General features: G+C 44.3%; 6 protein-coding genes and 3 pseudogenes across 9 annotated transcripts in view; 4 read left to right on the top strand and 5 right to left on the bottom strand.

Moving 5' to 3' along the window:
- Nucleotides 1–1,389, top strand: part of Sowaha (sosondowah ankyrin repeat domain family member A) — a 2,706-nt gene extending 1,317 nt beyond the window's left edge. The window contains exon 1 of the mRNA XM_028855685.2: nt 1–1,389. This exon is cut by the window's left edge and continues 1,317 nt beyond it. Within this exon, the coding sequence (XP_028711518.1) occupies nt 1–929 (929 nt within the window). The 3' untranslated portion in view covers nt 930–1,389.
- A 10,849-nt stretch (nt 1,390–12,238) lies between these two features.
- Nucleotides 12,239–22,561, bottom strand: Shroom1 (shroom family member 1). 2 transcript variants are annotated; one of them, XM_037201028.1, is made up of 8 exons: nt 22,188–22,561; nt 15,276–16,260; nt 15,142–15,197; nt 14,368–14,583; nt 13,605–14,177; nt 13,378–13,516; nt 12,989–13,261; nt 12,239–12,875 (listed from the first exon to the last, which is right to left on the bottom strand). In XM_037201028.1, exons 2-8 carry the CDS (start codon nt 16,215–16,217, stop codon nt 12,546–12,548), a joined length of 2,529 nt encoding a protein of 842 aa, XP_037056923.1. In that variant the 5' UTR covers nt 16,218–16,260; nt 22,188–22,561; the 3' UTR covers nt 12,239–12,545. The 2 variants fall into 2 exon arrangements, with proteins under 2 accessions (XP_037056923.1, XP_028711525.1); XM_028855692.2 differs by lacking the exon at nt 14,368–14,583.
- Nucleotides 22,562–42,728: 20,167 nt separating this feature from the next.
- On the bottom strand, nt 42,729–47,648 carry Gdf9 (growth differentiation factor 9). The gene is made up of 2 exons (XM_028855695.2): nt 47,223–47,648; nt 42,729–44,013 (listed from the first exon to the last, which is right to left on the bottom strand). Exons 1-2 carry the CDS (start codon nt 47,617–47,619, stop codon nt 43,082–43,084), a joined length of 1,329 nt encoding a protein of 442 aa, XP_028711528.1. The 5' UTR covers nt 47,620–47,648; the 3' UTR covers nt 42,729–43,081.
- Nucleotides 47,649–49,030: 1,382 nt separating this feature from the next.
- Nucleotides 49,031–49,717, bottom strand: LOC114681930 (annotated as a pseudogene).
- Nucleotides 49,718–51,392: 1,675 nt separating this feature from the next.
- Nucleotides 51,393–53,330, top strand: LOC114681926 (cytochrome b-c1 complex subunit 8). Its single transcript, XM_028855691.2, has 3 exons — nt 51,393–51,498; nt 51,590–51,756; nt 53,128–53,330. Exons 1-3 carry the CDS (start codon nt 51,425–51,427, stop codon nt 53,220–53,222), a joined length of 336 nt encoding a protein of 111 aa, XP_028711524.1. The 5' UTR covers nt 51,393–51,424; the 3' UTR covers nt 53,223–53,330.
- A 4,820-nt stretch (nt 53,331–58,150) lies between these two features.
- Nucleotides 58,151–60,232, top strand: Leap2 (liver enriched antimicrobial peptide 2). The gene is made up of 3 exons (XM_028855694.2): nt 58,151–59,368; nt 59,530–59,666; nt 59,956–60,232. Exons 1-3 carry the CDS (start codon nt 59,243–59,245, stop codon nt 59,990–59,992), a joined length of 300 nt encoding a protein of 99 aa, XP_028711527.1. The 5' UTR covers nt 58,151–59,242; the 3' UTR covers nt 59,993–60,232.
- Nucleotides 60,233–60,958: 726 nt separating this feature from the next.
- Aff4 (AF4/FMR2 family member 4) lies at nt 60,959–134,089 on the bottom strand. 3 transcript variants are annotated; one of them, XM_028855687.2, is made up of 22 exons: nt 134,002–134,089; nt 115,604–115,695; nt 114,958–115,084; nt 111,837–112,616; nt 109,378–109,422; nt 104,731–104,817; nt 93,934–93,970; nt 91,565–91,613; nt 88,069–88,123; nt 86,888–86,925; nt 86,356–86,518; nt 84,762–85,679; nt 82,547–82,635; nt 81,259–81,499; nt 75,006–75,100; nt 74,204–74,267; nt 73,967–74,103; nt 73,666–73,737; nt 72,476–72,569; nt 70,864–70,907; nt 69,715–69,935; nt 60,959–66,910 (listed from the first exon to the last, which is right to left on the bottom strand). In XM_028855687.2, exons 3-22 carry the CDS (start codon nt 115,078–115,080, stop codon nt 66,783–66,785), a joined length of 3,480 nt encoding a protein of 1,159 aa, XP_028711520.1. In that variant the 5' UTR covers nt 115,081–115,084; nt 115,604–115,695; nt 134,002–134,089; the 3' UTR covers nt 60,959–66,782. The 3 variants fall into 3 exon arrangements, with proteins under 3 accessions (XP_028711520.1, XP_028711519.1, XP_028711521.1); XM_028855686.2 differs by lacking the exon at nt 115,604–115,695; XM_028855688.2 differs by lacking the exons at nt 104,731–104,817; nt 115,604–115,695.
- Nucleotides 116,637–118,217, bottom strand: LOC114681920 (annotated as a pseudogene).
- On the top strand, nt 130,009–130,476 carry LOC119086945 (annotated as a pseudogene).
- Nucleotides 134,090–143,063: the final 8,974 nt, after the last annotated feature.

Here is a 143,063-nt window from a genome sequence, read left to right as displayed (position 1 = left end):
AGCGGTCGGAGGAGCCGAGTCCGCGGGCCTCTCCGATGCTCCTGCGGCGGCTCTCGGTAGAGGAGTCGGGTCTGGGCCTGCACCTGGGACCCGGCCGCTCCCCTCATCTCAGGCGCCTGTCGCGCGCCGGCCCGCGCCTGCTGAGCCCCGATATGGAGGAGGTGCCTGCCGCGCCGCCGCCGCCGCCCGCGGTGCCCCTGGAGCCCACGGAGCACGAGTGGCTGGTGCGCACGGCCAGCGGCCATTGGAGCCACCAGCTGCACGGGCTGCTCTTGCGGGACAGCGGCCTGGCTGCCAAGCGTGACTTCATGTCGGGTTTCACCGCTCTACACTGGGCAGCCAAGAGCGGCGACCGGGAGATGGCTCTGCAGCTGGTGGAGGTCGCCCGGCGTGGAGGCGCTCCCGTGGACGTGAACGCGCGCTCACACGGTGGCTACACCCCGCTGCACTTGGCGGCCCTGCACGGCCACGAGGATGCAGCCGTGCTGTTAGTGGTGCGCCTGGGCGCCCAAGTGCACGTCCGCGACTACAGCGGCCGTCGTGCCTACCAGTACCTGAAGCCTGGCTCCTCCTACGCGCTGCGGCGTTTACTTGGTGACCCTGGCCTGCGAACCACGACAGAGCCTGATGCGGCCAGTGGTGGCAGTGGGAGCCTTGTGTCGAGGCACCCCGTGCAGGTGGCCGCCACCATCCTCAGCTCCACCACTAGCGCCTTTCTGGGCGTCCTGGCCGACGACCTGATGCTCCAGGACCTGGCCCGTGGCTTGAAGAAGTCGAGCTCCTTCAGCAAATTCTTGGGTGCCTCGCCCATGGCTCCCCGAAAGAAGACCAAGATCCGTGGTGGCCTGCCCTCCTTCCATGAAATCTCTCGTCGACCCACCCCGGGGCCTTTAGCTGGATTAATGCCCAGTCTGCCCCCTCCAACCTGAATGGCCTTTAAGCTACCAATGCCTTGGTTGACCAACCAGGGCCTGTGCCATACCATCTAAGCCTGTCCAAGGCAGGCCCGACACCTGCAGCCTGGGTCTCACTTCCATCTTCATCCATTGCAGCCTGTCGTACCCAGATGGGCCTCCCCATTCTCTCTGAACTTTGATGTGTGTACAGGAATTGGATTCTTGTCCCCTGGGAGAGGCTTCTATGAAGAAACCAAGCAGTCAGGCCTGAACTTGGAGGAGACTTGAAGTTTAGGGTCACATGCTAAGGGGCAGCAGCTGGTCTGGCCCCTGGAGGTGTTAACCAGAGGCCTTCGTGTGGACAGATCTCCCAATTCAGAAGTCGAGCCAGGCTCTCTAGATGTTCAAAGATGGTGACTTTAAGATCTGTAGTGGCTTTGTAATTGGATGCTTTTATTCTGTTTTTAAATTAAAATGAGGTACGGAAAATTTTGATAATACCTTTTGAAATACTATTTTTTCCACTTTTAGGCAAAATGCAAAGACATTTTCAGTCTTTTGCTGACTATTTTGGAAATCTATCTTTTAAAAAGTCGAGTCTAAAGGAAATTGGCCCTAGCCAACAACACTAAAGTTTATCTACCTCATTGTAGGCAGCACAGATTCTGGAAAAGCATGGAACACCATTGTGACCCTAATGAATGTAACCAATTCCAATTGTACGGTGAACATCAAATATTGAGAAAAAAGTGTGTGATTGGGCATGGTCACCCACGCCTTTCATCCTACCACTTGGGAGGTAGAGGCAAGCAGATCTCTGTGAGTTCTAGACCAGCCTGGTCTACAGAGTGAGTTCCAGGACAGCCAGGATTACACAGAGAGACTCTCTCAAAAGAAACCAAACAAACAATGCCCCCCTTAAAAAAAAAAAAAACCCAAACAAGCAAAATCAAACAAACCAAAAGAAGTGCATCTTGAGAGTAAATGTGATTTAACAGAGAAAAGAGACATTTTGGTAAATATTTTTAAACTATTCTGAAATGTAAATGTGTTTCACACTAACCTGTGGCTACTTTGATTTGTCATGAAATTTCAATTTTTTTAAATTGTGATTTAATTGTGAATTCTGAATCTGTAGTTTTCAGTGCAATGGGTGACTATTCAAAGAAAAAAATCATTACTCCAGAAAAAAAGCTAATAGTATTTGAAATGATCATTACTCTTTTATATGAAAGTTCTGAACAAATAAGTGTATGATATCCATTTTTCAAAAACCATTTGAAATAGCAAATGCAGAACCTTAGTCCAGCAAACGCAGATCTAGAATGAGTAGCTTAACTTCTGGACCTTTGCTCCTTCCTGTGAATGGAGCAGGCCTGTGGGTATGGTCGAGATTTCCGGTTGGGCACATAACAGTACCCTCCCCCCACCCCTACCCCCATCCCCGCTTAAAAAAAAGATGTGAGATCTATTTATCAATCAGTTTCTTGTATCCTGTCATGACGTTGCTCTGTTTCTGAAGATTATGTTTGCATGTTATCAGTTATGCCGAATGGTTCTTGTGTCACAGGGGAGTGTGGCTCCCGCCCCATTACATGTCAGTGGGACCTTTGGAATCACTGAAGACAACCCAGCAGTCATTCATGGAATGATTTAAGCAATGAAATAAACAGTTCCTGGTTTTATTTCTGCTTGTGTGAGGTGCACTTCTCTTAGCTATAATTGGTTTCCCTTATCTAAAGAAACGTTATTGCTGGGGCTGGAGGAATGGCTTAGCGATGAACAGCATGAAATGCACTTGCAATGGACCCCGGTTTGGTCCCCAGCACCCACATAAGGCATCTCACAACCTCCTGTACCTCTGGACTCCATACCCCTACACGGACACACACCCGTACACACAAATAAAAAGAAATCTTGAAAATATTATTGTGTCACTGTGTGTGAGGAGGGAACGTAGATCCTCATGTGCTACAGAGCACGTGTTGAGGTCAGAAGGTGACCTCAGGGGTGAGTTTGCTTTCCCACTGTGAGGTCCAAGATTGAAAGTGGGTTGTCAGGCTTGCGGGGCAAGCACTTTCTCCTGCTAGACCATGATGTGGCACACATACCACCACCGCCACACACCGCCACACCACCACCACCACCACCACCACCACCACCACCACCACCACCACCACACCACCACCACCACCACACCACCACCACCACACCATCACCACCACCACCACCATCACCACCACCACACCACCACCACACCATCACCACCACACCACCACCATCACCACCACCACACCACCACCACCACACCACCACACCACCATCACCACCACCACACCACCACCACACCATCACCACCACCACCACCATCACCACCACACCCACCACCACACCATCACCACCACCACCACACCACCACCACCACCACCACCACCATCACCACCACCACACCACCACACACACCACCACCACCACCACCACCACCACCACCATCACCACCACCACCACCACCATCACCACCACCACCACCACCACCACCACCACCATCACCACCACCACCACCACCACCACCACCACCACCACCACCACCACCACCACCACCACCACCACCACCACCACCACACCACCACCACCACCACCACCACACCACCACCACCACCACCACCACCACCACCACCACCACCACCACCACCATCACCACCATCACCACCACCACCACCAAACCACCCTGCCACCCAGGGCTAGAGACTGAATTCAGGGTGTCTCTCTTACTGGGCAAACATTACCCACTAGCTTCATCCTGTTTCTGTTTTATCTATGTAATGTCTTCCCTTTCCCTTATATTTCCCCTGCCTCTTCCAAGCATTCTTCATCCAAAGAGTTCAGATTTCTCTGCAAAGGAAAGGAACCCATCACACAGGCATTATAGCCACAGCCCACAGATAAGTGCATGCCGGAGCCATCCTTCTTACTTCCCTCGCCTGGAACGCTAGTCTGCATGAACTATTCTAAAATGCAAATTAGATCTTCTGCCTCTGCAGGAAAATTGCGGGGAGGCAGTAATCACAGCAATTTTTGTAGCTGAGGAGCTCCAGGAGACAGAATGAAACATTTGAGATTTTCTGTGGTGAAGGAAAACCCTGACTGAAATGTGTTGACAAAGGTCCCGGGCATAGGTAGGATGTGCCTTGAGAGACAAGATCCCGGTGAGCTGAGCTATAAAGGGAAGCAGGAGTACCAAGAACTCACCTCCCAGGAGAGCTACTTCAGCCCCTGGAAGAGTCTTCATGTTTCTCCAGCACCCTGCAAACCTCCAAGTGAAAGAAAGCCTTTGCTAAGAGCTAAGAATTAATAAACCCACAGCTCCGGTCTTAGGAACCATTGCTGTTTCCTTACAGGTCGAGACTATTCTGGAACTGTGAGGAAAGTCACTGACAATCACAGCGTGTGGGAAGTTTGCAAGAACCACAGCTTTAATTTTTAACAGAAATCATAAGTTGGGGGCCGGAGTTGGTAAAGGGCTTGCTCTGCAAATAGATGAACCTGAATTAGATACTTAGAACACATATTAAAAAAAAATAATTCAGGTGGCCAGATGTAGAGGGACCTGCCTTTAACCCTAGCACTTGTGAGGCAGAGGCAGGTGGATCTCTGTGAATCCAAGGCCAGCCTGGTCTACAAAGTGAGTTCCAGGCCAGTCAGGGTTATACAGAGGGACCCTGTTGCAAAACAAACAAAACAGACAGACAAACAGAAAGCTTGCTGTTGGGGCTGGGGAGGCAGCTCAGGGGATAAGCACACTGGCTGCTCTTCCAGAGGACTGGGATTTGGTTCCCAGAACCTACACGGTGGTTCACAACCTCTGGACTTCAGTTCGGGAAATCAGACATCTTTTCTGACCTCCACGGGCATCAGGCACTCCAGTGGCATACAGGTGAAACACTCATGTACACAAATAAATAAATCTGAATAACTTTAAAAGCCCAGCCAAAGATGTGTGGTGGCACATCTTTGTAACCTCAGTGCTGGGGGAGTAGAGACAGACAGGTGGTTCCCTAAACTCACTGGCCAGCCAGCCCAGCCTCTGGTGAGTTCCAGGCTAATGAGCGCGACCCTATCTCCAAACAAAACAAAACAAAAATCCACAGGAGAGAAAACAAAAAGAAAAACCCAAGTGGACAACATCTAAGGAAAATTACCAGGGGTTGTCTTTTGGCAACCACATGTAGGCATACATGTGCACACACACATTTGCACCCACACACAAATAAACCACCCCCACCCACCCAAACCCACCCCCACCCCCCAAACATACCATGGAATATACCCAGACACACATAAATAAATAAATAAATGTAATAGAAAAATGAACCATCAAGGCAATTGAGGTTGTCACAGGAGGAGAGTGAGTCCTTTTACTGAAAGACAAGTTAATTGTTGTAGATGTGTGTGAGTCACAGCCACAGCGAGCTTGCTAACGTGTAACGTGGCCTTTGATGGAGGTGGGGTTTCTTCTTGCACGAGCCTCCCTTGTCTGATGAAGACCCAGGGCATGGGTAATGTGTCTGAAAGCTGTGTCTGTTAAGTATGTTCCAGGCACAGTTCCCATAGGTCACAGTTATTAACTAGGCCATGTGTATGGAATAGATGTTTTCCTCACTCACCCCATTTGTGTGTGTGTGTGTGTGTGTGTGTGTGTGTGTGTTCTTGTCATGTGTGCATATGTATAGGCACACGTGGGTGGTGAATACGAGTGCATATGCACTTGGAGGCCCGAGGTTGAGAGCTGAAATAATTTTCAATTGCTCTCTCACTTTATACAATGAGTCAGACAGGGCCTTTCAATCAACCTAGAATTCCTGGATATGGCTAGTCTCCGTAGCCAGCTTGCTCTAGGGATCCTCTGTCTCTGCCTTCTGAGGCTAGGATTCCACGTGGACCACCATGCCCGCATGACATTAATATGGGTTCTGGGGGTCTGAACTCTGGTCTTCGTGCTTGCTCAGCAAGCACTTAAGTACTGAGCCATGTCCCCAGCCATGTCCCCAACCATGTCCCCTGCCTGTCAGTGTCTAGATTTTAAGTCAGGAAAACAAAGGCTGCAAAAGTCGGAAGAAACTTGTCCAGGCTCACTTCCAGTAAGTGGCAGAGTGGCATCTTGGTCTCACCAGCACTAACCATTGTGGTGGTGAGTGCTAGCAACTTGAAAGAATCCAGAATCAACGGAGAGATGGGCCTCTGGGCGTGCCTGTGTGGGATGACCTTGATTATATTGACTGAATAGGAAAGGGGCGCTGAGCAGCAACATGCTTGCATTCATCTCTCTCTGCCTCCTGATTGTGGACAGGGTGTGATCCGCTGTTGGAGCCACTAGGTTTCCTAGTGGCTGTACCCAGCAGGACTACGTAAGAGGTTGACTGGACCAGGGGCCTGGGTACCAGGTGACTGTAACTAGCAAGGGGGAGGTTTTCTGCTCCACCCCTTGGCATTGTTATAAGGCACAGACATACATGCAGGCAAAACACCCATACACATAAAATAGGTTTTGTTTTGTTTTTGAGCCAGGGTCTTGCTGTCAGGCCCAGATTCTGGCGACTGGACAAAAGCAGCACTCCTCAGGAACTATGAAGGGGTCAGTCCCCTTGTCCCTGGGAAAAGGAACACATGGCTATCTGTGGTGCCTAACAGCATGACAACATGCTGGCCTCCAGGTCCCTGAGTATCACAAGTACCTGTTACCAGTGTCAGAGTCCATGCTGGCATCCTGGCTCTTCTCACCTCACCCCTACTCTAAACCTCTCCAGCTCGTGGGCTCCCCAGCCCAGCCTCTCATTCTTCTTCTAAGGCTACCACTTCAGCTGCACACTCTCCTGGTCTCCTTTGCTGACACTGTCTTTACCTCCCCACCCCCCCATGGCAGGTCCAGTCCGCTGGCCATGTTCACTCTACTGCTTTCTCTCCCTGCTCTAGACTCTTCCAGATGTCCCTGGTTGTACTTTCCCTTGTATCTGTAATAGAAACTTTCCATGGAACCATCTTGGAATTTATGTAGTCAGTGTATAAAAATATTATAATTTTTTATATAATTCACCGTGTGCCGTAAAAATATTATAATTTTTAATCTAAGTCAGACATCTGTGTGTCTGCCTTCAATCCCAGCGCTCAGAAGGCAGAATCAGGAGTGTCTATCTCTGTGAGTCCCAGGCCAGCCTGGTCTACAAGGCAAGTTCCCTGACTCTGTCTCAAAACATTTTATTACAATAGACTCAAGAGAAGGTGGGTCTGGTGGTACATACCTATGCCCCAATGAGGTGAAGGCAGAAGGGCCGGGATTCAATGTCATCCTGAGGGTCGCTACATACGGAGTTCAAGGCCAGCCTGGGCTACTTGAGGTCCTGTCTCAAAATAATAACTATCATCTTCAGAATCAACAATATTATTCTTTCAGTATTTTATTACATTTTTATTTATTTTGTGTCTATGTGTGGATGTGTGTGGGCATGCTCGTGACATGGCGCATGTGTGGAAGTCGGAGGATGACTTTCAGGAATCGGGTCTTTCCTTGTGCTGTGCAGGTTCCAGAGAGGAAACCCAGCTTGTTAGGCCTGGCATCTGGGGCCTTTATCTACTTACCCATCTGTCTTTCCTCCTTTTGGGGCATGGTTTGAGACAGGGTTTCTCTGTGTGGCCCTGGCTGTCCTGGAACTCGATTTGTAGACCAGGCTGGCCTCGAACTCACAAACATCTGCCTACTTCTGCCTCCCAAGAACACTGTCTTTCTTAACTTACATTCCTCAACTATTCTTGCCTTACCCACCTAAACTCCCACCAAGTCAGCTGAAAGCACCTGCCAGTCTTTATAAAGATGCTCCCACGGGCTAGAGAGGTGGCTCAGTGGTTACGAACACTGGTTGCTCTGGCAGAGGACCTGGGTTCTGTTTCCAGCACCCACATGGTGGTTCACAACCATCTGTAACTTCACATCCAGGGGATCCGATTTCTTCTTCTCTTCTCCAAGCATGCATGCAGTGCATAGACATACAGACAGGCATAAGGCACACAAAATTAAACATGAACAAATCTTATTTTAAAAAAGGCTTTTTTTTTTCCTGGAAGAAATGGTGTGATCTTCTGAAATGGTCTCATAAATAGATTACTTATTCCTCTCCAGGTGGCCTTTTGTCTTCAGGAACTGGCCTCACCGTGGGGAACTGCCACACCCCTGGACTTGAACCTCTGAGGGAAAACGAAAGGGAGCCAGCGAGGGGAGGATGTGGAAAGGGAAGAGGGAGGAAAAGGAGCCGATAAAGAAAAGGACAGGGCATAGCAGAACAAGAGGGAAGGAGAGGTGAGGGCGGGGAAAGATGTCTTAATCCATCCCTCTCCCATGGAGGAAAAAAATTCTCTTGGTGGGAAACGCAGAGCGATTTAAATACCAAAGATAACAGTCTGTCGGTGACAGTAATTTCTTCACAGTAAGTGTCCTCTCCTTCTCAACCGCCACCATTCACCTCTCTTGGGCACAGTGCATTTGCCCTAAACTTCCCCCTGAGCCTCTGCCATCTGAATGGCCAGCGCCTCCATCAGTCTCAGTGAGGACCCCCAGAGTTTCCGCTAGTCGCTGGCTTAAGTACGTTTTGTAACGAGCAGAATGTTCTCGACAGCTTGGGGTGCCGAGGAACACAGCTTCCCCATTCCATTTCCAATTTACTGTATGAAAGTAAAAAGTACACCAATTAAACTCTTAGGAGGGGAGGAGCAGCGGGGGCGGGACGAGCGGGAGGCCGTGAGGGATGCCTGTTGCCCAGCAACAACAGCCCAAGCCAAACATCCAGCAAAGCGCACCTCCAGCAGCCGAAGGCGTATATGACACCGAGTCACCACTCAAGCTGCGGAGGCGGCGGACAGATTGATTCCAGGATGGATGCTTTGGATCCACATCTCCGCCTTCCCTCCGCGGCCTATCTCATTCAGTCAACAATTTTCCAACGTAGGCCTGGTGGCCGTGAAAAGCGAGCCAGCCTTTTCCTTCTTAGCTAGCCAGAATTTTTTTCTGACAGAGGCAAAAGGCTCAGTTCCAGTTTTCAAGCCCAATAGGGACATTGCCCATCAGAGCCAGGCCAAATCCCCAAGGCCTGCCTGGAGCATGTGCGAGCTCGCCAGGCTGTGGGTGGCCAGTGTGGGTGGAAGCTTCCATGGTGAGGGAACAGTGCCCTCTGCTGGCGGTACCCTGCAGGATCAATGTATCGGGTTTCATATACCCGGCCCCCGCCCCCCAAATCCTGAGGTATGAGATACCATACAGAACCTCTGTCGTGAACTCCCGAGTGCCCTCAGAAGAAATCATCGATTGGACAGGAAAAAAACTGAGGCAAGAAGGAGACAAGACCAGGCTAGACACAAAGACAAGCGCTAGAAGTATGGCCCTATTGGGGGGGAGAAGGGCTCTTGGTAACTGGCAGGGTTGAGCCCGGAAATTTCTTTATTCTGCCTTCGAAAAATCCAGCACAGAACCAAGCAAGGTTCATTAAGCTGGAAGAAGGCAGTCATCCCTACTCCCACCCCTAAGCTGGAAGTGCTTTGAAATACACAACTTTCCACTGGCTTGGTGGACATTGTTAGATGTGCTTCTAATAATATCATAATGGAAGCATGCAAAGGGCATTGTGTAGGGCAATAGGCAGAAATTAGTCTCTTCCATGCAGAAAACTCCTCCAAGTGAGCTGGCTCTGTCATGGCCTTGGAGTACAGGCCCACCCACAGGGTTCAAAGCAACAAAAAGCAAAGCATAATGTTAGAACCCGCAAGGGCCTCAGCAGGATCCCCGTACGTTTTTTAACAAAATGACACAATGTGAACATTGTCCTGTGCTCAATAGCCCGACTGTTGCAACTAATGCTTTTAGTATGAATACGATCATTTAAATCCCCAACCTGTTGCATTTTGTGACAATACACATCAGAAAACAAGCCCAGAAGCAGAGATTTCTCACTTTGGGGTCAGTGGTATTAAACACACACACACACACACACACACACACACACACACACACACACACACACACACACCTCTTTTGATGTGTTCAACTTCCAAAAGTACCCTGAGCTTTTGAGAGAAAATATTCTCTTATCCCTGGTGTTTGCAGCTTCGTTACTGAAGCTGGTCTCACGTTAATCTGCAAAAACTGGTTCTGTGTCCTCAGGGCTCCTGCACAAAAGGAGAGGGATTTTGTCCTGTGTTTTGGACTATCATAGACCACCCCAAGGTCAGCCTTTCCCAAATACAGTACAAGCCCTCACCGCCTTTCTGGGCCTCCAGGCTTCACACCCACTATTTCCTGCTACCCTATTGTCTGTCTTTAGCTCCCATCCTCTGCTCCCTTCTGGCCTGGCTGATCCAGAGCTTGTTTCAGACCAACAGCTGGATCAGGTCAGTTTTGTTTGTGTTTTGAGGTGTGTTCAGGGCTCTCAATATGTTGCTAGGCTGGTCTGTAACTTATGGCTCTCAAAAAAACCTTCCAACTTGACCTGGCAGGTGCCGTGACGAGAGGCCCTAAACCCAGTGGGTTTTATTGTTTTTGGAGGGGGTGTAGTTGGTTGGTGATGGTTGGAAAAAGCCATGTGTGTGAGGATGAGTATATGGATGCTATGGCAGCTTCTGGGAGCTGGTTCTCTCCTGTGGAATCTGGAGTTTGAACTCAGGTTATCAGACTTGCACAGAAAGACTTTTTATCAGCTGAGTCGTCTCATTGGCCCAAGACCCTAGCTTTTGTGGTGGTGATCCAGTTACCAGGGCAGTTAGCAATTGCTGGTGGTTAGTGGAGTGACCCTCAACCTCTCCTGTTTTCTAACCTGATTCTTCCTCTCCCCAGACATTGCTGGGCCAGACTGATATTCTGCCAAGTCCTTGTTCAACTCTGGCCAGACAGGACTGCTGTAGTTTGTCAATGAACCCCCGCCCCCAAATTCCTCTCCAACCCATGCAGGCAACACAGGCCTGTAGGCAGAGTTTTTGTTAGAACCACTGGCTCCGAAAATAAACACACAGAGACTTAATATTAATTATAAATGTACGGCAAATAGCTCGGACTTGTTACTAGCTAGCTCTCACATTTTATTTTATTATTTTGTTTGGTTGGTTGGTTTGATTTGGCTTGGGTTTTTTGAGACAGGGTTTCTCTGTGTAACAATCCTGGTTGTCCTGGAACTCTCTGTAGACCAGGCTGGCCTGGAACTCACTGAGAACCACCTGCCCCTGCCTCCCAAGTGCTGGAATTAAAGGTGTGCACCACCACTGCCCAACTAACTCCTACATTTTAAATTAACCCATATTTCTTATCTACACTCTGCCATGTTTTCTCAGCACAAGTTTATCTCCTCCTCTCTGTGTCTCCTCCTGATTCTGAGAGACTCCTCCTCTTCGTGCTCTTTTTTTTCTGTAAGTCCTGCCTAACCTCTCTACCTGTCCAGCTATTGGCTATTGGAGAGGAGAGGAGAAGAGAGGAGAGGAGAGGAGAAGAGAGGAGAGGAGAGGAGAGGAGAGGAGAGAAGCTTCTTTATTAACCCAACATAGTGACACATATTCACACTGTGTAAAGGAATATTCCACACATGCCTCTCTCCAAAAATTTATTAGAAAATAAAACACAATACTGTTTTACATTGCAAGCTGCAGTGTTCGACCTCGACCCCTCTGCCTCCCACCAACTCTGACAGAGGGACTCGACGCCACAAGAGGTGTGAGCAGGGTTTATTCATTCGCCCTGCTTTATTTTTGTTGATGCTGTACCAGGGATTGAACCTAGGGCCTCGCACATATCAAGTAAGCACTCTACAACTCAGCTGTATCTGCAGCCTCCTCTTTACATTATTTTAAATTTTTATTTATTATTTTTGGGGGGGTGTTTTGCCTGCATGTAGTCTATGCACCACCTGTGTGCAGGTCAGAGGGTGTCAGATCCCCTGGGACTGGAGTTACAGGTGGGTGTGAGCCATATAACATGGATGCTGGAAATCGAACCCATCTGGAAGAACAGCAAGTGGTCTTAACTGCTGAGCCATCTCTCCAGCCCCCTACAGCCCTCTTTTTACATTTTATTAAGAGGCACAGTCTAAGTTGCCCAGGCTGGCTTTTAGCTCCGTTTCTAGCCCAGGTAGGCCTTGAACTTGAAATCTTCCTGCCTCAGCCTCTCATGTACCTGGGATTACAGCTATATCACCAGGCCAGGTTTGAATACTGCAGTTGTTTTTTTGTTTTGTTTTGTTTTGTTTTGTTGTGGGTTTTTGTTGTTGTTTTGGTTTTTTGAGACAGGATTTCTTTGTGTAACAGCCCAGGCTGTCCTGGAACTCACTTTGTAGAACAAGCTGGCCTCAAACTCACAGAGATCTGCCTGCCTCTGCCTCTGGAGTGCTGGGATCAAAGGTGTGCACCATCACTGCCCTGCTGAATACTGCTGTTTTTAAGACCCATAAATTAATTCCCAAATAATTACAAGCTTGAGTGAGGCCACAGGAGAACACCGTGGGAAGATGTGTCCTGGGAATGCCTAGTCTGAGACCTCCCTATTCCCTCAAGGGAAAGCTCTCTCTATAGCATGACCTCAGTTGGGGGTGAGGCTGGGACAATACTCCTCACCTCCACCACCTGTAACTAGATAGTGGTAGCAAAAAGTGGTTTGTCCAGAGGATGGATTCCTGGGGCCCAGGACAGTCCAGGAGAAAGGGGATGATGACTGAGGTCGTTCCAGATGGTGTCCAGCTGTTCCTTAAGGAACCGGATTCGGTCGTCCAGGCTGCGCTGCTGGGACAGGACCCTGGCCTTGGCGGCCAGCAGCACACAATAGGAGCGCAGATGCTCTTCGGGCAGCTCCCGCTCCAACACCTGCCGCAGGGCTTGCTCCCGCCGAGCCACGTGCTCCTTCAGCTCCTTAGCATCCTCCTGCTGCCGCAGCAGAAGCCGGAGTCGCTGCAGCAGCGAAGCCTGGATCCACCGGGAGAGGGCGCAGTGAGCACCGCTGCTCCGGGGGAGGTCCTAGGCTGTAGACCGCAGGCCCCTCCAAGCCCAGCTCTTCCCCCAACCTCAACCTCTTTTACCTTCTCATCAGAGTCGCTGTCTGAGCTCGCCCTGGCCAAGGCGAGGTTCACACGGGCCAGGCGGCTGCCCAGCAGCAGCAGAAGACCAAGCACGCGCTCCAGATCAGTCATGAACCGACGGAACCGTTCCAGCTCCCGGGGTGTACAGGCTTGGCTCACTGCAGCCTCCAGATCTCCATGACATCGGGTCCAGTCTGCAGCCTTCCCCCGCAGGCGCTCCTGCTCCGCGTGAAGCTCTTGGAGCATCTTTTGGAGGAGGCGGGCTAGCTCCACCTGCAGAGAGGGACTAGGTGTTTATTCAAGAACTGGGCCAAGCCTGGGACTTCTCCCAGACACTAAGCTCGGCCCCACTCAGCTTTCAACCCCCACCCCCTCGCGCCACGACTCACTTTCTCGGCCTGAATGCTGTTTGATTTTGGGAGTCCTTGGCCACTTGACTGGTCAGGCACAGGGTGAGGGGTAGAGTTTTCCGACCTTGATACCTCCTGGGTAGTCGGCAGTTCCTGGGTGAAGTGGCTTCTGCAGGACCTGAGGACAAAGGCAGAGGTCTCTGAGTTTTTCTGCCCTAGACTGCAGACTGAGAATCAGGAGTCCCTAGTGCCTGGCTAGCGCTCACCCTGCCTCCGAAGCTCTGGAGGCGGCCTCTTCTCCAGCCTCCTCACAGGCTGGCCTCATGGCAGCCAAGACCTCTGTGGCAGGCAAGAGCCCATCCAGCAGACCCAGAGGTGGCTCTGGACCGGGCTGGGCAGCAAAAGCGTCACTCACAGAAGGATCCAGTCTGGCCAGCTGCTGAACCAGCTCCTCAAAATGCCGGCTAGGCCAGGTTGGCTTAGGTCCAGACTGGCCCCAGGTCAGAGAATTGTGGTGAGGGGTTCCTGAAGTCTCAGAGCCTGAAGGGCGCAGGACCTCAACTGAAGGAGGCTTGAGGGGATTATTTTCTGTAGCTGTAGAGGGACCAGTGGTCAGCGGTCCGGTAGTGCCAAAGGTTGGGTTGTCATCATTTGTAGTCCCAGGAGGGCTGCGGTTTGTGGGTCTGGAGAAGCCCACAGAACCGTTCACCCCCTGCCAATCGTCGTCCGCTCTTGCGATCCCCGGGCCCTCGCGGAGGGGACTCTCTGCTGAGGCTGTGGTCTGGACAGCTGTTTTGCTCAAGTTGTTTTCATCCTGCTGGTCAGAGGTGTGGAGATCCCTAGAGGTGGAAGAGATGAATCAGAAAAGGCTCCAGCGCAGACAGCAGCTGTCTGTCTTTCAAGGGCTGCCTGTCCCCCATCCCCACCACCTGGGCACTACAAGAGAGAGTCCCCCGCCCTCTGGCATTTTCTAGATGTTTGTGTGTGAGGAAAGTGTCCCCCTGTGCTTGGACACGAGTGGGGATTCACCTGGTTGGGAGCCCCTGGGGGGCATGGGAATCGTGAGGTGGTGGTGTCTCGGCTTCTTCCAGGAACACATCATCATCGGGGAGAGAGGGGTTCGGAGTAGACACCATGAAGGTCTCGGGGACCCTCTGACCACAGCCAGCTGGGCTGCTCTGGAAGACCTCTGTAGGACACACCACTGCAGCCTCTTTCTGAGTCAAGAACCTAGAGGCAGGGACCCTACAGTGACCAGGAAAGAGGTCACTTTCCCACTGCACCATAGAAATAGTAGAGCATGCAGTTTGCAAAAGACAGAAGTCTCGAACTGAGGTGGGTGGACTGTCTCCTAACAATGAACCCACTGTCAGCGTGACTGGATTTGGAATCACCTAGGAGACACACCTGTGGCTAACTGTGAGGGAGTTTCCAGAGAGGTGTCACTGGAGAGGGAAGACCCACCCTGGATGTGGGCAGTGCCGTTCTGGACTGAACAAAAAGTGGAAAAGGAGAAAGAGAGCTGAACACTAGTAGGAATCTGTTTCCTGACTGCGGATGCAGTGTGACCAGAAGCCTCACGCTCCCTGGATCCAAGCCTTCCTTCCCTGCCATGATGGACTCTACTCTCTTCAACCCTGAGCCAAAATAAGTATTTCTTCTCTAAGTCCCCTTTGTTAGGAATTTGGTCACGACAATAGGAAAAGTAATGAATACAGGACCCGTGATTCCTTTTTAAGTAAGAGCTGTCTGTGAAAGTGGACTCCAGACAACTCTGTCCCCAGAGAGTCCCATGTCTCTCACCTGGAAAGCTTGATCTGAAGTAATGGTCTTGGGGTTTCTGTCCTTTGAGGAACAGCCTAGAAAGGGGAACAGTGGCCTGAAATATAGCAGTCTCCCAGATGCCTCCCTCGCCCACCAGCCTTTCCCTTCCATACCTGGCCAGTGGCGGCCACAGTCCTTTCTGAACCCGTGCGGGGACTCATGACCTCGCCTGAAACGCTCATACTCCGACCCGCAGGCCTACAGGCATGGCCACGATTCACGCACGGGGAGTCCAGCTCCACTGAGCTTAGAGACTGAGTCTCCTGCAGCCCTCTGGACTTAGCGGGCGCCCCACGCGGCAACTCCTGGGTGGAGCAAGCCTCTCTCAAGCCCTCGCCCGTGGGTCCGCCGCTCCAACCCACGCGATGCAGTTTGCCTGGCTCGGAGAAACAGCACATCCGCTGCTGGCTGGCCAGACGGCCCCGGTCGGCAGCACCCAGCGCTCGGATCGGGGTGCGTGCGGGCTCCGCTTCTCCTCCCTCGTGGCAGCTGGAGGCGGAGCGCGCGTGCACCGTGGGAGGCCGCGGAGGTACCGCGGGCCGCAGGCGGCCGGGCAGGCTCATGCGGAGCTCCTTTCTCTGGAACGAGGTCTCCCGCAGCACTCGACGCTGCGCACCCTGCAGCCGCTGACGGTAGGCGGCCCGGGAGGCTGGGGGGCTGGGCGGCTCAGCGGGGCGTGCCGCAGCCTCAGCCTCGGCGGCCAGCGCGTACAGCAGCGGGGTGTCCTGTCTGCTCAGGGACCCCTGGCTTCCTTGGACCTCTGGGGGGCGCGGGTCACTGTGCCCAGTGACTACGGGTTCAGGCCGCTGGGTAGTTGGAAGGACAGCATCCTGCCGGGTAGGGGATCGGCCGCCCCAAACCACGCGCACGTAGTCCCAGTCTAGGTAAGGGAGGAGCTCGGTGCTAGGGGACGGCGTGCGCATCTCCGGACCACCAGACGCCGCGGAGAAAGAGCTGTAGGCTGAGTCGGCGCGCGTGGACAGCCGTCGCAAGTCCAGATTTCCAGAGGCTGAGGCCGGGGAGGTGCGGTCGCTCCCAGTACCCAGGGCCTCCATGGCTGTGCAGTTGGAGACTAGGGCCGGCAGGCGTGGTGGAAAGCTAAAACCAAACAAAACATAGATGGGCTGTTGGATGAATAGTTCAGGTAAGGGTTAGGTAGGTGCTGTCTCCTAAACCATAGAGAACCCGGGGCTTATATATCCACTCTCGGGTCGGATGGTCCCGAGCTCTCGCATCTTCCTCCTACCCCTCAGTGTGGTAGAGAAACTGGAGGTTGAGATGGCGTGGGCAATTGGACTCGTTGTAGAGCGCCGGTCTGGGGGTTGGGATCCTCAGTTCTGACGCAAATGGCCCATTCGCTTGCCTTGGGGATTGGGCCTTCCCGAGCTGCACCTCTGCCCTGGCACCTCTACCCGTGTTGAGAACAGGCGCATGCTCAACCCTCAGTCCCACCCAGGCTGCTTCCTGGCCATTCTGTTGGCTTCTCTGTGTGATCTTTCCCTGATAAACAACCATCAAGAATGTTCTGAGATCACAGAGAAGCCCAGAGAAGGGGGGCAAAGAGGCAAGGCAGGCGCAGAGATATCTTCACTGTCTCCGTTCACCCCACTCTGTGTTCTTGATGGTCCAGGTGAGTCATAGAAATACCCACCTTAATCCTCATCTCCCTATGTGCTTTTAACAAATGAGAACCCTGAGGTTCTGAGGAGGAAGCGATTGGCGCAGAGGCACACACAGGTCCTAAGTGGCATAACCCTGGCTGGAATCTAGGCATGCCTCCAAGCTCACTGCAGCCAAAATCAATTTCCTAGAGGCAAACCCTGCCCACAGCCCTTGTCATGGCCCCCTTCCCCCAACAAAGCCCAAACTCCAAGTACCATAAATTCCAGAATAACGGCTGGGTGGGTCTGCAATTCTGTCTTCTGTCTAGGAACCATGAGCAGACACCCACCTCCTTTATGCCTTGCCGACAGGACTCAGTTTGGAGGTCTCTGGGTTCCTGGGGATCTCCATAGCGTCACTCACCCCCTACTCTGTGACTGTTTGCTCTTTCCTCCTTTCGTTCCCACCCCTGAGCTTCCTGAGGACAGGTCCTGCCCTGATTTGTCACCCAGTGCCTGGCACCAGCCCTGGCATGTAGTCAATGGTAAATAAATAGTTGCTGAATGGCAAGGGGAGGGGCAGAGGTGTGGGGGGTTGATGGAGGGGTGGCCTTGGCAGGAAAGGAAGAGGCTCCATGTTTTATGCCTCTCCCCCCCCCCTATTAGTCTTTTCTGGGGTACGCGACAGAATGTGTGAGGAGGCCCTGGCCACCACGGACATAACCAGGTCACGCATGCATTATCAGGAAGAAACAGAGCCTGCAGGCAAGCAGGACGGCCTGGAAACTGATCCCTCCCCAGTGCCGGGAAGCAGAGCCAGGGGAAGGCCTGGGCGGTTGTGCTGGGTCTGGCTGAGAGCAGCTTTGAGGCTTGGGGGGTCTATGGGGAAGTTTGTCTTCCTTGACATACTTGGGGTGGGGTGCATAGATTAGGGAGGTACACTCCTGGCATGTGCTCCAAAAGCAGGCTCCTTTGAGCTTCCCAGATACTGGAATTCAGGGTCACCCTACACCCACCTCTCTGAGGTACAGGATACCATACGTTGCTGGGAGTGAGTCCAGGAGCATAAAACCTTCCTATAATGGAGAGGCAAGTGATCCTTCACTCCACCCAGGGCCAGACATCTTGATGTGACTGTGCTGGGCCTATTCATGCCCAGCAAGACCAGCCCACAGGTTGAGAACCACGGCCTAAAAGGATAGTCAGCTCTTCTAAAAGGTCTACCCTGGCTGCTCAGATACCAGCTCTCTCTCTTCCTAAGTTTTCTTCTCCTTAAAAAGTTTTTTTGGGGGGGGCTGGAGAGATGGTTCAGCGGTTAAGAGCACTCACTGGCTGCTCTTCCAGAGGACCCGGGTTCAATTCCCAGCGCCCACATGGCAGCTCACAACTCTCTGTAACTCCAGTTCCAGGGGTTCTGACACCCTCACACCAATGCACATAAAATAAAGTTAAAAAAGACTTTTTTTTGGAGCCGGGCAGTGTTGGCGCACACCTTTAATCCCAGCACTTGGGAGGCAGAGGCAAGGAGGATGTCTGCAAGTTGAGTTTGAGACCAGCCTGGTCTACAGAGCTAGTTCCAGGACAGCCAAGGCTACACAAAGAAACCTTGTCTCAAAAAACCAAACAACAACAAACAAAAAGTTTGTGTGTGTATGTGGTGTCTGCACATGGGTGTGGTGTATGCACATGTGTATGCATGTGGAAGCCAGAGGTTGATGTCTGATGTCTTCCTCAATCTCTTTTCGCCTCTTTTTTTTTTTTTTTGAGACAGCCCTGGCTGTCCCAGAACTCACTAAGTAAACCAGGATGCCCTTGAACTCATGGAGATCCACCTGCCTCTGCCTTCCAAGTGTCAGGATTAAAGGTGTGTGCCACCAAGCCTGGTCCACCCCACTTTTTGAGGCAGGCTCTTTTACTGAACCTCATGTGGCTAGGCTGACTGGCCAATGAGTTCCCGGGATCCTCCCGTCTCTTCTCCCCCCTCCACACCCAGCAGCAGTGCCCTGCTCTTTGCTCAGGTGTTGGGGATTCAAACTCAGGTCCACATGCTTGTACAGCACGCACTTACTAGCCATGCCATCCCCCAGCTCCTCTCTTCCTCATCTTTCTAAACCCAACTCATGCCTGTCCATGTCGGCATGCCGACAGAAAGAGTGATGAAATACTAAGATATTACCTCAAAGGAGGCGTTGAGGCTGGAGAGGTGACTCCGTGCTGACAGAGTGGCTGCCGAGCCTGACAACTTGAGTTTGATCCTTGGGATGGATCCACATGCTCATTGTCATTGTGGTCTGCATAATCTCTCCTTCTCCCTCTCCCTCTCCCTCTCCCTCTCTCTCTCTCCACTCCCTCCCTCTCTCTCCCTCTCCCTCTCTCTCCTACATGCAAACACAAATAAATTAAAAAAATTTTTTTTAAAGAAGCCATTTAAGTAGGGTGGTAGTGGTGCACACCTTTGATCCTAGCATTTGGGAGGCAGAAGCAGGCAGATCTCTGTGAGTTCGAGGCCAGCCTGGTTTACAGAGTGAATTCCAGGGCTCCACAGGGAAACCCTGTCTCAAAACACCGCAAATAGAAGAAGGAGAAGGGGAAAGGGAAGGAGGAGGAGGAGAAGGAGAAGAAGAAACCATGAAACTTTATATTAGTGAGTGTCTGATACAATGAAGGATTCTCTAATCACCAGATAAAAATGGCTAACACAGCTGGAGAGGTGTTAAGAGCATTGGCTACACTGGACACAGTGGTGGCATGCTTTTTTGTTTGTTTGTTTGTTTGTTTTGTTTTTCGAGACAGGGTTTCTCTGTGTAGCTTTGTGCCTTTCCTGGAACTCACTCTGTAGCCCAGGCTGGCCTCGAATTCACAGAGATCCACCTGCCTCTGCCTCCGAGTGCTGGGATTATAGGCATGCGCCTCCACCGCCACCACCTGGCAGCCATGGCACACTTTTAATCCCTGCATTTGTAAAGCAGAAGCAAGTGGATCTCTATGAGTCTGAGGCCAGCCTGGCCCATATAGCAAGTTCCAGGCCAGCCAAGACCTGCCTCAAAAGCTAGACAAACAAGCAAACAAGCAAAAAGAGAACTTGCTGCTTTTGCAGAGGACCCAGATTTGGTTCCCCAGCACCCACAGGGCAGCTCACAACCATCTGTAACTAGAGTTCCAGGGGATCCCATGCCCTCTTCTGTCCTCCAAGGGCACCAGATATGCAAGTGGTACACATACATACATACATACATGTAGGAAAAACACTCATATAAATAAAAACATAAAAATAAATTTAAAAAACAAAACAAACAAAAACAGCTTAAGGTACAGAAAGGAGACTCACTGGGAAAAACTGTTCACTGTGCAGGTCTGACAACCTGAGTTTGATTTCCAGGGCCCATAGGAAAAGTCGGATTCAGGGGCTGGAGCGGTGGCTCAGCAGTTAAGAGCACTGACTGCTCTTACAAAGGCCTGAGGTTTGGTTCCCAGCACCCACATGGTGGCTCACAACGAACTATAACTCTAGTTCCAGATGATCCAGCACCCTCCAAAGGCTATTGCATGTGCTTGGGCACATAAAATGCTTTGAAAAGTCAGATGCTGTAAGGCATATCAGTCAGTAATTTCGGCATACCAGCAGTGAGATGGGAAGTAGAAACAAAACAATCGGCTGGAAGCTTGCGGGCCAGCTACCCTCAAATACACTACATAGCAGTAGAAACAAGAGAGACCTTGCCTCATCAAGGTGGAAAGTGACAATGGACTCTTGAAAGTCCCCCTCTGATTTCTGTAGCCACACTCCGACACTTACGCCCATACTAACCCACACACTAATGTAATTAATGAAAACATCAATGTTTAATGAACCACTAAATGTGTACATATGTAGGTTTTCTTATTGCCCCTAACTTGTCTCAAGGATGCTATTGCATTGGTGGCCCCAGCAGGTTTCTGTCCACGCAGGACTCCCATATCGTACTCTTTGTAGAACCTGCTGTACGCCAGGGCCTGGAGCCTCCGTACAAACAACAAGGAATGTTCATGCTTGTCCCCAGAGCAGAGGCTGCAGCGTAGTCTGCTAGAAAAGTAGACTAGGGTCTTGGGGATGGAGGGAGGTACTTGTCACCTAACAAAGAATAAGTGAGTTGTGCTCAGGGTTCAGAGCCAGGCTCTTGAGGGTGGAAACACCAGCCCTGGAGGATGAAACTCCAGAGACTGGACAAGACTGGCCTTGGAGAGCAGATAAGCCATAGAGCACTCATTCATTCTGGGGGACCGGGGCTTTCCTGTGGCCACGGCAAATTTCGGGTGGTTGGGATATGGGTCTGGTACTCGAGAGTGAAGGTGGACCCAGGCAAGCAACCAGATCCAGGACTTCAGTCAAGGCTTGTGGGGAAGTTCAATGAAGACAGTTTTCAGTGGACAAAAGCCCTGTCAAGGCCATGCATGCGAGCCCAGGGCAGGTAACAGGCGAGGTACAGGAGAAAAGACAGCCTCAAAGCTCCTCTGGAATGAAACTGTCCTTCCAGGGCCATCTCCCATCTGACTTCCTGTGTGGACCTGTGCAGGCCACTCCTTGCTTCTGGCCTTCCCGTAGCACTGTGGACAGCTGTAACTGCACTGGGCTGGATCTCCGGAGGAGTCAGACCCCCCAGGGTTCAGGACTAGATCCTAAGTCCTAGCAACCCAGGCTAGGTCTGATGGGTGAGCTCTCTGTCCAGCTCCTTGGTTCTCTCTGTCCTCCTATTCTCCACGGCCATAGGTGACATTGGACCCCTGTGCAATAACTGATCTGCGACATAGCAGCTGGTCCCTGGAGCCCTGGGGCAGCCCCTGCTGAGACCCTACTTCCAGGAGGTGTACAAAAAACAGGATGCCTTTGACACCTAGGTACAGACAGTCACTGCCATGGACAGAGCACATACACAGGTTCAAATTCCAGGCAAACAGGGGCCCAAAAGGGGGTTGGATCCAAGCTCTGGGGACCACATTGTGGCAGCAGAGTTACATGGAGAGGCGAGAGAGCGGGCGCTTGAGACACTAGGAGAGCCGGTGGCCTCTGACCAGCATATTTCTAGGCCTTTCCTGTGGGGCTCATGGTCCGAAAAGATCGGGGACTGAGAGGGACTGAGATTCTCCAGCAACAGAAGCTTAAGGACAGAGGGTCGCCGGGCGGCTGCCACTGTGAACCGAGTCCCCGCAACAGCTAGGACAGCTGGACGGCTCTGTCCCCTGCCAGGCCTGGACAAGAGTAAAGGTGCGCAAGGTTCTACTCTGCTGACGCATCCGGACTGGACTCCAGGTCGGAAGGTCCAGAAGGAACGACCGGTCGGTCTGGCTGCTTCGCGGCCACCACTGTCGCCGCCCCGACCCTCCCGTCCTGGTCCTCCTCCTGCGGACCACAGGCTGCGCGTCCCCTCACCCGGCCCCGCAGCGTACCTGTGGTTCCAGCCCGAGACGCTCTCCAGGGCGTCCGCGTCCGGCTGCGCGGTGACATCCGAGCCCCAGGCTCCAGCTCCCGACGCCACCTCCAGGCTCCGGCCGCCACAAGGGAGGCGCCACCTCCTACCAAGAGGGGCGGGAGCCTCGAGGGGCGGCCGGGCTCCGGGAGCCGCGCCCCTTCCCGGTGTGATTCTGCGCGTGGCCCCTGTCCCCGGGCCCCCGGACCTCTTACCAAGGCAGAGAGCAGGAGCGTGAGGGCGATCAATCGCACTCGCTCCTAGCACTGCTGGATCTGCAGACAAGACTTCAGCAACCAGTCTCCTAGGTGCGGAGGTCTAACTCTCTCCAGAGCACCAAAACCTCACTCTTTGTTTTCCTTTTAAAAAATGACATTCACTTATTTATTTACTTATAGGTGTGCGTGTGCGTGCGTGAGTGCGAGTGCGTGCGTGCGTGCGTCTTTGTGTATGTGTGTGCAGGCTCCCATATGGAGGTCAGAGAACAACTTCAGTTCTTTCCTTCCACCCTGTGGAGTCCTGGGATCCAACACAGGTGATGATCTGACTTGATGACATAAACCTTTATCCACTGGACCATCTCTCCTGGCCTGTTCTCCTAAGTTCCGTAGAGGAAAGAGATGTGCCCCGGGCTCCTGCCTCATGCTCTCCCTCTGAGTGTGCTTTAGATGACAATGACTACTTGGTCAACTCTCTACTCAGACATTTCCCAAACTCTGCCGCCTACCTGACTCTTTTCCACGCGCTCTCCTTTCTCTCCTTGCTTCCCATTTCTCTCCCTACCAGACCCAAACCAGACAGAGCCCTGGACATATGGGCTCACATCTGCGACTGGGAATGCGCCCTCACCTTCTGGGACCATCTCAGCCCCAAAGAATGCTCTGCTGGGCCCTGAGAGATGGCCCAGTGGTTTGGATCACTGGTTGCTTTTGCTGAGGACCTAAGTTCGACTCCCAGCACCAAAGCAGTGGCTCACCATCATGATCATTTGTAACTCTAGTTCTAGGGGACCCAACACCCTCTCCTGACCTCTGAGGGCACTAGGCATGCACATGGTGCACATACATGCAGGTAAAACGTTCATGCACCGTGAACATAAAATTAAAAATAGAACAAAACAGAATGTTCTGTCTTCATCTGCCACTGTGCTCTCTCTTGCCCAACTTTCCAAAGTCTATCCTCTATTCCTGGAGTCAGGGCTGCCAGTCCTGGGTCTAGAGAGTCTGAAGTTTCTGTTTCCTGGGTCTTCTAGGGAGCCTAACTCCTGAAAACCAACCCCCCCCCCTCATTTGTATATTGTGGGCTGGAGAGATGGCTGATGTTAGGAACGCTTGATGCCCTAACAGAGGTCCTAGGTCTGGTCCCAGCTTCCACATGGCAGCTCACTACTATGTGTAGCTCTAGTTCCAGGCCAGCCTGGGCTATGTAAGGAGATCCTGTCTCAAAAATGAAAGTCTAGTTGTCTCTACTCTTCTGTGGCTCAGTGCTTTCTGAGGCTTGGGAGAGTTCTTCTCCAGAGCGCCTTATATGGACAGACTTAGCCAGGATTAGATCACAGAGCTTACTGACCAAGAAGCTGATGGGTGGGGATGGAGCAGTGCTCAGTAGGTAAAATGCTGGCCACTCAGCATGAGTAGCTGAGTTTGGATCTGCAGCACCTAGGTAAAAAGCCAGGTGCCACAGCTTACACTTGCTACACTTTGCAAGGGACGTGGTAGTAGTGGTGGTGTGTGTGTGTGCATGCGTGCGTGTGGTGTGTGTGTGTGTGTGTGTGTGTGTGTGTGTGTGTGTGTTGTGTGTGTATAGATGAATTCCTGGAGTTGGTAGCTGGTCTAGCCAAACTGATAATTCCAGATTCACTGAGAGACCTTGTCTCAAAAAATAAGGTGTGGGGAAGTGATAGAAGAAAATGCTCAGATTTGATCTCTGGCTTTCATATGTGCGCACGCGCGCGCACACACACACACACACACACACACACACACACACAGAGAGAGAGAGAGAGAGAGAGAGAGAGAGAGAGAGAGAGAGAGAGAGAGAAAGCAAGTCTGTGGACTGGACACTTGTCATCTGAGCTGAAAAAGAAAGACCTTTACAGCAGGTATGGTGGTGCACATCCCTGATTCCAGCACCCAGGAGGTGGAGCCAGTAGATGAGGAGTTCAAGGCCAGTCTCAGCTACATAGTGAATTTGAGGCCAGCCCGGGGTGCATGAAAACCTACCTCAAAAAACAAACAACAAAATAAGCAACCCAGAAGTACTTCAACACAATCATGGTGTCTGTATTTTTTATTTTGTTATTATGTGAATATTCGTGTGAATGGGATGAGTTTATACACTTGAGTGCAAATGCCCACAGAAGCCAAAAGCCGGCATCAAATCCCCTGGAGCTGGAGTGACAATCAGCTGTAAAACGATTGATGTGAGTGCTGAGAACGGAACCTGGGTCCTCTGGAACAGCAGTACACAATCCTGACTTCTGAACCATCTGTCCAGTCAAATGTCTCTTTTTTTTTTTTTTTTTTTTTTTTTTTTTTTTCGAGACAGGGTTTCTCTGTGTAGCTTTGCGCTTTCCTGAGCTCACTTGGTAGCCAGGCTGGCCTCGAACTCACAGATATCCGCCTGCTCTGCCTCCCGAGTGCTGGGATTAAAGGCGTGCGCCACCACCGCCCGGCCAAATGTCTATTTTTGAAATGCCAACAAAACACGAATCGTTATTTACATCCAAATGTCTACTTAAACTGTCAATACTCCTTCACTTTTTGTTTCCTTTGAGAAAGTCTCGGGACCTGGTTGGCCTCGATTTCACAATTTTCATGCCTCAGTTTCCCTAGAGCTAAGCCACAGATGTGAGGGCAACTGGCTGTGACATCTGTCCCCCCATTGATCACCTGAGTTGACTCTGATCTCACTGGCTAGGCAGGTGTTCCCATTCTGTATGTGTGTCCCTTCCTCGCACAGATGGGGGCCAACCTTTGATCAGGGATATGAGCAGCTATAGTCACTCCAGACTACAGAAACTCCAGAAGGCTTCCAAGTGCTGGGCCACCCCACCCGGCTGTTTGCTCACACACACACACACACACACACACACACACACACACACACACACGTTTGCTGTTTGTTTTTCCAAGATGAGGTTTCTTTGTGTAGCTCTGGCTGGCCTGGAACTCACTATGTAGACCAGGTTGGCCTCCTCTGCCTCCCATGTACTGGGATTAAAGGTATGAGCCAGTATACCTGGCTGGGACCACATTTAAAATTTTTTTAAATTTTATTTTGTGTGTATAGGTGTTTTGCCTGCACACATGTCTACGTCATATGTATGCCATGGTTCCCACGGAGGCCAGAAAGAAGCATCAGATCCCCTGGAACTGGAGTTACAGATGGTCGTGAGTCATCACGTGGGTGCTAGAATTGGAACTGAACCTAGATCCTCTAGAAAAGCAGCAGTGCTGTTAATTGTTGAGCCATTCTCCTGCTGGGATCAAAGGTGTATGCCACCACACCCAGCTCTGCTCTTTATAAAATTATTATGCATTTTTAATTGTATTTGGGTGTGTGTGTGTACATGTGGAGGTCAGAGGTCAATCTTGGAGGTGGTTCCTCAGGAGTCATCTACCTATTTTCTGAGACAAGGTCTCTCTCTGAGTCCTGGGGCTCAATGATTAGGCCAGGCTGGTTGTCTAGCAAACCCCAGGAATCTGCTGACCCCTGGCCCTCCACTGCTGGGATTACCAGTGTGAACCGCCACATCAAGTTTTATATGTGGATGCTGGGGATCAAACTTGGATCCCCAGGCTTGCATGGCGAGCATTTTACCCACTGAGCTGTGTCTTTGCTTTTGAATTACACACTCAATTCACTAAAGTTATCCAAAGACAGGGCTTTGGCCATAAGAAAGGAGTAGAGGGAGAATGGAGCTTGCCATCCTCTATGGGGTCTCCAGCAGTCAGGACCTGAGTGAGGGTTGGTGAAGGCTGGCAGTCCTGGAGTGTTAACAGCTCTTCCTTTCAGACCCACTGTTCCAAAGGGAGGCATGCTGGGTTGTGGCATCCCTCCTGAACACACGCACATCACCTTTTCCCTACAGATGCTATTCAATTGGTTCATAACAGTCAACTTTCCTCTTCCAGCCAGACTCACAGCCGCAGGCCTGGGATCTTCCTGGTCTGTCCTCCTTTGTCCATTATCCACAGGCCGCTGCACAAAAGAAGATACGAAAATGAACATAGACCTCTGTCTTCTGCTGGCTCCAGTGGATCCAACTTTTTTTTTTTTCTGGTCTTTTGGCACCAAGATGAAATTCATATCCCCTTCAGTTCACTTTGGTTTGAAAATTAGAAACTAACTTAGGAGCTGGGGAATGTAGTTCAGTTGGTGGAGCGCTTGCTTGCCTAGCATGCGAGAGGCTCTAGGTTCCATTCTCAGCGTTACATCAAGTTGGGCATGCTGGCGCAGACCTGTAACCCTAGCATTCTGGAGGAGCAGGCAGGAGGACCAGAAGTTCACACTCACTTATAGAGCTTTTGAAGCTAGCCTGGGTGGGATACATGAGACTCTCTGCTTCCAAACAAGAAAACAAAGAAGCCTAGTAGTATGTGGTGGCTGGCGCATGCCTCTAATCCCAACACTCAGGAGGCAGAGGCAAGTGGATCTCTGTGAGTTCAAGGCCAGCTTGGTCTACAGAGTGAGTTTCAGGCCATCCAAGACTACATGGTAAGACCTTGTCTCAATGTCACCCACCCCCTCCCCAAAAAAGAAAAGAAATGAAGTCAGGTCTGAACTGAGTTGCTTCTGTATCCTGAGATGACAGTCTCGCACATTGCACCATCAGGCTGTTCACTTGCATTTTAGACTCTACAAAGAGGTGAGGCCGTGTCCTCAAAGCCTCTCTTCCAAAAGCATTCTTCTCTTCCAGCTAAAACTCCCAGACTTCTGCCTGCCGTGGACTCGGCTGACCAGGAACAATGATCCAGTTCTGGAGCACTGGCCCAAGGCTGCACATGAGAACTGTGTGCTGGACTTTGGCATAGAACTTGGAGACCGCATGCCATGTGCACGTGGTGGGGTGAATTTTGATTGTTGGCTCTGGAAACAGAGAATAAAGACTCCTGGGTTCACTGGGAAAAGCTTTTTGCTTTTAACTGAGGGTCTGCTGTTAGTCAGACTTCGATCTGAAACATAGGTGTGAATATGTTGGCTTCCATCATGGTCCACATGGATTTTGTTTGTTTGTTTTAGATAGGGTCTCCAACACAGGCTGGCCTTGAGTTTTCTTTTTCTTTTCTCTTCTTCCTTTTTTGTTTTGTTTCATTTTTGTTTTTTGAGACAGTGTTTCACTATGAAGCTCTGTCTGTGCCTTGCTCTGTAGACCAGGCTGGCCTCAAACTCACAAAGATCTGACTGCCTCTGCCTCCTGAATGCTGGGATTTAAGGCCTGTGCCACCACCACCTGGCAGGCCTTGAACTTTCTGTGTAGCCAGAGATGATGACTTTGAACTTCGGACCCTTCTGCCTCCACCTCCCAAATGCTGGGACTACAGGTGTGAGATACCACACCCAGTTTATATTAAGCTGGAAATAAATCCAAGACTTCATGTATGCTAGGCAAGCACTCTACAACATACCTACCATTCCAGGGAATATTTTTAAGATTCTGCTATCCCAGGGGTGATTGTGAACACACACACAAAACACACACACACACACACACACACACACACACACATCGTAGAGAGAAAGAGAGCATCTAATCAGTCCCTTTTTGGACTTCAAGATGAGCAAAAAATAAGCCAGGTGTATTGGCACACACATTTAATCCCAGAGACTGGGAGACAGGCAGGTGGATCTCTATGTGTTTGAGGCCAGCCTGGTCTACATAGTAAGTTCCAGGACAACCAGGCTATATAGAGAGACTCTGTCTGAAAGACACCCTCTCCCCTCCCGCCTGGTGCAGAAAAAAAAGCAAAAAAAAAAAAAAACCAAACAAGGTCACAAGTCACTGTTGCCTCTCCTGGCAGATCACCTGGCAAGACAAAAGGGCAATGCATCTGTGAACCGGGAAACACTGAAGGAATTCTGGTGCAAAGAGCAATCGACCCCAGCTGTGCAGACTCGGCAGGGATGGAACCCCGGACAAGTTCATGGCTCAACCTTGATTCCTCACGATAGAACAGGGACAAACAAGTGTTTTGTCTACAACTCAGTGTCCCAGGGCTGGGAAAGCCAGAACCACAGAAAAGCACACGTAATTTGAATGTTAGCAGCTGTATGGCCCTGGAGATATCCCAGCATTCCTGACCTCTACTTCCTCATTCGTAAAACAGGGAGCCTGCTACATACCTGCCAGGCAAAGACAGCTTGGGACGTGAGCCCAGGTCTCTAGGCCATCGGTTAATGTGGAACACTCCCTACATGCCTGACATCAGTCCCAGTGCAGTGTCCTGTTTCAAGCGCTGGTTTACACAAGAGGGTCTTCTGTGGGTACTCCAGCTTTGTCCCTACACGGGTCCCCAACAGGGCTGAGCGCCTCATTTTTAGGGGGATTGTAGATGGTGTGAGTACTGGGGAGACAGAACCTCTCCCACTCTGAGAGCCAGGACTAGCCAACCTGATGCTCCTGCCAGAACGAAAGCCTCTCGGGTGACGGAGATACAGGGACAGGTGAGATGCTCTCAGAGTGGGTCTCCAGCTGTTGCTGCACAGCTGTCCTTGGTCATTGGCTGTTTTCGTGGCCTGGCTCTCTAGCCTTTTGGCCAGTTCTGTGAGCCACCAGAATATGAGCAACATGTTTCTTCTGAGGATAAGGCCGCCAGAGCTGGTTGCAATGCTTCTAACTATGATGTTTCTTGTGTGAAATTAAGACAACTTCTCATGCTGGGATGCCCGTGTTGGGAGGAGGGACGTGAGCCAGATTGTGGTGTGCAGAGTTATGAATTCCCTGGGGGGGAAGCCGCACGAAGGGGAGGGATCTGCCCCAGCAGTCCTGGGGTTCAGGTAGGTTTCCCGTCCTTTGATGTGGCTGCAAACCCTTTAACAATTCTTGCATAACCTCAAAACGTGCAACTCGGGAAACAGGATGAAGCAGGGGCCAGGAGCGCACCAGGAGGGCAAGTTCCTGGTTCAAACTCATAAACACATGCTATAAAAAAAGGAAAACAAGATTTCCCTTGATAAACACAAAACCCAAAGGCAAGAAAATGTGGACAGTGCTTGCTTTAACCTTCCCATGCACCAAGGAAGGTTAACCTAGATTCTGCCTTTTCTTCTCACACTCGCATGAGCCAAGAGACTAAGCCAGGGTAGGCCTGTCTGGAGACTCAGCATGACAGGCTTCCATCCCGTAGCTGCAGGGCCTGGCTGTGGGCTACACTTCCTTTTTCCTTCCCTCCTCTGTCCCACGCGCACACGATGCTGGCAAGGAGGGATCATGACGCCGAGTTACGCAATCCCCAGCCAAGCTTCACCTCCTCGGTGGACTCTTTCTCCAGAGCCCTAAGTAGGAGCCCCTGCTCTGGTCCCCAGGACACCTCTATGGTTTAAATGTTAACTGTCCCGACAGACTCACGTGTTTGAACTCTCTGTTCCCAGCTGGTGGCGCTGTTGGGGAGGGTTGCGGAACCCTTAGGAGCGGAGCCTTGCTGGAGGAAGTCGGTCAAGGAGCACCTTTCGAGCATTTATAGCCCACCCCTCCTTCCTGTTCCCCTGGCTGGGGATGAAATGTGACAAGCCGCTTCCTGCTCCTGCACCGTGCCTTCTGGCCTGCACGGAGTGGATCCCCTTGAACTGTGAGGCAGAGTAAACTCTTCCTTTCTGATACTGCTTTTGTAGGGTATCTTATCATCGCAATAAGGACGGAAGTCATGCTGCCGCATTGGAGACCACGTGGTCATTCATTCCGTTGTCTACCTTGTTAGAAAACTCTTTGAAAGCCAGTCTGTGGTGGCACACGCCTTTAGAACCAACACTCCGGAGGCAGAGGCAGGCAGATCTCTGGCAGTTCGAGGCCAGCCTGGTCTACAGAGTGAGTTCCAGGACAGGCTCCAAAGCTACACAGAGAAACCTTGTCTCGAAAAACCAAAAGGAAAAAAAAAAAAAAAAAAAGAAGAAAACACTTTGAAGGATAACAGACATATCCGGCAAGACCACACTCAGAAACAGGATCAGATCTTGTTGAATGCATGTGTGGGGGGCTATGTTCAAAAGCTGTGTTAAAAGTTTGTTCCAGCCCCTGGGAACAAACTTTTAACACAATATTTGATCTTGTGTTGGCTATTTACTTCAGGTCTTTACAATTCCTCTTTCACTTGAAGTTTTTTGTTTGTTTTGAGGTTTGTTCCCCCCTACACTTGGGGAGGGCGTGTGTGTGTGTGTGTGTGTGTGTGTGTGTGTGTGTGTGTGTGAAGGTGTGTTGCATGTGCATGTGTGGGCAAAGGCCAGAGGTCAAAATCTGGTGTCTTCTACAAGCATTCTCTAGTTTAGTTTTTAAACGATGAGTTTATCCTATCATATGTGTGTGTGAGTGTTTTGCCTCCATGAATCTTTGTGTACTACATGTATGGCTGGTACCTACAGAACTCAGAAGAGAGAGTAGGACCGTGTGGAACTGGAGTTTCAGGCTGCTGAGAGCACCATGTGGGTCCTGGGAACCAAACCCCAAACCTCTGGAAGAGCTTACTGATTCAACTAACTGAGCTGGCTAGCAAGTGAGAGTGTCCCTGATGTCCTCACCGCCTGGGTGCTAGGATTGTAAATGCTCCTTGAGGGCAGGGAGTCCCATCTCAGGTCACTTTACTGACTGAGTCAACTCCCGGCCCACTGTTAGTGAAGTTTTGAGACAAGGGTCTCACTAGGCAGCACTGGCTGGCCTGGAGCTCACAGAGAGCTGCCTGCTTCCATACTTGAGCATTTTTATTTGATAAAGAAAGCTAGTACTCAAGAGGAGGGGGGTGTACTGGGATAACGATGAATGTAGAATGTGTACTGTAGAAGATCCTGTCAGCATAGGGTCAGAGGGGTGGAGTTTAGAGTGAAATCAGGTGGAGAAGTGGTACTGTGTAGCTTAGTGAAATATAGTGGGGCTATATATGGATATTCAATTGAATAGGCACATTTGGAAATGTAAAAGGCTGGGGATGAGCCAGGCGGCACATGCCTTTAATCCCAGCACTCGGGAGGCAGAGCCAGGTGGATCTCTGTGAGTTCTTAGTTCATAACAACACACACACACACACACACCAGATAAAATTAATTTCAATATATCAAGAGCTGGAGCTCTAGCTCAGTTGGTAGAGTGCATGTTTAGCATACACAAGATCCAGGGTTTGATCCCCGGATCATAACATAAAACTGGACATGATAGTACATGCCAATAACCCAGCAGTTAAGAAATGGAGGCAGGAGGATCTGAGGTTCAAGGTCACCCTCAGCTGCATGGGGAGTCTGAGGCCGGATATGAAACGTATCAACATCGTGTTAGCTTACTCTCCTTGTTGTGATAAAAATACTCGGCAGAGGGCTGGAGAGACGGCTCTGCAGTGAAAACCATTGCCTCCTCTGGACAAAGGCCTCGGATGCATTTCCTAGCATTTCCTAGCATTCCCGCGCTCGAGACAGCTCCCTCCCTCCCCCCCTCCCCGTAACTCCAGCTCTGCTGGTTCCCACTCTGCCTTCTTGCTTCTGTCCGGAAAGTCTGTGCTGCAACTTTGCAAACCAGGGCACGGTTGCACAAACGGCCAGCACTGCCACTCGCTGTGTTTGCTCTGTCCCTGCACCCTTGACCCAGTGCCTGCGAAACACTTCCACCGGGCACAAGCGAGACTGAGTGCCCGTGTGCACGAAGTGTGCACGTGCAGACAAGTGTCTCATACACACACACACACACACACACACACACTAAAAACAAATATGGTTTTAATTGAGGGGACAAAGAGATTAAAAAAAAAGGAAAAGGAAAAAAATAACTCTCTAAGACAAGGTCTTGATAAAGTTGGCCATGAACTTGCCACCCTCCTGCCTCAGTGTCCTAAATAAGTGGGATTCACAGGCCTGGCTGCTCTGAACACTGTACGTGCAAAGGTGCATTGAATCCTCATACAACCCCATGAAACAGATATTAACACCGTCTCGTCTTAGGAAAGGTGAAAGAGTTCAGAGGTTAATTCATTTGTCCCAAGTTACAGCCAGGATCCCCAAAGCTGGTGAGTTTAGCTCACTTCCTCCCTGGGACCTGTCCTACACCCGAGCTCATCCTGTGACTGCAGTGTGTGGGAAGAGAGCAAGCCTTGCTCTTCTGGGGGTCATTTTTGCTAATAGTGGAGTCATGGGCCCTTCAGGCCCAGGAAGCGCTCAACGTGCGCTCAGTCAGTTCCTAAGAATCTGTCACCTTTGTCTCTTTCAGCCTTTACACACGTATTTCCCAGGCGCCGGTCAAGGGCAGGGACACTGGTCCAGGCAGGGACGAAATGCAGGCTTGCGATGCTTCGTGCAATCCTCCACTGACTTACAAAGCTGCAGCACAGATCTCCCTGGAGAGTGCTGAGGGAACAGCCCTCTGACCAACAAACTTAAATCTGCTTTCGTTTTATTTACCTCTCTTTCCCACTTTTCATTTGTGTGTGTATGTGTGATATGCATGGGTGTACGTGCACAGGTGGTTTTTTTTTTTTTTTTTTGGATGTGTGGGAGAATGTGTAAGTGTGTGTGGTCTAGTGAATGTTCAGGCTCTGATATTTGGTGTCAAGAACCATCCTCAGTCACTCTTTTACCTTATTCATTGAGGCAGGGTCTCTCAATCAAAGCCAGAGCTCCAGTACATGACTAGTCTTCCTAGCCAGCTTGCTCTGGGGATCCCTTGTCTCTACCGTCTAAGGCTGGAGGTGCAGCCACTGCTTACTCGGGATTTTATGTAGGTTTCTGGGGACAGTCTCGCACGGCAAGCATTTTGACTACTGAGATGTCTCTCTCCTCTCCTCTTCCCCCTTTTTAAGGCAGGGTCTCTCTACATAGTCCTGGATATCCTGGTACTCACTTTGTAGATCAGGCTGGCCTTGAACTCACAGAAATCTACCTGCCTCTGCCCACCCCCAGTGCTGGGATTAAAGGTGTATGCCACCATGTCTGCAAGAGGACAACTTTTGTGAGTGGGATCTCTTCTACCTGTCCATGGTTTCTGGGAACCCAATGCAGGAAAGCATTTTTACCCACCGAGAAACCCTGATTCGGGGGTGGGGGGGGGGGGGAGAAGAAATAATATGGGGTTTCTTTTTTTTTTTTTTTTGAGACAGGGTTTCTCTGTGTAGCTTTGCGCCTTTCCTGGAACTCACTTGGTAGCCCAGGCTGGCCTCGAACTCACGGAGATCCGCCTGCCTCTGCCTCCCGAGTGCTGGGATTAAAGGCGTGCGCCACCACCGCCCGGTTTATGGGGTTTCTCTGTGTTAACAGCCATGGCTGTCCTGGAACTTCCTCTGTAAACCAAGCCTGCCTCCGCCTCCCGAGTGCTGGAATTAAAGACATGCGCCACCATCTCCAGCTCAAGATTTTATTTTATTTATTTTATTTTTTATTTTTTGAGACAAGGTTTCCCTATATAGCCCTGGCTGTCCTGGAACTCACTTTGTAGACAAGGTTGGCCTCAAACTCACAGAGATCCCCTTGCCTCCGCCTCCCGAGTGCTGGAATCAAAGGCTTGCACCACTACCACCCAGCTCAAGGTTTTTATTTATTTATTTATTTATTTATTTATTTATTTATTTATTTGGTTTTTCGAGACAGGGTTTCTCTGTGTAGTTTTGGTGCCTGTCCTGGGTCTTGCTCTGTAGACCAGGCTGGCCTCGAACTCACAGAGATCCGCCTGCCTCTGCCTCCCGAGTGCTGGGATTAAAGGCATGCACCACCATGCTTAGCTCTGCATTATTTCTCACAACTACCTAGAAACCTACAGCATCTCAAAGTTTAGGTTTTAGGAAATCAAATCCAAAGTGAGATGCTTCCTTCAGCCTGCTCATGTAGGGTTCCCCGGTGTGCATTCCTCTGCTGAAAGGAATTGGGGTAACACAGGAAGGTGACATGGTTTTATTGGAGCTGAGGACACTGGACTCTGTTCTTCGCCATGCGTGGCACCTAGCCTGTAGGCAGTGTTCAATCAATATTTATTCAGTGAGTTCATTGTTTCTGAGAGAGCCAAGATGCCAGGCAGGCACAGGCTGTAAAGGACTTGTAACACTTCCTGTCACATAGCTGGACATGGAGAGACACCTGCACCAAGGGCATCTATAAACGACCAAGCCATTCATTCACAAAACTTATTCTTAAAGCAACAGATGCCTGAAACACACAGCCTACCCTGGCCTTCATGTCTAATTTATTCAATTATTTTATGTACTAAAGACAAAGAAATGCTGTGTCGAGCCATTCATAAAAATCTTGCTCTTTCAGGTGTCTGGAGAGATGGCTCAGTGGTTACAAGCACTTACTGCTCTTCCAGAGGATCTGTGTTCGATTCCAAGCACCACATAGTGACTCACAACTATCTGTAACTCCAATTCCAAGGGACCTGACACCCTCTCCTGGCCTCTGCAGATACTGTACACACATGGTGCACGGACAGGTCAAACTTCTGTACCACATAAAATGTTAAATCTTGCTCTCCTGATAGACACTGAAACAATCCTGGTCTTATTAACAAAAAAAAAAAAATGACCAATAGAGTAATTCCCCCTTCTTGAAGATTTTTATTTATGCATATGTGTGTATCTCTGTGTGGATGTACTCCATGTGTCTGTGGGTGCCCTCAGGAGCTGGAAGAAGACATTGGATCCCTTAGACCTGGAGCTTCATGTGGTTGTAAGCAGCCTGGTATGGGTGCTGTGAACCAAACTCAAGTCCCCTGAAAAAGCAGCAAGGGTTCCTGACTGCTGAAATCTCTCTCCAGCCCCACTCCCCTTTCTAAACTATAGGGTTGCATGGATTCCCAGGCTGGCCTTGAAATCACCATGGAGCCAAAGATGGCCTTGAACTTCTGATCCTCTTTGCCTCCACTCCACAAATGCTGGGGTTACAGGTGTAAGCCATCTCATGTAGTTCACGAGTTGCAGAGACTAGACCCCAAGGCCTTGTGCATGCTGGGTAACTCTATCGTCCTCTTTATCCACAATTTGGCTTCAGTTTCAGTACACTGTAGTAAAACAAATGCATCAATTAAAGGTGGCAGCGGGGTGGGGGGGGGCACACTTGTAATCCCAGCGCTGCAGAGGCTGAGGCTAGAGACTAGCCTGAGCTACATAGTGAGTTCCAGGACAGCCTGAACTTTAGAGTAAGACTATCTCAAAAACAAAACAGAACAAAAAAAAACAGAACAGACCAGCGGTTGCGTGACTTTAATCCAGCACTTGGAGCAGAGCAGGTTGATCTCAGATTGAGGCACCTGGTCTACAGAGTGATTCAGAACACCAGGCTACACAGAAAACTCTATCTGAAAAAACAAAACAAAACCCCAGCATTTGGAAGAGGCTCAGACAGTGAAAGTACTTGTGTAAGTCTGAGACCCGAATCACGCAGCATCTGTGAAGACAGCTCATGCCTACGCCTCTAACCCAACGCTGAGCAGTAAAACATGACCGACACCAACAGCAAATCAGAAGCAGCCAGTTCAGTGAAGACTGTCTCTGAAGACAGAACAACGAAATGCTCAGCATGATCTTGCTCCTTCCCGCCCCAACGCAACAGAAATGTGACTTCTCTATATTTGCCTTACATTCAGATCTCTATTTTTTCACTACGAACAACACTTAGCTCTTAACCTACTGCATCCCTCCTCTCTCTTTACTTGACAAAAAAATCACGAAAAAAAAAAAAATAATGACTCACTCAAATATAAAAATGTTCATATTTTATATATTTTTTTTTAAAATCTTTGAATTTACTTCTATTTTTGTTACGGTGCTTTGCTGCATGTATGTCCATGCACATGTCAGAAAGGCATTGATCCCCTGGACTGGAGTTACAGATGTTGAGCTGCCGTGTGGGTGCTGGGAATAGAACCTGGGTTCTCTGAAGAGCAGCCAGTGCTACTATCCGCTGAGCGACCACTCTATCCTAATATAATTTATTTTACTAGAAATTATTGCTCATCTCTTTCTATGTCACTCTGCCCCACTTATTTTCAAGAAAAGGTTTCTCTGTGTAGCCCTGGCTTTCCTAGAACTGGATCTGTAGACCAGGCTGGCTTCGAACTCAGAGATCCGCCTGCCCTGCCTCCCACATGGTAGGATTAAAGGTGTGTGCCACTGCCTCCTGGCTATTGTACCTCATTTGAATTGAAGATTAAATTTGGTGTTATCTGCCTGGGAGCTGGCTCAGCAGTTAAGAGTGCACACTACTCCAGGAGATCCAACAACCTCTTCTGGTTTCTCTGGGCAGTTACACCCAAGTACACACACCCATACATAGACCCACACATACATATACTTAAAATTAAATTGATTTAAATTTTTTCTTAATGATTTACTCTTATTTTATGTGCACTGGTGTTTTGCCTGCATGTATATCTGAGAGTGTCAGATCCCCTGGAACAGGAGTTACAGACAGTTGTGAACTGCCATGTCGGTACTGGGATTTGAACCCAGGTCATCTGGAAGAGCAGCCAGTGCTCTTAACCGCTGAGCCATCTCTCCAGTCTCTGATTTTGTTTTAAAATTAGTATTACTGAACCAGTGAGAAGGCTTAGAAGGCAAAAGTGCTGTTGCCATACCTGATGACCAGAGTTCAGCCCAGAGCCCTCATAGAAGAGAGCAGACTTCAGCAAGCGTCCTCTGAGAACTGTGTGTGCACAATGGCATACCCCTCCCCGACAAATAAATGCAAAAATATTTAAAAAACCAAACCTAACCATTATCACGAATATGGAAATCTCGAAGCTCACACAGGGTTCAGTGGTGCATATGGACTTAGCCTTCCACTGTGGGGCTTGGAGCACACTTCCCAGAGATGGATGAGGGGCACGATTGGACCTGTGGCTGAGGCGGCTTCCTCCCATGTGAAGAGAGCCTGCTCCACTCTTCACTCTGGTGAAGGTTGAGGCATAGGTATTCCTTGATAGTGTTTGTTTTTATTTTTTTTGAAGGAACAGTTAATGAGTAAGGTAGAAAGTCTTGCTATTGTTTCCATTCAGCCAGTTTATATACCCTAACAAATACTTGAGGGACTGACATCTTCAAAAAAAAATATTTAAAGTTTTGTTCTTTTTGTTTTTATTTTTATTTTGTTTTTTGACTTTTCAAGACAGGGTTTCTGTCTGTAGCTCTGGCTGTCTTGGAACTCACTTCAGGCTAGCCTTGAACTCAGAGATCCATCGGCCTCTGCCTCCCAAGTGCTGGGGTTAAAGGACGATAAAGGACTAATACCACGACAGGCAACAATATTGAACGTCCCGTCCAGTGTGGGGATTACATATCTGTAATCCTAGCCCTTGGGAGGTGGAGGCATGACAGGTAAAGACCATCTTTGGCTAGAGAGGGACTTCCAGGACAAGTCCGGGCTACATGAATCCCTGTCTCAAAAAAATAAAAACCCAAACAAATAAACATTTTAATTTCACTTTGTCATTTTATATATGACTTTGCTACAAAGTTAAAATGAAAGATGCTTACAGGAGTGTTCACAGACGCTCCGTCCTGTCCCAAGCCCATCCCGTCCCCCTTCTCTGTGTAACTGGACACTTTCTCCTTTTCCCCACAGGCTGTCTGCAGTGAGCCCTAAACTAGCCCAGCCGCTACCCTTCCAGCTAACACAAAGCATTCCCACACAGATAAGAGCAGGAAACTGGAGGTACCAGAGGCTCCATCCCTGAGCATTGTCCCTCTGCCTTCCGAGGCCCTCGGCACGGTGAGGTGACGGCTTATCTCATCTGGACTAAATACCAGAACCCAAGGCATCTATTTAAGGCTGCTGAAGCTTCCTCCTTGAATTTCAGATTTAAATCTCCGATGTCCGTTCTCATCCGTTTTCTACAGTGGTGCCTTTGAGAAGAGTAACTGAAGCAGGGTTAGCCCAGAGGAGGGAGGCGAGAGGGAAGTGAGCACCCCTCAAGTGTATGAGAAACTTGGAAGTTTGTAGTCAGGGGCTGCAACAGCCCCCAGAGAGTCACACTGCCCTGGGATAAGAACACAACTACGTTTACAAATGAATTCTAATTTTGTTGTTTTGAGATAGGGTCTCATGTAGGCCAGGTTGTCCTCAAAGTCACTCGGCAGCCCAGGATAAATCTGAACTCGGCTGAGGCAAGAAGATTGTGAGTTGGAGGCCAGCCTGGGCTACATGAGACCCTATCTCAACTCCCCTTTCTGCCTAAAAGTGTTGATACATAATACATTGAAAATATTACACTAAGTAAAATAAGACAGATACCAAAGAACAAGTCTTGAGTGTGAACATGTGTAGGAGATCTCAGGAGAGGCTAATTCATAGACGGCACAGAATGGGGGCTTACCAGGGCAGGCTAGCACTTCATGAATGATGTTTGGTTTAAAGGAAAACTTCTGGAAATGGTGGTCCTGGTTGGGTGGTGTTAATGCCACTGAGTCATACACTTAAATATGGACAATGTGGTAAATTGTTATATGTATTTTATCACAAAAAAAGTGAGAAGAGGGCTGGTGAGGTGGCTTGGCAGGTAAAGGCACCCATCATCAAGTCTGATAATCCTTGGTTTGAACCCTGGGACCCACAAGGTGGAAGGAGAGAACTGGTTCCTGAAAGTTACCCTCTGACCAACACACACACACACACACACACACACACCATGGCATGGGCATGCCCACACACATATGCGTACACACAATAAGGAAGTGTATTTTTTGGAAACAGGGTCTCGTTATGTGTCTCTGACTGGCCTGGAACCCACTGTGTAGACTAAGTTGGCCTCCAGCTCACAGATCTGCCAACTGAGTGCTGGATTAAAGATGTGCACCACCAAGATTACATAAACATAACTTTAAAATAGATCGCCCCACATAGGTGATATACACCTTTAATTCCAGCACCCAGGAGGCAGAGAATCTCTGAGTTCAAGGCTAGCCTGGTCTACATAGTGAGTTCCAGGACAGCGAGGGCTCTGTAGAGAGATCCTGTCTCTAAAACAGAACAAAAGAAATAACAAAAAAGTGCAAATACAAGGACTGGAGAGATGATTCGGCAGTAAGCACACTGGTTGCTCTTCCAGAGGACCTGGGTTCAGTTTCCAGCACCCACATGGTGCTAGCTCTAGCTCCAGGAAATCCAGCACCCTCTTCTGGATGCTCTGCTGTGTGGTTACCAAGAATGAAAAAAAAATTACCTTTTAGATTTAAGTGAAAAGATAACCCATAGAATTGTCAAAATTTTGGAACCCATACTTTGAATATGTAAAGAATTCAACTACTAAAATACAAATGATCTAATTAGGAAGCAGGTAAAGGGCCTGAAAAGAACCTGACATTTCTTTTTAAAAATTTATTTTTAACCACAGGTGTCTGTTGGATTCCCTGGATTTACAGGTGGCTGTGAGCAAACCCACACAGATGCTGGGAATTGAACCCAGGTCCTCTGGAAGAGCAGTAAGAGCTCTCAGGAGTCTCTCCAGCCCCAGAGAAGATAAATGCTAATAAAGGCACACAGAGACACTCCAACATTATTGTCTTGAGGAGGATGCTGACTCAAACCACACTACACTGAGACACTATTTACATGCCTCTGGCTGGAATCATCATCATCATCAACATCATCATCAGAGTAAGAGGATTCGGGGACCTCAAGACCTTCCTACAGTGTTGCAGCTGCTTGGGAAAATAGTCCAGCATGTCCCCAAATGGCTAAAGAGACACTGTCCAGTTACATGGTAGCATACACCTCAATGGATAAAGAGACGTTCACTAGCTGCATGGTGGCTTACACCCATGGTCCTAGCACTGGGAAGCTGAGGCAGGAAGATCCTAAGTTTGAGGCCAGTGTAGTTTACAGGAGGTATGGTGGCACACATTTTTAATCCCCATACTGGGGAGGCAGAGGCATGGGTATCTCTGAGATTAAGGCCAGCCAGAGCTACATAATGAGACCCTGTCTTCTCAAAAATAAAAGGATGCTGGGCAGTGGTGGCGCACGTCTTTAATCCCAGCACTCTGAGAGGCAGAGCCAGGTGGATCTCTGTGAGTTTGAGGCCAGCCTGGTCTACAGAGTGAGTTCCGGGACAGGCACCAAAACTACACACAGAGAAACCCTGTCTTGAAAAAACATAAACAAACAAATAAATGGGACAGACTACATAAGTCAGCAGTTCTCCTAGGGTATATCCAAGAGAAATGAAACACAGACCTCGTTTGTATTACTAGTCATGGTAACAGAAATGGAACTGGGACAAGGGCTCAGAGGTTAAGGGCACTGGCTGCTTTTCCAGAGGGCTTGGGTTAGAGTCCCAGCTCCCACATGGATGGACCACAATTGTCCTTTACTCCAATTTGAGGGGATCATAGCTCTCTGTGGGCACCAGGCACACACATGGTGCAGACATACATTCAGACAAAACACCCACACACATGAAATAAAAATAGCAAAAAAGAAAATGAAGTACTCAGAGATGGATGGCTCCACCATCCTTGTTGCTCCTGCAGAGACTCCCAGCTTCCACTTGGTGGCTCAGAAGTAAGTCAATCCAGGTCCAGGAGATCCAGCACCTTCTGAACTCCACGTGCACCAGGCACGCACGTAGTGCACAGACATACATGCGGGCAAAGCACTCAGATACAGAAATAAAATAATCTAAAACATTTTTAGAAATCAGTACCTCTAAGTCGCTTTCACAACAAAAACCCCATAAAAGCCCCTGGGTCCAAAACAGTCACTGCCAGCTTCACTTGGTAGGAAGTGAAGAGCTGAGCCCACCTGGAAGAAGTCCAGGCAGGAACTGAGGGAAATTGGCAAAAAGCAAGCCATCAAAGACAAAAATAAACAACAAAAACAATAACTCGAAACTTCCTTGGCTTCCTTCTATCAGGCTAGAAGTTTTGTTTTTTTTTTTTGGTTTTTCGAGACAGGGTTTCTCTGTGTAGCTTTGCGCCTTTTCTGGGACTCACTTGGTAGCCCAGGCTGGCCTCGAACTCACAGAGATCCGCCTGGCTCTGCCTCCCGAGTGCTGGGATTAAAGGCGTGCGCCACCACCGCCCGGCTTAGAAGTTTTTAAAATATGCAGATGAAAATACTTTTGAAGTCTTCAACCCAGAGCTGATGAGAGGTTCAGAGGGTAAAGCCCTTGTTGTGCAAGACTGAAGACCTGAGTTCAAACTCCAGAACCCACATGGAGGTGGACAGAGAAAACGGACTTCAGAAATTGTCCTCTGATCTCCGCATGCGCACTGTGGCACACATGCACCCTACACACACAATAAACACATTAAAAAATCTTTAGTATACATGCCTGTGATCTCAACACCTGAGAGACAGAGGCAGAAGGATCAGGAGTTTAAGGGAACCTAGGGCTACTTAGTGAGTTTGAGGCTAGCCTGGGCTACATGAGACCCTATCTCATACAACCAAAAAACACCCTAACAAAAGTAAAACCAAAGCTTAGGGCATACAAAACAAGGTACATTATACCTATGTATAAATTTGTGAAAGAACAAAAGTATTTTTTAATCGAACAATGGGGCTGGAGAGATGGCTCAGCAGTTAAGAGCACTGGCTGCTCTTCTAGAGGACCTGGGTTCAATTTCCAGCACCCACATGGCAGCTTATAACAGTCTGCAGCTCCAGTTCCAGGGGATCTGACAAGTTCACACAGACACACATGCAGGCAAAACACCAATGAACATTGAAGCCAGGCACGGTGTGGTGTACACCTTTGATCCCAGCACTTAGGAGGCAGATTCTGAGTTTGAGGCCAGCCTGGTCTACACAGAGCAGCCAGGGGCTATATTGTGAAACACCCCCCCCTCTCTCTCTCACTCACACACACACACACACACACACACACACACACACACACACACAAATGTTAACATAGGTTTTCATGGAAAAAAACAGAAAGCCAATTTCCCTTAAATGAATGGGATGTTATTTTATGTGACTCAACTGATTGCTGTAAGCCAGCCCTGAACAGAATTAACATAATACTCATCCAAGTCACACTCAGTAGATATTGCCCGACACTGCCCATCCATCCTACCTATAGTCTCATTGACTCTGTCTTCACCAGGATTCAGCAACAAAGTTCTCCTCCCTCTGAAAAAGAGCCGACATCAAGGCAAGGCTGGTTATCAGAAGTGCCTCCTGTGTCCTCCAACGCTCAGATGAAAGTGATCTTTTTAGCTAGAAGCTGGTGGCACACGCCTCTAATCGCAGCACTGGGGAGGCAGAGGCAGGCGGATCTGTGTGAGTTCGAGGCCAGCCTGGTCTATAGAATGAGTTCATAGAGAAACCCTGTTTTGAAAACAAACAAACAAAGTGATGTTTTAGCAGAACACATACAATTTATGCCATCAACAGGAATTTATTCAGTCTTCTGTCACATAAAACCACACACTCTAAAGTGTTCACAACTGCAATTCCACTCAAGACTTAATGCTAATCAGTTTGTTCATCAAAAACACTCATGGGAAGAGAAGAAAAAGGGAGGTCTCCAAACAAACATTTCATTTGGTTTGTGGCAACAACCAGTGTGTGTCCTTTATACCCAGAAATGAAACACACAACATGCTCATCCCCCACACACTCCCCCCTCACACAATGTGCACCAAGTGACATGGAGCGATTGCTGGTCACATGAAGCGCTCTGCCCAGGCATGCTAAAGCCCACAGGGTTGGCCCTGCCAGACAGGTTCGAGGTGCTGGTGTAGAGGGCCCGTGCTAACGACAGGTACACCTCGTAGCTATCATATCTTCGTACTCTTTGTAAGCAATGGAGCCGTCGGGTTCAATGGTCAACACACTCAAGGGGCTGTATTTGCCAGGCACACACGAAGGCCTTGGCACTGAGGGGTCCAGCTTCTCATAGATGATATTCTGGACCAGGGTGTGGACAGGAGAGCCGTACCGATGCCTGACCGCTCTGGGACAGTCCCCTTTGCAGTACCTAGGGTTGTATCTGTGTGGAGCCACGATCCAGTTGTCCCACCTGAGCTGACTAAAACTCAGTCTGAAGTCGTGGAGTTCACACTCATTTTCGGGGAAAAGAAACTGTTTGAAGTACTCGCTGAGATTGAAGGATGCCGTAAGATGTGGCTTCTTGGTTTCTAAACTGAGGGCTTTCTGCCCTCGACGGTGCCGAGCAGATCTCTCGACCTCGGCAGCCTCTTCTTTCCCCGGATAGGCAGCCACGTTGCCCTGGCCAGGATGCTGCTGTGAAGGCCTCCAGGTGGAGTGGAGGGAATACCATGAATGGTAGGCCTGAGCGCTGGTGTCGTTGAGGTATAAGATGAGCGAGGGAGGCACTGACAGAGGCATGTTAAACACACTGTCCCCCGGGGCCTGGCCTTTTGTGCATGTAAAATTGACAGATATGTGAATGCTTCTCTCGCTGGAGGCCACCAGAGGCTGAAGGAGGGAAGTCACATCCATCTCAATCCATCTGTGTTTCTTCAAGGTAAAGGAGTATGGCACTCTTGGGGGAGCCTTGCCGGAAGACGTGGGCTCCTTTACCACAAGGTCCCACACACAGGTCACGGTGGAGGAGGAGGCAGCCGAGTTGTTCAGAGTGTACAGCAGGACTGACTTGAGTAAGTGTTCCATGGCAGTCACCCGGTCCAGGTTAAACAGCAGGTCCACCATCGGCAGGGGTCCTGGGGAGAGAAGCCACCAGTGAGTAGTGCTGGCCAACACCCTGCAGGGAGCAGGAAGGGAGATGGAGGAATCAGGACGGGCCAAAAGCAGTTTCTCTTCCCTCTCCTCCCCTGCTTCCTTAAACCTCAAAAACAAAGGGAAGAAGAGGCTAATGAGGAAAATACAGCGGGTCTGAGGATGCAGCCCAGTGGCTGAGCACTGGCCCGGCATGTGGGGGGGGGGGCTGTGGCTACGCCTTGAGTTGGGTGGGGAGGTGTTTGTGATGCTGTCACTTTGGAGGATTGCCATCAGTTTGGGATATGTAGTCACACACACACACACACACACACACACACACACACACACACACAAACACACACACACGCGGGGGCTGGTGGGGGTGGGGGGTGGGGGACGACACTTCGATTACATAGCAAGTCTGAGGTCAACCTGGGTTGGAAACACGAGACTGTCTTTCAAAAGTCACCCACCCACCACCCGCCTGGAGCCTTGGAAAGTAGAGGTAAGAGGACCAGGAGTTCAATAGCCCCTTTGGCTACAAGCTGAGTTCGAGGCCAGCCTGGGCTCTGTGAGGATGTGGGCCAGTCAGTGAGCAGAGCACAGAGCTCAGTGAGTAAGGAGGATGGCTGCTAAGTTTGAGGGCTTGAGTTTGAACCCTAGGATCTACATGGAGAGATCCAACTTCTGAAAGCTTTTCTCTGACCTCCATACATGACCCCCACCCCCAATTCACACATGCAAATACATTTTATCGCCATAAAAGTGAGAACAGCTTTGCTGGAGAAGTGAAGGGAGAGCGCATCATTACACCCCCAGTTTCAGACCCCCAACCAAGAGTGTCTCCCTTGGGTGCCATCCCTGCAGACACAGCCAGGAGACCATCGGAAGCGACATTCCCTAGGCCTGGCTGGAGCATGTCAATTGTGAACATTTGACTGCCACATTAATTTCACCACGTGAGATTGGAAACAAATGGAGGTGGTAAGATTGGTGCCGGAACACGGGCTGGGGGGGGGAGAGGGGGGTGGTGGCTTTCAATAGCCACACTGCACAGTTATGATGGTTTTCTTTATGCCGGAACTGTGTTGGTGAAGGGGGGGGGAGTAGTCCATGGGCACACACTCTGTGGCACACACATGGAGTTGAAAGACAACATGTGGGTCCTGGGAACCCAACTAAGGTTGTCGGGCTTGGTGGAGGCCTCCACCCGCTGAACCATCCCCAAGGCCCTGGGGTTCTTGGTTGTTTTTGTTTTTGTGTTTTTTGTTTTTTTTTTTTTTTGAGACAGGGTTTCTCTGTGTAGCTTTGCGCCTTTTCCTGGAACTCACTTGGTAGTCCAGGCTGGCCTCGAACTCACAGAGATCCTCCTCCTGGCTTTGCCTCCCGAGTGCTGGGATTAAAGGCGTGCACCACCACCGCCCCGGCTGTTTTGGTTTTTAAAGCACCTACTTCTTCCTTCCCAGACTGTTCTCATTGTTGATGAATACTTTGAGGTTTGGTTTTTCCATTTGTTTTTGTTGTTGAGACAGGGTCTCACCAGGTAGCCCTGGCTGGCCTGGAACTCACTATGTAGACCAGGCTGGCCCTGCCATGAACTCAGAGACCGGCCTGCCCCTGCCTTCTGAGGGCTGGAGTTAAAGTCATGGGACACCATGCCTCACTTGACTTTTGTTGATACTGGAGGCCAAACTCCGGGTGTCTGGCATACTGTACATAAACTGTACCGTATCTCAGCCATACAGATTTTTTTTTTAAAGGATGTACTGTGCCAGATGGAGACTGAAATACTCCTCTCACAGGAAAACCAACAAGAGGGAAATGTCCCATTTATCACAGCCGTCCTTCACTGACTCAAAGGGAGGTTTTAGGCACAGTGCTAGGCCAGCAGCTTGGTTTAATAGAAAGAGATGGCTAGCTACTCTCCCTGGCCTTTCAAGACATTACTCTCTTTTAGCCTTTACATGTTGAGCTAGTGTGTGGGCTAGTGTGCTGTTACATGCCTGTAATCCCAGCACTAAGGTGACTGAGGCAGGAGGGTCACTGCAAGTTTGAGGCCAGTTAGAGAGAGAGAGGGGGAGAGAGGGAGGGAGGGAGGAGGAGGGAGAGAGAGGAGGGAGGGAGGGAGGGAGAGAGAGGAAGGGAGGAGGGAGGGAGGGAGGGAGGGAGGGAGAGAGGGAGGAAGGGAGGGAGGGAGGGAGAGAGGGAGAGGGAAAGAGGGGGGAGAGAGGGAGAGGGAAAGGGGGGGAGAGAGAGAGAGTTCAAAAATCTATCATACTAGATTCCCCCCCCCCCCAAAACAGGGTTTCTCTGTAGCCTTGGCTGTCCTGGAACTCGCTCTGTAGAGCAGGCCTCTTAACTTACAGAGTCTTCCTGCCTCTGCCTCCTGAGTGCTGAGATTAAAAGTGTGCCACCACCGCCCAACCACACTATTTTCTTAACTAATGATGGCTTAGGTCAACAACAACACCACCACACACACACACACACACACACACACACACACACATCAATCCTCCTGGCCAGGGATGTAGTAGCAGAGAGCTTAGCTAGCATATGTGAGTCCCCCAACCCTATTTGATCCTTAGCATCACCACATCAAAAAAGAATTCAAGAACTTAGAAAAAAATTGAAGCTAGGCGGTGGTGGCATATGCCTTGAGTCTAGGAAGGCAGAGGCAGGCACATCTCTGAGTCTGAGGCCAGCCTGGTCTACAGATCGAGTTCCAGAATAGCCAAGGCTACATAGAGAAACCCTGTATTGAAAAAACTGAAAAAAAGAAAAAAGAATTAGTATGATAGATTTTGTTTTGTTTGAACTTTCTTTTTTTCCTTCTGTTTCTCTCTCTCTTCCTTTTTCTCTTGCTCCCTCCTCTCTCTCTCTCTCTCTCTCCTTCCTCTCTCTCTTAAGACAGCTAGGGCTGTTACATAGAGAAACCTTGTCTCAAAAAAAATTAAGTGCTAAATTTGTTTCAGTTGCATACTGAGAATTATGCAAAATAAAATTCTCATGATGATGTAAACCTGCGTGATCCTAGTACTCAAGGGGCTGAGGCAGGAGGATGCAGAGTTTGAGTATAGACTGGGTGACAGGGTAGGATCTTGCCTCAAAACAAACAAACCCAAATCAAAGCCTGGCTCCTTTTAGTAACAGAAACATTGACGCTTCCCTCTCCTCTCTCCACCCAGTTGACCAATCTTCTCTCACCCACCTGTCACCTGGTTGCCAGGAGCCTGCTTGTGGTTGGCACAGGGGCTGAAGAGCCGAACAGTGTTGTAGAGGTGACTTCTGCTGGGTTTAGGAACCCCTTCTTTGGTAGCATACGTCTTATAGAGCTTTTTCATGTAGTAGAGTGCTCTGGAGTCGGGCTGCAGCTTAGGGGTCTCACCTCGCCTATCAGACAGGACCTTAAAGAGGGGAGGCAAGAGGTCTGCCCTGTCGGTCCCATCTCCAGGCAACAGCAAGGACCAAGGATCTGCCTCAGACTCCAAAGCTGCACTGGCTCCAGTCTGGGCTTCTCCCCTAGAAGCCTGAGAGCTGAGGCTAGGAAGAAAACACAGCCAGGCAAAACAGCAAAATCCAAACAGGAATTTGCTGGGAAGTGCCATGGCTTGGGAGAACTAAGAGGGAACGCATCTCCCCATGCCAGTCTTTCTAAAGACTGGGAAGGCCCCGGTGTGGTCCTTAAATAAAATCTAGGCGTGGAGAACCAGCCTCACGTCTGTAATCAGATCTCAAGGATGCCTAGCTGTAAGTCATTTTATCAGCTCTACAGCAGCCATCTGTTAGCAGGTTTTTATACAATGTGTTCTCATCAGACACAGATTTCTCTACTTATTTAGCCTTGCCCCCCTGTTTCCCCTGACATTTACTTCAAACCCACCAAGTATCATTACCCTCATGGACTACTTGAAACCCCAAGAGAAACCGCAAGAATTATAAAACAGAATCTCTTAGGGCTGGAGGTGTAACTGCAGAAATATCAGGTCTGTTTTTTCTCTCGATTCACCATCTCCACAGCCCCCACTTCCTTAGTACTGATTGCTTACTGCGTAGTGAGGTGGAGACACAGAAAGGAACCCTGGGTACAGAAATTCCAGAGGGATGTCAGGCTGTTGAGCCTGTCCAGGTGGCTTAGTGGGGCATGGAAAGTTGGCACAAGACAACTGCTACTTGCAGTGTGCTTTAAAAGAGGACGGGGGTTGGGGGGAGTGTGGTGGCGCACATCTTTAATCCCAGTGCTCAGGTACAGGCAGGTGGATCTCTGTGAGTTCAAGGCCAGCTTGGTCTACAGAGAGAGTTCTAGGATAGCCAGTGCTACATAATATGGAGACCCTGTCTCAAAATAAAAAGAAGACATCACAGGGTTGGAGAGATGTCTCAGTGGTTAATGAGCACTGACTGTTCTTCCAGAGGATCCAGGTTCGAATCCCAGTACCCACACAGCAGCTCTCAACTGTCTGTAACTCCGAGATCTAATACCTTCATACAGATATACATGCAAGCAAAACAACAACACACATAAAATAATAAAAATAAATAAACTATTAAAAAAGAGGACATCACCTTTAATCTTGACTAATCTAAAAATACAACATCCTGGGACTGGAGAGATGGCTCAGCAGTGAAGGGCAGTGGTTGTTCTTCCCAGAACAAACTCTATGGTTCATGGCCATCTGTAACTCCACTTGCAGGGCACTAAACACCTTTCTCTGGCATCCTTAGGAATATAAACACCCATTTTTAAAATTAAAATAAACAAATTAAAATAAACACCACAATAACTATCTGGACAGCAAGATAGCTCCAAGTGTAAAAGCACCTGCCACCAAGCCTAATGACCAAAATTCAATCCTAAAGACCTGAATTTATTCCCTAAGAGCCACATGGTAGAAAGGGAGAAGAGACTCTTAACAGAGTGTCCTCTGACCTATACCCACATGTGTGCGCCCCACCCCTCGCATACAAAATACATATTTTATTTTTTAAAGGAAGCTTTTATTTGCTCAAAGGAATCAATGCCTTTTGATGTAGAACAAAACCCCCAAATATCCCAACTACTGTCAATACTTTCAAAACAAGCATATCAAGCTCAATTTTCATTAGAATGATATTTTTCCACACTAGTAATTCAAAACCCAAGATCCAGATTTTATATATGTACACACACACACATGCAAACAATTATTGTGCCTTATCTTCTGAACTAGAAAGCCACATCAGTCTCTCCTTATAAAGGCAATGACAATCTGAGGACATTTCATGTCACATTCGCCTCCTTTGCCAGCACCAAGTGTGCCTAAGTCCTTCCATTTCCTGAGAAACATTAATTCTCCACTGCTGGCTGTGGCACTGATTATTCGTTCAGGATCAGGACCCTTGGCAAAGCCCCTGGGTCTGTCAGCAGCAGCTCTTTCTTCCTTGATTGCTATCATCAGATTCACTGTCAGATGAAGATTTCCTTTCTGTACCATCTTTTGCTTTACCAGCTTTTGGAGAGCTAAGAAATGCTTCAATTAATTCTGGACAATCTGAATTTTCTTCTGGCTCCCAAGTGTTCTCAGCATCTGTGAACCTCTTCCACTTGAAGAAATACTCCACCTTCCTATTCACTACATGGTGGTCCAGCATTTTTTTCTACAGTACTTTTTGTACCACAAATTCTTCAGGCTCTGCCTCTTCAACTGTTTTGCTTTCTTTTCTTTCTTTCTTTCTTTCTTTCTTTCTTTCTTTCTTTCTTTCTTTCTTTCTTTCTTTCTTTTTTTTTTTTTTTTGGTTTTTCGAGACAGGGTTTCTTTGTGTAGCTTTGCACCTTTCCTGGAACTCACTTGGTAGCCCAGGCTAGCCTTGAACTCACAGAGATCCGCCTGCCTCTGCCTCCCGAGTGCTGGGATTAAAGGCGTGCGCCACCACCGCCCGGTCCTGTTTTGCTCTTTCTATATTGTTCCTTTCCCATTTTTTGCAATGTAGTTTTACTGGAGGCCTTTTAATCACAGACTTGAAGAGTTCCCCACTCAGATGCTCCAGGCCACAGATCCTGCAGAATCTCTTGGCTGCATGCCTCAGCTCAGTCACATCCGAGGTGTAAAATACATATTTTAAAAAGTAACGAAAAGTACAATATCCTGATGTCCTTGTTTTGGCCTACAATTCATGTGATCATGCTCTGGTTAAAAGGTTTTGAGATATCTGCAAGTGCTATTAAATGAAAGTCGTATTTATTCTACAGATGGTAGAATTCATCACAGTATTTTAGTCCTTGACTAAAGTATTTGTGTTTCTGCCTTGGAGCTGAGACCAGGCTAGATAATGTTTTAGGAAAACCAGGGGCAGGGGTACCATAAAAGGAGGGGCTCCCTAGTGCCCCTCAGAAGGTGACTTTCTTCTGGGAGAAAGTCAGCCCACAATCATAACTCAGGATACCAAATCAGTTTGTGCAATGCCAGATTAATAAAGCCGAATCCTTGCAAAACTGGAGCTCACTGCCAAGCCGCCCCAGTTTGATTGCCAGATTATATACGGCTAGTCATCCCATTTACAGGCACTGGGAGGAACGGAAGGGTCCGTGAGTCCCACAAGACAGTATCACTTAGGAGAATGCACTCCCTAGAGAGTGGAAAGAGCCTGGGCTCCATGACACACCCTGCCAGAACGGAACGCTCCCCTCCATGGCTCCCACCACCATGACCAGCGTCCGATAACTGCCAGACGGAGAGATGATGACTTGTGACTGAACTGGGAGACACGTTAGTATCACATCTTCGACAAGTCTTCAGGGTGCCAATGGCTTGTGAGGCAGCGTTTACGGAAGCCCTAGACCCATGTCCCTAATTAAGTACTGCAGTGAGGGTCTGACAACAGCTCTTGGATCCCCTTTTGGTTACGGGGATCCCATACACCTGACACTCCTCCGCTAAGGGACAGCCAGGAGGACAAAATCCCTTTTTGTTCATCTTTGGGCAGCTTCCAGCCCTGGTATCCAGAGAAAGGCAGGGCACTGAGCAGAAAGCACCAGTCTTGGAATACCCACTTGCTCCTAAGCCCCGCCCATTGCCATAAACCACGCCCTATGCACCTATAGACCCCGCCCCGTGCCCCCTCTAGGCCTGAACCTCGCCGACATATCCACCTAAGCCCCACCCATTGCTCCGCAGAAACCCGGACCACGCACCTACCAAGACCCCATTCCTTTCCAAGCCCCGCCCACACGCCTTCTACGCCCCGGCATGGCACACACGCCCCGTTAAGCCCCACCCAGATGCCTCTTTCTGCACCTGTAAGCCCCGCCCCTGCCCTCTAGGCCCCCCCGGGTCCCTCCCACCCGCCCGGAAGGCCACGCCCACACAGGCCATTTTCTCTGTAGGTCAACGGCGTCTCCCCCTGGAGACAGAAAGAAAATGGTAGTCCCCGGAAATGACTTCACGACCTCCAGGACCAGCTTCCGCTCCTTCCGGAAGTGACGTTGAAGCCGGGCGGCTCAGCGCGGTGTAGGTAGAGGTGACCCGGTGCCGAGGGGCCGGTACGGGGCAGTGGGCGTTCCTGGTGGGCCTAAGCCACGCTTGTGTCCTCCCTCCTTAGAGCCGCCGCCACCATGGGCCGCGAGTTTGGGAAGCTGGCGCATATTCGGCACGTGATCTCCTACAGCCTGTCGCCCTTTGAGCAGCGCGCCTTCCCAAACTACTTCAGCAAAGGCATTCCCAACGTGCTGCGCCGCACTCGCGAGTGCATCCTGCGCGTGGCTCCGCGTGAGTGCGGGGCGGGCAGGGGAGGGACGTGCAGCTTTCCTTCCAGCATCCTGCACGGACGTGGAGTTCTTCCCATATCGGAATGACTGGCCTAAGGTCACTTGGATGACTCCAGCGTCTCCCTCTGAGGTCATCGCTGTCCACTATCAGTGATGAAGTGCTGATGCAATGTCTTGGGTTAGATATGCACCGATTGTGCTGACGGTTTCATGGCGTTGGGAATATTGCCAAGAACCCGTGGAAGGTACACTTAAATTTGGTGAGGTCGAGGCCCGAGCTTGCTGTGCAACCCAGGCTGGCTTCACACTTGGGATTTTACTGCCTTATCCTGGGGACTGCTGGCTGGGATTATAGGCATGCGCCAGCAGAGCAACTTGAAATGTACTTTTAAAACGGCGAAGTTTATGTTAGGTGAATTTCATCTTCGGTTATCTCATGAATTTTTTCATTTAGTGTTAAGTAGGAGAGAGACCAGGAAAGTCAGGGCCATATCTTCTGGGTTGACGTCTTTATTTTGTTTGCTTATAAAATGGATGTGTAATTGTAACCATTTTTAACCACTTATTAAAAGTAGTTTCTGGTCGTGATGGTGCCTGCATTTAATCCCAGCGTTCCTGAGGCAGAAGACGGTGGATCTACATAGTTTGAGGCCAGCCTGGTCTATATAGAGAGTTCAGGCTACCAAGGGCCATATAGTAAGAGCTTGTCTCAAAACAGAACAAAAACATAGGGATGGAGACACCTCCGCAGTTTAAAGCACTTGCTCTTTCAGAGGATCTGGTTCCGTTCCCAGCACCCATATGGTGATTCACAACCACCTGTGACTCCAGTCCTATGGGATCAGACACTTTCTTATTGCCTCAGTCACGGGGCATGCATGTGGTACACAGAGCACACATACAGGTAAAACACTCATAAAATATGAAAAGCAAAGGCCGGGCAGTCACACCTTTAATCCCAGCACTCAGGAGGCAGAGGCAGGTAGGTCTCTGTGAATTGGAGGCCAGCCTGGTCTACATAGTTAGTTTCAGGACAGGCAGCTAAATAGTGAGACCTTGTCTCAAAAAACTAAAAACACCTGTAATCCCAGCACTTGGGAGGCAGAGACAGGCAGGATCCCTGAGCTCAAGGACAACCAAGACTACACAGAGAAACCCTGTCTCCAAAACCAAACAAAAAAGTTAAAAGCAAGGGACAATAGAAGGGAAAGCAGAATAGTTGAAAGTCAAAAATGGTGCATGACAGAGACAGGTGGACCTTTCGTTTGAGGCCAGTCTGGTTTACATAGACCATACCCCCCCCCCAAAAAAAAAAAGAGCCAAGAGATTATGTGTCCCATGTGCTCACAGCCTACTGTCTTGATTATTACAGCATTTGTAGCATTTTATCTGATCTACACATGGGGGAACCAGGAGTTTGAACAGTCCAGAAGGAAGAATCCAGCCATGTACGAAAATGACAAGTGAGCCGCAACTCATCTGGATGCCAGTTCCCTGCCTGTGAAAGACCCTTCTCTGGGAGAGGAATCTACATTGTAGTGTCTTGAAGACACAATAAACTACTTCTGGGCTTTCCTGTTGTGCCTTGGTGTGCTTATTTGAGACAAGGTCTCACTCTGTATACCTGGATGACCTATGAAATCCGACTGCCTCTGCCTCTGCCTCCTAAGTCATGGTGCTTGACATCATGCCTGGCCCCACTTTGTTTCGTTTTGTTTTACAAGCAAATATTCAAGTCATGATGATCCCTTTCCCAGCACAAGTCCTGAATGGGGTCTAGATTGCCAGCTCTAAACCCTCTCCTCCCATTGTAACTATAAAGTTGAGTAATGACACTGTGATTAGGATGTCAGGTGTTCTTCCTAGACACATTAAGGAACTTTTAACTCACGGCAGCCTTTGAAGTAAGCACTGGACTCTCCTTGCTGATGAGGAATCACAGTTGAAGTACTTTGCCCAGAATCACATGACAGTGGTTGGTAGAGCCAGGTACCAGGGTGTGCTCTGCTGCTCTCCCCAAGGAAGGCCTGAGGGGTTTCAGCTGTGGAAGGAGATGATCCAATCCCTGGGCTGCTACAGCAGGTGTCAGTCAGGGGACCATGGTTGGCTCTGTGTCATGGAGCCAGTCCGGCGGTGGCTTTTAGTTTGTGGACCACAAAGTCTGAAAAGACTCTATAGAGTCTTTGGATGCCCCCATTTTCTCCTCACCTGGAGAAGATAGGGTGGGTGGGCATGCTTGGCAGTCCTCAGCTTCTGGCCCTGTCAAGCACCTAAGGACACCTGCTGCAGACTCACAACTCACAGTGCAATGTCTGATTGGTAGCTAGTGCCGAAAATCCTCAGAGCAAGTGACTTCCAACAACAGGAGATCTGTAAATTGCATGGACTGTGTGGCAGGATATGAGAAATGTGTCTGGTAGTCTGATACCCTTGCCCTTGAACCAGTGGTTCTCAACCTTCCTAATGCTGTGACCCTTTAATACAGCTCCTCATGTTGTGGGGACCCCGACCATGACATTGTGTTCATTGCCACTATGTAACTTTTTGCTGCTGTTTCATAGTGTAAATATCTGTGTTTCCCAGTGGTCTCAAGTGACCCCTGTGAAAGGGTTGTTCGGTCCCTTCCCAAAAGGGGTTGAGACCCACAGGTTGAGAATCACTGCCTCAAATGGTCACTTCTGGAGCCTTAAATGTCTTATCTATAAAATATGTCAACACAAAGTGCTTGAGTTAGCTGTAGTGGAGATGCTGAAATGAGTGAGCCCAGGGAAGTTCCCGGAGTTGTTCCCATATCCAGTCCAATTGCCCTGTTTGGCTCTGTCCAGATTTACTCCTGGGCCTTAAAATCCATGGGTCATAGACTCCTTTAAGAATCTGAAATAAGGCTGAGTGGTGGTGGCACACTCTTTTAATCCCAGCACCCAGGAGGCAGAGGCAGGTGGATCTCTGCAAGTTTGAGGTCAGCCTGGTTTACATAGTGGGTTCCAGGACAGCCAAGGCTACACAGAGAAACCCTGTCGAAAACCACAAAGATTATGAAATAAGGGGCTGGAGAGATGGCTCAGCGGTTAAGAGCACTGGCTGGTCTTCCAGAAGACCCAGGTTCAAGTCCCAGCACCCACATGGCAGCTCACAACTGTCTGTAATTCCAGTTCCAGGGCACCTAGCACCCTCACACAAACATAAATGCAGGCAAAACACCAATGCTCATTAAATAAATCTTTAAAAAAAAAAAAAAAAACTGAAATAAAACCAGGGTGCTGGTTGCACACGATTTTTCCCCCCTTGGTTTTTTCGAGACAGGGTTTCTCTGTGTAGTTTTGGTGTCTGTCCTGGGTCTTGCTCTGTAGACCAGGCTGGCCTCGAACTCACAGAGATCCGCCTGCCTCTGCCTCCTGAGTGCTGGGGTTAAAAGAGTGTGCCACCACCGCCACCTGGCTTGGTTGTGCACACTTTTAATCCCAGCACTTGGGAGGCAGAAGCAGGCGATCTCTGAGTTTGAGGCCAGCCTGGCCTACAGGAGTTGGAGAACAGCCAGGGCTACTCAGAAAACAAAACAAAACAAACAAAAAGACAGGAAAGCTGCAGGCCCCGAGGAGGGAGGTGGAGGTATAGCCGCATAGCTGCACCCGTCTTGACTTTGGACACACCAGCTCGGAAGACTAGCTTCAGTTTTCTTAGCCCACAGCAGGAGATGAACCTCTTGGTCTGACCTTTTAGAAATATATATATTATTGTATGCGTGTGTACATGTGCCACGGTGTGCATCTGGAGGTCAGAGGACAACTTTGTGAGGTCACAAGTCCTCCGTTCTCTGTTGCACCTTTATCTGAGTTCACCGGGGATCCAGCGTCGCTCCTGGATGGCAGGGACCTTTACTGCAGAGCTGGCCCTCCCACCCTGGGAGTGCTGAGGGGACCCTGCTGTAAGTGCTTTGATGGTCAGACGCGCTGCTGACGGCTGAGATGGTGAAAGGTTGCCTTCAGCCTGTCCCTCAGTTTCCCCGTTGAGCTTGAGGACCCAGCTGTGTGAGGGGTGCCCAGACGGTGACTGACTCTACACGACGGAGGACCTCGAGCCACTTTAGGGACTTGTTCTGTTTGTAGAGATTCATAGAGGACAACATGAATCACCCCACTCCCAACCCCGCCCCGTTAACACGGTGTGTGCCTGTGTGCGTGTGCGCGCGTGGAAGTGCAGGCAGGAGGTTGACATCAGACGTCTTCTATCACTCTCCACTAATTTTTGAGACGAGGCATTGAACCTCATCGAGTCAAGCTAGCCGAGCTGGCCATGGAGCCTCGGGGATCCCCTCTCCACCTCCTCTGCGAGGACCACAGAGCTGCTGCCACACCTGGTTGGTTATGTGGGTGCTGGTGATCTGAACTTAGGTCTTCCTGTGTGTGTGGCAAGTACTTGACCAGCTGAGCCATCTCCCTAGCTTGAGTCGAGCCTTTTAAGGACAGAGATAGCGCTCTGGGCCCATGTCTTAGATACCCACAGCCTGATACTGCTCTTCCGGCTGCTGGGATGCAGCCATTTGCTCCACTTGACTCCTTTTGAAAAAGCCCATGCTCCTGCCCCCACCCCACTCCCACCCCCCATGGGCTGCAATCTGGGAAAGGGAGCTCTCTTCATTCTGCTGGTATTGTAGTCAGGGCATAGGCCTCTCTAGTACAGGCCCAGACACCTGCCAGTTCCAGCCAAAAAAACAAATGCACTTTGACCCTTTGTTGAAATTTTACCTGGAAACACTTTTCCATTTCCAAGTCTTTCATCTTTTACTAGGCACCCCCTGTTCAGGGACAACACAAAAGTGTCCCATTACCGCCAAACCTTAATGATCCTGTCTCCACCCTGCACGCATCCAGACACCCGTGTGTCTCTACCCTTTCTCCTGTTTCATTCTGGCACTTTCCCCTCAATATCCCTGGGATTGTACCTGGCATGAGTAGACTCTCGCTAGCAAACCTGTTTGTCTTTCTCTTCTTGTAAATTAGTCATTCGAATCCCCAGATGTGCCCATGAGGCCCAAGGCCGCCTCATCTCACTGTCGGAACAGAAGACTAACCCTGAAGAGGGAAGGGCTGGCCTGTGGTCAGACTTCGCAGTCTGCAGCTGCTGCCTCCTGGTCAAGAGTTCTTGCCTTACAGCTGAAATCCGGGCAGCTGAGGCCTGTGAACTGGAGGAAGGAGCTTGTAGCTCTTCAGTCATTTAACAGCATCCTTGCCACGAGAGAACAGCTGGACTGTTTGAATTTCAGGCACAGTGTAGTTTTTCACAGGAAAGGTATACCATGGCTGTGGATAAGTGTCAATTCTGCCGAGGGCTTAGATGCTGCGTCACCTCCCAAAACCTGAGAGAGGGGTTCTTCTCTTTAGTACTAGCGATAAGATCCAGAGCCTTGCACATACTAGACAAATACCTGACCACTGGGCTACTTTTCCTTTAAATACAACTTTCAGCTCCCACATTTCCTTTAAATACAACTACAGGTCTTGTTTACATGTTTAGTAACTTGCCCCTAACAAGTCATTCCTTGGGAAAGAGAGCTGGCCTACAGGTGGCTTGAATCTGGGGGCCCTGACCAGTGTTGTACTCATGAGAATTAATGATCTTTTTCCTGTGCTCCTTCCCTTGACTGGGCTGTGATGAGCTTTAGACACGACACAAAAGGCTACCTTGATTTTGCTCAGGGAAAAGGACAGCAGAAATGGGAGCTGGGAGAAAAGCCATCTTTTGGATGTTACCTGCCACTGAGTGCTGGTGAAGGAGAGACTGGCACCGAGTCCCAGGCCCAACTGCTGCTAGGACACACGTTGTTCAGGCTTGCTTATCTAATCACATCGGTGTTCTTACTCAATGTTCACTGGGCCGCTGCAAAGCTTCTCCCCAACTCTGCAGAAGTTCCCACTGAGGCTCCTACTTGAGGTCATTCAGTATATAACCTCATGGGGCAGGAGAGGAACTGCTGAACTGGTCCTGAACTGGTAGGACTGTCTACTCAGCAACTCTTGTACTGTGGAGCTCCCCACCAGACTTCCATTTTCTACAGAGAACTGGAACCAGGGCAGACAGATCTGCAGTTGAATCCCACCCCTTCCCAGCTCTGAAGTCTAGCACACTTCTCCCTTGGCAAGTAGCTACACTTGCTTTGCCTCGGGATTGGTGACCATGCTGCTACCTTTGGTACAGCAGCAGTCCCTCCATTTTTGCTTGGGACAAAGAAACAAAAACAGGCTCTTGTCCAAATGTCCAATCATGAAGATGAGAAGAGCCTTGGGAAGGGTTATCCGTGAGGTACAGACCAGGGAGAGAGAATCTATTTGTAATTTGTGGTGTGTGTGTGTGTGTGTGTGTGTGTGTGTGTGTGGTGTCTTATGGTCATAGGGAGATCTAAGCTCTTATACATTTCCTGACTTTGAATTCAGCTTTCTCCCTCAAACTTATTAAAATACCCATGGCTGGGTGTGGTGGTCCACATCCAAGATCAAGGTGGGACTGTGAAATTGGGCCAGCCTGGGCTATGTTGTGAGATGTTCTCAAAATCAAAGGTCTGGTCAAGTAGTACCCATAACTACTCACATCAGTACAGTTGAGTGTTAATCTAGGAACCCACAGAGATTACTACTAAAGCCAGTGGATGTTTGGGCTTCAGACTCAGCCTAACACCTGCTGCTGAGGCTGCTGGAAGGAAGCGCTCTGCCGAAGCGCCAGTTAACTACTAAGGATAAAGCCCATGATTCATTTGGTATTGTCAGGACATAAACTGTAACAACAGAGATTTAAGAGCTTCTGCTACCTCCTCACTCATGTGTTCTTAAAAACAAAAATTTATTCATTCAGTGCATCTGTGGTTCAAGCGGCAGTCCATTGCCTGTATCCTGGAGGAAGGGTAGAGTTTGCGTTCTTCACAGCCAGGTCTTCACTAAGATGGTGGTGCACATTGGTAGGATGACAGCCCCTCTTTATGAACGGGGGAACTGGACACTGTAGACGGACTGTCTGCTTAAGGACCCCACAGAAGGAACAGAGGGCCACATCCAATGGCCTGTACACAGCAGGTCAGTGGTTTTTTTGCCTAGAAAAACTCAGGGGTCAATATTACTTCTGAAGACTTTATAAGAATCCTGTTTTGATTACAACCATCTCACAGTGATATTTTAGGACTTTTTCTTGGTTCTGGAATTGAACCCAGGACATCATACTTGCCCTCACTGTTAAACCCCTAGCCTGCTATTTTAGAAGTATGGCCAAGTTCCTGGCTTTCAGAGGGAAGTCGGACAATGCTGATTTCTGATAAGATGGGTGTAAGGGTCCAGACCAGCAACATCATCAAAGTCCAGATGAGGGATCAGTAAGTGCAATGTGCCTGAAGTGTAGCCCTGGATTACATTCTTTGGGTACACATTAACCTATTAAATCGATCCTGATTACAAACAAACTTTGCCCCTACCTCACCTGGCAACCATGAGAAAGGCAGATAGATGTCAGTCTATAAAAGGAAACGGGAACTGCCCCCGGCTTTCAGGCTCCAGCATCTTCCTTTTGCCAAGATGTTACTGCTCAAACTCTTCGTGGTGCTCATGACTTGCCTGCTGCTGCTGGGCCAGGTAAGCAAGGGAAGACATGTGTGTGGGACATAGTAGCAGCAGTGGAATTCAAAGTCCAAGAGTCTCAGCCCTGAGAAATGCTGTTAAACCTCCTGCAACCTGGGTATGCAGCAGAGGGTGGGTGCTTCCCCACCTAAAGTGGATATGCCTTTGCTCTGCAGGCCAATAGCTCCCCAGTACCAGAACTGAGTTCAGCAAGAAGATCCCGGAGAATGACCCCATTTTGGAGAGGGGTTTCCCTCAGGCCCATCGGCGCTTCATGTCGGGATGATTCGGAGTGTATCACAAGACTGTGCAGGTATTTGACAAACCTGGGTGCAGGGTGGGCAAGAAAGCTCTGGGAAGCTGGGAGAGGTGAGATCAGAAAACAGAGATCCGAGGGTAAAGCTGAGACAGGGGTTGGGGGGTTGCATAGGGATGAAGCTGCAAGTTCCATGTAGGGGAGTTCCTTGACAGCCAAGAACCATTCAGATTCCTAACACTGGGCAGATGAAACCAGGGACAGTGGAGGCAGTAGAAGTGGCCTGGGGCTCCTTAGGTCTACATCCGATCTTAAACACTTCTTTTCTCCCGCCCCCTCCCCCTAGAAAAAGACGCTGTTCTTTAAGTGTGGCCCAGGAGTGATGTTCACACCAGGGGAAAAGTCAACTCCAACAGTGCTCCGTTCTGTGGAATATTGGTTAACTGCATTTGGGCTGGAGATACTTAAGTGAAGCAATCTTGTATTTTTAATATTTAAAGACAGATGCTTGCTTTAAACTGGCCTCCATTTCTTCTTAGAATGTTGTTGGTTTGTACATAGACGTAAATAAGTTTGTCAGAGTTTATTTTTCTACAAATACTATTAAATGTCTCAAATCCAAATTCTGGCAGTCTGGAATTGACACTTGACTCACTTCATACCTTATAGGAAACAGCACTATCTAACAGGTGGTGCTGCTCCATCTGGGAGGTGTGGAGAACACTCACTCTTCAAAGAATCTTATACTGAGCATGATAGAGTTAACACAGAAGCTTAACAACAGTCAGCTCCGCAGATCAGATCATGGCTCTTTACTCTGCAAAGAACTCTTCAGGCTGGCATGTGCCACCCGAGGATGTGCAAAAGTTGTCTACAGCTTTATGAACATAAAACAGAAACCAAAGAAAAGTCTGATTTAATAAAAAAAATAAGCTGGGCATGGTGGAACATGCCTTTAATCCCAGTACCAGGGAGGTGGAGGCAGAGGCAGGTAGATCTTTGTTGGGTCAAGGCCAGCCAGGTCTATATAATGAATTCCAGTCTAGCCAGGGATACAAAGTGAGACCCCGTCTCAGAAAAACAAAAACCAACAAATAAATAGTATACATAAGTAATGAATGGAACAATAATAGCCTATGTCTTAGAGCATAAATAAAGGACTGAAGAGCCAATGGTGCAGGACAATTGAGATAGATGGACAAGGACCCATAGCCATAAGTCCAAAATTTCTGTAACCAGAAAATGAGACCTGTGCTGGTGGGACAAGACCTTTACAGAGTAAGATACAAAAGAGCAACTCCAGGAGAAGGTCACAGTAGGAGCTGAAGAAGTGAGAGCACATGCGTATAAACGTTATACAGAAAAGCTATCTGATATTTATTAAACTTAGTTTCTCCAGCTATGGTTTGGCATTATACAAAGCATCGTAATGACACAGTAGAGTTAAAAAGTTTTACAAATTGAAATGTGATACCCTTGTTTCCAAATATTTTAATTGCCATAAATTTGTTTAAAAATACACATTAAACGCATGTTTGACACTCTAAACTTTCTATAATCTCAATACCACAAAATACATATAATATACTATACAGATGTGGAAAATCTAGTTAGTATATAATACTTTGCTCACCATTAACAGCTTATTATGTGAAATGCACATACTGACTTAGAAATTCTAGCTTTTGAGCCCCAAAGTACCTCTGAATTTTAATGTATTGCAACAAATAAAAATCACAGTATACAATTTAAATTTTGGTTGAAAGTGTCAGATGCCTAGATGTTTTGGATAAGGTAAACGAAGACAAAGATTGGATCATGTACAAGATGAAGGCCTCCTGTCAGCCACAGCGCCTTTCTGCAGAGGCAATAGGCCTGTACTTCATCAATCGTGTTACCTCCCCTCCAGAGCCCTCCCCAAATAGCAAACCATTATTTACCAAATGATTTTAATTTCAAATAAAAAGATCTTCAATAAATATATAAGAATTTCCATCCTCCATATATAAAATTTCTCAAAATCATTCAAAACGGAGGCTAGGTAGAAATTTCCCTAACTGTGCTTACCAACTGGGCATCTGGCCCTCAAGTGTGGCCTTTGCGGGCCCTGCCAAGTGAGCCAGCGCTGTTGGTGAGCCCCAACCCCCAGTACTGTTGACTGCTCATGTCAGTGATGTGCCAGGTGTGTGCATAATGGGGACACCTCTGAGACAACAACAAGCTCCACAATACAGAAGCCATGGCATTGGTTTGAAAGGCAGCACTTCCAAACTGATGTCTTCCAGAGAGGTACAGAACAGGCAGAAACCCCAGTGGCCAAAAGCTGAGAAGAAACCTAACACAGAAGCAGCAAGGTCAAAGCCAAGTGTTACTAGGATTTCTGGGTGGGAGTTTGTCCACACTCATCTGAGAGCTTCTCCGTGTTTAAGGATGATGAGTTCAGCTGAGCAACGGCAGCAAGGAGAGAGGCGCATGCGGACATTTCTGAAAATCAACTTCTTCAAAATTAGCTATTTGAGCTGAGCCCTCCCACTTAGTTGAGACTTCACCCCAACACCTTTTCTAAATTCCATCCACAAGACAGATGTAGCTTCTGTTTCCATCCCCTGCTCTGGAGACAGCAAGTTCTTTTTAATGAACCCTGGGTTTAGTTTACGAGAACAGGAGTTCTGCAGACCAGTCGGTCCTCTTACTCCACTCCGCTTCTCCCCACAGGGTCCCTGTAGGTAGTGCGTGCTGGGCTCAAACTGACAGTCCAAGTGCTAGATTAAAGCACGCACCAGCACAACGGGTTCACTGAATGACTTCCAAATGTATTTATTCTTGGAGAGTGGGTCTCAGTCGCTCAGGCTCACTACCCAGCAAAGGCTGACCTTTGCCTCAGGGTATGACCAGCACTCCTGGCCTTCTCTAACCTGAAGGACTTATGTTACTTGCTGGCTTGGTTTCAGGGTCTGAAAGTCGAAGCTGAATGCCTCCACTGTTAAGTATGTGAAAGGTACATTCACAAATGTGGCAACTGGGCCTGACCAGTGCATCTTCCCAGTCACTCAATCATTATTTTTTCTGCTGATCACAGCAACAGTAGGTGTGCAATACTACTGGGAAAGAAGTCTGCCTCTCCAACTGAGATGTGAAGATGGAAGGGATTTGTATTCCACACCCTAGGGGACTATGAGTTACAGGAGTCTGCAGACTTGAACAAGGTGCTCTGGCTCCCCAAGTCACTTAGGTTTCATCTACCCATCACCACCCCCGGCCTAAAACAGTCAGCCTCAGTAGATGTTCTTGGGGCCCAGACACCCATAGACTCCCATAAATCAAAATATATAATGGAGCCATTTTGTTCACTTAGCTATTGGAAAATGAACATCTTTCCCACCCTGTAAGAGCCCTATTACACTACAGAAGGGCTCAGATATATTTCAAAGTTAATTTACTACAAATCATAGTAATAAGCTTTAACAATCTAAAGGAATACACATTGCGCCCTTGAATGTTAATATTCAAGGTGCCAAGAACAAAGTGTCTTAGATCAATTTAATAAATAATGTGGAAATAGTTGCACTAAGCTAAAATACTAAACACACACATTTTGACAAACTAATTCCATGTTTTCATACATACATACGTACATATATATAAAGTGTGTATGTGTACATAATTTTAAGATCCAAAGTTGCATACCCTCAGACCTAGAAGAGTGCACAGCATCTCCCTTCTCAACTGAGCTAGGCATCATCTGATGGAGCTGTCATCGGCTGCACTACAAACTCCTCTGAGCACTGGCCTCAGGCAGCCTTGTACTTCTGACAAGAACCTTTGTAGGCCATGGCTACACAATGCAAGCTCATTCATTAAACATCAATGTACCAAAGTTTCAGTGGTTAAATACAAATGATGCTGCCTAATCTAGCCGATTAAATCTTTAATGAAAAGAAACAAAGAACAATTAAAAACAAAACAAAACAAAACAACAAAAACAACAACGGCTACTCTAAAGCCACAAGTGTGTCATTCAAAGTGCAGCCCAGATGCCTATAAATCCCTAGTGCAAGAGCTTCCCAGAAAAACAGGCAAGTGTGGGCGCGTGCACACATTACTCTGAATTGCTTTTACATTGGAGAATTAAATCAGTAGTGGTCAATCTTCTCCCTTCAGCAGCTATATCTGTGAATACATTTGAAGAATCACTGATATTAAAGTGACTTCATAGCTTCTTGCCCAGAAAAAGGAGTCACTGAGCAAGGAAAGGGCTGGTGTTCTCCAGCCAGAATGGGGCATGGGCTAGGCTGTGTAATCTTGAATGCCCAGAGGGGACTGCTCCCCACAGCCCAGCCTCTCCCAGGCAGGACTACTGTGACAATTTTATCACTGAAATCGTGTGGGATGCTTGTCCAGAGTCTAACGGTGCATGCTGCTGCCTCCTGGCATAGGAGTGTGATCTTCAGAGCAGTGAACTGAGTATTAAAGATAGTTGCTATTCCTATTACTAACTATACACTGAATACAAGTTTCAGACTAAGTTTGTAGCCACTTGTCAAATCAGTTTTAAATGGCTAAAAACCACTGAGGGCACCTACTGAGAAGGGAGGAATGGTCACTTGTAAAGGAGTCAAGGTATGTGCTGGACATGACTAAGACAAAACGTTTGTAAAGAGACACAGAGAAAGAAGAGACTGTATTCTCACACACTATGACATCAAAATTCAATCACCTAGGATCGGATTTTGATCCATTGCCCATTTCTAACTGGTGGGGAAAATCCTCCACAACGAAAGGCTTAACAATTTCATTCTCCAAGAACTGACAGTTTTAAAGAGAAAATATCTTAAAGCAGCACCATAAAACATGTGGAAACTCTGCTTTAACATGACACCAGTGTCACTCCAGAATGTGCTGGCCGCCTAGCAGGACACACAGACCAGAGCTGGAAAGCAGAGGCCAGCACTGCAGCTGCTGAAGTCTAAAAGCCCAGAGGGCGCTTGTTCCACTTCCAAGACCTCCCTGAAGTTAAGGAGCCAGAGTGAGAGAGAAGGACAGGACAGGACAGGACAGGACACACAACTGTTAGACCATGGAAGTCACTAGCACAAGAGAGGAGACAATGGCCTCTGAAGAAAAAGTATTCCTTAAACACACTACAATTAAATTAGCAAGGTATCAGAGGCAATTTCTCCAAGGGAAACATGTGAAATTCACCATAAGCTGTAGACATCAACCCTCAACGGCATGTAAGAATAACGAGGTACAAAGCAGTTAAGCTCTGTAAATATGAGACTGCAGGGCAAGGTTCACTATCTTCAGAAATAGGTGGTGAGAGAGACTAGAAGAGAGGATTCACGACACCACTGCATGTGAGGATATGCTATCTCTCTTCCCCTTTCCCATTTCAAGCTGAACAATCATCTCCTAATAATAGGGAATTTTCTCCCCAATTGGATAGATTTTTGGAATGAGAAGGAAAAGCCATTTTCTGAAGCAGCATTATAGCCAATTGATTATACTAAGTCAGGTACCAAAGCACTAGCTTTTCTGAGGGAATCTGTCTTAATGTGACTCTAAAGGAAGATTTAAAATCAAAGAGAATTTAAAATTATTATTGTGGAGGACCAACCATGAACGGCTAATCTGGTCCCAGCGTAAAACTTTATCTGTAAACAATCCATAGAGTTATCATTAAAAGTTAAGATTTAAGGCACACCAGACATGACGGGGTCATTAAAAAGAAGTATAGAGGAAGAGAGACATTCCTCATCCTTCACTGCTATACGCACCTTGTTGGGAACAGTAGTTTGATAAGGAATTGTTACAGAGCTGGCTTCCTAAGCACTACCCCTATTATTTTCCCCTTTCCAAGAGAGCTCATACTGAGCCAAGTTAGGTACTTTTCTAGTATGAATTTTCTTTTTCTTTTTAATGTAACAAGGTCTCATGTAGCCCAGGCTAGCCCCAAACTCACTGCCTAGCTTTATGTAGCCTGAGGATGACCCTGAACTTCTGATCCTCCTGTCACCAATACCCAGTGCTGGGATTACAGGCATGCACAACCATGCCCAGAAGCTAGTGTGAGTTTTCAGATCCCATCAGAAGCATACATCACTGATGAGGGTCTTCGGAAAGAGAAATTCATCATCTCCACATTAGACGTTGGGACACCTCCTTCCGAGCTCCAGTTACTGCATGGTCATATCTGAGCATCATAATCTCTCCACCATAGGGGAGATCTGCAGACTTCAACCTTCAACCATTACCAACAAAACAGGCTGCAACCTTCAGAAACTGGATCACCGTTTTCTGTTTGTTTTTAGGAGTAACTTACTCTGCTTCAATTAAGTGTCAAATGAGTATAAAACAAAACAAAACAAAGAATCCAAGGTTTTAATAACCCACAGTTAGATTGTCCTTTGTGAAGCCATTCAGTATGATGTGCTTCCCCAGCAAGTCTATCTGCTTTGCTGTAATGCATTAGATGCACCGTAGTCACCTTGTGATTGCTAGTGTTCCTAACACACATTCACAGTTTTGAAATAATGCATATCAAACCAGACCCACTTCATTTTTGCACCCATGTAGAATGCCACTCATATTTAAGTGACTTTTCCCATGTGGAAGAGCATCCTTATACCAAGCATACGTCCTACCATAGTAAAACTGTAGCAAGACTTGAAATAACATCAGGTAATTAGCTGTAGAAAGAACATGTCCTGTCTTGGACAAGCCAACTCTTATCTTAGAAGACATTAAGTAACACAACTCCCCAAATATATAAATAAAATGCCTACATTAAATTTATGCTAAATATTCAACAGAATAAATTTATAGGCAGGAATAATTAGGCTTAAACAAGCTCCAATCTGGGAACTTGAAAAAAATGAAAATAAATAGAATTTTACTTGATTATTTATGAATTGTAACTGGAATTCCAATTACTGAAACCATCTTGCTGATGTACTGCAGGTTTAGAAGCATTGAAATACTTGTCACATTGGGAATATTGAAAGGGTCAATTGATATGATGGCTTTGGGTTATAAGAAACAACAGTATAAATCAAAAAGGAGAAAACCATTCCTCATTCTTAGTGTCGACTAGGTGGTGTGTTATGGCAGTTTTCCTTTGTGATGTGACACAGTGTTGTGGAAAAAATCAGAGGCAACGAGAATATGTTCAGTTCAAGATATCAACTTGGCATCCTGCCGAAGCCAATGCAGTCCCTGCCGGGTGTAACGAGCCAGATCTGTCATGATGCTTGCATTAAAGATGAGAGGGCCCATGACTTTGTCCAGTTCAGCAAAGAATTCTAGAAAATTCAAAACAGTCAGTAAGCATCACATATTATTTTGAATCACAGGTTTTCTGTAAAACAGCATGTCTCTCACATTAAAGGCCTCTATGATCTCTCAAGTTCCTGAAGTCATGCATCAGTTTAAACAGAAGGTACAGTTATGAACTCCAAACTGAAGTTCCAGTGATGACAATGGTTAACTGCTATTACATTAAAGTGGAGTCCGTCCGTCCGTCCCCCCCATCCGTCCGTCCCCCACACACACGTGCAGCGCCCCCACTGGGTTACTCAAAGCACTATGTCGATGTTATGTCTGTGCAAGCAGCAGTAGAAAGAGGAAACAGGCTGGGCGGTGGTGGCGCACGCCTTTAATCTCAGCATTCGGAGGCAGAGCCAGGCGGATCTCTGTGAGTTCGAGGCCAGCCTGGGCTACAGAGTGAGTTCCAGGAAAGGTGCAGAGAAACCCTGTCTCAAAAAACCAAAAAAAAAAAAAAAAAAGAAAGAAAGAGGAAATAGTCTTCGCATGCTTCCCCCACTGGCCCCTGTGTAGCTCCACTGACAGTTTATAACCAACCTTTCTGCTATAATCAGATGCCATGCACCACTAATAAATCCCTTCTTCTTCTTTTTTTTTTTTTTTTTTTTTTTTTTTTTTGTGACAGGGTTTCTCTGTGTAGCTTTGGAGCCTGTCCTGGAACTAGATAAATCCCTTCTTTTTAAAGGATAGAAATAAAAGTATTCTTCCCACATGAACGAAAAAGGCTTGTGTCAGGCAGGCACAAATGAGAAAAAGGACAATATCCTAGGATTTGACTCCACCGCAGTTTTGGAAGCACACAGGGATGCGGTACTTGGATACTTCTGACAGCTTTTAGACATGCTGAGAAAAAAAAGGATGTTAAACAATCACACACTAACCAAACAAGGCAAGAAGTGATCAGACACCTGAGGTGAAATGTCTCTACAAAAATTCCAACTAAGAAATGCAAAAAGAATGCAGAGCAGAATACTGCTGGTGGTTTTCCATTCCCTTTTTCCTCTGGGATAGGGTTTCAAATAGCATAGGCTAGCCTGAACTCCTTATGTAACTGATAACCTCAAGCTCTTGATCCTCGCTGCTTCTGCTCCCAACTGCTGGAATTACAGGCAGGCACTACCACGCCTGGTCCATAATGAATTTTCTATCTCCTAACAATGGACCTAGGCAATGATCATAATGGATGTCAAAAGTGTAAGTTAAAGTTTAATAGGAAATGTTGTATCATGCTCATCAGAGTGACACTACATAAATAATCTATGGACCTTAAAAATTACAACAAAAATTTTTTTCTTTAAAAACAGGGTCTTGCCATGTAGTTCAGACTGGCTTCCAACTTGTGATCCTTCTGCCTCAGTCTTCCAAGTTCTGAGACTATAGGCCTACTTCCCATGCCCAGGTCTGATGAATCTTACTTACTTTACTTACTTACTTACTATTTATTTGGGGTTTTTGTTGTTTATTTATTTTGAGACAAGGTTTCTCTGTGTAAAAGCTCTGGGTGTCCTGAAACTCACTTTGTAGACCAGGCTGGCCTCGAACTCAGAGATCTGCCTGCCTCTGCCTCTTTAGTGCTGGGATTAAAGGCATGTGCACCACTGCCTGGCTCGGGTCTAATGAATCTGAACATCAATAAAGGGTAAATACTTTAGATAACTAGGTGTATCCTAAAAAGATGCACAACCTAGAATATATATTATCTAAATACTGAACTAATCTAATCAATAAAAGGGAAATAAAGAAACAGAAGAGCCAGGTGGTGATGGCCCACGCCTTTAATCCCAGCACTTGGGAGGCAGAGGCAGGCGGATCTTTGTGAGTTCAAGGCCAGCCTGGTCTACAAAGCGAGTTCCAGGAAAGGCGCAAAGCTACACAGAGAAACCCTGTCTCGAAAAACAAACAAAAAAAAAAAAAAAGAGAGAGAGAGACAGAAGTACAAATGCAATGACAGTATGAGGACATTCCCAGTCAAATGCAGAATGAAACATAGTCTATGCTTCATTTCTTCTCAACATCAATGACATGGCCAAATGAGGGGAATAGGTAGAGAGGACTCCTTAAGAGACTAACAAAATGTAGCATTTAGACAGACCTAGCCTGGATCCTATATGAAAGAAATCCAACTGCTGTAATTGTTAATGGTTCTCTCTTTTACATTTATCTGTCTGTATGTCTGTGCATGTATCACAGTGTACTGTGCTGAGTCAGAGGAAAACTCTGAGGAGCCAGTTCTCTCCTTCCACCAAGTGGGTCCTAGGCTTGAACTAGGGGTTGGTGGCAAGCACCTTTACCTACTGAACCATCTAGCAGACCCAACTATTGTACTGTTTAAGGTATAGTTGAGACTATGAGGGAAAATTGATAGTGGACAAGGTGCTGCCTACTGAGATACAGTCAACCTGCCAGAATAGATGCATATTTGTCTCACATCAAGAACTACTTCCAGTTTAGCATGTTACCAGCACTACAAGAGCTGTTTGTCTGTGTCCCTTCTCATACATTAGTCCATCCATTCCCTGTCCTTCATACTAGAGACCAAACCCAGGGCCTTATGCATGCTGGGCAAGAAAACTAATAGGGAGCCATGCACAGTCCAAGGGTATTTTTAATCATGTCTAGTCACATTTAGTATGCAGCTAGTCAAAGGATGCTGCTATTAGCAAACTGATAATAATTCCTTCTAAACCATGAAATAAAGTAAATGTTCTCCACATAGTTAACTAAATCACAGAAGTTTCTTTTAACAATCCCATCCTCAAAGTTTATCCAGAGCCCAACAAACCTTTTTGTTCTTTGGAAAGCTGTTCAGCTTGGTCCCAAATTTCAGTGGCATAGAGGAAGTTAGATGTAACCTGGACGTAGCTTGCTGCCATCTGGTGGATCTTCTGTGGAATGGTCACTGAAGAACCACTTGCTGAAGCACTACTGCCCCCAGAAGAATAACTTCCGGAATTGCCTGGTGACAGCTTTGGAGAAACAGGAGAGGGCATCCCAACGGCTTTGCTACACACAGAGAGAGACAGGATGCTTATTCACACACATATCATGAGCACTACAAAATCAGCATACTACAGGCCGGAAGGCCATCCTGGGCCAGCCTGGTCTACAGTGCGAGATCCAGGACAGGCACCAAAACTACACAGAGAAATTCTGTCTCGAAAAACCTAAACAAACAAACAAACAAACAAATAAATAAACAGGCTGAGGACATTGCTCAGTGGGAGTGCACTTGCTTAGCACGCAAAAGGCTCTGGGTTTTACCTCAGCCCCTGGGGATGGGTAGACAAGGGAAAATAAGATGGAATGCCAACTCATATCAACATAAGAACTCAACAAATAGACTCAGAAAATGTAAAAGGTTGCACAGTGTTTGTTCTGTTTGGGGGTGTAGTTGGGAGGGGCTAATGTGGTAATTGAAGATAAATCACAACCATGCCACTATACTCTGGCAATGCCAAGATCTTAGTGAAGTTAAAAACCACAGTAACAAGTCTAAATAACTGTGAAAATCAAACTGAGAAGAAGTGAGGTCATGTTAAAAACTCAAGCTATCTGGGGGCTAGTGAGATGACTCAGGGGTAAGAGGGCTTGCCACCAAGCCTGACAACCTAAGTACCATCCCAGGAACCTACATGGTAGAAGGGGAGAACCAAACCAAACCAAAAAACGAACTCAGACATCTGTTGGTGACATGTCTCATTTCAAACATTTTAAGAATTATGTTCATTATATTTTAAGTTACTAGAACTGTAACTCAGTGGGAGAGCATGCAAAAAACCCAGGTTCAATTCTAAACATCAAAAAATAAAATTTTTAAATACTTTACTAGAGATTTTAATCTTTTAAAAGTAGCAATTACTTTTTTATCCATTCTACTCTGATCCACAAATAAATTTACCAAAAATATTTCAGAGAACAAAATCGTACCTACCTCCCCAAGCCAGGTGAAGGTGCTTGAGAATTACTGTAAGAATTCTGCAAGGAAAAATAAATTTATTTAACAGCAATATTACACACACACACACACACACACACACACACACACACACACACACACACACGCGCGCGCGCGCGCGCATTCGCTATCTTCCAAAGTATTGGGCTAGGGTTGATCTTCAGAACTTTAAAATCATCCTTGGCTACCCAGCCAGTTTGAGGTCAGTTTAGAGTACATGAGATTCTATCTCAGAAAAGAATGGGGCTGGAGAGATGGCTCAGTAGTTAAGAGCAACTGTTGCTCTTCCAGAGGACCTGGGTTTGGATCCCAGCACCCAAGTTAGGTAGCTCACTCTAGCTCCAGGGCTCCAGGGGATCTACGTCTTCCTCTAGCTTCTGGGAACAATGGGGACGGACACACATGGACATGGACACACACACACAATAAATCTTTAAATGTTTTAATATTTTTTGTGTGTGCAGGTGTTTTTGTCTGTATGTATATCTGTGTATTACATGCATTCCTGGTACCCTCAGAGGCCAGAAGGGGGTGTCAGATCCTGTGGAACATAGACAGTTGTAAGTGGCCATGTAGATCCTGGGAATCGAACCCAGGTTTTTTGGATTTTTTCCCCCCTGAGACAGGGTTTCTCTGTGTAGCCCTGGGTGTCCTGGAATTCACTCAGGCTGGCCTCACATTCAGAGATCCACCTGCCTCTGCTTCCTGAGTGCTGGAATTAAAGGTGTGAGCCACTAACGCCCAGCAAACCTGGTCTTTGGAGAAGGCAGTCAGTACTCTTAACCACTAAGCCATCTCTCCAGCTCAATAAATTTTTAAAAACAAAGTGTGTGTGTGTGTGTGTGTGTGTGTGTGTGTGTGTGTGTGTGTAACAGAAAGAAGTTATTAAATGAAAGCTAGGTTGTTCTAGCCGACTTCAAAGATGACACAAAGAAACAATAAGTAGCAGAGATGGATGAAAGGAAACAAAAAAGACACCAGGAAACAAGTCATAGTATACACAAAAAAGGCAGAAAAGAAAACCTACATGACTCATCTAGGTTGTCTAAGGAGGAGTTCAGGCAAGAATTAACAGACCCTTGAGGCCAGGCCTTGAGCCTGTGGGCAACAGTGAGTTATGGAGGGTTCTAAAGTCCTAAATACAGCAGGGGTTGTGGAGAATTTATATGGTACTGGCTTGAATTTTTTTTTTAAGACATTTTAGGAAACTACAATAACTTTGTCTGGGCTAGATGTGTGGTGGTTGGAAACTCGCTTAGCATGTACAAGCCCTAGGTTCAGTCACCAGTAATGTAAGGAACAAAACAAAACAAGATAACAATCTGATGAGGGTTAGAGGTGGAAATGCAAAGAACATTTCTGAGGATAGATATGGCTGCTGTATGCAGCTATAAAAGTTCTGTAATATACACATTTGAAGGCTTTTTCAAAAAAGCACTAACATTATCTGAGAATTTTCAGGCAGTAGTTTGCTCGCTCATCTCTTGTTATGTTTTACCTAAATATGAGAGCATCTCTGGGACAGGGATGGGAAGGTTTGCACAGTTTGTCTCCTAGGCAATAGACTCTATTACACATATTTATTTACCTTCAGGTGCTCGGTCAGTGTCTTGGAATACTTCAGAGCATTCTCCTTCTTCAGTTTGAACAGCCTCAGGTACAGCAATGACTGACATCTCAGGCTAGGCAATGGGAAAGGGCAGTGTATTCAGACATGGCGACATCTATAAGCAATCCTTCCATTATGTAGGAATACAGGACTGACTTCATGTAAGCAACCATAGCCTAGGCTTAGCACTACCTCTTAGACAAAACTACAAGGTCAGCTTAATATGGAACGCACCCTAAAGAAAGGATAGTAGCTAAGAAACTTAGGACTAACATCCCCTTAGGTACTGACATTAAAACTACACCAACATATCATAACACAAAAAAGTTAAACTAAAAGTAGAAAACCGAAACATTAATATTACAAGTGTGATGGATCATACCAACCTTCATCTAGATCACACAGTTCAACCCACAGAATTATTGTTCCTGCCCACATACCCAGTAAAGCCTACTTTCACATTCACTGATCTTTCAGCTCTGTAAAATTCCCCATTTTCCCCCACCATCCAGCCCTTGCCTATATTGGGACCTCCAGAACAAGTTTCCCAATTCTCTACTCTTACAGAGTAAGAGGATTTTTTTTCTTTTTTTTTTGGAGACAGGGTTTTTATTTTATGTCTTCCTAGATGTCTTGAAACTTACTGTATGTAGACTAGGCTGGCCTCAACTCAAAGAGATCCACCTACCTCTACCTCCTGAGTATCAAAGGTGTGTTCATATATATTCACATGATTGGTTACTTTCTGTCTCTCCACACTAAAGTACAGACCCCACAATGAAGAGTATAATGTCAGACTTAGTTCACAGCTGCATTTCTAGTATAAACACAGTGCCTGGTCAAGTATGCAACCTGAATAAGTGAACAGATGACTTCTCTCTGGGACAAAGCAAACCAGAGCATATATAGAAAGAAGAGCCTAGAAAAGTGGTCACCTGACTCAATGGAGGGTTCTACTATCACTCCCACTCCAGCACTTTTATCAAGAAGACAGTGGATTAGACTGACAGGAGCTAAAACCTTTCACCAAAGATTCTGAGCTACTTCCTGTTTGACTGTTAAGAAAAGACTTTATGGAAGACTGATTCAAGGCTAATACTCAGAAAAGCATACACAGCACAATTCATCAAGGACTGTCTGTCACCCAGCAAGGAATACACAACACTTACCAGAGTACTGTGAGTCTTTTGTCCGCAGCTGTAGCATCTGGTGCCAAATAATTCTTTAGTTTCATAGTGTATCTATGAGTTGAGATAAAAAAAAGTGACAAATAGAACAGAATATTTTACCTTGATTGTAAAGCTTCCTATGTTCTCAAAATATCAGAATCAAACCAAAATAAAGCACCCACTAAAATTCTTCCCTAAGGAATAAGCATCTTCCCAGTTCACCTTATTTGGTTAACTAGAAAACAAACTCACAATAATAAATGATAAAGTTATTCCAACAAAATGCCAAGTTTCCACTTACTTGATGAGCTCCACCGTGTCTGAGTACATGGGGAACGGGGACTTGGATTCCTGAGCATTCTTCTCTAATGCATTCCCACACTCAATGAAAGACACTACAGCATCAAGGTAGTACACTGCTTTCTCAAACCTATCAGACTAAAGGAGAACAGTGCTAAGTAAAGACCGACCCACTGCAAGCATAAACAAGAAGGGCACTTTAGCTTGATGAAGCACATCATGAAGAATATTTACGTACCAAAGCATCTGCATTGTGTTTGAGCTTTTTTGCTTCTTGTAAATAATGGTCTGCTGAATAATTCCTGCAAAATAAATTTTCTTTATAAATAAAAATGGTCAACATTTCTTAAGATAATTACTAAGTTATTTTAGACTCTAGTATCTTGCAGCTTTCACATTCTCAAGAAGTGAATAATTATAAAAACATTTCTGTTTTATGAGAAATATATATAAAAAACATAAACTATGGGCTACTGTGTCAAATCTTCTACTCAAGCCCACAGAGATCAAGCCCCCTAGTATTCAACATCAGCTTCCTCAAGTTGATTTTTCAAATCAAAAGTAAACAGGATGGAGGGAAGAGAAGTACCTTCTAGCAGAAGGCAAGAGAAAGCAATATTGTGTATCTGAGAAGACCTCTGTTATCCACAGTGCACTGGCATCAGGAGCAGCTCCAGGAAGCACACCTTTCCTGTCTTAGGGGAGCCACTGGTTGTTAAAGTAGTGGTTGGACTAGCTTTTCAAGTTAGAACCTGAATATTCTATAGGTCAGATACAAGTACTAACCCTATAGGAACTGACATATTTAAATGAGTTTCTTACATGCTGACTGGAATTTCTTAAATGCACACACGAAAGTATATTTTTTCTCTTTACGGCTGGCACAATGTTGCATGCTTCTAATTCCAGCACTCAGGAGGCTGAAGCAGGCCAATCTCTAAGAGTTTGAGGCCAGCCTAGTCTACATAGTGAGCTCCAGGCCAGACAAGACTACACAGTGAGATTCTGTCTCAAAAGAACAAAAACCAAACATGTCTCACCTGTCATCAAAGGCAAGCTTTGTTCTCCGAGGCTTCGAAGAATCAGGAGTTGGTGTAGATGGAGGACAATTAGAAGAACTATTTGGAGCCTTTTCCTGACCAAAAGAATATATATATATATATATAACTAAGTTGAAAATTATCAGGAGACTAAAAATGAAGCTAATCTCACTTTTCTCAGCCACTGCTAAAACAGAAACACAATTCCAGTCTTCAAGTTTCTTTGTTATTACAGTCCATAGTACTTACAAAAGAGAGATTGGGTCCATTTTATATAACCAGAATATTATTCTTATATTTACTAAGACTCTATACTACACGCGGGCACTTAGGCTAGGTACTTGTTAAGAAGACACAAACAGAGTATCAATGTGGCAACACTGGGTTGGGGAGATGGCTGAGTGGGTAAGCACATGTGCAGTGAAGCAAGAGAACCTGAGTTCAAATCCCCGGCACCTGCACAGAAGCTGGGCATGGCTGTAGGTTCCTGGAACACCAGGGTTGTGGGGCAAAAGCAGGTAGATCCAGGGAGCAGGGGAGCTTCAGGTTCAAAAGATAAAGGGCTGGAGAGATGGCTCAGCAGTTAAGAGCACTGGTTGCTACTGCAGAGTACTTAGGTTTGGTCCCAAGCACCCACATGGTGGCTCACAAATCATCTGAAATTCCAGTTCCAGGAATCCAATGCTTTCTTCTGACCTCTGTGGGCATCAGGCACACAAGTGGTACATATCACATATACATGCATGTAAAACACTCATACACATACATTTTTTTTAAAGCATTTAAAAAGAAAGCATTTTAGCCAGGCGGTGGTGGCACATGTCTTTAATCCCACCAGAGGCAGAGGCAAGCAGATCTCTTTGCCCAGGCCAGCCTGGTCTACACAGAGAAACCCTGACTCAAAAAAACAACAAAACAAACAAACAAAAGAGATAAGTTCAGTAGGGAATGATACCTAAGGCCCTCCCCTGGCCTCTGTATACATGCATAGGCACACACCTATGCCTACACATACACACACACACACACACACACACACACACACACACACACACACACACACACACACACACACACACACACACACACACACACACACAACCTTAAAAAAAGAATTAAAGGGCAGTGTACCACTCAGGAAAACACAAACTGGGTGTGGCGGCACAGGCCTTTAATCTCTACACTCAGTCAGGAGGATTTCTCTAAGTTTAAGAACAGCCTGGTCTACACAGCAAGTTCAGGTCACTCAGGGCTATACAGTGAGATCCTGTTTCCAAAAACAAAACAAAACCAGAAATTCATTAATAAAGCCTAAGTCAACTACTTAGCATGGTTGTTCATTCTTCAACCATCCTACAAAATAAGTGTTAGGGTTAGATAGGTTTGTTGTTGTTGTTTTAAGGTAGTCTAATCTAAAGGGCTGGAAAGAAGTTTCAATGAATAAGAGCATTTCTTGCTCTTCCAGAGGACTTGAGTTTGGGTCCCAGCAGCTCACAACTGTCTCTAACTGCAGCTCCAGGAATATTTGATACCTGTGGCTTCCAAGTGTAGATATTCATGTCTACACAAAATACACAGATACATACTCATAATTTAAAATGGGAAACAAAACAAGACAGTCTGAATACAGGGGTAGGGACTGCTCCTTGGGACACAGGCAATACTATACCCTGGGGTATTAAGAGGGATCACAGCTGTGTCATTTCAGTGGGGCACTGGTTTTCAGCTCTTTCCTTCTCTGAGAAGATAATGCTCAAACTTCTAGAAACCCAGTACCATTCAGCTGTTTCTATCAGCACCTGTCTGTAGTGGTACCATGGCAACTTTGGCTAACGAATACAATCATAAGCTCACTAGACAGCTCAGGTGAACTTCCGATCTGACTTGCAAAGCTCTGATGCTTTGTTCTTTCTATACCAGTGGTGGTCTCTTCTTAACCAACATCAATGTACTACTTGTACGCATTTATTTAGCAAGAACGGCTTACTGACAGTATCAGCTAAGACAGTATTTACTGAGTACTTACACGTCACCAGGTAAAGAAAGCATCACGTGAATCAGCTGAAGAAGTAAGCAAAGGGCTAAGTAAATAAGTCAGCTACTTATTCTACTCCTGACTCTAGGCTTTCTTTAAACTTCACTTCCTGTGGAAAAATTCAAAGACTCTAACTCAGACACCCACTCTAAGATTTGCTATAGGGTTCTATGTTTACTTAATCATGATTCACTATTGATCAGTCCCAAAATTGCTGGTTCCTCTTTCTCTCTTTCTTTTTTCTTTCTTTCTTTCTTTTTCTTTCTTTTTCTTTCTTTCTTTCTTTCTTTCTTTCTTTCTTTCTTTCTTTCTTTCTTTCTTTCTTTCTTTCTTTCTCTCTCTCTCTCTCTCCTCTCTCTCTCTCTCTTTCCTTCCTTCCTCCCTTTCTTTCTTTTCCTTCCTTCCTTCCTTTTTTTTTTTTTTTTGAGACAGGGTTTCTCTGTGTAATAGCCCCAGCTGTCCTGCAACTAGTGCTATAGACCAGGATGGCTTCAAACTCACAGAAATCCTCTGCCTCTGCCTCCCAAGTGCTAGGATTAAAGGTGTGTGCCCCATGGCCCAGCAATCTACTGATTTCTTACACAGAAAAAAACTACACATTTTCATTTCTTTCTTCTCACCACCTTGTAGAATACAGAGTGTGCTATATGTAGTAAATATTGTTTGTTGTTCTCATCGGGGAAAAGAGTAGTATCAAGGAGAGTGAGTAGTCTCTGTAAAGGTAAGTTCAAGCAACTCAGAATTGCATTCCTGCAATCTGAACTTAAAGCCCAGGTCCAACCACTTAAATTTTATTCTGCTTCCCATTAATGTATGCTTTCATGCAAGGGTTGTCTTTGAGGTGAGTGTGTATGGTCTCTCTAGTCTGTCTCTCTCTTCAACTCTTTCTCACCCCAAATGCCTCCAATTCAGTGCCATCTTTGATAAAATGAAGACACATTTCCCCACAGATTAGTAGAATGTATGAACGTTTCTAAAGTAGAAAAACCTGGGGACTGGAGAGATGGCTTAGCAGTTTAGAGAGCTTGTTGCTCTTGCAGAGGCCCTGGGTTTGATGCCACCCAAAACTTCCAGGTGACCACGTGGTACACATTTATACACATAAAATAAATATTGAAAAAAATTTTAAGTAGAAAAAATTGGTAATACATCAACTTATTACTTGTGCTGAAAAATCTGTTTTCAAAAGAACTAGAGAGGGCTGGAGAGATGGCTCAGCCGTTAAAGGCTAGGCTCACAACCAAAAATATAAGAGTTCGGTTCCCAGCACCCACGGCTGTCTCTCCAGCCACCAAAAAAAAAAAAAAAAAAAAAAAAAAAGAACTAGAGAGTATTTCCATTCTACCTATTACAGTTTATGCCAAAGAATAAAAGTCTTGTGATGTGAAAACATGGTCCATTCTTTATGTTAAAGTCTGTGTGCTCCCTGAGCATGCTGCACTGTAACCTGCTCACAGGTTCTTTCATATTTTATACATAGTTCTAAAGTCCTTACATTCAGAATATAGTAATAATAGTAATTATTATTATTATTTGAGATAAGGTTTCACTGTGTAGTCCTGGCTGTCCCAGAACTCATTCTGTAGACCAGACATACAGAGATTCTCTTGCTTCTGCCTTGCCAGTGCTAAGATTAAAGGCATGAGCCTCCATGACTTGACCAAAATTTTATTTTGAAAATTCAACTTTCCTGAAATTTTTTTTTTTGGGGGAGGTTATTTCAACAAACTTTTTATTTATAAAAATCTGTAACTCTGGTTTTTTTATATTGTCTAATTTTTCTTTGGTTGACAGTAATAACATCAAGTAGGTTTTTTTTTTTTTTTTTTAAAAGAGGATCTAACACTAGCATATTTTCTGAATTACAGATATTTCTTCAACAAACATATACATAATTGCCTGAATTATAAACTGTCAAGACTAACATTAACAACTTTAATAACTGTTAAATGTTGTAAAAACATGATATCAAACTAGTAAGGGCCTGTTTTATATTTTGTCAAAAATAATAAAGTAGCCAGGCAGTGGTGGGGCACATCTTTAATCCCAGCACTTGGGAGGAAGAGACAGGTGCATCTCTGCCAGCCTATTCTTCGGAGAGAGTTCCAGGACAGCCAGGTCTGTTACACAGAGAAACCTTGTCTCAAAAAAAAAAAAAAAAAAAAAAAAAAAAAAAAAAAAAAGACACCCCCCCCCCAAAAAAAAAAACAAACAAACAAAAAAAAAAACAGCCGGGCGTTGGTGAAGCACGCCTTTAATCCCAGCACTTGGGAGGCAGGGGAAAGGCGCAAAGCTACACAGAGAAACCCTGTCTCGAAAAAAAAAAAAAAAAAAAAAAACAAAAAAAAAAAACAAAAAACAAAAACAAACAAAAAAACCAAATAAAGTAAAAGGTAAAGGGTAAAGTGATAGTAAACATGTCTATAATCCCATAATTTTGGAGGCTGAGGCAAGATCAACTCCCAGGTCAGCCTGAATTCTATGATGAGACTCTGATCTCATATACAAAATAAAACAAAAACCAATAAATACCAAGTATGATCCAACATATTCAACAAAAGTATTTCCTAATTTCTTAACAAATTAAACACTGGCAAAAACATTAAGACATACAAATTCCTGCTTTCAAGGACAAAGTTACTGAAAGAAGCCTCCTTTATAAAGATAGTGACCTCTACCTATAGACACAAGAAGCCAGATGAATGTGAGCTAAATGAATGCACTTTTCGAAAAAGTACTAATTTAAGAAACTGGTGTGGAAGCTTCAAAATCCTGTATTGAAAAAGATGAGAAATGGATAAAAAGCTGGTAGGCAGGTAAAAACAGGAACAGTGAAGGAGGCAACAGAACAGTCAGTGTCCTTGGGTGCTGGGTGAGCTCCCCAAGTTAACAAAGAAATAGGGTGCTTATTTAGAAAGAAATCCATCTGTACAACTCAGATTGAAAAGCTCATAATTTGATTTAAAATATTTTTTAATAATTAATTTTAGTTTATATGCATTGGTGTCAGATCCCCTGGAACTGGAGTTAAAGACAACTGTAAACTGCCACGTGGATGCTGGGACTGAATGTAGGTCCTCTGAAAGAGCAGCTGGTGCTCTTAACCACTGAGCCATCTCTCCAGCTCTTAAACTTAAAATCTTTAATTAATGCATTTAACAGCCTGTAGCAGTCTAGTTGATTCCCAAATTTTTGTTAACTCAATTAACAACAATCCAGCAGATTATATTTTTAAAAACTTAAATATTTTCTTAATTTTCACTTTAATACTGTAATGTCATGAACTTGCTCTTGACCAGAACAGCTTAGAAAGCATATGAACAACCTGGTCATTTGGGAGATTGGGACAGTTGGATCGGGTTTTTTTCATATCCAAGTTAGGATACATAGTGAGATGCTGTCTTAAGAAAAAAAAAAAAAAATAGGGGCTGGAGAGATGGCTCAGAGGTTAAGAGCACTGCTTGTTCAAAGGTCCTGAGTTCAATTCCCAGCAACCACATGGTGCCTCACAACCACCGATAATGAGATCTGGTGCCCTCTTCTGGCCTGCAGGGATATGTGTAGACAGAACACTGTATCCGTAAGAAATAAATAAATAAATCTTTAAAAAAAAAAATCTTTGAAAAAAAAAAAGATAATATCATAAACAGATTGAAGTCTACGAAAGAACAGCTTTGAAAAACCTTCTTGGACCAAATCTTCATCAGTAAATACCAAGACTATTCAACTATACCATTGCTATGTTAATAAAGACGACCATTTGAAGCCAGGTGAGGTAGCACACACTTTTAGTCCCGCATTCAAAAAGCAGAGGCAAGTGGATTTCTTTGAGTTCCAGGCCAGCTAAGGCTAGCTACATGGTGAGACCCTACCTCAAAAAAAAAACAAAAAAAACAAAAAAAAAAAAAAAAACCCAGATGTGGCGGCACAATCTGCAGCTCTGCCTACTCCTATAGAGGAAAACTGCCCAGAAACTCCAGCCCAGCTAACCTGCACTGCAGCAGCACTGCAGCAGCAGTAGAGAGAGCCTCATCAACAAGATGAAATATGAGAACTAATTCCTGAAAGCTGTCCACACACGCACGTGCACACGCTCACACTCATTTTAAAAACACCTTTTTAAAAAACAAAACAGGCCTCTAACTTTAATGAGACACTTACAACCCTGAAGAAGACATGGCAGGGGGATTTTCAAAGGCTCAAGCCCTAGCACCATACCTTGGCCTCTTTGGAGCTGCTGGAAACCTTCCCTTCAGTCTTCTTCTGTTTTGAAGTGGAGGAACTATTCTTGCTGCTGCCACTATTCTCCTTGTTGTTGGTACTGCTGGATTTTAAGGAAGATGACTGACTGACAGTCCTCTTCCGAGAGCCATGCTCTGGTTTTGCATCTTTGGAAGGAACAGGCCCAGCAGGTGAAGGTAGCAAGTCCTTTTCTTTTGTACTACTCTGCTTAGATGACCTGTCAAACAAAACAAAGGCCCTCATTTCTGCAGAGTGAGATGGGAGTGAAGGATTTTCCCACCTATTTCACCAGCCTTTAGGACAAATTTGCAAAGGCATTCTCCATATGCTTGCAAAACAAAAAGACTGTAAATTCTATAAAGTAGTCATCTGGTTTCTTCCTCCACCTGCCCGATTTACTTATTTTCTCTTTTCTACAATCATGCCCAGGGCCTGAACAACCTGCCACACAATAAATATTCTGTGCTGGCTAGTTTTATGGCAACCTGACACAGGCAAGAATAATTTGAGAGATGGGAACCTCAATGGAGAAAATGCTTCCCTAAGTTTGGACTAGCCCTATAGAGAATTTTCTTAATTAGTGGTTGATATGGGAGGGCCCAGCCCATTGTAATGACGTCTGAGCTGGTGGTTCTGGGTTCCATTAGAAAGTAGCCAGAGCAAGCCATGGAGAGCAAGCAAGCCAGTTAGTAGCACCCCTCCATGGCCTCTGCATCAGTTCCTGTTTCCAGGTTCTTGTCTTGCTTGAGTCCCTGTCCTGACTTCCTTAAGTGATAAAACAGTTGAGGTGATGAAGAAGCATAAGCCAAATAAATTCTTTCCTCCTCAAGTTGTTTTTTGGTTTGGTTTGGTTTTTGGTTTTTCGAGACAGGGTTTCTCTGTGTAGCTTTGCGCCTTTCCTGGATCTCGCTCTGTAGACCAGGCTGGCCACGAACTCACAAAGATCCATCTGTCTCTGCCTCACGAGTGCTGGGATTAAAGGCATGTGCCACCACCGCCCGGCTCAAGTTGTTTTTTGATCATGGTGTTTCATCATAGCAATAGTAACCTAACTAGGATATATTCTTATCTCACTATAAAAAAGAAGAGAGTAAATGTTTCCCATTGCTATTAGCTAAAAGCAAAGCTCCTAATACTTCTGCATGTGCATATATATATATATATATATGACATTTGGTCATTAAAAAGAATACTCTGAAGTATGTCAAAAAGTACCCAACAACAACTAGCCAATACTGGCATGCAACATGATTTGGAGACATACTCTCTGTTGCTGGATGGCTTGTGGCCTGATGAGTTCTTGTCCTCCATTTTGGGTTTTTTGCTCTCACTGGCTCGGTTATCATCATCATTCTGGACAAAAACAGAAACAATAGCATGAGAAGGGTGTCCTATGTTAGATCCACACAGCTTAAACACTATTAACAGATTTCCCTAAAGTCTTAGATGGTATATCTCTTTTATGTCATAATTCTAGAGGCAGACAGATTCACAGAAATGTAATTAAGATTTAACTCACAAACCATAAAATCCACCCTCTAAAAGTATATAATTCTGCCAGGCGGCAGTGTGGCACACAACTTTAATCCCACCATGGGAGGCAGAACCAGGCAGATCTCTGTGAATATGAGCCAGCCTACAGAACGAGATCCAGGACAGGCACCAAAGCTACAGGAGAAACCCCATCTTGAATAAAACAAACAACAACAACAACAACAACAACAAAAAGTATATAATTCTCTGGCATTTAGTTACTCAGAATTATACAGTCATCATCATAAGCAATTTTAGAACATTTTTATCAAAGTCATTTGTGTCAGTAGTCAGTTCACAATTTCTTCTTCTCCAAGGCCCTGATAATCTTTAATCTGCACATTTAGTCTTACTAGACCTCACAAATAAGCGGAATCATATAATGCGGTCTTTGATACCTGGATCCTTTTTTAACATACTCTTTTAATGATTCATATCATTTATGGCTAGATAGTATTGTACTATATAGCTATAATACATTTGATTTATTCATCAGTTAATAACCAATTTTTGACTAATTGATCGTTCAGATATGGCTATGAGCACTATAGTAATAGTTTTGTGTTTATATTTCCATTACTTTCTCGGACATGTACCTATAATTGGTAGATCATAAGGTAACTATATATTCAGCTTTTTTTGAGAAACTGCCAACTGTGTTCCTAAGCAGCTGCATCTCCCAGTTCTACTAGCACTGCATGGAAGTTCCAACTCTACAATTTCATCAGCACATGAACATACTGCTACTTGCTAACAGCTACGCCCTATCATCTCTGAAAAACTTCTTGGCCGAATCACAAGTGGAAAGCCTAACTGCTGTTGATGTTACTTCCATAGGTAAATCTAAGTTTTCCTCTTGCTTCAAGTAGTAAGCAACAGGAATGCAAACAAATATTCTACCTCTACTGTAACAGAAGTCTGCTTGACACCAAAAGATTAAATTCAGAGAAATGAAAACATGAGAAAAAGTCACCTACCAACTGCTTACCAGTGACTGGGTCTCCTCCCAGTATTATCAGCATAGCCTCCAGGAACTGCACCGACACTTTACCAAAATAACATTTCAAAAATCCTAATTCTTGGGGAATGGCTGGAAAGATGTCTCAGTGGTTAAAAGCCACTGGCTGCTTTTGTAGAGGATCTGGGTTCTAAGCACCTACATAGTGGTTCAATCATCTCTAATTCAAGTTCCAGGGGATCTAACACCCTGTTTTGACCTCCTTGGGTACTAGGCACAACATGGTGCACATACATATATAGAGGCTCTATATAAAGCTGATCTTACATACTATGCTTTGTCTTTCAGTTTGAGGGATGAGAGTGGGCTATGTGCCAACAACTTTCTTTCTATGTTGGACTGCATCCAGAGCTTCACACATGCTTAGCAAGAGCAAGGCTCTGTCACTGAGCCGTAGGGAATGTTCTCAGTTCTGACCTTTGTTAATGGAAAAAAGCTAGGTGCAAGGTGTATATACATTCTCAAGGATGTACATGTCACAAGATTAGTGAGTCAGTTTAACCCACATTACTCACAGTGACTAATGTAAAGGCAAAACAGCAAGTACTTGGGGATAGAGAGGTTGGTCAGCAGTTAAGGGCATTTGCTACTCTTCTAGCAGGACCAAAGTTTGGATCCTAGTAACCATCAATGTCAGGCAGCTCACAACTAGCTATAACTGGCTCCAGGGAATTTGACACCCTCTATTGGCCTCCAAAGGAACATACACAAGCATGAGTATATATACACACACACAGAAACAGACAGAAGACAGATAGACAGACAGACAGATACACACACACACAGCATATACTCACAGACACACATAAATAAAAATTTTTAAAAAATAGCTAGTGTTTTAATATCAAGATGTTTAAAGACATGGAAAGTGGGAACAAAATTATTAAAAAAAAAAAAAAAAAAAAAAGAACCACAACCCCTTACATACCTTGTGTTTCCTCTTGCCTTTGTTGGAAGCCTTTTCTGAGGTTTGCTTCTGTGCCTCTCTCCCGTGTTTTTCTGGCACATTTTTCTTTTCCCCCTTGGGTGGTTCTGTTTCTTTGTAAGGCTTTCCTGGTATTCTAGTCAAGAGATTCAGGTCAATCTTCACAATAAGTGGATACCTGTCATCGGGCTCACTGAGTGGGGAAAGGAGCTCCTTCTCTTCCATAGGAGAGAACATTCGTTGCCGAAAAAAGCTATCTTCTTCCTCCACGGAGGAGGGCTTGACAGGAGTCCTATTGCTTTCGGGGTACTTGGGAGTCTGTGAGGAAGGAGGGGGGCTCTCACTCTCATCTGAATCTGAGGACGAGGTATCTGTGTCTATGATTTCCCTAGATTTCTGGGAGGATTTACTTGATGACTTGTATTTCTTTTTCTCTGCTATAGGTCGAGGAGAGGATTTCGATTCCTTTTTGATGTTGGGTTTCCTCGAGCCCTTGGTGGCGGCTTTGTGCCGGCTGGAGGGCATGCTGGTGGCCATGTCTACAGGGGTTTCACTTTCTATCTTCAGGCCTCCGCGGGGCTCTTCAGCAGCTGACTTCTCAGCCTTTTTGGGTTGCTTTTTGCCGACAGTTCTCCTCTGTGTGGTGCTGTCACTCTGTGCAGGAGACTTTTGCCTCCCGCGTCCACTTTCTGATCCCTTTTGGATGGTTTTAGAGTCTCGTCCTGGAGTAGCAGAACTTGTTTCTTTTGGTCCTCCAGGATCAGTGTAGTTATTCCCAGCACCCTGTTCTCGGCCTTCTTTTTTGTAGGCTTGAGATGATGGGACATTACTGTCTACAGAAGAAGCTGGGGACACTTTATGTGGGTTCACTTTGTTCAACCAATTATCAAGTTGCCACTTGTTTGTTGGTGGTGGTTCAGGCTGGAAAAAAAAAACAACAGAGAAATATATAAATGTAGTTTTTTTCCCCCAATATTGAAGTCCCGCCCCCCTTTATAAAGTCAAGTAAGAGGATGTAACAAGCATTTGTTTGCCCAGTTTCTGCCAGGATTAAAGCACAGGTAAAATACGATTACCTTTAATCACTTGGCCTCCTGAGTGCTAGATTACAGGTAGAGCTACCATGAACAGCTTATTACAAATGGCCTTTAAATAACCAATATTACAGTAAGAAGTTCAATTTGAAAGGCAGTATTGCAAATGATTTAATTCTAGAAAGTAAAAATGATGTTGGTACCAGGAGAGACTTTCAGTTGCACCTTATCAATCTACAAAACAATTATACAAGGTGAGACTCACTTTATTCACAGTAACTACATAACATAAATTCCCTGTTAAGAAGCAAAAGTAAGGACTAAATCCTAATTTTTTTAAAAGTTGTTTTTTTTGGGGGGAGGGGGCTGAGGACCGAATCCAGGGCCAGTGCTCTACCACTGAGCTACATCCCCAACCCCAAGTTTTTTTAAATAAGAAGAAAACCAAACTGGTTTAGGTTTTCTGTAAGATAGCTACATGGTTCCACTGCCTTGATCAGACTCTGCGGTGACGGGCTGGGTGGATCTCGTGACAAAGCTTACGGAAGCAGCCCCCCCCTCACCTCAGGAGATGCGTCCTGGGAAGGCTCATTGGCCTCGCTGTCACTGGAGCTGCTCTCGCTCTCCGAGTCGGAGCCAGAGCTGCTTTCAGATCCACTGTGGCTGCTCGAGTCATCCCTGGAGTTCTCTGCTCCCTCACTGGTATGATGTGAAGGCTCAGAGTTACTGAAGGAGAGAAAATAGAAATGATAAAAGTTTCCTTTACAATGGCAACAAAAACTCACCCAAACCTGACAACCAACCTGAGTAACAAAGTGTGCCCACACCGTTACATTTAAAAGAACCCAAAACTTCTACAAACAGACATCCCCCAAAAGTTTCTTATATATCACTCACCTAATAATACTCACTTTTAACATACATTAAAATTCACCCAGTCTGAGTACATAGTTTAATAAATTTTAGTTAATTAATAGAACTACAATCACCATCATAGCCGACATTATTTATAAGGCCACTTATGATACCACCACAATGTTAAATCAAACCAATCTCAGCCATAAAAACAAGACCACAAAATAAAAAAATCTCTACCTTCCTGGTGTACTCCTTGGCATTGTCTTATCACAATCCTAAAAGTAAAGCATGAGAAATATGTGAAATGACAAATAATATGAATGTCTGAACTCAAAAAACAAAAGCTGGCTTCTCTAAACAATAATGAATTAATGTTTACTTAATAGAGTGATTAAAAAAAACAAAACCTAGGCCAGGCGGTGGTGGCAAACGGCTTTAATCCCAGCACTCGGGAGGCAGAGGCAGGTGGATCTCTGTGAGTTCGAAGCCAGCCTGGGCTACCAAGTGAGTCCCAGGAAAGGCGCAAAGCTACACAGAGAAACCCTGTCTCGAAAAACAAAACAACAAACAAAAAAAAAAAAAAAAAAAAAAAAAAAAAAAAAAAAAAAAAAAAAACCTAGTCTATCACAGCACTCAAAAGGTGGAATCAGCAGGATCATGAGACTGAGGCCAGCCTGGGCCACTTGATGAAACACTGCCTCAAAACAAAAGCAATAACCAAAGCATCACAGCAGTAACAAACCAGGGTCCTGGGTTTACTTAAAGAAGTAGTGCTTGCCGGCTGGGCGTTGGTGGCGCACGCCTTTAATCCCAGCACTCGGGAGGCAGAGCCAGGAGGATCTCTGTGAGTTCGAGGCCAGCCTGGGCTACCAAGTGAGCTCCAGGAAAGGCGCAAAGCTGCACAGAGAAACCCTGTCTCGAAAAACCAAAAAAAAAAAAAAAGAAAAAAAAAGAAAGAAGTAGTGCTTGCCTACCTCAGTCTCCAGTAGTACTCTACTACAAAAAAAAATTCTCTAGGATAAGACTTAAAAAGTTGGGGGGTTGGAGAGATGGCTCACCATTAAGAGCACTGCCTGCAAGTACTCTTGCAGAAGATCCCAGAACCTACATGGTGCTCACAACCATCTGTAACTCCAGTTCCAAGGGACCCATTTGTATTAAAAAAAAAAATCATTTTTTAAAAACTTTTGAAAATATTTCTTGTAAGTAACCTCCTGCTTCAAAAGTATGTTCTGGTCCATAATAAATGTTAAGGAAAAGTCAATTAAAAAAACAAAAAGGGAAGCTTAACGACATTACAGAAGACTACAAACATCCAGTATAAGAAAACTTACAGGAAAATGTACTGATCTTAAAAACTACGACATAATCAAACAGTAAGTATAAAGGACTGACAAGAGACTGTATAGTAGACACACCTGTTCCCCATCACTGTCTTCACTGCTGCTTAGTTTTAAGTCATCTTTTAACATACTAGAGGGAAAAGGCAGAAAGGAGCATTAATCACAGCAGGCCAGAGTACTAAATATTTACCATAATTCTAGGACTAATCATTGTGTTAGCCAAAAATTTAATTGAAATACACATGCACACACTGTCTTTATCCTGTTTAGATTTGCTCACATTCTAGTAAAAAATTTAAGCCAGGTGGTGGTGGTGCATGCCTTTAATCCCAGCACTTGGGAGGCAGAGGCAGGTGGATCTCTGTGAGTTCGAGGCCCGCCAGTCTGGTTTACAAAGTAAGTTCCAGGACAGCTAGGACAGTTACACAGAGAAACTCTGTTTTGAAAAACCAAAAAAAATTTTTAAAAAAGGAAGAAATTATCCATTTTTATAACCTAAACTTTCCATGCATTAAAATTTTTTTTTTTTTTTTTTTAAATTTAAGCCAGGTGATGGTGTACATGCCTTCAATCTCAGCACTCCGGAGGCAGAGGCAGGTGGATCTCTGAGTTCAAGGCCAACCTGGCCTACAGAAAGAATTCCAGAATAGCCAGGGCTACACAGAGAAACTTTGTTTCAAAAAACAAAAACAAAAATTAAAGAAAGCAAAATGTAGCATTCTGCAAAGAGAGCAGTGGGCACGGTAGGAACAAAGCTGCTGCCTCCACTAGTAACATGCTCATTTCCTTTTCTAGTTCAACTCTCACATGCACTCCTGTTACAACAAACTTGTCTCTCATTGGACACAGGCAGGAATACTAACACAGTTACTAAAGCGTGATCTACCCTCTCATTGGACACACACATGAATACTAACACAGTTACTAAAGCGTGATCTACCCTCTCATTGGACACAGGCAGGAATACTAACACAGTTACTAAAGCGTGATCTACCCTCTCACTGGACACAGGCATGGATACTAACACAGTTACTAAAGCGTGATCTACCAGATATGAGTCCTAAGGAGAAGCAAGAGAGAATGGAACCATCAAGCAATTCCTCCCTTGTCTCCAACGGTCCATGAAGACAAAGAGCTGAGTGGCTGCTGGCAACTGGCTAACTGCAAAAGTTCTGGTTCACAATGCCTTGCCATGAAGACAAGTGACACCAGCACTAGAGTTTGGGGTAAGAAATGGCTGTGTATGAATTTTTAAATCCAAGTTCTAAATCTTCCTTCACCGAAATTCAAATTGAATTAAAAATATATAAATACAATAAGCTGACAATTTCTACAAATTTTTTAAGTAAAATCAAAGATTTAAGTTTTCCTTAAGTCCAAAATCATTAGATTTACATAAAATGTGAGTAACACGAAACATTCTGTGGTTTTGGTTTTTTTTTTTCATGAAGGAAAAATTAACATAAAGTTTGAGAGATCTGTATCTAGAAAATATTTACTTCCTCATTACCTTTCTTTTTAAAGTGTTGTGAGTCTCCAATCAGTAGGAAGAAGTCTTCTTTCACAGCAGTAACTACTTGTACTCTCCCCTCAAAGCCTAATCTGCATTTCTAAATCTGACCCCCAAATTCAAAATACAAACACACACACACACACACACACACACACACACACACACACACAATCACCTGAAATAAGTAACCAGATGACTATGTAATATGAGAAGTGGTTTAAAATTAGTTCAGTAAATGGAATTTTTAAAAAGTTTTCTTTGAACAAGGGCTTAGCATATCTCTATGACTGATCCAGTAAGGAAAATGGACTTCCTCTGAATTCTCTCAGCCCTTATGATTTAATAATGGCAGCTCAATGAACCTGTTTACATATGTAAGTATGTCAAAGCCTTTACGACACCTCTCTAGGTCCAGCATGTTTTTGTTTCCTCAGCAACCAAAGTGGTATGCCCATATGGAGCAGACAAGCATTATTAGTTTTTGGCATAAAGATATGATAACAAAGACATAATGAGTTTCTCAGCAGTGTATGGAAGTTGTTTTTGTTCATGTAGTTCCTTCTCAGTCCTCCTTTTGTTACATGAAGAAGCTATTAGGCTGAGGTTAGTGCTGTGGTCTGTGGCTGTGGTACAGGAAGCCACATAATTGCTGTTTCTTTGGAACTTTGTTCTAATCACTGATTTAAATGGTTAATCTCAGGATTCAGGTGCTCACACTCTAGATGTAATTTATTATCACCTAATACACCTACCCCTACTGTGATACATACTTCTGATTCTACCTACAAAATATAATAAAAATATGAAAACTTCAAAATAATAGAAATGATGCTGCATTCGGTGGCTAAATGGGAGGTTTACTAAGAAGAATCCCATCTTTAACATAATTTTTTTTTTTATTAAATGTGCAGTGCTGGTGCATGCCTTTAATCCAGCACTCATGAAGCAGAGGCAGGAAGATCTCTATGAGTTCAAGGCAGCCTAGTCTATAGAGTGAGTTTCAGGACAGCTAGGAATATACAGAGAAACCCTGTCTCAAAAAACAGGACACGGACACACACTCACACACAAACTATGAACTCAGAATAGAGGTGGGCAAACCACGGCCTGTATGGCAAACTTAGGCCACTACTGTTTTTTCCTTTCCTTTTGTTTGTTGAGATGCGTATTGTTTTTGTTGTTTTGAAGAAAGGTATTACTACATATAGCCTAGATTGGTCAAACTTGCTTTTGTAGTCCTGGCTGGCTTTAAACTCATGGCAATCCTCCTGACTCAGTCTTTGGGAATGCTGGGATTATAGACAAGTATTTCCATAACCAGTTTTCCACTACTGTCTTGTAAATAAATTTTTATTGGACTGGAGATATTGCTCAGTAGTATGGTACTTGCCTAGCATGTGAAACAACCTCGATCTCTATTACCACAAAAAAGAGAAAACCCAGGTATAATGACACTTGCCTAGATATAATCTGAATACTTGAGAAGTAGAGGCAAGAGGATTAAGTTCATGTCATCCTTGAATACATATGGTAAGTTTGAGGACAGCCTAGACACCATGAGACTTGGTATCAAAAAACAAAAACAACAAAATTAGTATTATTAGATGGAACACAGCCATGTCTGTGGTCTGTACAGCTTTTATACTGTAATGACAAAACTGAGTACTTAGGACATAAAATCTATAATATGCTCTCTGGCCCTTTACAGATAAAGTTAGCTTATGTATGTCATAAAACATTAGTGTTTCTAGATGGGGATGTATGTAGTTCAATGCACAAGGCTTCTGGTTTCACAGTGAAAACAAAACAGTTCAGTGAAATGGCTCAGAGGGTAAAGGGCTTACTACTATGCCCAACAACCTGAACTTAAGCCGAGACCAGAGAATGACTCCCACAAGTTGACCTCTGACTTCCATGTGCATACATATACACATACAAAATAAATGGTTAATTTAAATTTTTAAAAAACAAAAGAGTAATATTTCTAGCATTTAAAATATCCATCTATTACAGATAACTTCTAGGGAAAAAAAGAAACCCATTAAACAATAAACTTACGATTTTGACTGGTGCCCATTTGATGTTTTAGCAGAAGCATTGAATCTTTCTAAAACAAAAAGATAGAGAAGTGAGCAACTGTAATTGGTTATTTAGATTATAAAATGTCTATACAAAATGTGTATCTTCAAAAATATAAATCAAAATAAATACATTACACATAGTGGACAGGAGACACAGGCATTCTCATAAGCAATGATCTTCCACAGCCATTTTAGAAGGTAATATGCTCACATTATCTTATCAATACTGTAACTATCCTGCTACTGATCTAGTTCAATGAAAGGAATCTACCCAGTATCTGGAGGAATGCTCACACATACATAGAAACATGATATTAATAATAATATGGCTTTACTGATATTTTTTTAAAGACAGGGTCTCACTACACAGCCTAGGCTGGCCCAAATTCATAATGCAGAGCCTGGACCGGCCTTGAACTTGCAATCTTTCTGTCTCAGCTCCCCTAAAGTCAGGGTTCTAAGTGTGTGTCACCACATCCAGCATTATAATAGCACAGCTTTAACAACAAAAGCTAGGAAATAAAATACATGTCCATTAGTAGAAGGCTAATTAAATAACTGTAATTATTTCATGTAACATGGTTTAATGTTACAAGAGAAAAACTAGAATTCATACTGATAAACATTTAAAATAAATTTAGTATTGGGGTAAAGATGGTGCAGAAATTATGGGAATGCCCAACTAATGACTAGCACAGCTGGAGACCCATACCCTGAGGAGTTCATTCCTGAGGGCCAGGAGCCCCCCCCCAAAAAAATAAATAAAAATAAATCCAGTGAAAAATACTATTAAAATCAATTAAAAAAAGATGACGAGGCCAGCCTGGGCTACCAAGTGAGTCCCAGGAAAGGCACAAAGCTACACAGAGAAATCCTGTCTCGAAAACCAAAAGGAAAAAAAAAAAAAAAAAAAGATGAAGTTTATGATCCCATTTGCCATAATTAAACACTGGGGAAGTAAATGAAGGTGGAGCAAAAATAAGGAGGAGATAGTTTTAAGAGAATATCAGAAACTTTTGGTTTATAGCTAGCTATTTTTGATGTATCAATATGTCACAGGTGGGTGTGGTGATGAATGCCTTTAATCTTAGCAGTCCAGAGATAAGAGGCAGAAGGGTCTCTGAGTACCAGGACAGCCAAGGCTACACAGTGAAATCCTGCTTCAAAAACCACCGTCCCTTTTACCCAGAACTACAGCTGTAAGGTAGAACTAAATAGACATACAGATTTCAAGTTTGACTGCTATAAGTTGTCTTGTGACCTCCACATGTATACTGTCGCATTCCAATGCCTTCTACACACATGATAAATATATAAACAGAGGAGATTTTTTTTTTTTTTTCTGAGACAGGGTTTCTTTGTGAACCAGCTCTGGCTGTCCTGGAACTCACTCTGTAGACAAACAGATAAATTCTTGTTTTATCTCTTGCATTAAAATCTCACACACAGACACACAGACACACAGACACACACACACACAGACACACACACACACACACACACACACACACACACACAACCAACTAGCAAAAGGTAAAAAAAAAATCTTATTTGTATCTTTCAGAATACTCTTAGGCCAGCATAAATCTATCTAATGGACTGTTGTTCACAGAATTCCTTTTCCGTACCGGAGTACATGGCACCACTCAAACACCTGCCCTGACCTTGACCTCAGCACTATCAATCTGCACGTTTCTTGGTTCCACATATATTCTCTACAGCCATCTTCCACAAGAGTTCTGAGAAGTGAAGAATGGAGGTGAACTTGAGGCTGCAGAGGACACCAGGCTTCCTATCCAGATCAGAATGCATAAAGAGCCTGTGGTAGTGCTAACATAACCATTTCTGCCTTCGGTTTTATCACCACAAAACCAGTACCATGAAGGAAGTGGAAAGACTGAAAGGCTCTTGACTTTGTGAGGTGTCCACCAAACTGACTTTATGAAATTTCAACTATTAGTTCAGATAAGTAAGTTTATTTTGATTTTTTGTTTGTTTTTTGAGATAGGGTCTCTCTCTACATAGGCCTGGCTAGCCTGAAGTTCACTCTGTAAATCAGGTTGGCTTTAAACTCACAGAGATCCTCCTGCTTCTGCCTCCTAAGTACAGGGAGGGACTAAAGGCATGTGCCACCATGCCCAGCTTATTTTGATTTTTAATGACTTATAGTTTTTGAGTTTTCTTAAGACTAAGCTTACCTTGTTATTTTTTTTTAATCAGATCATAAAATCAGAGTGAGAAATATAAAAAAAATTAAACATACTATAAGGCATGGCTATATTTAAAAAAAAAAAAAGGCCCAATAAATAGGCTAATTTGAAAACCAGCAAGAAAACAAATACTTACTTTGTTCCCCAGGGCCAAAGTTAGACTGCTGAGACTCCTAAGAGAAAGGAACATAAAATTATACAAAATAATGGCACCAGAGAAAGATCCATTAGTTGAGAAAAGCTCCAAGTGATAAAAATGCTTCAACATATATGAAAGAGAAAATACTGAAAGAATGGAATGGCTGCATCTAAACAAAAGACTTTACCAGAGCTTACAGAAATGATACAAAGTTACTCAAGAGTCTCCATTTCTTTTCAGCACACCTATAATACTCATAATCTAATTCAGAGACCTACAGAGTTCAAATAATTTCAAGATTCTTGGTCTTGGGGCTAGAAAGATGTCTCAGTGTTAAGAGCAAGCTCTTGCTGAGGATCTGAGTTCAGTTCTTGGCACCCATCCATAATGAGGGATCACAACCCTCTGTAACTTCAGTTCTAAGGGACATGACATCTCATAGTCTTCTTGGGCACCTGAGGCTACTTGCATATACTACACACACATACTTTTAAGCAAAAATAAATTTTTTATTCTTGGTCCTGAGAAAATGCTTGGACTACAGGTGGGAATAAGTAGTAGACAGCACTCATTTACTATACTCCAGGTCCTGGGTTCAATCCCCAGTATCCAAAAGAGGAAAGAAAAGGCTTAATTTGAAAAAAGAGCTAGGGATTTAGCTCAGTTGATAGAGTACTTGTCTAGAATACGTGAACCCTGGGTTAAATCCTTCAAACCCCATAAACCAAGTACTGTGGCTCATAACTTTAATGCCAGTACTTGGAGGTAGAGGTTAGAACACTGGAAATTGAAGGGCATCCTCAGTTATATAATGAGTTCAAGGATAACCTGTGCTACATGAGAGCCTGTCTTAAAAAAAAAAAAAAGCATACTAGATAAAAAATAGCTGTGTAATCTACAATACATTAAAAATCTACTACTTCTCTATTAAAATATAAAGCCTCCACAAGGGTGTCCCATGCCACTCTACTCCCTTCCCACCTTCTGTCCCTAGTATCTTACAAGACCATTAGCATTGTGAAGAAAACACTGTCACATACGTCTTTTTATTATTGGTTTGTTTGCTGTTCTTTTCAAATAGGGCCTCACTATGTAGCTCTGGCTGATCTGAAATTCTATGTAGACCAGGCTACCCTCAAATTCAGAGGTCTTCCTTCTTCTGCCTCCCCAACATCCAGCACATACTTTTTTAAAGCTCTACAATAGTATAGAACATGGCATTAGAGAAGATTTAGCAAACCAGAAACATAACTTTCCAAATAACTTCATGTAGAAAGTGTATTTTTCCAGGTTAAGTCTGCACTATAAGATATAATGTCAAATTATACACAGACTCATATAAAGTCTACTTAAAAATAAGCATAATCTTCCTTCAAATTTCTGGGAAAAAAAGCAACCCAAATAATAAGAAAGCTAAAATATACTGGTCTACAGAGCAAGTTCCAGGACAGGCTCCAAAGCTACATAGCAAAACCCTGTGTCTAAAAAAATCAAATAAAAACAAAACAAAACTTTTTAGCTGCTGTTAAAAAGAAGTCAACTAATTTTCAAAGAGGGTGTCAAGATCACTCAATGAAGAAATAACCTTTTCAACAAATTGTGTCAGGACAACCAAAGAGCCACAGCCACAGGAATGAAGTTAATGTGAAGACTAAAGAAAACAGTGCCAAATCCTAATGACTTTGTATTCAGCAGAGAATTCTTATTGTAACAAATTAGATACACACAAAAACAGATCAACTGAATTTCAGAGGCAGAGGCCGGCCTGGTTTATGGAATGAGTTCCAAGACAACCAGGACAATTACACAGAGAAACCTTGACTCAAAAAACCAACCAACCGGGGCTGGAGAGATGGCTCAGAGGTTAAGAGCACCGACTGCTCTTCCAGAGGTCCTGAGTTCAATTTCCAGCAACCACATGATGGCTCACAACCATCTGTAATGAGATCTGGCGCCCTCTTCTGTATACATAATAAATAAATAAATCTTTAAAAAAAAAAAAAAAAAAAAACCAACCAACCAACCAAACAAGCAAACAAAAAATTCAGTCTCTGTAGCAGTATGAATGTACTTGCCCCATAAGCTCATAGGGAGTGGCACTATTAAAGGTGTGGCTTATTTGAGTGGGTGTGGCCTTGTTGGAGGAAGTGTGTCACTGTGGGGGTGGGCTTTGAGGTTTCCTATGCTCAAGATACCACCCAGTGTCTCAGTCGACTTCATGTTGCCTGAAAGATGTAGGACTCTCAGCTACTTCTCCAGACCATGTCTGCCTGCACAACGCCATGCTTCCTGCCATGATAATGAACTGAACCTCTGAACTGTAAGCCACCACCTCAATGAAATGCTTTCGTTATAAGAGCTGCTACGGCCATGCTGTCTCTTCACAGCAATAGAAACCCTAAGACGATCTCCAAAAAGAACACAAAGTTAAAAGCCCTGAATTCTAAGTAATCATTGAATCCTCTCTCACCTTTGACAGCTGTCAGCTAGTCACAAAGCATTTCTACATCCTCTCTAAAATACCACCAAGATGCAAAACTACCTCATCTCCTTCGGGCTATCTTTATTTTTCATCTCAGATGGCTATGCAATGGATCTTCTTTATTGAAGTGTCCTCCCCTTTCACTCAACTACAGCTTCCATTTTGTTTTTTGCAAACCCAAGTCTTAATGTGTCATCATGGCTTTCCTATTTTTCACTCAATGTACCATCATTCTTTGTTTTTCCTAGGTATAACCCCTCAACCTTCTTTTGGAGACAAGGTAATCCAGGATGAACTTGAACTTCTTGACTGTCTCAATCTTGAATGAGGGCTAGGATTGCAGGCCACCTTTGCATGATATGCACTCAAAGAGCTAGGTACCAGTGAAACAGAATAACAAAAAGTAAGAAGACATTATTAGCCCTATGAAGGCCTTATCCTCAATGACTCAACTACTAATGAAAATAAATGCAGCCAGGCAGCGGTGGCGCATGCCTTTAATCCCAGCACTGGGAGGCAGAGCCAGGCAGATCTCCGTGAGTTCAAGGCAAGCCTGATCTACAGAGCAAGATCCAGGACAGGCACCAAAACTACACAGAGAAATCTTGTCTCAAAAATACAAATATACATATACATATATACATACATATATATATGTATGTATATGTATGTATACACACACACAGAGACAGATAGATAGATAGAGATAGGCAGGCAGGCAGGCAGCCAGATAGGTAGGTAGATAGATAGATAGATAGATAGATAGATAGATAGATAGATAGATAGATAGGTAGGTAGGTAGATGCAGAGTGATAATGTGCTAAGCATCAAACAGCATTTAATATAAGTTCACTACTGTTGTATATGAGAGATGGCTCAGCAGTTTGATTCCCAGCAATGACATGGCAATTCAAACTGTCTGTAACTTCAGTTCTAGTGGGTCTGATGTCCTCTTCCAGCCTCTAAGGGCATTAAAGACATGTTGTACACATGCACAGATATATATGCAAACAAAACATCCATATAAAGTTAGAAAAGAAACAAGACTAGACGGCCAGCAAGATGGCTATGTGGGTAAAATTGCTTGCTGCTAACCCTGACAATCTGAGTTCCATCCCTGGAACCCAGATGGTGAAGAAGAGAACTAACTCCCCATAGTTGCTTTCTGACAATAAATATAATTTTATAAAAATAAAGATTTGGCATCATAACTTATACCTTTAATTCCATCTCTTGGAAGCCAGAAGTAGGGGGAACCTCTGTGAGTTCCAAGCCAGCCTGGTGTATATAGTGTCTAGGCTAGCCAGGACTATGTAGTGAGAGAGCCTGTCTAAAGAAATTAATAAAGGCCTGGCAGTGGTGCACACCTTTAATCCCAGCATTCGGGAGGCAGAGCCAGGAGGATCTCTGTGAGTTAGAGGCCATTCTGATCTACAGAGCGAGATCCAGGACAGGCACCAAAACTACACAGAGAAACCCTGTCTCAAAACAAAACAAAACAAACAAACAAAAAGAAATTAATAAAATCTACAGCAATGCCAAGCCTGTAATTCAAGTTCAGGAGAAAATAAGTGGGAGGGTCAGTCCTAGGCCTTTCCAGGTGCTAGGAGCTCCAGAGTGGCCATGAATTTACAGAGATCCACCTGCCTCTGCCTCCCAGGAGCAGGGATAAAGGCATGTGCCACCATGCCCACCCATTTTTTTTTTTTTGGTTTGTTTGTTTTTATTATTTTTGATTTATGTTTATCGGCATTTTGGCTGTCTGTATGTTTATGTAACATTTGCATGCCTGCAGGCCATAAAGGCCAGAAAAGAGTGTTGGATCCCCTGGAACTGAGTTATTATAGGTGGTTTTTATCTGGTCCTCTGGGATAGCAAGCCAGTGCTCTTAACCAGAGACATCTCTCCAGAGCCCCTCCCTTTGTATTTAAATATCTCCTTTAGTTAGAGAGGAATGTATCTAAATGGTGTAGTGTTTTGCCTACAGCACCCAGAAAACTACCCAGAGACCACTGCAATAAGCAACAAGTGCAGCCAAGTGTTAATAGCCTCTAGACTCAAACTGGAAAATCTAACATGCTAGCCCAACTGTACCCAAGGACTCTGCCTCTTCCTGTGACAAAGGATGACCTAGTTGTGCTCAGATTCAAAAGCTACTGTCTTCTATGTTTGTACCAAATCTCAAAGCCTTTTAAAATTTTCCAAGGTTACCATCTCTGTTCCATGCATCAGTTGATTTCCACTTTTCACCACATCATTATGCTCATCATATAAATATGACTAAATATTCTATTCTTGTAAAATCATTCTCAATATTCTGCTACTAGCATATTCATCTGATCTTCTTTTATATATCCACCATCGCCCAGTATCTTTGTAGCTCACTGCAATCATTTTGTCCTAGCTTTCTATTAGATATGTTTGTAGATTGGTGTGGTGTCGAATATCTTTAATCCTAGCACTTGGGAAGCAGAGGCAGGTGGATTTATACATAGTAAAACCCTTTCTAAAAAGCAAGCAAGCAAGCAAGCAAGCAAACAAACAAACAAAAAACATTGTTTAAAAAGGTTGTCATCAACAAGAATGACTGTCAAATCTAATGCTTGGGATAGAACTTAAGATGTTAAATAAATAAATAAAAAGCAGATTTAGACGTGTAAACCCTACCTGAGATCACAATACATTAACAGAGATCAACAGCAGAACCTGATGGTATTGCAGCAGAAGAAATATAAAATGGAACAACAAAACAGAAAACTGCATTAACTAATTGGAGTCCTTGAAGCAGGGAGAAAGAAGGAAACATAAAAGAAGCTGAGTACTGAAAATAACTGCAAAGGTATTCCTAACTTGATAGAAACTACAAATCACAAATATCAAGCTCAACAAACCTCAAGCACAAGAAAAGAATGACATATACATATAGACTATTCAATCCAAAACATCTACAAGTTAGAATTCTATAACCAGAAGGGAAAAACAACAACAAAAGAAAAGCCAAGCTTGTTAATACCTGTAATCCCAGGGATGACACTGGCAGGAGGACATCAAGGTCCAGGCCAACCTGGGCTCTAAAGTGAGGCTCTATCTAAACAAACTAAACAGCCAGGCACTGTGGCGCTTGCCAGTAGTCCCAGCTACCTTGAGAAACTGAGGCAGGGGATAACTTGAGCCCAGAAATTCTGGGCCAGGCTGGACAATAGAGCAAGAAAATATCAGCCCCTACACACAAAAACATTAAAGATTTGTCTTAGGTACATAGCAAAAAGTACAGAAGGATTAGGGAGGACAGAAAGAACTGGCACCAGATAGAAAGCTCAATGAACAGAAAGGAGTGAGAAGGAAAACAAATACTGGCTGCAGGGGAAGTGTTTATCTTTGATACTGATTCTAGATAACAGCCAGGAATGGTGGGGCATACAACCCAACACTTGGAAGACAATGGCAAGAGGATCAGACCTTCAAGGTCATTCTTATCTATATAGAGTCTGAGACCAGCCTGGGACATGGAAGATGAGGGGTTAGGTAGGGATGGGGGAAGGGAGACAGAGACTATTAAGAGGACATGGAATGAGAAAAGAGACCCCATTCCAGAGTCTGGCTGAAATTTCTCATCAGAACCAATATTCCCAGCACCATTAACATTTGCTGTGAGATTGTTTACACAGAGGTAATATTCCTTTTATGCAGAGCTATTTTCAAATAAAAATGTTAAAATAGCAATCAACCATTTTTAAGGGCTGGGTATATATGAGTTTTTATACGCCTTTCACAGATATAAATGTGAAAATTTCTAGAAATCATATAAACAAATTTGTAAACTTTATAATAAAAACACCTTAATTTCCTCTATGATCTTTGTGACCTAGGATTTTACCTTATCAACAGAAATCCTATTCGTCACCAGAACTCCTCTATGATCTCACTGACGTTCCTTAGCAACTGCTGGGATAACTTTAGAAGCCACCAAAATGCAATCTACAGCTAATGTGAGCTTATGGGAGACTCTTCAGAAGCCTACAACCATGCTCTTGGATGTGTTCCCTATGTTTCCTGAGTGTATCTCTCTCTTCCTAATGTGTATGCTTAAATCCACTTAAAATTTTCTTCCTAATACAGTCCAACTCTGCATCATTCTGACTTGTACGGAAATTCCTTTATAAGGTCAAAAAATCTTGGCTTCACCTGAGTACAGGTCACTGAAACAAACTCAGGCTGCTACAAGACAGAAGCAGAGCTATTGTTCTAGCTCCTGCCCCACTGCTGCTGACAAAATAACAGAGAAAAATTGTCTAGCATTCTAAATCAACTTGGCTTGGCACACACAGAATACTCTACGCAGCAACAGCAAAACATATATTATTTACAAGTGCACAGAAAATATTTACAAAAAAGGAAAATATTCTGGGTCATTAAATAGGTCTTAATAAATATAAAATGATTCAAGCCATGTAAAGTATACTTTCTGATCCAAATGGAATTAATCTACAAATCAGTAACATATGTGGAAAATCTCCCAAATATTAACTATAAAATATTTTTAAAAAACACTTCAGCCAGGCAGTGGTGGTCCATGCCTTTAATCCCAGCACTGGGGAGGCAGAAGTAGGCAGATCTCTGTGAGTTTGAGGCCAGCCTGGTCTACAGAATGAGTTCAGGACAGCCAGGGATACACAGAGAAACCATGCTTTGAAAAAAAAAAAAAACAAAAACCTAAAACCAACCAACCAACCAACCAAATAAGCAAACAAAATCCTGAAAATAAACCATAAAAAAAAAGTTATTAAAACACAGGACATTAAAATTCGTGATGCTTTGCTTAGAAGCATATTTAGATAATAAGGAAAACCACATTTTAATGACAGTACTTTCCATTTCAACCAAAATTTTTTTTTTAAAGAATAGTAAATGAAAGCAGAAGAAAAAGTATAAAAAATTAGGGTAGAAAAAAGAAAAACTAGGGAAAAATATGAAATTTAAAAAATCAACCAGAGAAACCTTGTTGGGGCAGAGAAGAGGACAACTCTTCTTCCATTATGTAGGTCCCAGGAATCAAACTCAGGTCATCAGGCTTGGTGGCAAGCACCTACTGAGCCATCTCCTTCGCCTCAATCCTTGGTTTTGTGTATTTCTCTGTTTATTCATTTTTTTTCCAGACAGGGTTTCTCTGTGTAAAAGCCCTGGCTGTCCTGGAACTCACTTTGTAGACCATACTGGCCTCGAACTCACAGAGATCCACCTGCCTCTGTCTCCCGAGTGCTGGAATTAAAGTTGTGTGCCACCACCGCCCAGCCAGTCCTTGGTTTTATATTTTCATCTTTGTTAAATGTATTGGTGACTTTTCTTGTTGCAGTGACAAAATATCTGACCAAAGCAAACCTTTTATGATGGATACAGTCAAAACGCCAGGAAAATAAAGCCTGGTGTGGTGGCGCATGCCTTTAATCCTAGCACTGGGAAGGCAGAGGCAGGCAGATCTCTGTGAGTTCTAGACCAGCCTGATCTACAAATTTCAGGAGAAACCCTATCTTGAAAAAAAAAAATGCCATCAGGCTATGTGTATAAGTTATATATGAAACATAAATCAATTTTCTGTTCATACTTCAGTTCAGAGTGCTCATTTCCTATATGAAAGTATTTTAAAAACACTAAAGTCAGAAACACTTCTGACTCCAAATATATAGAATTATTCAACCCATATAGGAACAGTCAATAAACATAAGAAAAAAAGATGGTTCAACATCAGTCTTTAAGGAATTCTAAATTAAAATAAGAAGGATGGACCTCTAAAACATCTGCTAAAATGACTCAATGCAAATAGACCAAAACCAGTAAGCTGGAGGCACAGACAGAACAAGTGGACTACCATGCACGGTGATTGGCGGAGGGTGGGGGTTAAAGCAGGAGTGTCACAACTACCTACCATAGAGAACAGTGATCAGCTTCTTAACAAGGTAACACACCGTTACCGCATGACTCAGCAATTCTTTTCACCATATAATCTAGTATTTGCCCATGGGAAAAGAAAACAGCCAGGCGGTGGTGGCACATGCCTTTAGTCCCAGCACTTGGGAGGCAGAGGCAGGTGGATCTCTATGAGTTCAAGGACAGCCTGATCTACAGAATGAGTTCTAGGATAGCCAGGACTACATAAAGAAACTTTGTTTCAAAAAAGAAAGAAAACATAAGTCTACAATATATACAATAATGTTTATAGATTTTTTTTAAGGTTTATTTATTATGTATACAAGTATTCTACCTGCATGTATGCAGGCAGACCAGAAGAGGGCACCAGATCTAACTACAGATGGTTGTGAGCCACCATGTGGTTGCTGGGAATTGACCTCAGGACCTCTGGAAGAGCAGCCAGTGCTCTTAACCTCTGAGCCATCTCTCCAGATCCATTTATAGATACTTTAACAACCTAAAAGTAACTTATATGTTCATTAACAACTGAACAGGTAAAGAAATTTTGGTATTTTCATTAAAAGCTTACTAGGAAAAAAAGCTACTGATATACTCAAGAACAGAGAAGACAGCTTTTTTTCACAAGCCTGGGTTCTATCTCAACACACACACACACACACACACACACACACGCACACGCACACGCACACGCACACGCACACGCACACGCACACGCACACGCACGCGAGCACGAGGATGGCTGTAATGACAACAGTAAAATAACTGGGGCTTGCTGCCCACTAGCCTAACAGAAAAACAGTGAGCTCTAGATTCAGAGAGCCTATGTCCAGGGAGTAAGGCAGAGAGCCATATAGGAATAGGAGGAGGACATCAATTTTCTCTCTCTAGCCTCTACACACATGAATGGGTGTACATACCTGCACATACATGTGTACACACACAAGCATACATACAAAAGAAGTTTAAGATCACTATAAGCTACACCAAGTTCAGGGTCAGTCTGGGCTACATGAAACACTGTCTCAAAAGTAAGAAACATAAAGTAGAAAACAATAGAAAAAGACATTGATGCAGACCCCAGCTTCCACACCCAAGTGCACAAGATGTGCACCCCCCACACACACACAAATGTATACACATGCTCAAAACACACACACAATAAAAAAAAAAAAGTGAGAGCTGGTGAAATGGCTGGGTGAATAAAGGTACTTGCTGCCAGCCTGACAATCTGAGCTCCATCCCTGGGACCTACATGGTAGAAGGAAGGAATCAGTTCACAGCACACACACACACACACACACACACACACACACACACACACAAATAAATGATTAAAAATGCTCACAGTAATTAAAACTGATAGTAAATTAAACACCAAAGAGAAATGGCTAAGTCAGATAATTCATACTTTAGATGAACTTAGAAGACATTAAATACCTCTAAGTAAACAACATGGAAAGGACTCCCAGACTATAAGCTGACAGATTAATGATATAAAACAATTTATCTGAGTAGAAATAGCATATTGATATGGAATGGGTCCACACTTATGAGTTTGTTTGTACACATGCATGTAAGTGCTTATGAAAAGGTTTGTAAAGACACATGAAATTGGATGAGCTAGAGAACAAGAACCAGGGAAGGGCTGGTATTAGAAGTCCTAAACAAACTTTCACATGAGAATGTCTTTTTGTCTGATTATTTGCGGGAGAATTTTTGAACTCTGAAAATGTAACCAGGTTGGCCTTAAACTCCTGATCTTCCTGTCTTTGCTTCCATGGTACTGGGGTTCCACATCCAGCCTTGTGTTTTTGTATTATTTGTGTGAGTATAAATTCATGTTTAAAAAATTAATCTGCAGATGGGCTAAAAACTGCTGTGTGAGGGCCTTTTCTCATAGTATGTAAATATGTTTGTGGCTAGGTTCTGAGAGGCTCCTCAGAAAACAACCTGAATAGCCCTAACCACCTTCAGAATAGAATATAATGAGTTTGCAATAAATATCAATCAATCAATCTCTCTCTCTCTCTCTCTCTCTCTCTCTCTCTCTCTGTATTGTCTTCCAAATTTTAAGTACCTCTCAGTTCAAGATGTTCTCAATTCTATTATTAGTTTAAAATTTCTTCATAGAAATCATTACTACTTAAAATTATTTATTTTTTAATTTAAATTTATTTTATTTTACAATACTATTCAGTTGTACATAACAGCCACAGATTTCCTTGTTCTCCCCCTTCCTGCACCCCTCTAAAATTATTTATTTTTTTAAAGTTTATTTATTATGTTTCCCACTAGGGAAAGGTAAGACAATTTGAATTTATGTGATTTTAGCTGAGCCATTTAGAGTTTTCTTACATTATCAAAGACAGATTTTATTTACTTACCTTAGTTGGAAAAGGAAATTTGGAAGGTTCTGTTTTGCATGGTGTATGAATAGCCGTTAGAGGGGGAGGCCATGAATGCGTCATCTCCTGAAATGTAATTATTACAGTTTGTTTTCAACCAGGACAAGGTTACAAAACTATACAGCTAAAAACCAGCTTTGTATTTAGAAATACTGGTTTTATGACTGTCCTCCAAAACTATGCATAGTGGGCACAATGGGCATTAATAAGGCACAATTGTGTGAGGCAATAGGGCTGGCAGCAGGGCAGCAGATAACAAATTCTCTCGGACTTTAAGGGGTATATGGGTAGAATGATAAAATCTGTGGACAGTTACAAAGAGGTCTGCTGGCTTTGTTTGCTTGTTTTTTGAAACAGGGTCTCATTACATAGCCCAGGCTCCCTTAGCTTGTTGTGTAAATCAGACAGGCCTTAAATCTGTGCTGATTCTCCTGCCTCTGACTCCTGAGTGCTAAAGTAGAGGCATGAGCCACCATGCCTCCCAAACACATATTATACAATACTACTAAAAAAGATCTTGCTGTAGGAATGGAAGGAAGAAGATAACAATAAGAAAAACAGCTAACATTAATCTTTACCATTAATGGGTCAGAAATGATGCTAAATGTTTTGCTTGTCAATCATTTCTTCAAATCATGAGATAGATATTATTACCCTAACTTATTTAAGGTGAAACTGAAGCAAAAGTCAACATCTTTATTCAAGGTTGCATGGTTAGTAAATACTGGACAAAGAATTTCACTGTAGGAAGTCTGACCACAGAGTCCACATGCTAATTAAAAATTTTGGTCACTTTAAAGATCAGAATAGCTGGGCATGGTTACATATGCCTCTAATCTCAGCTCTTGAGAGGAGGAGTCAAGGCAGCCTGAGCTATGTGACACCCTGTATAAGAGGGGAAAGAAACCAGGCCAAGTGAATTTGGATAACAATGTATGTCAGAGGATCAAGGAAGAAAGGTATCAATACTTAGAATTAAGGGAGTATTTTATTTCCCACATTTTTTTTTTTTCAAACTTAGCCATTAGGTAAAAAGGTAGCTGGTGATGCTTAGGAATTTATACTGTGCCTATAACCACAGTTATATAAAGATGCATTAGATTATATAAAGATTCCAAGGACTCATAGACCAAATGTTAACAACTCTAGTATTCAACATATAGTACTGATTAAACAAATTAGCAGACATCCACACAATGAAACACAAGACAGACATTAAAATGAGAAATTCAACTATGATATGAAATGAGGTCCATGGCATATTACTGTCAAACACAAACATAGTCTATGTGCTAGTAAATAAAGTTTTAAAAGTCAAGCCTCTAGAAAGATGCTCAACAGTAGTTACTTTGGGCACCAGATGACAGAGGGGGGAGAAACAGGGCAGTTGACATTGTGTCTACTAAACCTCTTTAAGCAGGCACTTGCATAGGGCAGAGAAGGAGGTGGGCCTAAAGTCCCGCCCTAGTTGAAGAGCTATTGACAACTGAAAACTAGCTGCTGGAAGAGTGAGTCAGTTTTCTTTAGGGTGGTGGTCCTTGGTAGGTCAGCCAAACTCTGGCAGATGGTCACATGTTCAAGATTATATGGGCAGCACAAGGTGGACTTGCTGGGAAAAAGAAAAAATATAGGGGTTGGGGATTTAGCTCAGTAGTAGAGTACTTGCCTAGCAAGCACAAGGCCCTAGGTTCTGGCCTCAGTCCTGGAAAAAAAAAAGAAAAGAAAAGAAAAGAAAAAGCACAAAAAGTTGGGTGGGTAGGGAAGGGGTAGTGGAACTTCGAGGAGTTGTGGGATGAGTATGATCAAATGCATTATATGAAATTCTCAAAGAACTAGTAAAAAATGAGGACCCCCTCCCCCCCAAAAAACTAGTCACGTGCATGTAATTGCTCTCTGTCCTCTTACAATACTTGTATTGTTTCCTACACCCAGCCCTGGAAGGTCAGCTTAAACAGTACAACTAGCATCACCACCACATCACTAGCACTTGACACATAGGTGAATCTCTGACAATTGAAATTTTTCAATAAACACATATTATTTTAGACAGATATCAAGTTTTTGACAGATATTAAATATTTTTAATATTTTTATATTATTTTCCTATGTTCACAAAAGAGTTCCTAGAAACTGTGATTACAAGTTGAATGAAAACAAAAACCTATGAAGGGAACATGGAAACTTCTGCACCTCAGATTTTCAGTAATGCATTTCACAAATCAAATGCCAAAATATATTCAACTGCTAATCTCTCCAACAATCAACCTGACTGGGCACTAAAACACTGAAAGCCACGTGCCAAGTTCATACATAGAAAATGTAGGCTACATGTTTAATAAGAACAAAGAGACAAAGAAAGTCTTCCAGGCACTTAAGTTCTATATATTGTTAAAACTTCAGGGGGAAGTGTGTATGTTCCCTTAGAACACACAAACACACAGAGAGAAACACATGAAAAAACAAAACAAAATCCCAAAACAAAAACAACACACACACACAAACACACAAGCATTTCATATGCACAAGGTTCTCGTGTGTGTGTGTGTGTGTGTGTGTGTGTGTGTGTGTGTGTGTGTGAAAAATATGAAAGATTGGGGCTGAAGAGATGGCTCAGTGGTTAAAAACACTGGCTGCTCTTCCAAAGTACCTCGGTTCAACTCTCTGTAACTCCAATTCCAGGAGATCTAACAGCCCCTTCTGACCTCTTTGGGCAATGCATACACACACAGTGCACATACATGCAGGGAAGACAAGACACTCATTAAATAAATGTGTGTGTGTGTGTGTGTGTGTGTGTGTGTGTGTGTGTGTGTGTGTGTGTGAGAGAGAGAGAGAGAGAGAGAGAGAGAGAGAGAGAGAGAGAGAGAGAGAGAGAGAGAGAGAGAGAATATGCTTTATGAGATTGAAAGTGAAGAGTTTTCACTGTGGCCTGACACAGGAAACAGAAAGATTTATTTCCCTGGGATTCTACAGAAGACAACTATGTATGCACTATTATAGACAGAGGAGGGAAGTGTTCCAAAGAATTTGACTTTAAGGAAGTGATGAGAGTGCTTGGAAGGTGAGGCAGGAAGGAGGACAGATGTTCGAAGCCAGCCTCCACTACAGGAAACCCTATTTTCAAGAAAAGAAAAAGTATGGCTTAGGAAAACTAGTTTGGCAAAAGTGGTCGTCAGAAGCAGGAGTTCTGGGGACTGGCTATGGGGTGTCTGGATGCTCAATTCTTCCTCAGAACTGTAGTGGGTAGCCATTCCAGGTTGGATCTGGAAGCTCCAACCCCCATTGAGTCTCTGGCAACTGTCACGCCTACGAGGCGGGGCGAGGGGAGGTGCTGGAAACCTGAGAGCTGGATGGGCAAGCGCTCGCTCTGGGCGCGCTCTCTGCGCCTGGACCCTGGATAGTGGAGATTGATTGTGCAGAGCTCCAGAGAACACCGCTGGATTGCGATACACTTTCCCCAGACCCCCGCGACCTATCCATTCCTTCATTTGTAAGTCATCCACTAAATAAATCTTCCTTTTAACTACGTGGAGTGGCCTTTATAATTTTCCCCAATACAGAACTGTGGTTTTAGTGATCTCAATCTCTCTTAGAGAGTCACTGAAAACTTCTAGCAAAAGCAGTGAAGTTATGAAGGCCAGAGGCTGAAGTGAAGACTTGACACACTATAAAAGGACAGCTAAGAGATTTTAAAGGCAGAAACAAAAATTAAGACTGTCTTAAGGTTTATTATTATTACTACTACCATTACTGCTACTATTTCTGTATGAGCTGGGTGTGGTGGTGCAGCTTTAATCCTAGCACTGGGGAGGCAGAGCCAGGTGGATCTCTGAGTTCAAGGCCAGCCTGGTCTACAGAGTGAGTTCCAGGACAGGCTCCAAAACTACACAGAGAAAACCTGTCTCGAGAAAAAAAAAGAAAGAAAAGGAGGTTCAGTAACATGATAAAGGAAGATTGTAGCAGCTAAAGGAAAGAATGTGAGATTAAATGGTGGGAACAGATTATAGGAAATAGGCCAAAACAGGTAGCTCAGAAGAATATGCCATAAAATCCAAGTATAGACAAAGAATTCAGTAGCTTCCAAAGAACAGTAAAAGTCATATGTGACTGATGTTGTTCTCTTAGAAGCAAAAAGCAATCCTTGTTGCTCACTCATTAACTGGCCCTTTCCTTATTTCCAGCAGAGGAATATACTATACTGTTTTTAGTCATGGTAGACTTTCAAGTGTGTCTGATAAACACTCCAGATCAATACTCAGAGGATAGTTTTTACTATAGTACCTGATCAGAATAGAATGTACAGGTAAATTATAAACCAAACTACTGTCAACATGGCTTGGTAAGTATTGAGTTTTTTTAAGCCTTTAAATCATAAGCCTAAGAAAATGCAGTTGTAATTGGCTTCTTCCCCTTTTCAAGGCTAAAACTAGAATATATTGTACTTATAAACAGTAAACAAAGCATGTGACTAGAACCTCAGAAAAGTCATTTATTTATGATGGACATGACATAATCAAGTTATACACATAAGCAATCTGTGTTAAGAAGTAATTAAGAATATGAAAGAGTTGGTAATACAGGCATCAGAATTAAATAACAGGTCAGAATGATTAAAAAGAAGCTTACTTTAAGTATTTCATCCACACAGCTTACATCACCAGAAACTGATGCCTTAAAAAAAAAGAGAAAGAAAAAAGAAACAGACGTTAGATTTGATGTAATTTGCTGCTAGAATTTTAGTATTTACTAAACATATTAAAAACATTATTAGAAATTACATAAAATTTGAGGAATTATTTATGATTCCATTATTTTAAGTCACAACACTAGCTAGACCTTTTGAAATAGCTTTCCTATACAAAATTTCTAAAAAGATTTATTTATTTGTATTTTATGTATATTAGCTGTTTTGCCTGAATATATATATATGTGTGTGTGTGTGTGTGTGTGTGTGTGTGTGTGTGTGTGTGTGTGTGTGTGCTATATGCTTGCCTGGTCCTGCAAAGGTCAAAGAAGGGTACTAGGTTCCTGGAACTGGAGTTATAGACAGTTGTGAAGTGTTGTGTGGACGCAGGAAAATAGAACCTGGGTCCTTTCCCTCTAGAAGAAAAGCCAGTGCTCTAAATCACTGAGTCCTCTTTCTAAGATCCCAGATTTATTTGTTTTTTATTTTATGTATATAGTTGCTTTGTTCACACCTAGGTCTGTAAACTGCTTTAGTGCCTAGTACCTATAGAAGCCAGAAGAGGGAATTCTGATCCCTTGGAACTAGAGTTAGAGACAGCTGTGAGCCACCATATGGGTGCTGAGAATTGAACCCAGATCTTCTGGAAGAACAGCCAGTGCTCTTGGCCCTTGAACCATCTCTCTAGCCCCTACAATTTTTTAATGTAATTTTTTTAGATGATCAAATTTCCTAAAAATTTCAAAAATTATTCATATACAAAAATATAACATGACACTGAGACATAAACTGAGTAAAGTGAGCATTATTGAAAGACTGGAGATACGGACCACAATGGACATTTTACACGGCATTGTATAAACTCTAGAAGGCAGACTGGTAATTTTAAGACATAATTAAGAATCAAAAAAACAAACCCAAATCTAGTTCCAAAGATGTATTTAAAGAACAAATTACCACTTTTCTGAATGCTGGGAAGCAACTCAGGTCCTCTGTAAGAGCAACAAGTGCTCTGAACCACTGATCAATCTCCTCAGGCCCCAAGATTGTTTTTATTTCATTTTATTATTGTGTGTTTATGTTATGGGCGGGGCATGTGAGAAAGAGTAGGTGAGAGAACAACTCTTAGGAGCTGGTTGTCTCCTTCCACTATGGGATCCAGGACTGAACTCAAGTCAGCAGGTTTATACTTTACCCACTGAACTACCTTACTACTTCAAGATTGCTAAATGTTCTTAAACATCTTCTTTGACTTTGATTCCTTCTTATATTCTGAGCTCTGAGCTATGCAGTTTGTCTTTTTAACCTTTTTTATTGTATAAACTACATTAAAAGATAAACCCTGTAAACTGAGGAAATGTCTCAGTGGTTAAGAGTATTGGCTTCTTCCAAAGGACCCAGGTTTGATGCCAAGTAATTACATGGCAGCTCACAACATCCGTAACTCGAGCTCCAGGGGATCCGAGGCCCTCTTCCTTCCTCTATGGACACCAGGCATACAAAGTATATAAGATATACATGCAGGTGAGACACTCATAAACATAAAATAATAAAATAAATCTTGCCTATATGACAATGTTTTGCTGAAACCTGTTATTCTGACACTTCAATAAATGAAGATACACTTTCAGCTATTTCACTCTGAATGCTTAGTTCTTTTGGTCATTTTGAATGTCAGTTTTTATACACAGTCACAGTGGCTGTCTCAGCCCTTCAGCTGGGAGCAAAGGAAGGAGGAGGCATCAGAACTACACAACATTATCACTTCTGTAGACTCAAAAGTCCCACCATTTATCCCCATAAACCATGACCTGCATTACTTGTAATACTCTAAGAACAGACAAGTTAATTTTCTCTTTAAATAAAAAGAAACAAACTACACTATCCCTTAAAACCAAAAAGAGGAGTGTAAGCTATCAATAAATTTTATGTTTAGTCTATAACTTGACTTGTCATTTTATTTTATTTTTTTTAATATAATTTATTTATTTTTATTTTATGTGCATTGTTATTTTGCCTATATGTATGTCTGTTTGAGGGTGTCAGACCTTAGAGTTACAGACAGTTGCTAACTGCCATGTGGGTGCTGGGAATTGAACCCAGGTCTTCTGGAAGAGCAGTCAGTGCTCTTAACCACTGAGCCATCTCTCCAGCCCCTGACTTGTCATTTTTAATACTTGAAAACCTATGAATGATATTTTCTGTATTATCCAAGAAGGAAGTGCACAGTTTTATATCTACTTGGGAGTCAATTCCCGAGTTGTTCTTTAAACCATTTTTTCTTAAACTTCTTAATTTTTATGTCTTACTATTAAGGCAAAAAGACAGTTCCAATTCACTGAAATGTCTACAAATTACTTTATACAGTCACAATGCTAAATACTCTGAGTGTGAGACTTACATCCAAAGGTCGAGAAGGTATTTTCAGCTTGGTGAGATGTGCTTTGCTGCTGGGCTTCAGCTCAGTCATATTATTACCGTGAGACTGGCTGCTGTAGTGCTCAGAGGACAGCTTTGGTTCCACAGACTCCTGTCCATCCATGGGCCGAACATAGGCAGTGGGTTTTTGTAACATTGAACTAGATTTTGACATCAAAGAAGGTGGGAAAGACTGATTTGAATGCTGCCCACTTGAAAAGGGGACACGGGAAGGAGAATCCCAATTGGCATCAGGGTCCCGAGGTGATTTGGAGCGCTGATGTTCCTTGCTATGGTGATCATTCCCATGAGACCTGGAATGACTAGAACTTAATGAAGAAACAGCCTGGGGTTTTCCAGGGCTTGAGGATCGTGATTTGGAGTGCTCTGACCCATGCTGGCCTTTTTTCCGGCTACTGCTGTAGGAGTCGCGGTCATGTCTCTGGCCACTGCTACTAGTGCCACTACCACCTGCACTGGTCCGCTGGCTACTGTGTCCACTCTGCAAGCCAGAGGACCGTTTCTGAGACTGAGAAGTGCTGGGGGCAGGTCCTACAGGAGTCCATTTGTTACTCTGATGAGAGCCTCCATGTCTCTGTTCAAAAAAATTTGGGTTTGCTTTCTCGTCTGTTGTCGTTGGTACTGCAGGCTTGGGAATTGCAACAAGCTTTGGTATAGATCTGTCTCCTATGTAATCCTTCATTTCATCGTAGTTTCCAAGCATACTCTGAATACGACTTGATAACTTATCTTCTTTGCTAGTCTACAAAAAAAAAAATAAATAAATAAAAGAATATACTGTTAGTATAATTTGAAACAAAATATTCTTCCAAACTCATTTTATAACCCTCAGTCAGAAGAGGTCAGTAAAGACAGGTCTCACTTTTTATCTTAAAGTTAACATTTACAAATAAACACCAAATATAACACAAAACAAACGAAGATAAATTAAAACTAGACCCTCTCACATGCTAGGTGAGCACTCCACCACTGACTCTACCACACACTCTCAGTCCAGATAAATATTTCTCATAGTGAAAAAAATTTATTGAAAGTATCTGAAGAAAAAAATGCAAAGAAAGTACATGAAAATAACCATACTAAAATACAAAAGAAAGTTTACAGATTACATTAAAAAGAAATCAAGACTAAATAACCAGGGCTGGAATGCAGCTCAGGTGGTAGGTAGAGTGCTTGGATGGCATGCATGAAGCCCTGTATTCAATCCCTAGCAACACATAAACTGACTTGGTGACATATTCCCAGCATTAGGAAGGGTCACAAGTTCAAGGTCATGCTTGGACACATAGTCAGTTTTAGGCCTGGAAAACTTGAGACATTATCTTAAAAAAAGAAGTTCCCAAAGAATCAATAAAAAAAGTAAATAAGTAAAAAGGAAAACAAACAAACAAACAAGCAAAATCTGAACTACCACTATTTATTTTGAGATTGGGAAACATCAATAATAACTTTATATTGTTTCAAAATCTGTCTGATCTTCTTAAAGAATCAAGATAAATATACAGCTGTTCACAGAAAACATCAACATCAGAAAACAAGTCCGATTCAATTTTTTTTATTGTGTAATGAATATTAGCATGATTCACAGATTCTGAACTTTTTTAGTTTTAACAACCATTGAAACCCAAAGGCAAAAGAAATGCTAGAAAGACATGTCATCACAAAAGCTACCTTAGAGCCATGAGAATTGCCATTATTCAGTGTTCTTTTTTTTTTTTTTTTTGGTAATATCAAATCAGGAACAATGCTAGTAATTAAAAAATAGCAATTGGGTTTGGAAAGTGACTCAGGGATTAAAGGCACTTGGCTTCTCTTCCAAAGGACCAGAGTTCAATTCCCAGCACCCATACAATGGTTTACAACTGTCTGTAACTCTAGGTCCAGAGGATCTGATGTCCTCTTCTGGCTTCTTCCAACACTACACACATATAATACACAGACACACAGACATACTGGCAGTTTAAACATTCATACACATAAAATAAAAACAAAATAAACAATTTTTAAAAATTAAAATAGTAATTGATTCAATTTATTTCTCTTAATTTTTTGAAAGATTTCTTCATTTATGATGGGATATGGTGGCAACATGCCTTTAATCTTAGCACTCAGGAAGCAGAGGCAGGTAGCTCTCTGTTTGAGTTCAGCCTGGTCTACAGAGTGAGTTCTAGGACAGCCAGAGGTATGTAAAGAGACATTGCCTCAAAAAACATTTTAAAAAATTATTCATTTACTCATTTTATGTGAAAGTGTTTTGTCTATATGTATGTGTGTGCAACCACATGTGTGCCTACTGTCTGCAGAGGTCGTAAGAGGGTAAGGTGCCCTGAAACTGGAGTTACACATGGTTATGAACCTCATGTGGGTACTGGTAATTGAACCTGGTCTCCTACAAGAGCAACAAATGCTCTTAACTGCTGAGCCCTCTCTTCAACCATTTATTCAATTTACTGAATGCCTCCAACAACGTGCTCCAATGTAACTGACAATGATTAAATACATTAGAAGAAATGTCAGAATTTAATCTATGATAACAGAAACAGACAAACACACATAAGAAACATTCAACAAACTAATAGTCAATAAAACTTATTAAATAAACAAATGGCAAGAAATGGAAAAACACAGCATCTGTGAAAGTCATTTTTGACCGATGTTATTACCAAAGAATACAGACTACCTAGCAAACAGTAGGTAATATAGACTCACTGACCAAAAAATATTCTTTTGAGACAGGGATGTAGTCCTGCCTAGCCTTGAACTCAGAGCCTGCTTCCGCCTCCCAGAATGCTTCAATGAAAGGCATGCACTGAGCTAAAGGAGTGGCTCAGTGGTTAAAAGCATGCATGTACTGCTCTTCCAGAAGACCTGAGTTTGGTTCCCAGCCCCCATGTCGGATGGCTCAAAGCTGCCTGTAACTCCAGCTGCAGGGCACCGGACATCATCTTCTGGCCTCTGTAAAGACCTGACAGTGTGAGAATCATAAACGTACCTATAAAAACAAATCTTTAAAAAAGACAATCGCTAAAAGCACAAATGTCATGTAAGTGAGGTGAAAAAACAGTCCAAGAAAGATAACTTACAACTTTATATGGCTCAGCAAACAGAGGAGAGCTAGGTGGGAAGGCGTCTTCACCCTGCTGAATTTCCTGATTCCGCCTTTCCCGTTCTTTCATGCGCAGCACATTCCGGTCTTCACGGTTCATGTTGCTATGAGAAGAAGTACAATTTTTACATCACAAAAATAAAAATGTCATATTCTGCACCGACTGTCAATGTAACACTCCAAATGGAGATCTCAACTTCTTTCAACTTCTGGGTAGTTACCAAGCATTTGTGCTGAAGCTGGATTCTGGCACTGGTTTTTAGCATTATCATCTTCCACAGCCACCCATAAAGAAAACACTATCTAGAATAGGAGAAACCACTACTCCACCAAAACAACCTCATTTTTTTTTTTTTTTAAGTTCTGGGAATTGAACACAGAGCCTCATAAATTCTAGGCAAGCATTCTTCTACTCTGCTGTCCCAAACATGACAATTTTTCAAGTACTCTGCTACCTGAAAATCAGTTAAAATTTGTACATTCAGAGGGAAAGGACTATTTAAACCCATTTCTCAGTATTTCCTCTTCACAATGCTAGCTGGCAATATCATTGGTGGCATATAACCCATTCCTATCTACCACCCAGACCCCATGTCCAGCTCTTTTCTCTACTTTGCATCTACCTTATCTTGATTTCTTTTTGTCCCAAACACAGCTTCCTTGATGTCCATCGTGATTGCAGTTTGACCTCAGCTTTGCTGTTGTTCTAGGTTCCCTAAAAAATGACATTTCTGCGCTAAATACATTAATATTTCAACTAATGCCTCAATAAATGGCAAACTGAGGCTTTCAGTGATAGAATCTAAAATTAGCATGTGTTAGTAAGTGTAACTAAAAACTGCATTAAAAAGGAAAAAAGTATTTGGGGTCAAAGGGAAAAATAGGAATGTTATTTCTGCAATCATGATAGTATTATAATGTCACTAGAATAAACCAAGAGGAATGGCTTATTTATCTATAACAGCCGAGATTTTTGTCTAAATAGACAATAATAAAAGAAGCTATAAAATGCTAAGTAAGTGGTATCAGGGCCTCTGTTGCTCCTTTCCCTGAAGTTGAATATAGATTAAACCTCTATCTTGGTTATGTTTTAAAAGAGGAAGAAAGAAAGAGAGACAAACACAGTGACACAGAGACAGACCAACCAAAGAGGGAAATTAGTATATATCTGTGGAACCTATTTTAAAACAAATAAGGACACAGAAGTAAAGCTGGGCGGTGGGGTGGTGGTGGTGGTGGTGGTGGTGGTGGTGGTGGTGGTGCTGCTGCTGCTGCTGCTGCTGCTGCTGCTGCTGCTGCACACCTTTAATCCCAGCACTTGGAGACAAAAGCAGGCAGATCTCTGAGTTGAGGCCAGCCTAGTCTACAGAGCACCAGGACAGCCAAGGTTACACAAAGAAACCCTATCTCAAAAAAGAAAACAGAAGTCAATCCGATCAGGAAAATACTTATTATTTAAGATAATCAGTAAAACCCGTACATTCTTGGAACTGAAGAGAAGGCTCTGTGGATAAGAACACTTGCTGCTCTTACAGAGGTCCAAGGTTCCCACATAATGTTTCACAAATATTCTTAACTTCAGCTCAGGGGATCTGGCACCCTCTTTTGGCCTCCCCAGGCACCAAACATGCACACAGTGTACATACATATACACAGGCAAAACATTCACAAACAATAATGGACAGAGAGATAGAGATTCTAAGTATTTGAAATGTTTTTTTTTTTTCAGACTAAATGTGAGATTTATTACTGAACATTAGGGCTCCCAGGAAGGCAGGGCTCACCACTTGTCCAGGGGACTACAAATGGGGTTGTATTTGACCCCACAGACATCAGGAATGAACTGCTTCTCAGCAACCAGGTCTTCAAACTCATCTGCATTAAGCTTGAAGCCCCACTTTTGTGGGATGTGGATCTTCTGGCAGCCAAGGAACTTGAACCTAGCTCTACTCAGATCCTCAATCACATGTTCCTTATTTTGCAGCTTGGTATGAATGGACATGATGACCTGATCAATGTGAACCCCTGGTCACTGTGCCCTGGGGCTTCACAAAGGCACTACACATACCTGTCCGGAGTCTATCAGCCCCAGCACAGGAGAATAACATCTAGTTGATTTAGATGACACAGAAAGTGTGGAGCCTCACTGGAAGATGAAAGTCATCCTTGCCACAACTCTTTACCATGTATTTGTTGGCACAAATACCAGCAGCCTCCAGGGCTTGAGAAGAGAGTTGCTCATCTGACACATGGCCATAAAGTGGGAATTCGCCAACTTTTGCCTTCTTCTGCCTCAAGTTAAAGATTCAGATCTTAGCATCAAGGACACTTTCATAGAAGTCAAACTTTGGGTACAGCTTGTTGTTTTGTTGTGTGTGTGTGTTTTGTTGTTGTTGTTTTTGGTTTTTCGAGACAGGGTTTCCCTGTGTATCCCTGGCTGTCCTGGAACTTGTTCTGTAGACCAGGCTGTCTTTGAACTCAGATTCACCTGCCTCTGCCTTCTGAGTGCTAGGATTAAAGTCGTGCCCCACCACCACCTGGCTACAGCTTGTTCTTACAATACCAGTATACAGGTGGGGCAGCAACCCATCATGACAGTAGGATCTTAGTTGGAGAATAAGAGAAGAGACAAGTTGTTTCTTTTTTTTTTTTTTCCTTCTGTCTTTTTTTTTTTTTTTCTTTCTTATTTTGGTTTTTTGAGAGAGAGTTTCTCTGTGTAACAGTTCTGGCTGTCCTGGAACTTGCTTTGTAGACCCAAGGGGCTTCAAACTCACTCCATAGACCAGGCTGGCCTTGAACTCAGAGATCTACCTACCTCTGCCTCCCAAGTGCTGCAATTAGAGGTATGAGTAACCACAAGTCGTTTCTTTTTAAATACAAGATATTTTACATTTCTCTCTCTCTCTCTCTCTCTCTCTCTCTCTCTCTCTCTCTCTCTCTCTCTCTCTCTCTCTCTCTCCCCCTGCCTCCCTCTCCCTCCCTCCCTCCTTCCGCGTGCGTGCGTGCGTGTGTGCGTGCGTGCGTGTGTGTGTGTGTGTGTGTGTGTGTGTGTGTGTGCGTCGCGCGCGCGCGCGCGCGCCCATGCTCTTGAATTCCAGTGCACATGTATGTTATGGCATATGTGTGGAGGTTAGAGTACAATTTATGGGAGTCAGTTCCCTCCTACTGTGTGGGTTCCAGAGATTAATCTTAAAGTGTCAAGCTTGGCAGTAAGTGCTATTTACCCCTCTGAGCCATCGCCCTAATGGCTTGTTGTTTCTTATGTGTATAATAGTCTAGTGGAGTTAATATATAACCTACTGCAGTACACAGAAATACTGTTGTGAAGTCGGGCAGTGGTGGTGCACACCTTTAATCCCAGCACTCGGGAGGCAGAGGCAGGTGGATCTTTATGAGTTTGAGGACAGCCTGGTCTACAGAGGGAGTTCCAGGACAGCCAGGGCTACACAGAGAAACCCTGTCTTAAAAAGTCATTTAAAAAAAAAAAAGAAAGAAAGAAAGAAAAGAAAAGAAAGAAAAAAGATATACTGTTGTAGTTTATCTAGTTTCCCTAGTGCCTAGCACTCTATAGAACGGTATAAATTGTTTGAATCTTCCTGTAATGAATATCAAAAGCATTTGAAGGATAAAACCAAAGAAAACGTCCTTTAGCACATTTGGACAAATTAACAGATGTTATTGTATTAACAATCAAGTCAGTTAGGCTTCTTGAATTATGGTACTGCCAAAATACCAAGCTATTTAGAGCCTAAGGGGCATATTAACTCCCAATGTCCTAAATTCAAATCCTGAAAAATGAGGCTGGGATGGAAATCATAATTAGAGTGCATGTTCATCATGTTTAAGCTTGGAATTTCATCCCCATCACCAAAAACAAAAACCCTAAAAGTTCAGAAAACAAAAAATATGACTTAATGTTATACATTAAGCAGCATTTAAATAATTCAAAAACTATGAAGGGAAAAAAACCACCTGTTTTTCTTTGTAAAGAAAGGAATTATTATCATCTTAAAAGAGAATCCTTGGTTCTATCATTTGTCACCTCATAAAGAGAACATATATTACAATCTCCCAGGATTTGATATAATTCATATACACCAACTGGATCTAATGGTTACTAAACAACACTTCAACAAAAGAATACACATTCCTAGCACATGCCTTTAATCCTAGCACTTGGGAGGCAGAGGCAGGTAGATCTCTGAGTTCAAGGCCAGGCTAGTCTACAGAGTTCCAGGACAGCCAGGACTACACAGAGAAACCCTGCATTGAAATACAAAAAGAAAAAGAAAGTTCAAGGGAAATAAGGAAATCCTATAAGCTAATGGAAACAAAAACAAAACATATCAAAACTTGTGAGGTTCAGTAAACATCAACTTTAAAAAAGAAAGGATTTGCCGGGCAGTGGTGGTTCACGTCTTTAATCCCAGAACTCAGGAGGCAGAGCCAGTCAGATCTCTGTGAGCTCACCCAGCCTGGTCTACAGAGCGAGATCCAGGATAGGCACCAAAACAACACTGAGAAACCCTGTCTTGAAAAACCAAGAAAACAAAAAATAAAAAAATAAAGAAAGGATTTGAGGCTGGAAAGACTATTTAGTAGTTAAGAGTACTTACTACTCTTGCAGGGAACAGAGTTAAATTCCCAGCACACACATCTGACAGCTCACAACCCTCATAACTCCAGTTCCAGGGGCTATGATGCCTCTTCTGGCCCCTGTAGGCACTGCACACATGTAGTGAACTTAAATACACACACTCAGGTACACATGTACATACATAAAATAATTTTTTTTTAATTAAAAAAAAATTTAAACTGGGCATGATGTAATCCAGCTCAGGACTTTTGAAAAAAAAATAAAAACAGAAAACAGTTATGTGTCTTAGTCACTTTTCTAATGCTGTGAAGAGACACCATTACCAAGAAAACTTACAAAAGAAAGCATTTATGAGTTCATGGTTCCAGAAGGTTAGAGTCCATCAGGAGGGAAGCATGGCAGCAGGAACACAGGCTCAGGCTGAGGAAGCAGGCGAGAGCTTATATCTCTATCCACAAGCAGGAGGCAGAATGGTAATTGGAAATGGCTTGGGCATTTGAATCCTCAAAGACTGCCCACAATGACACAACTCCTCCAATAAAGGCCATACATCCTGATCCTTTCCAAACAGTTCCACTAACTAGGGACCAAACATTTAAATATGTGAGCCTATGGGGACCATTCTCATTCAAATCACCACAGTGTTGATAAAGATAGAGGAACTAGTGTTCCTTGTGTACTGCTGTGCGAACACACAAATGGAGCAGCCACTATGGAAAAAAAAAAAAAAAAAAAAAAAAACGTTGAGAGATCCCTCAATACCTTTAGCATAAGTCTGGAGAGATGGGTCAACCATTAAAAGCACTAACTGCTCTTCCAGAGGACCCAGATTCAATTCCCAGCACCCACATGGCAGCTCACAACTGTCTGTAAATTCAGTCCCAGGGGATCCAATCCCTTTTTCTTGCCTTTGCAGGCAATGCATACACATGATGCACATACATACAGGCCAACACATAAAAGTAAATATAATCTAAAAAACTAAAAACAAAACTTCAATATGGGAAGTAAGAAAGACACCTCAATGGTTAAGAGCACTTAACTGCTCTTGCAGAGGACCCAGGTTCAGGTCTCAGAACTCATATGATAGATCACAACCAGTCCTAACTCCAAGTCCACAAGATCCAATTCCTTTTCTGACCTCCACAGACATGAGGTACACACTGTGGTATATATACATACATGCAGGCAAAACACTCATACACACAAAAATAAATAGATTTTTTAAAAATTTAAAAACTGGCAGGCGGGAGAGAACTGTCCGTTTACAAGAGAATTACCAAATGATGCAGTAATTTTACTTCTAGGTATACACTCTAAAAAATGAAAAGTAGGAAAGCAGATCCTTGAACACCAACATTCATAGAAGCATCATTCACAACAGCCAAAGATGGAAGCAAGGTGTTCATCAGCAAACTAACGGATAAGCAAACCAGGTATATAAATATAATGAAATGCTCTTCAGCCATGAAAGTAAATGAAATTCTGCTGCATACTACGGCAAAGATGATCTCTGAAAACATTAGGCTATATGAAATAAGCCAGACTCTGAAGGTCACATATTATTATGAGATAATTCCAATTAATATGAGATACCCAGAATGAACAAATTCATAGAAACCAGAAGACTAGAGGTAAGAACAATGGGAAAATGCCACTTTAAAAATAATTTATCTATTTTTATCTTATGTTCACTGGTGTTTTGCCTGCAGGTATGTCTGTGTGAGGGGGTCAGATCTTAGAGTTATGGATAGTTGTTAGCTGCCATGTGGGTGCTGGGAATTGAATCTGAGTCCTCTGGAAAAGTAGTCAGTGTCATCTCTCCAGCCTCAGGAAAACACCATTTTATAGTCTGTCAAAATTTTTGTTTGGGATGATGAAAAAGTTCTAGAAAAGGATAGTGTTGGTGGTTGCACAATACTGTAAATATACCATGAATTTATGTATACATAAAATGACTAAAATAATAAAATTTTTATGCTATGTGTGTTTTGCCATAATTAAGAAAAATCTAACAGGGGTAAATATGATCCAAATACTTTGTGTACATCTATGAAACTACCAGAGAATAAATTTTCAAAATTACTTATATTTTTATGTGTATATGTTTACGGTTGTGTGAGCTTATGTGCCCACATGCATGCAGGATGCATGTAGAGCAGATGAGGGCATTGGATCCCCTGGAACTAGAAATACAGATGGTTGAGAGATGCCATGTGGGTGCCAGGAACTAAACCTGGGTCCTCTGGAAGAGTAGCCAGTGTTCTTAACCCCTGACCTATCACTGTAGCCCCCAAAATAATTTTTCAACGGAAAATAACCCAAGAAGCATACAGTAAAAATAAAATTCAAAATATTCATTCCCAATGAATCAGAAATAATCTATTTTTTTAATAAATAATGACATTAATTTTACAATTTAAAAATTTTTAAGTTAAAATTTTTCAGTAGTTTAAAAGAAATTTCCTGGGCAAGGCAGGGTGGTATCAGCTTAATCCCAGCACTTGGGAGGCAGAAGCAGATGGAGCTCTGTGAGTTTAGCAAACATAGTTCCAGGACAGCTGGGGTTATAGAGAGAGACCCTGCCTCAACATAAATAATAAATAAATAAATAAACAGACAAACAAATAAATAAAATGTTACTTAACATGCCCCTTTCAAGTAAAACTCGGAATCTGTTATGCCTCTACCCCCATTACTACCTTATAACAATATTCCTACTAAAACTAGGATGATTTAATTACCAGATTATTGATGGTTTAAACTCCAAAAGTCAAATTGAGACCTGAGCTGATATTTCAATTAATTTCAAACAATAGCTACTCCACTTTAACTTCACCACACCGCCCTACGTTAAAGCACAAAGCCTCCTGGACTCAGAAACCCCTCTTGGCCTCATTTGCAGGATTTTTCTACCCAGGAGAACTTGTGAAGAGGTCGCTTCCTACCAGGGAAGGAAACAAAGACTGCACACCTGGAGATCAAAGCCAAACTAACAAAACATCAGGTCCCAAGACAGTGTTTTATACAGAAGGGCTCTTGTCCAAAAGGCAGTGCGGAGAAGATGGAGTTTATGGTTTTATTTTCTCAGTGCCAGGGATCTAACCTAGTGCTTCAGTCATGCTAACTAAGCAAAGAATCCACAACTGAGCTGTCCCACTAGTCTCTCATCTTCAGATGTAAAATGCAGTAAAAATTATAAGAACAAAGATAAGGATTCCATAGCATTTTTGCTGTTACTTGTGTTGTACTTCTTTGTGTGAATATATGCCTGTGTGCTTGTGGAGATCAGAGGTCAATTTTGGGTATCTTCCTCAAGCACTTTCACCTTATTTTTTTGAGCCAGGATCTCTCACTGAACAGAGGAGCTCCAGAGATCTGCTTCTCTCCTCCTTCCCAATCCTGGTGAACTTTTCTCACTGAGTTATCTCCTTAGCCTGTTATTTTTATTTTCTTAATCAAAAGTAACTTTCTTTTCTTTTTCTTTTTCTTTTTCTCTTCCTTTCTTTCTTTCTTTCTTTCTCTCTCTTTCTTTCTCTCTTTCTCTTTCTTCTTTCTTTCTTTCTTTCTTTCTTTCTTTCTTTCTTTCTTTCTTTCTTTCTTTCGTTCTTTCTCTCTCTCTCTTTTTCCCCCATGAAAAAAGTCAAGAACTCATGAAGTCCAGGCTGTGCTCAAAATGGCTATGGAGCTCATGATGACCTTGAAATCCTGATCCTCTTGACTCCACTTCTCAAGTGATGGGAAAACAGATTTATACCACCATGCCTAGTTCTTAATCAAATTTCTATGGGTCACCTCAAATGTCTATTATCCTGCCTCATAAATAATTCTCAACCAGATTCTCAAAGCTTCCTAATAGTTGTAGTCTTTCTCCTTTCCTATTTCAAAAAGTATCCCATTGAGTCCTGTGACTTTCCCTGATCCTAACTTATTCCACAAATGACTTTTTCTTATGGGACATGGATTAAGAAACAGAATATTAAAAATAAGAGACAGGGGCCAGGTGTGGTGTTGAACACCTTTAATCCCAGCACTCAGGAGGCAGAGGCAGGCAGATCTCTGAGTTCCAGGCTAGCCTGGTCTACAGAACCAGTTCCAGGAAGGCCAGGTCTACATAGAGAAACCTTTATCTTGAAAAAAAATTAAAACTTTATCATTTTATCACCTAGCTATCAATTCTCTGAACCTATTCTCTTCTTTCCTCCTGGTTACAAAGGAAAAAATATAGTTCTTCCTATCAAAGAACAATCTCCCCCAATTTGCTATCTTCTGGATCTTCACCAGTTCCTGCCATCTCTGAAGCAACTTAAACTTCTTTCTCAATAATGAACCCTTTTAATTCTACCCATCAGCATTTAAATATATTTTCTTTTTTAAAAGTCCAGGGCAATGCATCATGTTGGTACACACCTTTAATCTGACCACTGGAAAGGCAGAGCAAGCAAAACTCAATGAGTTCAAGGCCAGCTTGGTTTATATAGAGAACTCCAGTTCAGCCAGGGCTACATAGAAGGATTTTGTCTCAAAAGGACATAAGCCAAAACAAAACAAAAAATTGTCTCATTTGAGACTTCTGTAACACATATATACCTGTAGTTCCTTGGGAGGTAAAAGCAGGAGGATCAAGTTCTAAACCAGCTAGGGCTATATAGTGAGATCTTGGCTCATATCAAGAAAGTCAGCCAGGTGGTAATGGTTTACACCTTTAATCCCAGCACTCCCAGAGGCAGAGCCAGAGGATCTATGTGAGTCCAAGCCCAGCCTGGTCTACAGAGGGAGATCCAGGACAGCCAGGGCCACACAGAGAAACCCTGTCCCCAAAAACAAAAACAAAACAAACGTTTATGAGTTTGAAAATAACCTACATACATTCAGCTCCACGTCTGTACTCAGACTATTCTCTTTTTGGGGGGGGCGGGGGGCGGGAGTCAAGACAGGGTTTCTCTGTGTAGCCCTGGCTGTCTTGGAACTCTGTAGACCTCAAACTCAAAGATCTGCCTGCCTCTGCCTCCTTAGTGCTGGGATTAAAGGCGTCCACCACCACCACCACCACCACCACCACCACCACCACCACCACCACCACCACCACCACCACCACCACTTGGCCAGACTTTTCCCTTTACCCAGATGAATGTCCTTCATTCTGCCAGTTTCTAATATATCCACCACAAACCTACTTCCTCTAAGAACCTTCCAAGACTTCTGTGTCACTAAAATCACTTAATTCCCAAAGCATTTCTTTGTATTTCATTTGGCACTTAGCATTTCCCTCCATTACAGTTACTGTATTTACAAGTACTCCATTTCCTTAGCAGGAATCTACTCCCATATCTCAAGCTCTGGAGAACGAGTAACAAGGCTGTTATTTTAATTTCTACTTTCTTCCCTCCAACGCTTAACTCAGTGACTCGCATACAGAAATTCAAACAAACTGTGATTTTTATAAAGGTTACAACTGGAGTATTGCTGCCTCAAGGCAAAGCATGTCAGGAGTACCACTAAAGGCTGGGTTTAAGAATATCATGTTGGGCTGGAGAGATGGCTCAGTGGTTGGGAGCAGTGGCTGCTCTTCTGGTAGACCCAGGTTCAATTCCCAGTACCCACATGGCAGCTCACAACTGTCCCATTTCCAAGGGAAAAACGACTATTGGGCTGTCTCTCTCCAGTTCATTCATATATATATACATATATATATGAATACCATGTCACTCTTCTTTTCTATCCACAGATAACTTCCCATTTCCTAAGAGCTGAGCTATATTTGATAAAAGTGAGAGGGTAAATCCTTTTCTTATAATTGTTATTATCCAATATAAGCATTAACAATAACACTATGCAAACTTTGTTTTTAAGGCAACTGTTCTCAAAGTTCACACCTAATAGAAAACCAACATCTATACATACACAAAAAAATTACATGTACAACTAGGTATGATGGCACACACTTGTAATCCTAACATTCAGGAAGCAGAGGCAGGACAATCAACTAAAAGTTCAAAACCAGCCTACGCTATGTTTGACACAAATGATAAATTTTTACTTTTATTCAACTCCCCCATGCTTGCTGGGTGTGGTGGTATATGTCTTTAATCTCAGTCTGGCCTCTATTGTGAGTTCCAGGAAAGCTAGGGCTATGTAGAGAGATCCTGTCTCAAAAAGGAAACGAAAGAAAAAAAGCAACAACCATGTAGAATAAAACCATGTTCTCAAATATTCACCAAGTACAAATAAATGCTGCCTCTTCAGGGTACCTGAATATATATACACATATATATGCATGCATACACACATACATACATAGATGGATAGATGTGGATTGTTTGTTTGAAATAAGGTCTTACATAGTCCAAGCTGGCTTCAAACTAGATTTGTAGTTAAGGATGACCTTGAATTTCTGATCCTCCTGCCTTCACCTCTCAAATTGTGGGAATGCTAGGATTACAGACATCTACCACCAAGCCTGGTTTATGTGCTGCTGGAGTGATAGCTAAGCACTCTACCAACTCAGCTACATCCCCAGCCCTAGACCTGAAAATATAAACTAGTGTTAATCCCGTACTTCATTCATGACTACTTAGTGTATATACTAGGCCATACACTATACTAGATTAAGGATTTAAAAACTAAAAATACCTTTCATCTTTAAGATTTTGTTGCAGTTTACCTAACTAGAGGCAGGAGGAAAGAAGAGGGTTATATGAGTTGTAGGCAAAATAAAGAAGAGGGAGGAAAGGCATACCTCGGGAAAGGATGTGGACCACGGGTAGTTGGAAAATAAGTTTGGGGAGCAGAGGTGCAAAACAAAGACATGAATGACAACATTCAGGGCCTGAACTGACTTGTAAGTTTGTCTCTCAAATCTTACAGATAGATACTATTTCAGTGCAAATGAAATACCCCAGAGTCTAAGTGATGACTTCAGTGATTTTTTTTAAAATAGTATACACATTCAAATAGCCATAAATTCATCATTACAGCTTATATAACTGTAAAACTCAAATCAAATCCAAGTTTAAAGTAACAATGTAACAAATGACGTTTCACAAAAAAAAAAAAAAAACTAGACTAACATTTAAGTATGAAAATATGTACCTTTAGGACTGATTTGTTGTTCCTTTTGTTTTTTTAATTTTTGAGACAGGGTCTTTAGCCTTGGATGTCCTAGAATTCACTTTGTAGACCAGGCTGGCCTTGAACTAACAAATCCACCTGCCTCTTCCTCCTGAATGCTGTGATGAAGGGTATGTACCACTACACCCAGCCTTAGATTTTACTTTTATTATTTTGCAGTGCTTGGTTTGGGATAGGAAAGTGATCTATCATTGAGCTACATTCCCAGCCCTAGGTTCCATACCTTTGTGATTTGATTTCAATAATACTAATATATAACATGCATAAATGTTAAATTAAACAAGTTTAATAATTATAAGCCTTAGCCAGGCATGGTAGCGTATACCGTCGTTAATCCCAGCACTCCAAAGGCAGAAGCAGGCAGATCTCTGTGAGTTCAAGGCCAGCCTGGTCTACAAAGTGAGTTCAAGGAAAGACAGGGCTGTTACAGAGAAACCCTGTCTCGGAAATATAATAATAACAACTGTAAGCCTTTATAAACTAGTTCATGGGAATCCAATCTTATGATGCCATATCAGCTTCTAAGGTTGTTTACTGTGGTGTTGTGTCAGTCTTGCTTGTCTAGATGACCTCAAGTTTACTTTAGCCTCTCAATGTCTGGAATCATAGGCTTACACCTCCACACCCAGCTTTAGCTGGTAATTCTTGGTCTATTTTTTGTTTTTTGTTTTTGTTTTGTTTTGTTTTGTTTTTTTTTTGTTTTTCGAGACAGGGTTTCTCTGTGTAACTTTGCGCCTTTTCTGGATCTTGCTCTGTAGACCAGGCTGGCCTGGAACTCACAGAGATCCGCCTGCCTCTGCCTCCTGAGTGCTGGGATTAAAGGCGTGCGCCACCACTGCCCGGCTGTTTTTTGTTCTTTTGAGACAGTTTCACGTAGTTCAAACTGGCCTTAAATTGCTAATCCTTCTGACTCCATCCACTGGATAGGCATGCACCACCACACCTGGCAAACTGGCCGTTCTTAAACACTAATTTAAAGAGCTTCCTTCACCTGTGAATTGTAGCACTCTACTTTGTTCATTTAAGATTAAGGGCCTGACTATGTTTCTAGTGTCACTTCTAAAGTTTGTAACAAACACTATGTAGAAACAAATTGTTTCAAGTTTATCAACTACAAAGAAGACCTACACCACATACATCACAAACATGTCACTAAGCTGGGCAGTGGTGGCGTATGCCTTTGATCCCAGCACTCGGAAGGCAGAGCCAGGCAGATCTCTGTGAGTTCCAAGGCCAGCCTGGTCTACAGAGCGAGATCCAGGACAGGCACCAAAACTACAGAGAAACCCTGTCTCAAAAAACCAAAAAAACCAAAAAAAAAAGAACATGTCCGTAACTGCTATGCCAGGGGTCCTACTTGCAATAAATAACACATCATAATCCAATTTTACCCAACATCTTTCCCAGCTGAAACCACTTACAAAATCACTAGTGAAACAGCACAAGCACAATAAAGAACAAAATCTAAACATGATTTTAAAAAGCCCCCAAAGAGTATAAGGCTATAAGTCTTCCTTCAAAGTTTTATAAAACTCATTCATGCTCAATACGCCTTACATGAAATGCTAATACAAACATGTAAAAATTTTGGTTTTTCGTGACAGAATTTCTTTGTACAACTAACCTGGCTGCCCTGGAAGCCCTGGAACTCACTTTGTAGACCAGGCTATCCCTGAACTCACACAATTCCACCTGCCTCTGCCTCCCAAGAGCTAGGATTAATGGGATGTGTTACCACTGCCCAGCTAAAAATAAACTTTTAAAAACAGAAAAGAGTGTTAAGAAACAAAGACTTAACCTAATCTTGAATAGGGGTCAGATTCAAAGATGTTAAGGAAGTAGAATCTTGGATGCCAGTCAGATGTGAGTGTAAAACAGAGGGATGAGGGACAATTTATAGGAAAAAGTGATGACAGTTGTGGAATTCTTCAGGACAAAGAAAAGAGTAGAATTTGGAGATGAGTTGAACATTACGATCGGACCATCTTCTAGCCTCATCTCAACTTCAGTTTTTCTGGATTTCATCCCCAAGCAGAGCTGTACTAAAAGCAGACATGTGCAGCGTGACTCTACCCTAAGAATACAGTGGACAGCTAAGACAATGCCCAGCCCCTACTTGTTTTATATGGTATGTGGTATAGTAATGCCTATTATGTTATATAGTTATAATATTATATACACTATTCAATATAAGATAGCATCATATTCAATACTACATATTATGTAAGATATCTACTACATTACATGATGCATATTATTTGTGTATACAGTATCCCAATACTGTATACACATACAAATATATCCTAAAAACAAAACTCCCAAAGGCCACTACAGTAAACCCATATATTCATTAAAGTCCACTTGATCTGCTAAAGCAAGAATCAAACTTTTTAGGGGAAGATAGTATGTTAGGTTTGGCAGTCAATAGAGTCAGTTACTCAATTCTGTCCTCGGAGCAGCAAAACTCAGCCACAGACAATACATAAACAACTGGGTTGACTGGGTTCCAATACAATCTTATTTATGGACACTGACATTTGAGCTCCCTATAATATTCTCTTCCCAAATAACATTCTTTTGACTCTTTGCTACTATTTAAAAATATAAAACAAAATAAAAATATAAAAGCCATTCTTACCTCATAGGCTGCACAAAAGCAGGCAACAGGCTGCACTGGGTCTACTGGGCAGAGTTTGTTGACCCTTGTACTAAACAACATAGAACTGCCCTCACCTAAACTTTCCAGATACCCTTTCAGTGTTAATAGAAGACAAAAAGAAAAAAGAAAAAAAAAAGGAAAATCTCTCAGTTGACAGAACAGAAAACCTTTACTTGGCTAATCAAATAATTCACTCTATTTTGCAAGAAAGTCATAAACTTTTGTTATGCTCAGAAAAACAAGACAGGCAGTGAAGGTACACGCCTTTGATCATAGTGCTTGGGAGGCAGAGGCAGGAGATCTCTGTGAGTTCAAAGCCAACCTGGTCCACAGCAAGTCCAGGACAGCCAGGGCTATACAGAGAAACCCTGTCTGGAGAAAGAAAAAGAAGAAGGAGGAGGAGGAGAAGGAGAGGAAATTCAAGGCCAGCACCAGCCACACCTCCAGTTTGAGGACAACTACATGAGACCCTCTCAAAATTTTTAAAAAATTTTAAAAATAAGATAACTACACAGAGAAACCCATTCTCAAAAAAAAAAATGTTAAAACACAAAACTTAAAACATACTGGTCCACAGTAATCCCAGCATTTAAGAGATGGATGCAAGAGGATGGGAAATTTAAGACCAGGCCACCCACTCACTCACCACGCCAAGTCCGCTATGGGGTAGCCCTGAAGCCACTCCCAAACTGAAGTAGCCATGAACCCTCCCAAACTGAAGAAATTTATGGACAAGAAATTACCATTGAAGTTAAATAGTGGCAGACATGTACAAGGAATTCTATCGGGTTTTGATCCCTTTGTGAATGTTGTAATTGAAGAGTGTTGAGATGGTGATTAGTGGGCAACAAAATAACATTGGAATGGTGGTCATACAAGGAAACAGCATCATCATGTTAGAAGCCTTGGAAAGAGTTTCAACAACGGCTGTTCAGCCTAGGAGTACATATCCCTCCCCAAAGGGCCTGTTTGACTGTGGTGTAGAATTGGGTCATGTACATTTTCCTATGAAACTTTTTGCTAAATAAACTTTTGTGATACTCAGAAAAACAAACAAGCCGGGCAGGGATGGCACAGTCCTTTAATCTCAGCACTAGGGAGGCAGAGGGAGGCAGATCTCTGTGAGTTCAAAGCCAGTCTGGTCTACAAAGGAAGTTCAAGGAAAGACAGGGTGGTTAGAGAAACCCTGTCTTGAGAAACCAAGGGAAGAAAGAGAGAGAGAGAGAGAGAGAGAGAGAGAGAGAGAGAGAGAGAAATTAACTAAGTCATGGCCAGCACCAGTTTGAAGACAACTACATGAGACCCTCTCAAATTTTTTAAAAACCTTAAAAAATAAGATAAAAAGTAATTCCAACATTAAAATACTCTAGACTATTATGGTACTAAATTTGCTTAGCTCTTCCTCTCTGTATGTCAGTAGCACTGAAATTCCAGTGAAAATTAATATCAAGACAAAACGGATCAGGTGATAAGGCAAGAATTAACAACAGGAATATTGGCCAGGTGGCATTGGCGCACACCTTTAGTCCCAGCAACACTTTGGAAGAAGAGGCAGGTGGATCTCTGAGTGTTCTAGGCCAGCCTTGTCTACAAAGGAGTTCCAGGACAGCCAGAACTGTTACACAGAGAAACCCTGCCTCAAAAAAACAAAAAATAATTTAAAAAAATAACAGGGATATTTATTATTGCTAATCCATGTACTAGACAGCACATCTCTTCAAATAACCAAGATGGATACAGAGTTAAAACAGGGAGTAGGGTATTGAAACAAAGGAGAAAGTTACAAAGTAACAACAGGGAAATGTAGCTAATCAGTCTTGAACCTTTAACTACAATGTATTTCACAATAACTGAGACAGGCAAACACCCTCCCAGAAATGGAATCATTGTTTCAATTTATCAGGGGAAATGAAAAGGAAACGGTAAAAATATGAGGGTTACAGAAAGTTGTGAAACGTTTATAATAAGCACCAAAGATTTTTATCTAGAATGTATGTGGAATAGAGACATAGCAAAACAAAAAACCCCAGAAGCCAGGCATAGTGGAGAATGCTTGTAATCCCTGGCAATCTGGGAGGCCAAAGGAAACAGTTACCAACCTGAGGCTTCTGGGTTTGGTTGTGCCTTCAATATTTAAGAGTATACCTCTTTGAAGCCAAGTGTAATGGCACATACCTTTAATCTCAGCACTTGGGAGGCAGAGGCAGGTGGATCTCTGAGTTCAAGTCCAGCCTGGTCTACACAGCAAATTCCAATCCAGTCAGAAACATAAAGTGAGACCTTGTCTCAAAAACATCAAAACAAAAAAACCTTCTTTGATTTTTTTATGAAAGGTACTACAAAGAAAGGGGAAGGTTTCATACATTTTTTACTCCATTCTAGGCCAGTAGATAGTCAAAAAAGAAAAAAATACCTGTTTTTTAATACTTGTTTTCTTTGTTCCTATCAGGTATACATAAAACTATGACTTCTACCTTACCACCTCAAAAAAAGGAAGATCCATAAAGTCTAGCAGTCTTCATCTTCTATAGCATTTTCTGAAGCTGATCCCCATTTTCCTCCTTTCAAATATTGCTCACTTGCTTACATAACTTTAGGTTATCTGTAAAATCTTAGATCAGACAGATAAACAATTTCAACTTCAAAATGCTATCAAAATCCATCTAATTGCATAAAACATTGGAGAGGATAAAGAGAATAAACATGGTACTTATTCTAAAGACAATAGACCTTTAAGACAAGTACACCCCACAAGTGGATTCACTGTCCCAAAAGGGATACAGTAGCTTGAATATAGAAGAGAATGCATAAACCTCAATGTGAGACTCTGACAAGTAGAACATTAACTGAAATAAAAATATTCTCTTCTTAGGAATTAACCACACAGCTTCACCAAAGCACTGTAGTCCACCTTACACCCCCAAACTGTCTAGCTCGGTCTAAACTACACACAGCCAAGCCCATCCCAACCAACCTGTAATGATTTGGCTATTGGCTATTCTCAAGACACCCTATCTTGTCTCCACATGAAGCAAAATTTTACCTAAAGTAAAAGGTACCAACTGTTCCTACTGAGCTAACAAAAATCAGCCTGCAAATGACCACAAACATGACAGCGGCTGGTATTAGTTAATTTTTTAAAAAAGACTACTTCTAGGTTTTCAGAAAGTTCATCATGAAAGGCAATTAAAAATAACTTTTGGAGACTTTTGGCTTGGAGACTGAGAAATGTAGTGATGAATAAGGAACATAAACCTGAAGAAGTTGACGAAGCCAGCTTTGTTAAAAACCAAGTGGCCACTTGCCAACACTTCTTTATGCGTATATGACCAAAGATGATGATTCTAGGCTATCTCTCGAACCACATCAGCTTCTCATCAAATCTCGAATTAAGAAGGATCTCATAAACATTTCAATTTTGAAAAGTTAAAAGGACTTTGATAAGTCAAAACAAAAGATTTTGTAAGGCTTCGGAGAATCAATATGGAAACAAAGCTTGAAGCGTTTCACGATCTGAGCCTCCCCTCTCATGTCCACAAAAAGCACACATTTTAAATGTCACACAAACAGCCTATTCAAGGGCACCTAAGGCTTAGATCCCGGCACTGGAAAGGGGGCTAGCTTCAGTTTAAAATCTCAGCGGGGAAGAAAAAAAGCAGAATTCTGACTTGCAACTGACGAAACTCGGGAGAACCCTGAATCGAACTCTGCGTCCTAGTTCGAACTTCACTCACAACCATTTTCAGATCAGGGCTCTCGACTCCCTGTAAAGGTGTCATCTGTGAATGAAATGGCTGAGAAGGGCACCCCCACACACACAGCCTGGACTCCTGTACCCCAGGATCGGTTCTCAGAGAGTGGAAGCAACAGCAAAGTGGATGGAACAAAGCACTGACGTCAATTACGAGATTAACCCTGAGCACAGGCAGCTGGAGGAGAGGCCTAAACACCAATACCCCAAAGCCCGGCCATCGCGATCGCCAGGTACCAGGCCCGTTCCGACTGGGAAGGAGGGTTTCTCCTATCCTAACCCAGGTCCCCATATTTTCAGTCAAGCCCCCATCGACAATCAAGGACGGAAATCCCGTCCCGTCCCCCCCCCCTTTTTTTTTTCTTTCGGTGGAGGGGAGATGGGGGAGCGGGGGTGGGGGGAGGTGCGCAGGATCGCGAGAAGGAAGGCGAGAACTAGTAGGGAGATGATGGCCAGAATCCGGGCCTATTTTTCTCTCTAAGTAGGAATGACTTGAGTCGGATGAAGCATCAGTTTTTCAAGGGATGAATCCGCCGACCGAATCTGAGAGAGGAATGGAGGAAGGGAGGACGAGGAGGGGGGAGGGGGAAGGGAGGAGTGGGGGGAGAAACGGCCAGAAGATGGTCGTCTAGAATGTTGTTGGGAATGGGTTGGCCTTTATTGATTGATTTTTTTTTTTCTTGTTTGAAATGTATTTCTGAGAGAGAGTGGGGACGAGAAGACAGCGCGCAAAGCAGGCTCCAGCGCTCCCCCCCACCCCCCGACCCCCCGCCGCCGCCCCGAGGGTCTCCGCGAGCGTCCGCGGCCCGAGCCTCGCCTTCCTGGCGGCGCGGCCGCGCCTCAGTCAGACGTCAGTCAGTCCGTCTGTCAGGCGGCTTCTCACCTCCAGTCCCCGCTCCGCTAGGCCCGAACCATCTCCCGACCGCGGCGGCGGTGGCGGCGGTGGCGGTGGCAGCGGCGGCGGCGGCGCCCGGCCTGCACCTTCACCGGACGAGCATTCGGGCCCGCCCAGGAGGCGGCGACCGGCTGCCAAGGGCGAGGGGCAGCGGCGGATCCCGAGGCCGCGGGTGAGCGCCGGCGGCGCACCTCACTCGGAGGACGCCGGGGTTCCGCCCCGCTCCATGACGGCCCGGCCGAGCCCGGGACGGGTGACTGAGCCGGCGGCGGCGGGGCGGGCTGACGGGGGAGGGGGGGAGCTGGCACCGAGATCCCCGCCCCGTCCGCTGGGGGCGGCGGCGGTGGCGGCGACGACTCGACTCCCGCAGCCCGCACTGTGACTGACGCAGTGGCTGCGGCCCATGTGACCGGGGCCGGGGCGGCTGCAAGTGTCACGTGACCGGGCCGGGCCGCGCCCCTCCCGCAGGCAGAGCGGGGGCTGCCTGCCCGCCTGCCTGCCTGCTGGCTCGCCCGGCGTCGCCCGCGGAGTTGACGTGCGGACTGACGTGCGGGACGCCCGCCTGCGCCCGCGGCCTAGGGGACAGGCCGCAGCGGGTTCTGCGGGAGCGGCGCCCGCGTCAGGCCGGCGACCGACCGAACGAACGAACCCGGCTCCCGGCACACGCCCTCCTGCGCAGCCCGCTAGGGTGGCGCCCCGAGGCGGGGCGGGGCGGGGCGCAGCCGGGTCGACCGGTTTCTGGGGCTCAGGTGAAGGCCGGGCCCCCGGCCGGCCGCGCGAGTCCCGCAGCGCTCCGCAGGGCTAGGGAGGGAAGGGTGACGTGGATGTCCGCAGCACGTCGTCCAAAGCTGCGTGCGACTTTAGTGTGGGAGGATGAGCCGGGCCCCCTGCAGCATCTAAAAAAGAAAAAAAAAACCATCGGGAAGCCTGGCGTCGTGGCAGGCATGTAGTTCGAGCACTCGGGCGGCCGCGGCCAGCAGGATCGCCACGAATTCGGCCTCTGTGGGCTTCTTAGTGGACTCGGGGCCAGTCTGAGCTGCTAACAAAACCCTGTCCACACCACAGGCGAGAGCGAACACACACACACACACACACACACACACACAGCCTTTCTGAATACTCCATCACCGCTCAACATTCTGCCAGTCAGGACAAGACCTAATTTAATTGAGATCGGTGATTAGATAGACAAGGTTTTAAGGTCTCCTGGAACCCAGTAATGGTACTGCAAGAAAGGTAGCCTCTCCGTGTTGATCTGAAAAACATACAATCCTGCCATTGGTGTCACAGGTCACCTAACTTGCTTTTTTTATTTGATGGCACCTCGTGAAGATTCTCCACCACTAACATCTTGAAACGTTTCACTCGTTATTTTTAAATTAAAGTTTTCATAGTTGATAATCTCACAATTTGGGTGTCCGATCTCAACTACACACTGAGTTCTAGGCCATGTCTCAAAAACACTAAATAGGCCTGTCCTGGTGGCACACACTTTTAATCCCAGCATTCTGGAGGGAAAGGTAGGAGGATCGATGTGAGTTTGAGGTCAGCCAGATCTACACGCATATCCAGCTCCAGGCCAGTCAAAGCTAGATAGTGAGACCCTGTCTCAAAAAACAAACACTAAATAAATCCTAGAGTCTTTACATTTTTATCTTTTATTTTTTGAGATAGGTTTCTTTCTTGGCAGACCTGGAACTAACTCTGTAAACCAGCCTGGCCTCAGAGATCTCCCTGCCTCTGCCTCCTGGGTGCTTGGATTAAAGATCTGTGCCACCACTACCAGACCTGAGAAAGGTTCTTGTTCCTCAGTTAATTATCTCTGGAAACACCAGACACAGACACACCCAAAGTACATCAAAAATGTCCCAGGCATTTCTTAATCTAATCAAGTTAACAATAAGAATTAACACAGCCTGGTGTGATGATACCCACCCAACCCTTGGGAGACAGAGTCTTACCTAGTTCAGGAGAGCCTAGAACCCACTGTGTAACTGAGAATGGCCTTTGCCTCCCCTGGGCTGGGGTTGCAGATGTGTACTGTTACGCTTGGCTTAACAGTCCTAACATTGTTCGAAGATCTGAGACTCAAGGCAGTCTTCCTAGGTGCTCCTGTAAAATGAAAAACAAGTTACATACGTCCATTGTACAATGGCATGGAGAAAGCATTCACATTCCAAAAGTGGGGAATAGGAAAACATCGAGGAAAGATCAGACCAAAGCAAGACCCAAAGCCAGCAGGGTAAATAAATAAATGTCCTGTCTTGCCGCTCCATGTTCAGTAGCTGGGGTTTATAGTGACACCAACTGTGTTCCAATGGCCGTGGGTAGTCTGGGGTGGGGTGTAGTGGGAAGGCTCTTGCTTAGCACACACACGGCTCTGGGTCCAATCCCAAGGATCACAAACCCCTAGTACCTCTGCAATATAAAAAGGAAGAGAATCCTGCTATTCTGTTTTGTTTTTTTAAAGGTAAAAAACATGGGCCAGTGAGATGGCTCGGTGAGTAAAGGCCTGACAATATGATCTCTGTTCCAGAAGCCCAAGGTGGGCAAAGACCGATTCCCAAGAGTCATCTCATCCTCTGGTATCTATACGTGCCCTGTGGCTCTTGTAACACATGCAATAATAACACAAATAATTGTGTTTAGAGACAGATTCTCACTATGTGGCCCTGGCTTACTTAGAACTCACCAGGTAGACCAGGCTGGCCTCAAACTCACAGAGATCTGCCTGCTTCTGCCTCCTGAGTCCTGGAACAAAAGGCATGCACCCCCATATTCTTTAATTTTTTTAAATTTAATTATATGTATGGTATGGGGGTGTGTGCTTCTATGTGGGTTAGTGCAGATGAGTGCAGCACCCCAGAGACCAGAAGAGGGTATCAGGTCCCCTGGAGTTACAGGTGGGTGTGAGCTGCCCTATGTGGGTGCTGGGAACTGAACTTGGGTCCTCTGCAAGAGCAGTAAGTGCTCTTAACTACTGAGTCATTCTCCAGTCTTACTTTACCATGCTTTTTTCTTTTCTTTTCTCTTCTTTTTTTCTTTTTTTAATGGAGAACACTTTCAGGAGTCTGGGATGTACCTCAGCTGATAGAAGAGTGCTTGCCGCTCATGAAAGTCATGGGTTCCATCCCAACAGTGCACAAAGCACTCAGAGGTGGAGGTAAAAATATCAGGAGTTGGTTGGTTGTTTGGCTGATTGGTTTTTCAAGACAGAGTTTCCCTGTGTCGCCCCCGATGTCCTGGAACTCACTCTGTAGACCAGCCTGGCTTCGAATTCACAGAGATCCACCTGCCTCTGCCACCCAAGTGCTGGGATTAAAGGCATGTGCCACTACTGCCTGGCAAGGATCAGGAATTTAAGTTTATTTTCAGGTACAGAGTAAGTTCAAGGCCAATTTAGGGCACATGAAACACACCTTCACCTCCTCCGCCCAACAAAGCAAATTTCAGGATGAGTCAGTCAGTTCAGAGTCAAGTTAGTGAGTTCATTGAAAAAGGTTTTTGTTTCTTTGAAATAGAGTCTAATACAGTCCAGGCTGGCCCTGAACGCCTAACCTCTTTGCCTCTATGTTCTCTAACTGCTAGGATTACAATCGTATCCCACCATGCCCAGCTTTTAAGTGTTTTATCAGTGGCCACAACACAATCTTGTCAGCCTCTGAAGATACATCGTTTAAAAGGTTTCTAAGGAACTTTGTTTCTTTTAATCAGCTCCTAGGCCGGTTCCTGAGGTGCTGTGGATATGGATAAAGGCTGATAAGATAAAGCTACAGACCTGGGCTGCGGAATGACTTAATAATTAAGATCACTTACCGCTCTTTGCAGAAAACTCAGGTTTGGTTTCAAACACCCACAGGGCAGCTCACAACTGTCACTCCAGTTCCAGGGAATCTGACACCCTTTTCTGGCCTCCACGGGCACCAGGTGGGCATGTATGCACAGACATACATGCAGGCAGAACATTTAATGGCAAAAAATAAAAAAATAAAATAAAAATCTAAAAACAATAATCCACAGGTCACAGAAGTCTGAGGAATCCCTTACCATACTAGGTCACAGTTCAGAAGTGTTTTAATCATAAAATTTGCTATCTCCATTGTGAGATTTTTAGAAAATTGCAAGGTCACAACTGGGAGAGTCATAAAATTAAACTTTACATGTAGCCAGGCGGTGGTGGTACACACCTTTAATCCCAGCACTCAGGAGGCAGAGCCAGGCGGATCTCTGTGAGTTCGAGGCCAGCCTGGGCTACCAAGTGAGCTCCAGGAAAGGCGCAAAGCTACGCCGAGAAACCCTGTCTCAAAAAACCAAAAAAAATAAAATAAAATAAAATAAAAAAATTACATGCGATTAGGCCTTAAATATGACTACTGCTGTTTTAACCCTCTTATATGCCAAGGCTTGCCAAGTGCCTCCCAGCTCTCAGGAGGCAGAGGCATGAGGGTCCGATGAGTTTGAGATCAGCCTGATCTGCATAGTGAGTTCCAGGACAGCCAGGGATACAAAGTGAGACTCTGTTTCAAAACAAGAAAAAAAACAAAAAAATCTCAAACTAAAAAGACTCATTTAAAAAGGAAATGTCTCTATTACACAATCTCAATAGTGAGTTTTGTTATCTGTGACAAAATTCTTGACTCTCAGCCCATGAGAGGATTAAGCAGTCTCAGGTGAAGGGGACTCCGTTCCTCTCCTTTCCTGAGCTCTCCCTTTCTCTCCATTCTGCCTGAGTGCCACACCCTGTGGGGGGGTTGTGTTTGTTTTTTGTTGTCCCCCTCCCAATTGCCTGCCTGCTGCTTTTCACCCTAATTTGCTGGCGCTCTTCCATCTGTTTCTGATTTCTGAGAGGTGACACAGATCTTATCTTTAGACCTTTCCTCTCTTTCTCTCCGAATTATCTTTATCTAAGCCATCAGGGTCAGCACATTTTCTGAAAGGCCTAAAATTTTCAGTACTATTTTTTGCTTTCATTACTTTTTTTCTTTGAGACACAAGTGTCTTTTTCTTCTACAATTTTTTTTTTATAATAAAAAAAAAAAAAAAAAAAAAAAAAAAACCCCTATGTCCTCTGAGTTTGCACCAAGACTGTGAAGAAGGCAGCCTGGGTCATCATCGAGAAGTCCAGCATGAGCCTGGGTACCAACTTCCATACCAACAAGTCAGAAGATCACCATTACCCCCCAAGAAACTCATAATGCAGCTGGAGAGATGGCTCACTGTGAGAACATGGGGTGGGGGACCTGAGTTCACTTCCCACACCCACAGGGCAGCTCACACTGTCTGTGACTCCAGTTCCAGGGGACCGGACACCCTCCCATACACATACCTGCAGGTAAAACACTAATACACATAAAATAAAAATAAATAAGTTATGAAAAAAAAATAAACTGCAATAAGGTAGCTAGCTACACCAGGCATCTGATGAAAGTGGATTTAGAGAGCTTCAAGAGGGAGCTCTGTAAGGTTGCAGGAGGAGGAAGAGAGGAGAGATAATTACGTTCCTGAGATCTCAGCCCTAGATCAGGAGATAATTGAGGTAGGTCCTGACTCCAAGGAAATGCTGAAGTGATTTGGCCTTCCCCAGCCTGCAGGTCACTCAGCCTGCCTACAGTTGGGATGAATTTCGAAATACCACATGGAGCTGTTTGGGTCTATCCAGTAATGTTTCAGTAATTCTGGGAGCAACTTTAAAAAATAAAAGCATTTCTTTTATGTGCGTGTCTGTGCGTGTCTATGTGTGGAGAGCAAAGGACAGCTTGCAATGGTCAGTTCTCTCTACCTTGTGGGTCCCAAGGATGGAACTCAGGATGTCAGGCTTGATAGCAAGGGCCACTGAGTCATCTATCTTGCAGGCCCAAAGTTGTCTCTTTAATTTTTTTATCGCTTGATTCATCTTACATGTGTGCATGTGTGTGATGGTGAATTGTATTGTCAGCTCTCTTTTTTATCTTACTGAGACACGGTTTCATTCTGAAGCTCAGAAAGGTGTGGAATTTATTATGTGCTCCAGGCTCGCCTCTAACTTGTGACAGTCCTCTTAAGCCTGGCAAGTGTCAGAATTACAGGCATGAATCATCACACACTTTGGGTCTAAAATATTTCACAGGAGCTGGAGAGAGAGCTCAGGAGCACTTGCTGTACAATCATAAACATGGAAGTTCAGATCCCAGAGTTCATGTCAAAGCCAAGTATGGTCCGATCAACTTCTGTAATCCTAGCACAGAGACAGGAGGGGCTGAGAGGACTTCTGGGGCACGCTGGCCGACAGCCAGGTTAGTTAAAAACCACGAACTCCAGGGCCGGAGAGATGGCTCAGCCATTGAATGCTTAGGCTCACAATGAAAACACAAGTGCTGGGTACCACAAGAGGCCCTGCCTCAAAATAAGAAGGCTGAAAATGATACCAGCAACCCTCCTTTGGCCACACATATATGCGCATACAACACACACATGAAATTATTTTGAAATATTTTAAACTTTTAAAGCCAAGTGGAAAAACCAAGGATTTTATGCAGCTAATTATATATAGTAGGAACAGTTCCATAAAATCTGTACTGGTAAATACAAAATATGATAGTTAATTAAATTTGGTAATTCAGTATTACCACTGAGTAAAATGAAATAGTTTTTACCAGGTGAAAACATGTCACTAATTATGATTCAAAGAAAATGTTTCTTATCAGCAAAAGTGATTTTAAGGTCAGAGAGGTGGTTTATTCATAGCAATAATCCCAGTATTCAGGAGACTGAGGCAGGAGGCTTGCTGTATAAGGCCATCCTGGAGTACTGAGTAAGAGACCAGTCAGGGTCACAGGTCAAGATCTTGTCTCAAAAAAAACACAACAAAAAAGGAAGGCCAACAAAATGGCTCAGTGGGTAAAGGAGCTTGCGGAGAAAGTCTGGCAACCTGAGTTTAGTCCCTGGAACCCACCTGTGTGAACACAGAAAGAAAACTGACTCCCCCAAAGTCACAACCCTACTCTCTGTTGATGCACTGGGGCTGTAACCCAGGGCTTCCTGCATGCTAGGCAAGCACTCTACCTGCTGAGCTACATGCCAAGCACTATATTTTTTATTAGCATTTATTAATTATATATAATGATGGGCTTCATTGTGATGTTTTCATTCGTGGAAATAATATATTTGATCATATTCATCCATATACGCACTTTTGTTACCCTTCCCCTCTTACTAATTGACTTTTCTCAATTAGTCTCCCCTCTTATTTTCATAGCCTTTTGGGGGAGTGGTATGAGAGACCTAGTGAGGTTAATTTAGGGTTGCTTACAGAAGCATGGATGACTGGTTATTCACAGGAGCATAGACAACTTCTGCATTTTACTTCTGAAATAGTTTTACATACAAAAATAAGTCACCAGGTATCTACTATTAACACAATAGCATACAATGCTGAGCATGTGTCTTGTTTGAAAGACAGTTTTCCAACTCTTACATTCTTCTCTGTCAGCACATGTTACATGGAAAAGTGATCAACTCCAATTGAAAACTGGGTGGGAGGAGCTGGAGAGATGGCTGAGAGGTCACAGGAGTAACACGGAAGCAATCAAAGGTTCTTGACCTTGTACATGAACAGTAGGCTAGTCATAACACAAACAGGAAACCTCTTAAGTAGCAAACCAAAGTAATGAGACATAAACAAGTCAGCCAGCAGTGGACAATCACAGGAGTGAAATACTGGCCAAGGGGCTAAGTCCATGGAATCACTTGCGACATATTTCCAATTGATATATTTCCACTTAGGTACATAATTCCATTTTATAGTCTTCTTCAGAATCACATCATTGTTTGCTCCTAGGATCAGGAAGAAAAAAGTAGGGGAGGACTCAGAGGTTAAGAGCACTGTCGGCTCTTCCAGACAACCTAGGTTCAGTTCCCAGCACCCACCCCAGGTGGCTCATTATCTCTAACTCCAGCTCCAGGGATCTGATGTGATGTGAAGTGTGAGAGCATCAGCATTCATACAGATACACACACCTATACATCACTAATAATAATAATAATAATAATAATAATAATAATAAAAATCTTTAAAGACGGAGTGAGAGAACCTTAATCATATAGCTAAATGGATTTTTTCTGGTTCTGTGAGACAAGGTCTCATGTAGCCCAAGTTAGCCTCAAACTCATTATGTAGCTCCCAAAAACCTTGAACTTCTGATTCTCCAGTCTCCACATCCTTTATGCCTGAAGTCCAAAGCAGGCTATGTACACTGTAGCGTGAACTCTGGAAATAAGCCTGCTGCAAATGTGTGGCAATGGTCATATTCTTGTTTTTAAATGGGAAAGAAGTACATGTAGCAACCCAGTGGTCCTGTAATTTAAACTGATTAGTTGCTGCAATGACATTTCTTCTGCAAAAGCTTCACAGAAGAATATTTTGATTTGTGGACTGAACACCTTAAAAAATGTGATCATATTTTCAGCGGAAGCTAATTTCCACAATTATTTAGTGTCTGGTAACAGTGGTGTGGTAGTTCTCCTAAGAGTTTCAGATCTCACATTATTTACAATTGCCAAAAAGCAGAAGTAACCAAGTGTCTAGCAGTAGGTAAATGAATGAACAAAGTGTGTTACACGATACAACACACTGCCATTCAACCTTAAAAGGGGAAGGAATTTGACTTGTGCTACTACCAGATGGGTGAATATGAAGAAAACATCATGCAAAATGAATTAAACCAGTCACAGGAAAACCAACCACTGCATGCTTCCACTTAGCTGAAGTAGCAAGAGGAGTCAAGTTTGCAGAAACTGAAAACAGAATGGCTGCTGCCATGATTGGACAAGAGAGGAACGGGAGACTTTTAAACTAGGTATAGAGCTGCAAATGGAAAGATCTCCAGAGCCAGATGATGGAGACGGAGAAGATGGTTTCAAAATAATATGAATGGCTTCATACAGCTGAACTGCACGTGGAAAAACAGATGGGAAAAAAAGAGAGAAGACAGGATTGAGGATGCAGCTCCCTGGGGAAGCCATACAAGGCCCACAGTGTGATCCCCACACTGTGCCACAGACAAAAGCAAAGC

This window comes from Peromyscus leucopus, chromosome 8b (genome assembly GCF_004664715.2).
Source record: "Peromyscus leucopus breed LL Stock chromosome 8b, UCI_PerLeu_2.1, whole genome shotgun sequence".
Classification (NCBI taxonomy): domain Eukaryota; kingdom Metazoa; phylum Chordata; class Mammalia; order Rodentia; family Cricetidae; genus Peromyscus; species Peromyscus leucopus.
Note: the sequence above shows the minus strand (reverse complement) of the source record. Positions and strands in the feature narration are given on the sequence as shown.

Bases quoted from the DNA above. Each gene is read 5' to 3' on its own strand.
- LOC114681926 (XM_028855691.2), top strand. From the start codon at position 51,425: ATGACTTCACGACCTCCAGGACCAGCTTCCGCTCCTTCCGGAAGTGAC. The intron at 51,499-51,589 runs GTAGGTAGAGGT...CTCCCTCCTTAG, and splicing joins GCCGGGCGGCTCAGCGCGGT to AGCCGCCGCCACCATGGGCC. The intron at 51,757-53,127 runs GTGAGTGCGGGG...TGATTATTACAG, and splicing joins CATCCTGCGCGTGGCTCCGC to CATTTGTAGCATTTTATCTG.
- Aff4 (XM_028855687.2), bottom strand. From the start codon at position 115,080: ATGAACCGTGAAGACCGGAATGTGCTGCGCATGAAAGAACGGGAAAGG. The intron at 86,519-86,887 runs GTAGAGATTTTT...TCTCTCCTTCAG, and splicing joins CCAAGGAGTACACCAGGAAG to TAACTCTGAGCCTTCACATC. The intron at 69,936-70,863 runs GTAGGTACGATT...CTCTGTGTGTAG, and splicing joins CCTTCACCTGGCTTGGGGAG to CAAAGCCGTTGGGATGCCCT.
- Shroom1 (XM_037201028.1), bottom strand. From the start codon at position 16,217: ATGGAGGCCCTGGGTACTGGGAGCGACCGCACCTCCCCGGCCTCAGCC. The intron at 14,584-15,141 runs GTGAGAGACATG...TGGTCACTGTAG, and splicing joins CTTCAGATCAAGCTTTCCAG to GGTCCCTGCCTCTAGGTTCT. The intron at 12,876-12,988 runs GTAAAAGAGGTT...CGGTGGATCCAG, and splicing joins ACAGCGACTCTGATGAGAAG to GCTTCGCTGCTGCAGCGACT.
- Gdf9 (XM_028855695.2), bottom strand. From the start codon at position 47,619: ATGGCACTTCCCAGCAAATTCCTGTTTGGATTTTGCTGTTTTGCCTGG. The intron at 44,014-47,222 runs GTGGGTGAGAGA...TTCTCTCCCCAG, and splicing joins TCCTGGCAACCAGGTGACAG to GACCCCTGCCGATGGTGGAC.
- Leap2 (XM_028855694.2), top strand. From the start codon at position 59,243: ATGTCAGTCTATAAAAGGAAACGGGAACTGCCCCCGGCTTTCAGGCTC. The intron at 59,369-59,529 runs GTAAGCAAGGGA...TTTGCTCTGCAG, and splicing joins GCCTGCTGCTGCTGGGCCAG to GCCAATAGCTCCCCAGTACC. The intron at 59,667-59,955 runs GTATTTGACAAA...CCCTCCCCCTAG, and splicing joins TGTATCACAAGACTGTGCAG to AAAAAGACGCTGTTCTTTAA.